The sequence below is a fragment of the Sebastes umbrosus genome, chromosome 17 (genome assembly GCF_015220745.1).
Source record: "Sebastes umbrosus isolate fSebUmb1 chromosome 17, fSebUmb1.pri, whole genome shotgun sequence".
NCBI lineage: Eukaryota > Metazoa > Chordata > Actinopteri > Perciformes > Sebastidae > Sebastes > Sebastes umbrosus.
The window spans coordinates 23,876,653-24,002,147 of record NC_051285.1 but is presented as its reverse complement, the minus strand read 5'-3'; the positions used below and the strand labels follow the sequence as shown (position 1 = coordinate 24,002,147).

The 125,495-nt window shown below is 40.9% G+C and overlaps 1 protein-coding gene and 1 long non-coding RNA gene across 3 annotated transcripts; both read left to right on the top strand.

Moving 5' to 3' along the window:
* Positions 1-16,221: 16,221 nt before the first annotated feature.
* LOC119475239 lies at positions 16,222-16,857 on the top strand. The gene is made up of 2 exons (XR_005203745.1): positions 16,222-16,343; positions 16,428-16,857. It is a non-coding gene; the product is annotated as an uncharacterized LOC119475239 (long non-coding RNA).
* A 2,373-nt stretch (positions 16,858-19,230) lies between these two features.
* Positions 19,231-121,643, top strand: uvrag (UV radiation resistance associated gene). 2 transcript variants are annotated; one of them, XM_037748489.1, is made up of 16 exons: positions 19,231-19,841; positions 25,478-25,595; positions 27,507-27,541; positions 28,795-28,956; positions 29,870-29,944; positions 30,070-30,155; positions 38,556-38,661; positions 44,154-44,280; positions 54,169-54,253; positions 56,956-57,043; positions 57,430-57,490; positions 59,389-59,463; positions 61,679-61,844; positions 78,999-79,074; positions 111,012-111,103; positions 120,135-121,643. In XM_037748489.1, exons 1-16 carry the CDS (start codon positions 19,722-19,724, stop codon positions 120,967-120,969), a joined length of 2,307 nt encoding a protein of 768 aa, XP_037604417.1. In that variant the 5' UTR covers positions 19,231-19,721; the 3' UTR covers positions 120,970-121,643. The 2 variants fall into 2 exon arrangements, with proteins under 2 accessions (XP_037604417.1, XP_037604418.1); XM_037748490.1 differs by lacking the exon at positions 59,389-59,463 and having other exon boundaries at positions 19,233-19,841.
* The last annotated feature ends 3,852 nt before the right edge of the window (positions 121,644-125,495 follow it).

The window sequence follows — 125,495 nt, the reverse complement described above, 5'->3', positions numbered from 1 at the left end:
TACTAACTCGAGGGAACGAGTTAGTAACTCGTAATTTATATAATTCTTTTTGCATTTATTTGTATTTATTTTGCATTTATTTATTTAGACTATCACAGGGCTGACACATATAGAGACAGACAACCATTCACGCTCACATTCACACCTATGGGCAATTTAGAGTCAACAATTAACCTAACCTGTATGTCTTTGGACTGTGAGAGGAAACTGGAGCACCTGGAATTTATGTATTTATTTATTTATACATGATTTACCCTTTGCATTTCAACGCTTAATTTATGCCCTCAGATTTATTTATTTCTGCGACAGCCCCCTCATTTGCATAATGAGGTAGAAATGCATGAAGAAATGTAAAAAGAAATGTATAAAGAAAACAATACAGAAATAAATAAGGGGTGAAATGGAAAAGGGAAAATTGTGCATAAATAAATAAATAATGCAAAAAATAATAAATAGATAAAAACAAATGCTAAAATAGATCAATAAAAAATAAATGCAAAAATACATATATAAATAAATAAAAGGGAAAATTAAACACAAGAGTAAATTAAGATAAATAAATAAAGATGCAAATTAAAACAGAAATATCAATTTATATCACATTTGATCAATTAATGAATGGCTACATTTATTTTTAATATTGCTTTTGCTACATTTAATGTCACATTGTGTATTTATTTATTTATCGAATCATTGATTGATTGATTGATTTTTATTTTTATTTTGGCAGGTTCCGTCCTCCATATTGTTTATTTGACTCTTGTGGACCACCATGAACTACAGCATCTGAAATAGATGAATTGTTGAAATATCAAAGAATGCAGCCTTCTGTTTTCCCTCAATTGATTGATTATTATTGATTCATAATACTTTTCATGAGGAAAAAAAAGTACTTAGTACTACTTGTAATTATAAAACATTCCTCATCTCTGTGTAATAACCACCAAGTGTGCATCATGTGTTCTCCTACCGTAAATTAGTAATTTAAATTAGTAATACCATTAGTTGCATTAGTGTATAAAAATCGTGTTGATTTAGGTGTAACGTGTAACGTGTAAAAATAGGCAGGCATTCAGAGAACGAGCCCCGTCTGTTGCGCAATCACTGCGCGCTTGCATTTGTATAGCGGTCGGCAAGTCAACCAGTGTTAACCCTGATCAACCTGTCCGCCTCCTGGTATCACCCGAGGACATCTTGTGCACCTCATCCAGTGATTTCACTTTGGGCAGAGGACCTGAGTCCCCGTATGTGGCCCAGGTAGCAAGCGTTCTGAATGCCTCGAAGTACTAAGGGAACTGAGGAGTATTTATAGACGATTGACAACACAACATTCACAATCACGGTGTCGCAAAATTTGTAAATGGTTGTACATTATCCCGCTTGATACACGACTACTTATTGAAGAAATCAATATTTTGACACAAAAACGGTCCGCCAGAGTCCGACATCTGAACTGCGCTCATAGCAACGGTCTGCTATACATAGCAACGGTCTGTTAAACAGAAATGACAGACCGCCGTGATTGACCAATCAGAATCGAGTATTCCACACAGCCGTGTAATATGATGTAAAAGACTTTAATATCACTACAAACACCTAAATAAGGTGACAGCTGGCTGAGGGAGATCAGCTGAAAGTTGATGTAAGGCAGTAGCCTAAATCAGCCACCAGGTGTAGCTGGTGCGCTGTAATCCCCATCCAGAATTGAGCAATTGTCCATGTTTGTCCCTTACAGGACACCGTAGTTCAGTAGTAGACAGTGACATGTCAGATGAGAGGAGCGGCTGTGATTGGCATTAGGCTGTTGAAGCTTCCCTTAACTCCACCTGCTGCTGGCTGCAATATTTGGTCATTAGGCTGCTGATCAAAGTGAGCATGATCGGATTATTTGATTGCTCCAGTTGATTTGACTGTAATTTAGTGCTGACTGTCACTGACGTCACGATTCTTGTGGGGACTCTTATCTTCCGTGATGTCATGTTCGACGTCACACAGAAGGGCAGCAGTACTTCAAGTTATTGGGCGGAGCTTATGTTCCATGTCATGTGTCATGTGTGACGTCACGTGTGCTTACCAAAAAGTTTACTTATAGGACCCATTTTCTCTAATCTCTAAACTCTGAACATCTCTGTCAGACGCCAGAGACAAGGTTGTGACCTAGGCGGGTGCGGTCTACCTCGCCACGGGCAAGTTCTCTGTTCAACCCGAAAGGTTGAACAGAGGATCCGTGGCGAAACTGCCAGGCATGGACACACATAGTGATCCCCTGGCTGGTAGGCGCCGGGCCACAGCCATTGTTTCAGAGTCTACATGCCAGGCATGGGCGACAGCTCCACTGGCAGGTAGACTCCAGGTGATATTCAGGGGTTCAGAGCGTTAGTAATTCGAAGGAACGAGTTATAACTGGAGGGAAAGAGTTAGTAACTGGAGGGAACGAGTTACTAACTCGAGGGAACGAGTTACTAACTGGAGGGAACGAGTTAGTAACTCGAGGGAACGAGTTAGTAACTCGAGGGAACGAGTTACTAACTGGAGGGAACGAGATACTAACTCGAGGGAACGAGTTAGTAACTCGTAATTTATATAATTCTTTTTGCATTTATTTGTATTTATTTTGCATTTATTTATTTAGACTATCACAGGGCTGACACATATAGAGACAGACAACCATTCACGCTCACATTCACACCTATGGGCAATTTAGAGTCAACAATTAACCTAACCTGTATGTCTTTGGACTGTGAGAGGAAACTGGAGCACCTGGAATTTATTATTATTATTTATACATGATTTACCCTTTGCATTTCAACGCTTAATTTATGCCCTCAGATTTATTTATTTCTGCGACAGCCCCCTCATTTGCATAATGAGGTAGAAATGCATGAAGAAATGTAAAAAGAAATGTATAAAGAAAACAATACAGAAATAAATAAGGGGTGAAATGGAAAAGGGAAAATTGTGCATAAATAAATAAATAATGCAAAAAATAATAAATAGATAAAAACAAATGCTAAAATAGATCAATAAAAAATAAATGCAAAAATACATATATAAATAAATAAAAGGGAAAATTAAACACAAGAGTAAATTAAGATAAATAAATAAAGATGCAAATTAAAACAGAAATATCAATTTATATCACATTTGATCAATTAATGAATGGCTACATTTATTTTTAATATTGCTTTTGCTACATTTAATGTCACATTGTGTATTTATTTATTTATCGAATCATTGATTGATTGATTGATTTTTTATTTTTATTTGGCAGGTTCCGTCCTCCATATTGTTTATTTGACTCTTGTGGACCACCATGAACTACAGCATCTGAAATAGATGAATTGTTGAAATATCAAAGAATGCAGCCTTCTGTTTTCCCTCAATTGATTGATTATTATTGATTCATAATACTTTTCATGAGGAAAAAAAAGTACTTAGTACTACTTGTAATTATAAAACATTCCTCATCTCTGTGTAATAACCACCAAGTGTGCATCATGTGTTCTCCTACCGTAAATTAGTAATTTAAATTAGTAATACCATTAGTTGCATTAGTGTATAAAAATCGTGTTGATTTAGGTGTAACGTGTAACGTGTAAAAATAGGCAGGCATTCAGAGAACGAGCCCGTCTGTTGCGCAATCACTGCGCGCTTGCATTTGTATAGCGGTCGGCAAGTCAACCAGTGTTAACCCTGATCAACCTGTCCGCCTCCTGGTATCACCCGAGGACATCTTGTGCACCTCATCCAGTGATTTCACTTTGGGCAGAGGACCTGAGTCCCCGTATGTGGCCCAGGTAGCAAGCGTTCTGAATGCCTCGAAGTACTAAGGGAACTGAGGAGTATTTATAGACGATTGACAACACAACATTCACAATCACGGTGTCGCAAAATTTGTAAATGGTTGTACATTATCCCGCTTGATACACGACTACTTATTGAAGAAATCAATATTTTGACACAAAAAACGGTCCGCCAGAGTCCGACATCTGAACTGCGCTCATAGCAACGGTCTGCTATACATAGCAACGGTCTGTTAACAGAAATGACAGACCGCCGTGATTGACCAATCAGAATCGAGTATTCCACACAGCCGTGTAATATGATGTAAAAGACTTTAATATCACTACAAACACCTAAATAAGGTGACAGCTGGCTGAGGGAGATCAGCTGAAGTTGATGTAAGGCAGTAGCCTAAATCAGCCACCAGGTGTAGCTGGTGCGCTGTAATCCCCATCCAGAATTGAGCAATTGTCCATGTTTGTCCCTTACAGGACACCGTAGTTCAGTAGTAGACAGTGACATGTCAGATGAGAGGAGCGGCTGTGATTGGCATTAGGCTGTTGAAGCTTCCCTTAACTCCACCTGCTGCTGGCTGCAATTTGGTCATTAGGCTGCTGATCAAAGTGAGCATGATCGGATTATTTGATTGCTCAGTTGATTTGACTGTAATTTAGTGCTGACTGTCACTGACGTCACGATCTTGTGGGGTCTGCTTACTCTTCCGCTCCTAGACTTCACTTCTACTCTTATCTTCCGTGATGTCATGTTCGACGTCACACAGAAGGGCAGCAGTACTTCAAGTTATTGGGCGGAGCTTATGTTCCATGTCATGTGTGACGTCACGTGTGCTTACCAAAAAGTTTACTTATAGGACCCATTTTTCTCTAATCTCTAAACTCTGAACATCTCTGTCAGACGCCAGAGACAAGGTTGTGACCTAGGCGGGTGCGGTCTACCTCGCCACGGGCAAGTTCTCTGTTCAACCCGAAAGGTTGAACAGAGGATCCGTGGCGAAACTGCCAGGCATGGACACACATAGTGATCCCCTGGCTGGTAGGCGCCGGGCCACAGCCATTGTTTCAGAGTCTACATGCCAGGCATGGGCGACAGCTCCACTGGCAGGTAGACTCCAGGTGATATTCAGGGGTTCAGAGCGTTAGTAATTCGAAGGAACGAGTTATAACTGGAGGGAAAGAGTTAGTAACTGGAGGGAACGAGTTACTAACTCGAGGGAACGAGTTACTAACTGGAGGGAACGAGTTAGTAACTCGAGGGAACGAGTTAGTAACTCGAGGGAACGAGTTACTAACTGGAGGGAACGAGATACTAACTCGAGGGAACGAGTTAGTAACTCGTAATTTATATAATTCTTTTTGCATTTATTTGTATTTATTTTGCATTTATTTATTTAGACTATCACAGGGCTGACACATATAGAGACAGACAACCATTCACGCTCACATTCACACCTATGGGCAATTTAGAGTCAACAATTAACCTAACCTGTATGTCTTTGGACTGTGAGAGGAAACTGGAGCACCTGGAATTTATGTATTTATTTATTTATACATGATTTACCCTTTGCATTTCAACGCTTAATTTATGCCCTCAGATTTATTTATTTCTGCGACAGCCCCCTCATTTGCATAATGAGGTAGAAATGCATGAAGAAATGTAAAAGAAATGTATAAAGAAAACAATACAGAAATAAATAAGGGGTGAAATGGAAAAGGGAAAATTGTGCATAAATAAATAAATAATGCAAAAAATAATAAATAGATAAAAACAAATGCTAAAATAGATCAATAAAAATAAATGCAAAAATACATATATAAATAAATAAAAGGGAAAATTAAACACAAGAGTAAATTAAGATAAATAAATAAAGATGCAAATTAAAACAGAAATATCAATTTATATCACATTTGATCAATTAATGAATGGCTACATTTATTTTTAATATTGCTTTTGCTACATTTAATGTCACATTGTGTATTTATTTATTTATCGAATCATTGATTGATTGATTGATTTTTTATTTTTATTTTGGCAGGTTCCGTCCTCCATATTGTTTATTTGACTCTTGTGGACCACCATGAACTACAGCATCTGAAATAGATGAATTGGTGAAATATCAAAGAATGCAGCCTTCTGTTTTCCTCAATTGATTGATTATTATTGATTCATAATACTTTTCATGAGGAAAAAAAGTACTTAGTACTACTTGTAAATTATAAAACATTCCTCATCTCTGTGTAATAACACACCAAGTGTGCATCATGTGTTCTCCTACCGTAAATTAGTAATTTAAATTAGTAAGTACCATTAGTTGCATTAGTGTATAAAAATCGTGTTTGATTTAGGTGTAACGTGTAACGTGTAAAAATAGGCAGGCATTCAGAGAACGAGCCCCGTCTGTTGCGCAATCACTGCGCGCTTGCATTTGTATAGCGGTCGGCAAGGTCAACCAGTGTTAACCCTGATCAACACTGTCGCCTCCTGGTATCACCCGAGGACATCTTGTGCACCTCATCCAGTGATTTCACTTTGGGCAGAGGACCTGAGTCCCCCTTATGTGGCCCAGGTAGCAAGCGTTCTGATGCCATCGAAGTACTAAGGAACTGAGGAGTATTATAGACGATTGACAACACAACATTCACAATCACGGTGTCGCAAAATTTGTAAATGGTTGTACATTATCCCGCTTAATACACGACTACTTATTGAAGAATCAATATTTTGACACAAAAACGGTCCGCCAGAGTCCGACATCTGAACTGCGCTCATAGCAACCGGTCTGCTATACATAGCAACGGTCTGTTTAAACAGAAATGACAGACCGCCGTGATTGACCAATCAGAATCGAGTATTCCACACAGCCGTGTAATATGATGTAAAGACTTTAATATCATACAAACACCTAAATAAGGTGACAGCTGCTGACGGGAGATCACCTGAAAGTTGATGTAAGGCAGTAGCCTAAATCAGCCACCAGGTGTAGCTGGTGCGCTGTAATCCCCATCAGAATTGAGCAATTGTCCATGTTTGTCCCTTACAGGACACCGTAGTTCAGTAGTAGACAGTGACATGTCAGATGAGAGGAGCGGCTGTGATTGGCATTAGGCTGTTGAAGCTTCCCTTAACTCCACCTGCTGCTGGCTGCAATATTTGGTCATTAGGCTGCTGATCAAAGTGAGCATGATCGGATTATTTGATTGCTCCAGTTGATTTGACTGTAATTTAGTGCTGACTGTCACTGACGTCACGATTCTTGTGGGGACTCTTATCTTCCGTGATGTCATGTTCGACGTCACACAGAAGGGCAGCAGTACTTCAAGTTATTGGGCGGAGCTTATGTTCCATGTCATGTGTGACGTCACGTGTGCTTACCAAAAAGTTTACTTATAGGACCCATTTTCTCTAATCTCTAAACTCTGAACATCTCTGTCAGACGCCAGAGACAAGGTTGTGACCTAGGCGGGTGCGGTCTACCTCGCCACGGGCAAGTTCTCTGTTCAACCCGAAAGGTTGAACAGAGGATCCGTGGCGAAACTGCCAGGCATGGACACACATAGTGATCCCCTGGCTGGTAGGCCGCCGGGCCACAGCCATTGTTTCAGAGTCTACATGCCGGCATGGGCGACAGCTCCACTGCAGGTAGACTCCAGGTGATATTCAGGGGTTCAGAGCGTTAGTAATTCGCAGGAACGAGTTATAACTGGAGGAAAGAGGTTAGTAACTGGAGGGAACGAGTTACTAACTCGAGGGAACGAGTTACTAACTGGAGGGAACGGTTTAGTAACTCGAGGGGAACGAGTTACTAACTCGAGGGAACGAGTTACTAACTGGAGGAAACGAGATACTAACTCGAGGGAACGAGTTAGTAACTCGTAATTTATATAATTCTTTTTGCATTTATTTGTATTTATTTTGCATTTATTTATTTAGACTATCACAGGGCTGACACATATAGAGACAGACAACCATTCACGCTCACATTCACACCTCTGGGCAATTAGAGTCAACAATTAACCTAACCTGTATGTCTTTGGACTGTGAGAGGAAAACCTGGAGCACCTGGAATTTATGTATTTATTTATTTTATACATGATTTACCCTTTGCATTTCAACGCTTAATTTATGCCCTCAGATTTATATTATTTCTGCGACAGCCCCCTCATTTGCATAATGAGGTAGAATGCATGAAGAAATGTAAAAAGAAATGTATAAAGAAAACATACAGAAATAATAAGGGGTGAAATGGAAAAGGGGAAAATTGTGGCATAAATAAATAAATAATGCAAAAAATAATAAATAGATAAAAACAAATGCTAAAATAGATCAATAAAAAATAAATGCAAAAATACATATATAAATAAATAAAAGGGAAAATTAAAACAAGAGTAAATTAAGATAATAAATAAAGATGCAAATTAAACAGAAATATCAATTTATATCACATTTGATCAATTAATGAATGGCTACATTTATTTTTAATATTGCTTTTGCTACATTTAATGTCACATTGTATTTATTTATTTATCGAATCATTGATTGATTGATTGATTTTTTTTTTATTTTCTTGTGTTCCGTCCCATATTGTTTATTTGACTCTTGTGGACCACCATGAACTACAGCATCTGAAATAGATGAATTGTTGAAATATCAAAGAATGCAGCCTTCTGTTTTCCCTCAATTGATTGATTATTATTGATTCATAATACTTTTCATGAGGAAAAAAAAGTACTTAGTACTACTTGTAATTATAAAACATTCCTCATCTCTGTGTAATAACCACCAAGTGTGCATCATGTGTTCTCCTACCGTAAATTAGTAATTTAAATTAGTAATACCATTAGTTGCATTAGTGTATAAAAATCGTGTTGATTTAGGTGTAACGTGTAACGTGTAAAAATAGGCAGGCATTCAGAGAACGAGCCCCGTCTGTTGCGCAATCACTGCGCGCTTGCATTTGTATAGCGGTCGGCAAGTCAACCAGTGTTAACCCTGATCAACCTGTCCGCCTCCTGGTATCACCCGAGGACATCTTGTGCACCTCATCCAGTGATTTCACTTTGGCAGAGGACCTGAGTCCCCGTATGTGGCCCAGGTAGCAAGCGTTCTGAATGCCTCGAAGTACTAAGGGAACTGAGGAGTATTTATAGACGATGACAACACAACATTCACAATCACCACGTGTCGCAAAATTTGTAAATGGTTGTACATTATCCCGCTTAATACACGACTACTTATTGAAGAAATCAATATTTTGACACAAAAACGGTCCGCCAGAGTCCGACATCTGAACTGCGCTCATAGCAACGGTGATATACATAGCAACGGTCTGTTAAACAGAAATGACAGGACGCCGTGATGACCAATCAGAATCGAGTTCCACACAGCCGTGTAATATGATGTAAAAGACTTTAATATCACTACAAACACCTAAATAAGGTGACAGCTGGCTGACGGGAGATCACCTGAAAGTTGATGTAAGGCAGTAGCCTAAATCAGCCACCAGGTGTAGCTGGTGCGCTGTAATCCCCATCAAGAATTGAGCAATTGTCCATGTTTGTCCCTTACAGGACACCGTAGTTCAGTAGTAGACAGTGACATGTCAGATGAGAGGAGCTGCTGTGATTGGCATTAGGCTGTTGAAGCTTCCCTTAACTCCACCTGCTGCTGGCTGCAATATTTGGTCATTAGGCTGCTGATCAAAGTGAGCATGATCGGATATTTGATTGCTCAGTTGATTTTGACTGTAATTTAGTGCTGACTGTCACTGACGTCACGATTCTTGTGGGGACTCTTATCTTCCGTGATGTCATGTTCGACGTCACCACAGAAGGCAGCAGTACTTCAAGTTTTGGGGGAGCTTATGTTCCATGTCATGTGTGACGTCACGTGTGCTTACCAAAAAGTTTACTTATAGGACCCATTTTCTCTCTAATCTCTAACTCTGAACATCTCTGTCAGGACGCCAGAGACAAGGTTGTGACCTAGGCGGTGTGCGGTCTACCTCGCCACTGGCAGTTCTCTGTTAAACCCGAAAGGTGAACAGAGGATCCGTGGCGAAAACTGCCATGCATGGACCACATAGTGATCCCCTGGCTGGTAGGCGCCGGGCCACAGCCATTGTTTCAGAGTCTACATGCCAGGCATTGGCGACAGCTCCTGGCAGGTAGACTCCAGGTTGATATTCAGGGGTTCAGAGCGTTAGTAATTCGAAGGAACGAGTTATACTGGAGGGAAAGGTTAGTAACTGGAGGGAACGATTACTAACTCGAGGAACGAGTTACTAACTGAGGGAACGAGTTAGTAACTCGAGGGAACGAGTTACTAACTCGAGGGAACGAGTTACTAACTGGAGGGAACGAGTTAGTAACTAGGGAACGAGTTACTAACTGGAGGGAACGAGATACTAACTCGAGGGAACGAGTTAGTAACTCGTAATTTATATAATTCTTTTGCATTTATTTGTATTTATTTTGCATTTATTTATTTAGACTATCACAGGGCTGACACATATAGAGACAGACAACCATTCACGCTCACATTCACACCTATGGGCAATTTAGAGTCAACAATTAACCTAACCTGTATGTCTTTGGACTGTGAGAGGAAACTGGAGCACCTGGAATTTATGTATTTATTTATTTATACATGATTTACCCTTTGCATTTCAACGCTTAATTTATGCCCTCAGATTTATTTATTTCTGCGACAGCCCCCTCATTTGCATAATGAGGTAGAAATGCATGAAGAAATGTAAAAAGAAATGTATAAAGAAAACAATACAGAAATAAATAAGGGGTGAAATGGAAAAGGGAAAATTGTGCATAAATAAATAAATAATGCAAAAATAATAAATAGATAAAAACAAATGCTAAAATAGATCAATAAAAATAAATGCAAAAATACATATATAAAATAAATAAAAGGGAAAATTAAACACAAGAGTAAATTAAGATAAATAAATAAAGATGCAAATTAAAACAGAAATATCAATTTATATCACATTTGATCAATTAATGAATGGCTACATTTATTTTTAATATTGCTTTTGCTACATTTAATGTCACATTGTGTATTTATTTATTTATCGAATCATTGATTGATTGATTGATTTTTTATTTTTATTTTGGCAGGTTCCGTCCTCCATATTGTTTTTTGACTCTTGTGGACCACCATGAACTACAGCATCTGAAATAGATGAATTGTTGAAATATCAAAGAATGCAGCCTTCTGTTTTCCCTCAATTGATTGATTATTATTGATTCATAATACTTTCATGAGGAAAAAAAGTACTTAGTACTACTTGTAATTATAAAACATTCCTCATCTCTGTGTAATAACCACCAAGTGTGCATCATGTGTTCTCCTACCGTAAATTAGTAATTTAAATTAGTAATACCATTAGTTGCATTAGTGTATAAAAATCGTGTTGATTTAGGTGTAACGTGTAACGTGTAAAAATAGGCAGGCATTCAGAGAACGAGCCCCGTCTGTTGCGCAATCACTGCGCGCTTGCATTTGTATAGCGGTCGGCAAGTCAACCAGTGTTAACCCTGATCAACCTGCCGCCTCCTGGTATCACCCGAGGACACCTTGTGCACCTCATCCAGTGATTTCACTTTGGGCAGAGGACCTGAGTCCCCGTATGTGGCCCAGGTAGCAAGCGTTCTGAATGCCTCGAAGTACTAAGGAAACTGAGGAGTATTTATAGACGATTGACAACACAACATTCACAATCACGGTGTCGCAAAATTTGTAAATGGTTGTACATTATCCCGCTTAATACACGACTACTTATTGAAGAAATCAATATTTTGACACAAAAACGGTCCGCCAGAGTCCGACATCTGAACTGCGCTCATAGCAACGGTCTGCTATACATAGCAACGGTCTGTTAAACAGAAATGACAGACCGCCGTGATTGACCAATCAGAATCGAGTATTCCACACAGCCGTGTAATATGATGTAAAGACTTTAATATCACTACAAACCCTAAATAAGGTGACAGCTGGCTGACGGGAGATCAGCTGAAAGTTGATGTAGGCAGTAGCCTAAATCAGCCACCAGGTGTAGCTGGTGCGCTGTAATCCCCATCAGAATTGAGCAATTGTCCATGTTTGTCCCTTACAGGACACCGTAGTTCAGTAGTAGACAGTGACATGTCAGATGAGAGGAGCGGCTGTGATTGGCATTAGGCTGTTGAAGCTTCCCTTAACTCCACCTGCTGCTGGCTGCAATATTTGGTCATTAGGCTGCTGATCAAAGTGAGCATGATCGGATTATTTGATTGCTCCAGTTGATTTGACTGTAATTTAGTGCTGACTGTCACTGACGTCACGATTCTTGTGGGGACTCTTATCTTCCGTGATGTCATGTTCGACGTCACACAGAAGGGCAGCAGTACTTCAAGTTATTGGGCGGAGCTTATGTTCCATGTCATGTGTGACGTCACGTGTGCTTACCAAAAAGTTTACTTATAGGACCCATTTTCTCTAATCTCTAAACTCTGAACATCTCTGTCAGACGCCAGAGACAAGGTTGTGACCTAGGCGGGTGCGGTCTACCTCGCCACGGGCAAGTTCTCGTTCAACCCGAAAGGTTGAACAGAGGATCCGTGGCGAAACTGCCAGGCATGGACACACATAGTGATCCCCTGGCTGGTAGGCGCCGGGCCACAGCCATTGTTTCAGAGTCTACATGCCAGGCATGGGCGACAGCTCCACTGGCAGGTAGACTCCAGGTGATATTCAGGGGTTCAGAGCGTTAGTAATTCGAAGGAACGAGTTATAACTGGAGGGAAAGAGTTAGTAACTGGAGGGAACGAGTTACTAACTCGAGGGAACGAGTTACTAACTGGAGGGAACGAGTTAGTAACTCGAGGGAACGAGTTACTAACTCGAGGGAACGAGTTACTAACTGGAGGGAACGAGTTAGTAACTCGAGGGAACGAGTTACTAACTCGAGGGAACGAGTTAGTAACTCGTAATTTATATAATTCTTTTTGCATTTATTTGTATTTATTTTGCATTTATTTATTTAGACTATCACAGGGCTGACACATATAGAGACAGACAACCATTCACGCTCACATTCACACCTATGGGCAATTTAGAGTCAACAATTAACCTAACCTGCATGTCTTTGGACTGTGGAGGAAACTGGAGTACCTTAGGAGTTATTTATTTATGCATGATTTACACATTTATTTTTAATATTGATTTTGCTACATTCAATGACACTTTGTGTATTTATTTATTTATCGAGTCATTTATTGATTGATTGATATTTTTTTTATTTTAGCAGGTTCCGTCCTTCATATTATTTTTGTGACTCTTGTTGTACACCATAGGCTACAGCATCTGAGATGAATTGTTGAAATATCAAAGAATGCAGCCTACTGTTTTCCTTCAATTGATTTTGAAATTGATGATTTAATTGATTGATTTTTATTGATTCATAATAAATAAATACTTTTCATGAGAAAAAAAAAGTGAAAGAGGTTGTGACATTATTTATCGAGAGTTTCAAGTATTTATTTGCAAAATTTTAGCCTGTAATGTCAGGTTGATGTCCCTGAATTTATGTGAGGCACTTGGCTTGGATCTAAAGGGTTGCATGTCACATTTTCAACCACTAGATGGCGGTGTAAGCATATTTCAAATTGGGAGCTTGTTTCTGGCACTTAGGGTCAACTGAGGTAATCAATGAGGTATAAAATACAGGTAATGCACAAAATGGAGATGATGTACTTATTTTTTTCCCACAATATTTTATTGAATTTTCAAAATCAAAATACAACACAAAACAGAAATCACGTGACAGCAAGGACAAACACATGTAGGTCGCAGACCCCAAGGGTTGGAAAAACTGAAAAAAACAGCACGGTATGTAGATCTATACATTACATGAAAGACATTATGCAGAATTCTCAGGGCTTGGATGTATTATACAAATCAGGGAATACACAGCCAAAGCAAAGCAGTAAAATGCCCAGAGAAGAACTTTAGACACTCATGGGGGCACTGGAAGGGCGCCAGTCCACAGTGCAATGCCCCTACGTATTAAATGTGCTGTACAGTTTGGGAGGTGGTTTAGAAAAGGTGCCCACAACTCATCGAAAACCCTCTTATTCCCCTTCAAGAACTGAGCTCAAGCGCTCCATTGGCAAAACTTTAAAGATTTCACCATACCACTGGTTAACAGTAGGAGGTCTGGGCTTAACCCATTGGAATAGAATGCATCTTTTGGCTGATAGGAGAAGCTTGTTCAGAAGTTTTTGTTGGTTACTTGTCAAAGAGAGCCCTTCCCCGATAAGATGCAGCAAAACAGACCAGAATTCATTTGTAATTCCTTATTAAAAATAGAGTTAAGTTCCTGTGAGACTTTCCCCAGAAATTAGATATCAGATGGCAGTCCCAAACGCAATGTATGTAAGACCCAACCTCTCTTTTGCACTTAACACAAAGGTGTCAATGATGTAGTAGTAATTATAAAACATTCCTCATCTCTGTGTAATAACCACCAAGTGTGCATCATGTGTTCTCCTACCGTAAATTAGCACTGTGTTCAGCTTCCATTCAAGACGTGGGACCAATATGAAAAGCCGTTTGAGCATTTATTCCATATCCTTGATATTAAATGTCAGTGTCCTCCACTAGTTTGGTCTTTGTCAGCACTAGTTGGCCATTTTGTCTTACTAGTTGAACAAAAACTCTTACTAGTCACTGTTTTTCAGCAACTAATGGCACTTTTATCCAACTAGTTCCAACAGAAGCCTTACTAGTGAGACTGTGCACCACACTAGTAGGACCAAAGCCCAACTAGTAATGCTGACAGTCTTACTATTTAACTAGTAAGATCAAAAAGGCTTTATCTAGTTTACTAGTGAGCATTTTGGCCCTCACTAGTTAACTAGTGCAGGAAATTGTAGGTCACTAGTTAACTAGTGAGGTGAATATGTCCTTTACTAGTTAACATGTCAGAGCTTTTGCAGCTTACTAGTTGATTAGCAAAGTAGCATTAGTAGCGTTGTTTTTAGGTGTAACATGTAAAAAGGCAGGCATTCAGAGAATGAGCCCCGTTCTGTTACGCAGTTTCCTGCGCGCTTGCATTCCTATAGCGGTGACAAAGTCGGCAAGTCAACAGATCCGTTCAGTGTGCGCGGGGGGGGGGCTGAACATCATCCTGCAACTTATCCGATACCTGGAATCACCCAAGGACACTTTCTGTCCCGCGTCCGGTGACTTTCCCCTGGGCAAAGTAGAGAGAAACCAAGTCCTCGTATGTAGCCCAGATAGCAAGCGTTCTGAATGCCTCGAGCTGTGTAAGGGAATGAGGAGTATATAAAGATGATTGACAACACATCATTCACAATCACGGTGTCGCAAAATTTGGAAATGGCTGTAAATTATCCCTTAATACACGACTACTTACTGTAGAAATCAATATTTTGACACAAAAACGGTCCGCCAGAGGCCGACATCTGAACTGCGCCCATAGCAACGGTCTGCTATACATAGCAACGGTCTGTTAAACAGAAATGACAGACCGCCGTGATTGACCAATCAGAATCGAGTATTGCCACACAGCCGTGTAATATGATTGTAAATACTTTAATATCACTACAAACACCTAAATAAGGTGACAGCTGGCTGGAGGGAGATCACCTGAAAGTTGCTGTAAGGCAGTAGCCTAAATCAGCACCAGTGTAGCTGGTGCGCTGTAATCCCCATCCAGAATTGAGGCAATTGTCCATGTTTGTCCCTTACAGGACACCGTAGTTCAGTAGTAGACAGTGACATGTCAGATGAGAGGAGCTGCTGTGATTGGCATTAGGCTGTTGAAGCTTCCCTTAAACTCCACCTGCTGCGGCTGCAATATTTGGTCATTAGGCTGCTGATCAAAAGTGAGCATGATCGGATATTGATTGCTCCAGTTGATTTGACTGTAATTTAGTGCTGACTGTCACTGACGTCACGATTCTTGTGGGGACTCTTACTTCTTCCGTGATGTCATGTTCGACGTCACACAGAAGGGCAGCAGTACTTCACGTTATTGGGCGGAGCTTATGTTCCATGTCATGTGGACGTCATGTTTGACGTTCCACGTGTGCTTACCAAAAAAGTTTACTTATAGGACCCATTTCTCTAATCTCTAACTCTGAAATCTCTTGTCAGACGCCAGAGACAAGGTTGTGACCTAGGCGGGTGCGGTCTACCCTCGCCACGGGCAAGTTCCTCTGTTCAACCCGAAAGGTTGAACAGAGGATCCGTGGCGAAACTGCCAGGCATGGACACACATATTGATCCCCTGGCTGGTAGGCGCGCGGGCCACAGCCATTGTTTTCAGAGTCTACATGCCAGGCATGGGCGACAGCTCCACTGGCAGGTAGACTCCAGGTGATATTCAGGGGTTCAGAGCGTTAGTAATTCGAAGAACGAGTTATAACTGGAGGGAACGAGATACTAACTGGAGGGAAAGAGATACTAACACGAGGGAAGAAGTTACTAACCGGAGAGAACGAATTAGTAACTGGAAGGAACGAGTTACTAACTCAGGGAACGAGTTAGTAACTGAGGGAAGAAGTTACTAACCGGAGAGAACGAGTTAGTAACTGGTAAGGAACGAGGTTACTAACTCGAGGGAACGAGTTAGTAACTGGAGGGAACGAGACACTAACTCGAGGGAACGAGTTAGTAACTGGAGGGAAGAAGTTACTAACCGGAGAGAACGAGTTAGTAAATGAAGGAACGAGTTACTAACTCGAGGAACGAGTTCGTAACTGGAGGGAACGAGACACTAACTCGAGGGAAAAGTTACTAACCGGAGGGAACGAGTTAGATACTAACTCGAGGGAACGAGATTACTAACTGGAGGGAACGAGTTAGTATCTCGAGGGAACGAGTTACTATAATATACTTTAATCTGCAACAATGCATATTCTTTTATAAATTGGACAAAGTTTTGGATGAAATCTTAATTTTCAAAGTAACCATACAGCAATAAAAAAAATGTAGTGGAGTAAAAAACTGCAAAATTGTCTTTTACAATATTTAAAATGTGGTGGAGCATATGATATAGTACATGTAAATACTCAAACGTGCAGGAAACCAGCAATGCTGATAAGAAAATGTTTTTAAAAAAATGTTTGATTGCAGTTTCAATGGTTTTTAATATGCTTGTTTTGTACACCAACAGGCCATTTACCAAACCATGCAGGGTCTGTTTTCAAATGCAAAAGACAGAGGACTCCTAAAAGCAGAGCGCAATCACTGCTTTTTGTTAAAGTCCAATAATGGAAAGAGAACTCCACTATGTGGCTGCTGCTGTCCCCTGGTGGTTGCTTAATGTTCTGCACTCAGGGTGATCAAGGCTTCCACAGATCATTTCATTTAGTAGAGTAGTAGAGTTTGGGGATCAAGCAGTGGTGGACATTAAGTACATTTACTCAAGCAATTTGAGGTATGTTTTAAACATTACACTATTCAATACTTTCCACTCTACTACATTTCAGACGGAAATATTATACTTATCGTTATAACACTGAAAGTTGTAATTTTGCATTTGCTGATTTACTTAGTGAATAGTATCACCTCTATACCTGGGATCCAGGGGCCTTTTTTCCTTCCCCAGCTGCTAGATGAGGAATAATGTAATGTCACTGTGGTCTAATGTACAGAAAGTATTCCAAATATAGAGAACATGATTCAGACATACTTTGTATATATACTTTATATACTTTATCTGCTGTAGCTTGTGAATTTTCCTCCTGGGGATCAATAAATGTTATCATAATATTACATCATAATTTATCTTTTTGGTATTATTTTGTATTATTAATCTGAATCTGCAAACTAACTAGGGTTATCAGACAAATGTAGTGGAGTAAAAGTACAATGTTCGCCTCCAAAATATAATGGAGTAGAAGTATAAAGTTAGCAGAAAAAAAACTCAAGTAAAGTACAAGTACCTGAAAATTGTACTTATGTACAGTACTTGATTAAATGTACTTAGTTACTTTCCACCACTGGTTGTATCACACTCACTGATGTCACTGAAGATGCCCTTTTTATCAGCTGTTGGTTCATGGCCTAATGTTTGTGTACTTGGAGATCAGTGACATAAAGTACACGAGAGCCCCTGGGGACACCCGTCAATCTCTAGATCTCCATCCTCCTAAATTCCTCACTAGTAGAGGTCAATTGTTTCAAAAGTCGCTTAAAGGGTCATTTAATTGCTGTCTTGTAATTGCTTTTCCCCATGTTGTCCATGTATCTGTTTTTTATTTATTTTTTTGTTTGTTCCCACTCACAATGTTGATTGGTTACGATTGCCCAGAAGTCTTTATAGATATTTAAATCAATATCCTCCTCACAAACACTAACCATACACTTCCACGCAACACACACACACACCACACACACATGTCTATTTTTTATATATTTACAGTATTTTTTATTGTTGTTATTATAAATTATAAATCTTGTCCAAATTGTTTGTTATCACTATTATGTAGTAATATTATTTCTTTATATTAATTTTGTCTCTAGTGGAGGCTTCAGATAAGCCCAGTGTTTGTTTTTTTGCCTCTTCCTGCACTGTATATATTAATTTATTTTTTTGTTATGTAGTTTTCAGTCACTTTTTATACTAGCTCTAATTGTGATTAAAGGTGAGACATTGTGGAAAACCTTTCATACATTTTATGAACCGGCCTGACTGTAGATCCCTGTGATCGGATAAGGATTGATGCTACCACCGTCACTCCTAGCTTATAATTTTGTATCATTGCTGGAGCAGGATGGTTGTGAATAGGGAGATAGAACAGGATGATGACTGAATTGTATACTTCTTTTTTTTTAATTGATTGTGTGTTTTTGTATGTGTATGTACTGTGTTGTGCGTATATGTATGTATATGTGTATACAGTATATACTATATGTATATATAAAAATATTAATTTTATTGTTTTTAATTTTACTTTTTTACTTGTGTATCTTCTTTTTACTTATTTATCTATTTTTTATATGTAATATTTTTTTCTCCTGTGTATATACTGGCTTATTTTATATTAATATTGAAATAAATTAATTATTTATTTTTAAAATATTTTTGAGAGTTACAAGTTCTTTTAACATGGTCATGGAGCATATATATATATATACTGTATATTTGTATTCTGGGGTATCGTTCCTATGCAGAGGTAGTTTAGTTTATTTATTGACTACACTGAGGGCGTTTTATATTTTTTAATAATATATTTATTTGTTGTGTTGAGTTGAATGTGCTACTTATTTTGTACTGTAATTACCTTGTGCCTTTTCTACCTTTTTTCTTTCTTCTAATGTACTTAGGTGCAAATGGCAAATAAAGTCTTGAATCTTGAAGTTAAGTTTCTTTGTACCGAGTAGTTATTATCGGGGACATTTGTGAATGTTTGTTCTGTTGTTTCAAAATGAACAAAAAACAATAAAAGAAAAAAGGTAAAAAAAAAGGTGAGAAATGATCTGGGGTGCCACCATTTAAACTGTCACCTGCATGTCACGCTGTACTATGCAATTTCCTTATATTCTGCAGCTTTGACAGATTTCAACTGAGTCCCGCCCCCCACCCTGGAAGACAGACAGGTAATACAACCAATAGAAACACGAGTTTTCAGTAGCAGACCCCGCCTTCACATGACGGACGTGAGTTTGAGCCAATCAGCAACCTCGGCGTCGTGCCTCCCAAACCGGAAACGGATTTCCGAACCAAGGAGTAGCAAGAATACTTTGTTTACGTCCCCGTTGGTTAGCTGACAGCTGTTGTTGTAGCGCTAAAAAGCCGTGTCTGCGTGTCTCTGGTGGTCGCCTGGAGCTTCGTGTACTTCATCCCGGTTGTTGTGGAGGTCGTGGATGTGATGTTTTGTTGAATGAGCCGCTAGATGCCCGACAGGAGGATGAACTCCATCACCGGTCGGGTCCTCGCCATCCCCGCCGCTTCTGTCACCAACTCTGGAGCTTCATCCTCCAGAGCCTTACACGTAGAGCTCACCTCCCAGCAGGTAAATGCGTAAAAAGCCTCTGAGCTCATGTTTAATACCAACATGCCTTCACATGACACACAGGGGAGCTTTGACTGTGTGTGTTATTTACTAGTTTCAGTTACAAACTGCTGCTTTGGAGGAGCAACGGCAGGCCTGGCAGGCTAGCTGGTTAGCTTGTAAACTGCTAGCTAATGTTAGCTTACTGGATATTAATGGAGCTGGTCTGACACCTTTAGACCAGGGTCAGCAACCTTTACTATCAAAAGAGACATTTTAGGGCGTATAAAAATTAAAAAAAATCTGTCTGGAGCTGCAAAACATTTGAGCATTGTGTACACAGTTTATAGTCTAAGTATATAGTATATAAGTCTAATGCAGTGAGAGCCAAGTGCAAATGTAGGACTGAGTATTAGGACCACATTGAGGGAAAAAACATCAGAGATTTACAGACTAAAGTAATATTATTAAGAGAAAAAAAGTTGTAATATTACAAGAATTAAGTCATAACTTTACGATAATAATTGTAGGCCCAATATAACATGTGTTGTTCTCCCTATCAAGATGTACACTGCTTTTAATTTATTGAAGTTGACATACATTGCACTCAGTTTCCTTAAGGTAACTTATTTTCACACCTCTGCTGTGACTGTGGAGCAACATACTGTGAGGTTCTCTACTGCAGATACTTGGATTATTGTCCTGAAGTGGTCTGATGTAGGCTTATAGCTGAAACAAGTCCAAGATTACCCCTGCTGCATATAGATGGTTGATGTGTGCAGATCAGGGGTTGGTTCTTGAAGCTGCACAATATACACATGATTCACAGTCTTAGAAGGACATCCAACAACATGGATAGCATGTTTCTAACTAACTAACTAACTATAACTGAAAATGACAGAGATGGTAATGTGAGTGTGTGTGTGAGGGGTCCATTTTACAGTCTGAGATCGGTAGCCCTAATGCAGGGGTCAGCAACCTTTACTATCAAAAGAGCCTTTTAGGCAAAACAAACCAAACAAAAAATCTGTCTGGAGCCGCAAAACATTTGAGCATGTGATGAAGGTAACACAGTTTATAGTTTTTAAGTATATAGTATATGAGTCTAATGCAGTGAGAGTCAAAGTGCAAATGTAGGACTGAGTATTAGGACCACATTGAGGGAAAAAACATCTGAGATTTAAGGAATAAAGTCATAATATTATGAGAAAAAGTTGTAATATTACAAGAATAAAGTCATAACACGTTAAATTACTACTTTATAATATTATGACTTTATTCTCGTAATATTATGACTTTATTCTTGAAATCTCAGATTCATTTTTTTTCGTCAATGTGGCCGTAATACTCCGTCGTAACGTCTTACCATAGACCTACAACAATGATAAATAAAAATGAAAATGTAAACAAAAAAACAGTTATTCATTTCCATGTTATAAATCCACAGGGAGCCACTGGAGAGGAGCTAAAGAGACACAGGTTGCTGACCCCTGCCCTAGACACACTAACACCAGTTTAGGCTGCTTGTAGGCATTTTTGAGTTTCAGTATGTTGGCCTATTTTGAGGATAGGTGTAATTCTACACGTTTAATTGTGTACGAAGCTAGCATGCTTCTGCTAATGGCAACTTAACTTATGTCAGCACGCAGGTGACAGCTCAGTTGAAGGTAAACTGTAGTCATTACTGTGTGATGTTATATTGTCTTATGCATGTTATTTTATTGGGATTTGAAAAATGTCTAGCATTAACTAATGAACTAACTTCATTTTGCTTCTGGGAAGCCTCAAAAAGTCATCTTCCATCCATTCATTCATTTGGAAACGACATGTACAAAGTTGACAGTTCATTCATTAGGGCTACCGATCTCAGACTGTAAAATGGACCGCTCACACACACTCACTCACACACACTCACATTACCATCTCTGTCATTTTCAGTTGTAGTTAGTTAGTTAGTTTGAAACATGCTATCCATGTTGTTGGATGTCTTTCTAAGACTGTGAATCATGTGAATATTGTGCAGCTTCAAGAACCAACCCCTGATTTGCACACAACATCAACCTTCTATATGCAGCAGGGGTATCTTGGACTTGTTTCAGCTATAAGCCTACATCAGACCACTTCAGGCCAATAATCCCAAGTATCTGCAGTAGAGAACCTCACAGTATGTTGCTCCACAGTCACAGCAGAGGTGTGAAAATAAGTTACCTTAAGGAAACTGAGTGCAACTTACGTCAAATTCATTAAATTAAAGCAGTGTATATATTGATAGGGAGAACAACACATGTTATATTGGGCCTACAATTATTATTTTTAAATTCTTGCACCAGTAACTAAATCTTTGACCCTTGTTCCTCTTTAAGTTTGCATTAGATTGTTAGATAATATAATTTAGATAATATATATATAGATAATGTGGTTGTCAATTCAAACATATGTGTCAACGTTTCAGTTCAATAAATATAGTTGACACATTCCATTGTTTTCCACATTAAGAATAGACTACTTAGATTTAGGCTAATGTTTAAATATTTGACATGCTGTATTTAATTTGGTGACATGCTTGTAGCATTAACTGAGGAAAAATATTGCTATAATAATTCTATATTTCTGTTAACATTCCAACCCGACTTGCTTTTTAAATGATCAGTTCACCCACATTGTAAACCCCCCCCCAAAAAAAACGTTATCTCAAATACCATGTGGTGTCTAACCATGTGAATAATTTCTGTTTTATGTGTCTGCCTCTGACTTTTCTGCCGCCACCCCAATACAATGGAGATGAATGGGCTTTTGTTTGTGCTCCTTAAAGCATTGAAAGCTTACATTTCAAAGATTTATTCGCAGTGAGATTCCATTTACTTCCATCATATTGGCTTGGCAGCAGACATCTCACAGATCTCAAAACATCAGCAAAAAAGAAATCTACTATACTAGATACTATTGCTATGGATAAGTAGAAAATAACATTGTCCCTTTGTATTTGGATGAACTGACCCTTTAAAATTTCCTCTGCATTTTTACTTTAGCTTTTACTTTATGTAAATTTCATATGCTATGTCACATGATTGATCTCACGTGGATATGATAAGGGCATGAGGCTGTGACTAATGCATTTCTTATTACTGCTTGCATGTACATTTTACATGGTAAACCTGTGTTTCTAGATTTCATTGATTGCATTTTTCCCCACACTCTTCTGTAACTCCACCATAAAACGTTGTCCTAGTAACATTGCTCTGTTGGCCCACTGGCTCACAGTACCAAAAGATAGACTGAGACGAAACTTAAGAGAGATGATTCATGTGGGAATTTTTAAGGAGGGCTTGTGACGTCTGTTAATAAAACCTGGTTTGAAAACTGTGAGTATTTATTAAAAAAACAACTTGAAACTAAGCCTTTAAAGCTGCAGGCAATACAAATAACCAACCCTCAACAAAATGCAAACACTGTGCATTGAGAGTGCTTGCTCTGGTGGTGAAGGGCTGTGTGATATGGACAAAATCAAATATCACTACATGTCTTAATCGGAAAAAATGCTCCATTCGCACTGAGGCCTAATTCAGAATATCCAAAAGAAATATGCTGTTTACATGACCCATATCAAATTTGGTATATTGTCATATTCGGAATAATAGTGGAATATGAGTGTGCACAGGTAAACTTTCTGACTAATCACAAGTGTTGGTTTTGAGCTCGCTTAGGAGAAATTGTAAATGTAATATAAAAACATTCAATGTAATGTAGAGATTCATTATTTTTATTAAATTCTGTTCATATTTTAGATTTTAGATTTTAGAAATGTGTGCTTATGTCTACTGTTAACTTTAATTCATAGTTGTTTGTGTTGTCTCAGCAATAATACAGAGTTACACAACCAAATATTTCACTCATAATATAATCTATTTTTGTGATTTCTTATTGAATTTATCTATGACCCAAAGACCAAGTAGAATGAAGTTACTTACAAGTAGAAAAGTACAATGTGTTTTCCTAAGGCAGCCATGAAATTCTGACCCAGAGTTGCAAAATGCTTGTCGGGTCAGTTAGCATGTACTGTATACTACTGTACTATTTCATGTTGTACTTTGCTCAACCTAGATACTCTTTTTGTGAGACTCTGTTCGCCAGATTTGCCAATAAGGCTTGTCCTAGCAGTTTGGAGAGTCTTGACTGTGCACATAATGGTGATAGCAATATCCTACACTCAGTTTTCAGTTTATTAGGTACATCTAGCTGAAACCAATAATATATCAATGAGAGTAGACAGTAGCACTAACTACAGCCTGCAGACTACAGACCACCAAGTTCAATCAACACTTGAACATCATAACCTTCAGGAAGGAAGGATTTATTAAATTCAGTAGTTTTAATTAGCTGAGTTTATATGAATTCTGTGTCAGGGTAATGTTTCATATACGGTATACTCAAATAATTTTGGGAATCCCCTAACTGCAACTGTTTTTAAGACAGAGCTTTGATTTAGTTTGTCCTGTCCAGTTTGTAAGGAAATGGGTGGTCTGAATGTTCATGCATTACAGATGTTCAGCAGAGGTCTTGTGACCAGCTAATCACTTTGTCACAGTAATCGCTTTGTCACATACCACCATCAGAGTTGTTTAATCACAGTGGTGAACTTATGGTGATCCTAACTTTGAACTTTGTCTAAGCTTTTAGTCACTAATAAGGGCTCTGGATATTAGTGTGGTTTTATTGTGGATAGCCCCACACATATAGTTTCATACTGCTCAATGTACTTACAACCATTTCTCTCTGCTTGTGGTCCACATTAGTCCATTCAGAAATATGCACTCACATTAAGGGGGGGTTAAATGTCCCTTGCGGAACAATCAATGTTTCTGTTTTTGAGGCCCCAGTCTTACAGGGAATCCCATGACCTTAGATTTAGTCTCAGTATGGCTGCAGGAAAGAGGTCACGCCTGCTGGTCAATAGAGAAGTTGTGCTGTTGTGGACGTGTTTGCCTGAAGCGGGAACTTGCCAAAAGACATCTGTGTGCTTCTTGTGTTCCACACACATTCACAGGGATTCTTTTGAATAATATTCAAACAATGCATATGTTACATGTTGTTGGATTGGTTTAGAGATTCACTAATGAGTCATGTACTGTTGGTATTGTACTTGTCTTTACTGTGCATCCCTGATATACTGACTTTTGTTTTAAAAGTCTGTGTGTGGAGCGCCTGTTAATAAATGATGGCTTTTCCGTAGTTGGCTCATTTGAGATTTGTATATTCTGTGGGAAATGATTTTTAGAGCGAAACATGTTGATACGCTTCTCATGTGACTGTCATGACTGACCATGCCTGCCGAGTTAACTGGCTGCTTAATTCTGCCATGAAGATGTCATGCCTCTATTATTTGAACTGCTGACATCTAGCAGACTGTCACAGCTGGTGGTGCCTCTGTGCATGATAAATAACTGCTATTTTTAAGCTCATTATATAGGATAGAAAATATGTTATTTCATTGACCTATAGGCATTGCTTTTCACCTGTCCTGGGACCCAGTCAGGATTCTGTGTCTTCAGAACAGCGTAGATAGCATTTGCCAACGACCATCACGTGATCAGAATGCAACTGAATACAACAGCCCCTGATATCTGTTTCTGTTTTCTGTATTTGTCCCCGCCAAACAGAGACGATTGCGTCACCTCCGGAGCATCGCCGCCAGAAACATTGTCAACAAGAATGGTTCCCCACTGCTGGACACTTACTTCACCCTCCACCTCTGCATAGGAGATCGCATATCTAGAGGTCAGTGTTACATACACACACCTTCCAGCCTGTCTCTCCTCCTCACATTCTTTTAGCAGCGTGTACACGAATGGTCCTTGGGCTACCTGGGTGGGGTCTCACTGCGCTCCTCATGTGAGTAGACGGGTAGACATGAGCCTCACAAGCATGGAAACGACTTCTGTGCACTACTGTATCCTGTCGATACAACTATATTTTATCAAAATATATCTTATCTATAGGCTACATAATCTACAAACTATCAGACTAGCCACAGGAAGTGTATTATATCATACTGTCGGTGATGTGTCAGTATTTTTGTTTCTGGTGCTCTGAACAGAGCTGACAGACGCCTGCCCGCTCCGCTCGCTCTCATCCCACCTCTGAAGCTCTGTACCCCCCTCTGTTTCCTCGCGGAAGGTGGTCGGTGTGTCAGCGGCACAGAGGTACCAGGGGAACACCTGTACAAAAAATATATATTTTTACGTTATTAAAATGTACCCAAATCACGAAAATGCAGGATATTACTACCGTCATTCCTGTAATCTTACGTCAGCTGTATTAGCCATTTGTTTACTATGTGTTTATTTACAAATAGAGCAGGGAAGCGACATCCGATCACAAGTGGTCACTCAGGACGCATGTGGAGACGCATTCTAATGCCAGGTGTGAACAGACGTACTTAGAGCTGTCCACTTGTGATCGGATCCCCCAAGATGCATGTTAATATGCCAGGTCTGAATAGGGCCTGTGTGAGAGCTGGCAGTGGGCTACGCTGCTCGGTCTGTTTTCTACAACTCATGTCGTACATGAAAAACATTTATTATCCACATTATATTTCTGTACCACTTTCCACCCCAAATGAGCTGATGTAGCTACTACATTGTCAAAATAGCTAAGGTGGTCATGACAAATATTAAAATCCAAATTGCTTTAATTGTTATTATATGATTTGTGATAGTTGAGTAATTAAGTGACAATTGTCAAGCCAAAGTGTGCTTGTCTCTATCAGGAAAATCCACCCTAAAATAGAAATTATATATAAGGGCTGTCAAAGTTAAGGCGTTAATAGCGCGTTCATCCAAATTAGTTTTAATGCCACTAATTTCTTTAAACACATGAACGCAACTTGCGATTTTGAAGTCATACCAAGTCGTTTCTAGCTTGTTGCGAAGAAGGCTAAATAACGCTCCAAACTTAAGCTAAATTTTGGTGAGGAAAAACTGGCATTTCCATTTTCACAGGGGTCCCTTAACCTCTGACCTCAAGATATGTGAATGAAAATGGGTTGGTTTGTGATGTTAATTGATTTACAATAATAAATATATACAATACATTTGCATAAAGCAGTATATTTGCCCACTCCCATGTTGATAAAATTATGAAATACTTGACAAATCTTCCTTTAAGGTACATTTTGAACAGAAAAAAGTGTGATTAATTGTGATTAACTATGGACAATCATGCGATTAATTGCAATTAAATATTTTTAACTGATGACAGCCCTATTACATACTTTGCAATGATTTTGGAAATGAAATTTAGTATCCTCTAAGACAAAATTTGTCTCCCTGAGCCCATAATGTTAATGGACATTGAACCGGTGAGCGACTCTGTTCTGTGGGAGTATTTATTTAAAGGTTATCCATTCAGATGCTTTTTTTAAACGTACCGCTCCCAGCTGTGAATCAGAACATGCCCATAATCCCTAAAAGTCACCTTGGTGCCCCTCGCTGTGTTTACTCTAGACGACATTATCACTACAGCCTTTGGTATCTGCTGTCAGCAGAAAACTGGTTTAGATTCACAAATTATAGTTGAGCTGAGCTTTTATAAATTGTATTTAGGGTATATTTAAACCAGTTGTTTTGTGTTTTGTTGTGTGAGAGTTTTCTACCCTCTTTTAATCAGCATTCTTGATGTCTTTTGTAGATTTTTACAAGAGTGAAGTCATACGAGACTCGCTGGTGAGTATACTTAATTAAACCTTCAACGATTCACGTCTGCCTCCTGGGATAGGATCAGGATGTTGTCATTAACCTGCAGTGTATGTTAGTACACTGGTCATTAAATGCAGTCAGTGCCACAATAAAGGAAGACGAGCTTCCTGTATTTTACCGATGCCAAGGCTGGCATTTATACCTGCCAGCCCCACATTTAACCACCTCTGGACTTGTTGTTTCACTATAAGCTTCCTTAAACTGGTTTTCAAACATCAAAACACAGTGACATGCTGTGAAAACATGCTTCATTGAATAAAAGGCAGACTTCCATCAACATGAATTGAATATGATATGTGCTGTTCCCTTACGCAACTTTCTCTCTAGGTCTGTAAGCATCAGTCATTAGTTGTGTAAATGACCCATGATTCTTTGGCTGTTCCTACTCTTATTTGCGTGGCAGATGCAGCTCTGCACGAAGCCACAGAGGCATCCCAAGGAGAGCAAGCCATTACCGTTGGGCTTGCTGCTGAGTCATGAGCTGACCTAAGCTGCTTTCCAGGCACACTGTTCAGTACCCTCGGCAGACAGACTGTATAATGCGCTGCAGGAGTCATGACTCCTCCTGTCATCCCTCCCAATCCCAACTTCCTCCTGTTGAACTTAACATCCTTGCTGGCATTCATTCTCTAGTATTCAGCCTCCGTCCCGTCAGCATTTGTTGAGGGAAACGTTTCCTGTTGGGCTTCCTGTTTTCATTCCAACCGCTTTACTCCTGTGCTTCCACTATTGACTCTCACTAGTTCTGCTTTCTACCCTCCCCCTACCTTGTGGATTGTACTTCTGCTTTTGACATTCCTCCTCTGCCCGACCTTGAAAGTGACCCGAAGAGCAAGAGATTTTCTCTCTGATTGAGGGAAATGGTACATAATTGAATGATGTAAATGGCTACAGTGCTTTGTAGAACCAGTGTTGTCAGTCTGGAAGTTCAAGGACGGAGAACAAACTATCGTAGGGATCAGTCTTTAAGGTTAACGTGGAACAGGTTGATTCAATTACTTTGCCATGTATAGGGATCACATGATGAGATTGCATTTGACAGAGGTACCACACATGTCTTGTATAGCTTCACTTTAAGCTTGACTGTGATTATTACTGAATTGAATAAATCAGTTATTGTGCTGATCAGCTGTTATGTCAGCTATTGATGTCCTCTTACTACACTGATTTATCCTCACCAAGTGACTGCCAATCCTCACGTGTATATGTGTGTGTGACAGAATCCAACTTGGCGGAGCCTGGACTTTGGCATGCTGCCGGACCTTCTGGACACCTCAGTGTCTTGCTTCGTGGTGAGGATCTGGGGAGGACAGGAGGAACAGTACCAGCTCCTCATAGAATGGAGGGTCAATCTGGATGGCCTCAGATACACGGGACAGCAGGTCAGCAACCACACATGTGTAAACTTTATTTGTATAGTATACAATGTTGTCACAAGGATCTGTGTGGTAGGAAGAGTGTACAGGCTGCAAAGGGACAGGTGCAAAGTTAAAATAAGGTGCAAAGTGTTCAGATCTTTACATGTGTTTTACAGTATTGTACAATTGCTTTGGCCCAGTTTTGACAACAGAGTTTCAATTTGGAAAACACTTTAAGGCAGGACTGGGCGATCTTGAGAAACTAGCAAGAGTACACCATTTTTAAAAATGATCCAGCCGAAAAAAACGGGCCCAGTTTTGTCAACTCTTTTCCAATGAAAGTAGCTAGCAGCACTAGCTCCAAAAGTCCCTAAATCTAGAGCGAAAGTCTCAAAGACAGCAACACTGATAGTCCGTCGCTTCAGGCCTCCCTCCAAAGCCACTCCCCCAAAATTATCATTCTGAACATAAACGTATCATAATGAACGTGAACGGCGAACATGGCTATTGTTAGTACTCACAGCTATCAAGCTAGCAGCTTGTGGAAGACTCCAGTAATGCCAAATGAGTGCACGGGCAGAGTACACACAGGCAGGCCGACAGGTAGCCCCTCCGTTCATTACATTCGGGCCGAATGAAATAGTTGGACGGGTTAATTACAGTGCTGTGACAGCCACAGATACCATATTTTTTTCTTTGTTTTTGCATTTTGAGTTAAGAGTTTTCCACATTGAAACTGTTTGTAGAAATGAGCCAAGGCAATCGCAAAATACAGTAAAAGAACTCAATGCTATTGTCATTCTTTATGCACATTGAGACTAGCTTCAAAGCTCGTAAACAGATAGCACATTCTCATGCACAGCCAGATGCCCGCTGTCCTTTGTTCTCTCCGTCTCAGTCCTTACAATGAGCCTCTACTCCCTCGCTTTGTCCACAGATTCGATCCAGGAATCCAAATGAGATAATATTTGGATTGAATGATGGCTACTATGCAGCTGACTTTGATCTCAAGGTACGGCCTCTTGTCAGTTTTCCAAAGCTTTTGCATCATAATGGAATACCCAGTCGTAATCTCATTAGCTTTATTCAGACGCTGTTTGGCCTCTGCACTGAAACACTCACATGTGGCTGTTGCAGGACCAGTCGGAGCGGAAGAAAAACAGTCTGCTTCAGGTCGACCAGAGTTCAGTCAGGAACTCCTACAGTGTGTTCTCTTTGCTCAGGTAAGATTCATGCCACGTAGCAGTATTACATCACATTATCATATCATTAGGACTCCACTTTCATCCAATTTATTGCATTATTACAAGCAGTCTTTTCTGTCATGTACAGACATTTTCTACAGTATATTAGATTTATTTGAACCCACGACTAGTATTCTTCAAATAGATCTTTTTATTTACTCTTTTTGCATAATTGGTCATGTGACTAGACTTCCTCCTGTTATGTTGCGTTGCATGTTTGTCTTTAGCATTTGTATTCCAGCAGATGGTGCCACAGGAAAGCTGACATTTTGACCCATTATCAGGGCAGCTCTTCTGGCCTCCAGCTTTACATAAAGTCACAAAGACTGTAGTCTACATTGTATTTGTTGGACATTATGGGACAAATATATAGAGCATTTTAAGCAGTAGAAACCCAAAACACAAGTATGAAACCGGAAAATTAGCAAGATATGTCCCATTTAAAGTACAGACTGTTGACTGTGAAAATTGATTGCAATACAAATTTACACCACAAGAAGGAGACAGAGATTTGCTGAGAGAGTTGCTTGTTAGAAGGGGAACCCTGCTGCAGTAATAAGAGCTTTAGACAACACATGGCAGTTCTGGCATCTGTTGACAAACATGGCAATGTTTGTTCCACATTTATATTTAAATGTGGTAGAATGTAAACGCTGCTTTCAGCATCACCAGGGCTTCCCCAGAGGGAAACCCTGTGGTCAGAGCCTTATCGCGTAACAACGCAATTACACCCATTTTTAACTAAATACAGTAAATGTATATCTGGAAGGTTCAAGTTTGACGCTTCCAAAAAAGATAAGGATCCTGTCATTATGAGATTCCGCTGACATTTTCCTACTATAAGAATTAAATAGGGGGACCTAAATGCGTCACAGGCCTTTGCAGTATCAAGAAAAGGGAGTTATGCCAAAGCCAGCTGAACTTAAACAGTGCTCCCTCATCTAGACGTGGTCATGGTTTTATGTTTATATGAGAGGATACCACTGCCTCCCCAGCAGCTTGGAGGAGAAAAGGCCCAGTTTTGAATCATAACTTTTATGACCTCTGCTCTTGCTTCTTCTATTATTGCAGCTTTCTTCCACATCCTCTTCTTCTATCCGCACCCAGTGGGACCTTGCTGAGTTTAACACAGTTACATTGATCCCCCTCTTCCCACACACTGCTCTGCCTGCAGCTCCTCACCCCTGTCAGAGTTTTTCCTTTGGCTCGGTGCACTCATATGCACATAGTTTATGATTATGTACTGTAGAATGATTCATCAGATACTGTACACTCCAACAGGGATTATTCCCCCCCCCCCCCCCCCCACCCCCCCCATGGTACATAACCATATATACCACTCAGTTTCTGACCCGCTGAGCTCTGCCTTTTTCAAAGAGCATTAACTCTGAAGCATTCGGGTGGAGTGCTGCTCGTGGAACCGTGCTTCGTGTTGAAATCTCTGCTTGTGTTACTGGCTCACCTACGTGGTTGCATGCTTTGATAAATGATATATAGTAGCCACCTTTAGATACCGCTGGCGCTGCACCATGCGTTGACTTTTTCATCATGTAATCTAATTTTTATGGTGCCTCTTCGAGAACATTTGGATAAAATGTCTCTTTTTGATACATATCCACAGGGGACACCCACAGTGTCTGATACTCTCACCCAACACTCTCCTGTTCTGCCTTGGCCCAGAGCAAGGCGTCTTTCTCAGTGCGGTGCTTTAACGGAAAAGGACGAGCACGCTTGCTAAGAACGCGCTGGTCTTGATTAATGACGGCAATTTGTCAGCAGATTCAGTCTGCTTCTCAGACCCGGTTGACAAGCTGACACACACGCAACACGCCTCAGATGGAGAGATGAAGAGGGAGAGTATACATCATCAATCAGCAAAGACTGAAATAGAGGCTGAGCCACATCTTACATACAGTAGAGCCGGGCCCCTGTCTGGGTAGAAAGAAAGAAAGCCAAGGAGACGGTGACGAAGATGATCCAGCTGTTCAACAACTACTGTTTTTTTGTAGACACTTTGCAGGTGCAAACATCCCTCGACTTTTCAAGTGCACTCCTCTGTCTTACCATGTCTGAGCAGTAAGAGAGGAAAGAAGACTTAATAGGATTAATGATAGAATTGACTTACTGTCATCACATTACTGAGTTACGTATTGGACCTAGTTGGATATTAACAAAAAGGAGAGGCGGAAAGTGACGGAGCGGTTTACTGTTCCAGTTTATAATGGCTAGAGGCCATCTTTCATTGGCTAATATGCTCTTGAACTTCACATTGAAGTGGTGTGTAAGAGGAAGTACTTGAGTGGCCCCACAGTTCTTACTCAGCTCTCTGAAAGCAAAGACTTATACACCTGCTTTTAGATTGTTTTAGGCCTGTCAAAGTTAACGCAACGCACATTCGTTTTAACGCCACTAATTTCTTTAACGCATTAACACAATCGATCTTTCCATCCATTGGTACCAACCATGTCGTACTAGCTTGTCGCAAAGGAGGCTAAATAACTCTCCAAACTTGCGCTAAATTTTGGTGACGAAAACTGTCATGGCCATTTACAAAGAGGTCCCTTGACATCTGACCTCAAGATATGTGAATGAAAATGGGTTCTATTGGTACCCTTCGAGTCTCCCCTTTACAGACATTCCCACTTCATGATAATCACATACAGTTTTGTGCAAGTCATAGTGAAGTCAGCACACTGACAGCTGTTGCCTGTTGGGCTTGAACTTGCCATGTTATGATTTGAGCATATTTTTATGCTAAATGCAGTACCTGTGATGGGTTCTGGGCAATATTTGTCATTGTTTTTTGTTGTTAATTGATTTCCAATTATAAATAAATACATACATTTGATAAAGAAAGCATATTTGCCCACTCCCATGTTGAAAAGATTATTAAATACTTGACAAATCTCCCTTTTAAGGTACATTTTTGAACAGATAAAAAATGTGCAATTAATTGTGATTAATCGTGATTATTCCTGGACAATCATGCGATATTAATCGCAATGAAATATTTGAATCGTTTGACATCCCTAGATTGTTTTATAATGACAACAAGACCATTGTAGATGCTGAATGTTGAAGTTTCAGGTATATTGTAACAGTGACCCATGTGCCACATGGCAAACATCATTCTTGGGGCACAACTTTCACAGTTCAGCACTGTGACATTGCAGATTAAACCCGTCTCAAACTCCTGGAGCCTAAAGGGGAAACTTTCCTTTCCCCTCCCATGATCAGAGCCATATGTTGCCGTGTTTCCTGATTTCCTTTTGTACGCTCCTATATGTGGAGTATGCATGTACGTACAGTATGTGTCAACAGAAGCAGTGCACAGCGACGGTGGAGCTCTGTGGGGGGTCTCTGATGCCACAGAGGCTGCTGAGGTGATAATGCTTTCCTGCAGGCAGCCCCTTAGGTCTGCTCGCCTGCTGGCTGGACGCTGCGGCCACAGCTCTCCGCCATGGGACGGTCTTGTGGTCCCGCGTTAAACAGGCAGCTGTATCGAGTCCACGGCTGACCTTGGGGTCTCAACCAGCAGCAACCAGACTACAGAAACAAACCGGCCTGAGCTTTAAATCACTGTGGAGAAATGGATGTGAGGATGCTCTAGTTTTCATTTCACACCTCTGGAGTGGACTTATGCAGAGTCAAGCAACCCTCATATACATGATTTAAGAGGAGCTTTAAGGTTGTTTTTTCAATTTAGGCAGTAGGCCTGCAACACCCCTTCTAGTGTTTTCCCAATTGTCCGGCTTCCAAATGATTTTTTTACACATTTTTTTGCATCTGCGTCGGCAATAGCCGTCGCCGGAGGCATAATGTTTTTGGGTTGTCCGTCCGTCGTATGGACGTACTGTACGTTCGGACCATTCTTGTGAACTCCTGGAGGGAATTTCTTCAAATTTGGCACAAACATCCACCTGGATTCCAGGATGAACTGATTAGATTTTGGTGGTCAAAGGTCAAGGTCACTGTGACCTCATGTCCGTCCCGTTCTCGAGATATCTCGGGAACGCCTTGAGCAAATTTCTTCAAATTTGGCACAAACATCCACTTGGAAGCAAGGATGAACTGATTAGATTTTGGTGGTCAAAGGTCAAGGTCACTGTGACCTCATGTCCGTCCCGTTCTCGAGATATCTCGGGAACGCCTTGAGCAAATTTCTTCAAATTTGGCACAAACATCCACTTGGAAGCAAGGATGAACTGATTAGATTTTGGTGGTCAAGGTCGCTGTGACCTCACAAAACACATTTTTGTCCATAACTCAATAATTTATATGCTAATTATGACAATTTCACAGAAATGTCCAATACGATAAAATGATGAAGGGATGATATTTTGGACAGACATGGATGTAAATGGCAACTTGACTGGTTGGCGGAGGCATACAACCGCGAGGCGGTAATTCTAGTTTCAATCTGAAAGTACATTATCTCAATGCTAAAACCTCAGACGTGTATTTTTCCAGCTTGTCTGCCTTCCCTTTTTCACTACCTGCCCAATTCTTCCTTGTTTTGCTATTTTTCTCTCACTCTCACCAGCGTCTGTGATACTTTCCTTGCCGTGCTATCTGTTGTTATCTCAGCTTGTTGATGTAGTGTTCATTACTCCCACCTATACCCTAAGCCTTCACCTCTCTTTGTGTTTTCTGGCTTCCCAAACAAAAGACAAGGCGTTGACTAGTAGAAATCCATATGAGATTTTTGTACATAAAACATAATTTGTAGCCAGGCTTTTTCATCATGTATTATTTGGCTAACTCCTCCAGACAGCTTAAGCAACCATGACTAACATTTTTAGATTTTTAATGTAAGACAAGGTCAAGAAGCTTATGCTCATGACTGGGCATCCAAACTTCTCTACAGAGTGCGTGACCCCTCTTTGACCCTTTTGGGACCAAACATATCTTTTCTCAGAATCTCTTTAGCTTCCTTGCATCTCTTTGGTAGTTGTCATGTAAACAGGGCTTTTAGCAACTCAGCAGATCCCCACAAAAAGCCTGGAGGAATAGAAGTGCATATGCAGGCGCGCTAAAGAAACTCAAGTAATCTTATCTTCCATTCTGGGAAAATGGAGACAATAGGGAAGTGAGGTGAATAACAAGTGGTTAAATGTGTTGACATTCTTTGGCAATGAGATACAGGCCGAATACAGAAGTTTTGTTTGTTGTGATTTTCCGACTCTGGTTTTGTCTGTTTTGTCCGTGGCAGAGGTGTGATAGTGGGACATTATGCTCAATTTGTTGTCCCAAAATGTCTCGGAGCTTGTTTTGAATCGCTTAATCGGCTGTCCTGTTCACCCCATTGTGTTTGAAACATGGCTGCTGGAAATGAATTCAGTGCAGTCATTAGTCCTTTATGCTTGTTTCCTCTGACCCAGGTTTGTTTGACAAGTGCATCGGGCACACTTGCATGCGATGAACAGCAAGAAGACTGGCCAGGCCATACAAGGTTCAATACATTTAAAATAATGCTTTGGTAAGAGGTAGCAGCCATTGTATATGTCTGCTGAGTTTGAACCAGTCGATTAATAGAGTGCTCAAGGGATGACGTATTTTTGTAGGCCAACCAGGAAGTTAGCATCGCCCTGGTACACTCAACAAAAAGCCAATGGGATTTTTCCTTTGGGTTTTGGATTATTGCAGGAAAAACACACGTTTATGGCACTTTTGTTCAGCAAGATAATCTTCACAAATGAACACCACTTTCAGGATTCAGGTACTGTGCATGCTGATTTATTGTCACTCACACTGGGACACTTGAATATAACAGAGCCATTGTTAGTTTTATTAGTTACACCTGTGCTTTTCCCACTATGACAAGTCAAATTGTCTGCTGTGAAAAAAGGTCTATTCGTCTGATTTGATTGCTAATTTTTCATAGGGGGGCACCATGTATGCATTATTGGCTGGCTGGTTTGCCAGATCCTACTCGTTGCCGCCACCTCCATCCTTCTTCTTCTTGGTCACACAAATGGTTTTGGAGTTGAGTCAAAGTATTTTTTTGTAACAGAAAACTCTGCAGTGATAAGGTCAAGGATTTGGAAGATTGTCTGCAAAGAAGAAAGACCAAAATGTTTAACGTAACCAACTTCAGCTGTTGCATAGTGATGTGAATTAGCATCTCGACATTCAAACCCCTCTGTTGAAGAAACAGTGGTCTACTTGATGTTTCCCCCCATAGTTTCTCTCAGAAGAACTACTCCTTGGTGTCTTCTTCAGATCCCAGGTCTTTCTCTGGATTATCTTTGTGAGCCAGATGACACATCTACATTTGCTGATTCCTTCTCAGCCCTGATTGCAAAACTGCGGATGCTGGACCACAACACAGCGTGTAAACCGGTGCAAATATTTATTTCAAGGTAATCAGTAAAGGTAAATGAACAGAAGACCTGGATCATAGAGGCTGCCAGGTCTGTATTGAAAGCACTTTTAAAAAATATGTGAGGTCATCAGTTTCATCCACTTCCATTAAGTTGATTGTAAATCGCTACATTTACCATTTTAGCTTTGTATTTTTCCTAAAGCCCCTATTAAAAACCTCTACAAGATGCCTTCTGTTTATCAAAAAATCTGGAAGTTTCAAAAGCGCAAGTTTCATCTGACACCCCTGCAGGATCTAGTGCCACGGTCAAAGGAGAGAATGTTATTGTTTTTCTGATGTTTATCTGCATCAAGGGTTGAGTGCACAGGCTTAGTCATAACTTCCTGCAGATCCCCTGAGGCAGAGTTGCAAGTTACCTCGAATGCCTCGGGAAAGGAAAGTTGTCATGGCTCGTGAGAAGGCGTTTTCTGGACAGTTGCCCAGCGATTAAACTGCTGCCTCAATGTGGGTGTAAGGTTGGGAACCCTGTCCCCTGTCGGTCCATAGGTTGTGATAGAGCCTGATGGGCAGGTGTTAGGCCAAGACTCAGGGAATGATAAGGGGGCAGACATGCGTGAAAAGGAGAGAGCAGATAACTATTCTCACCTGGGGGAAAAGACCATATCAGATTCTACCATCGCAATCACCTAAACACATGAAGCTGTCAAAACAGATTTGCCCCGATGTTCCAAAGGACTATCTCCAACTACTATCACAGTCACCTGAGACAGATTAAAAAAATGTGGGCAGAAAACATGTATCCTGTAGGACTCCTACCCAAAACTCTATTTACATCGTCATAGAAACCATTTGTTTTTCCACGTTTGGGTGCCGGGAAGAGGCAATAATCTCCAGAGGGACTGTGTGAGTTTCATAACATAAAAGGCTCCCTAGGATTTGTAAAATGACCCCACCAAGCCGGAAGCCACTAAAACCACTCAAGAGGCAATTTCTTGAACACTCAAAGCTAGTGCATACCCAAGGAAAACCCTATTCACATCACCCTCACGACCCAAACCGTAGGAGAGAAAGAACCATGCTAACAAGACGAGCTAATCACATCTTTATTTGGGATCCAGATAGTTGAGCCATTCTGTGTTCATCAAGAAAGAAACATAACCATTACTGTGCAATCCGACTCTCATGGCACACAAATGGCATTGAGACATTTAGCGAGAAGTGCTAATTCCCCCTTTTGTCTGTGCTCCATAACTCATTCCCACCATGTGGATTGTTGTCTGTAGCTATGTTGTTGGAGTCCCTCGGGATCCGTTGAGGGGATTTTTGTGTCTCTTTCTATTGAGACTTGAGACTTGAGAAAACACACTTGGCAGTGTGATTGATGGTCTAAATAACGCGCTGGCTTGTCATTTGTGTACTGGTGTTGCTGTTTCCCATTTCAGTGATGACAGTGACATGGCATTTGGCCCCCATCGTTGTGGTTTCAATGAATTATGTGGCCTTTTGACGGTTGTCTTCGCTTCCTGGGACTGATGGGTTCAGGTCTATCGGACAACTTTTCAACCCAACTTTTGATTATTAGAAAATACCAGTGATTAAACTTTGTGATATTTGTGGTTTGTGGTATTTAAGAACTTGATCAGTCTGGTCGAATGAACTGTAGACTTTTATTATTAGGAATGTTTTCAATATTGTTTATGTCCTTTGTTTAATGTCAGAACTCGTCATTAACTTTTACGGTCCAGGAGACTCCGCAGTCGGGCCGAAACAATGAAGATCAACCCCAGTAAATCAGAAAAAGAAACAAGGAGGGATAACAAACACACCGCACACAATGACTCTTCCACATGGGGACAATCATACTTCTTACGATTCCCTCCAAAACAGTCCACGCTAAATGAAATGAATTGCTGGTGTAGTCATAACACTGAGGCAGCCAGTCAATTTAGTGGCCTCTTGGAAGCACAGTTTCAACATGCGGTTGTTCTTGTGGTCCGGTGTGTGGTTACAAACAATGATCTGGATGGTGACTTTGTGCTCTCCTCCTCCTGCAGGCTTCACACGGCCCAGAGAGCCATCAAGCAGACCCAAGTGACGGTGCAGAAGATTGGGAAGGAGATCGAGGAGAAGCTCCGGACGACTGCGACATGCACAGAGCGGGTAAGCAGCGCAGTCAAACATCAGCAACAAGTTCCAACTCATCAGCAACTTTCCTTTAACCCTCTGAAACCCACAATAGACCCATTTTTGTCTTTTTTAGGAGGGTACAGGGGGTCTTTAGGGGGAGATAGCAGGTCAGCACTAAATGTCATATAGAAGTGGTGTACATCATCTGAAAGCTGGGAACCTGAAGATTAATTTGAGATGCAGCTCAGCACTGTGTGTCAACTTGTTCTAGTCATTAATAAGAAGTAAACATGAATTAATTAATTAAGATAAATTGTTAAGTGTATAAGGGCTAAGAACATTATGATTGAAGTATATGATGGTCATTCCCATGCTCAATTATGTCTCATAAGTTGTTGCAGCAATTTTTGGGTTGATGCCATTTGGCACAGATTTGGTGCTAAATTTAACTATTTTTTACCACTCAAAAAATTATAAAAATTATCAATAATCCCTCCAAAATACCACATTAAGACACCAAGACCTTGAGGAACACCATAGAAAAACCATGCTGTGATTTGGCATCAAATTCATTCAGCGATTGGATGGCGAGCACTTCTGTTCTGGAAACTGCTCAGAAACCCCCTTATTGTCAATCTACCTAGGAAAGCCATCCATCCTCTGAATGCTCTAGGTCTGTAGTTTTTGGTTGTAAAGTTTCATGAGGCTGCGATTTTGCTAGAGGTCACCACAGATTATTTTATACAGTGAGGTCAAATTTAAAAAAATGACAACTACAAACTACAAAACTACAATGAAATGGCTACTATGGGGACTAACATCATCACACATGAATATAATTGGGCTCATTAGATCCACAAGAGCCTCAGCTTTACAGTGATACCTAATTTATGCAATTCCAAGACTGTTTAGGGACCCCAGTATATTAAAATATTAATATACATAATTTATGAATAAGCTGCATGGTAACTACATGTTTTTTGCCCAAAACTGCATGTGATTATCATAAAGTGGGCATGTCTGTAAAGGGGAGACTCGTGGGTACCCATAGAACCCATTTTCATTCATATATCTTGAGGTCAGGAGGTCAAGGGACCCCTTTGAAAATGGCCATGTCAGTTTTTCCTGGCAATTTATCCTAACTTTGGAGTGTTATTTAGCCTCGTCTGTACCTTCACTCTAGCTCTTAAACTGAACCTGCTACAGCCTCTGAAAGACAGTAAAGTCGGCCGGATCCACGGCAGCGTTTAAGCCGTTTATTTGATTATTTTCAATAGCAGTCGGTGTTGCTGTTTCATCAGCTCATGTGATTGTAGAAATATGTAAACATTTCAGGTTTTTGAGAAGGTGTATTAAGATGAGGTGCAGTTTGAGATTTAATGTTTTCAAAGAGCGCTCACAAGGGAGCGGTAATTGCTGTGATCAGCAATAGCAGGCCCCATTGGCTTCTACACTAACAACAAACATCAGCAGACTGTACCGCGCTAAATACTTAAGTGAGATTTCAGAGCTTGTATCACCCAAATCCCCGGGAGTAATTGTAATGTAAAGATATGTGAGAGGTAATTATACGCTTTAGGCGGCTATTATATCCTTTTTGTTGTGATGGCTCAACTGAAAAGTAGAAAGAGCAATATCCCGTCTGCCTAAATGACCAAAACCCAGTGTTTATGTTTCCACCTCCTGTTATATATCCTCGACTGGGATCCACAGCAAAAGCAAGAAAGCATATTTAACATTTTTGGAATTGGCAGCCACACAGCTGTGAAAACGGAGCACTGATCCCAGGTTTGACATTGTGTTTATTGTAAACATTCACTTCAAAAGCATCCCGTCTCCTCTGCTGTTATAAAAGCCCCGAGGCAGTGACACTCTGGTGTTTTTATCCTCCAGGTAGACTTGCCTTTGGAAAAAGCGCAGCTGGGATATGTTTGTGTCCACACAGTGTTTTAAATCTACGAGACCAGTGTTAATTTTGGCAGCTATTTTAGATTAAGTCTTAGTCTTAAAACGAAAGTGCTTTTTAGTTTTAGTCACGTTTTAGTCGTTTTTATGTATAGTTTTAGTCTTTTAGTCTAGTTTAGTCGACGACATCTCAAAATGTTTTAGTCCAGTTTTAGTCACCGAAAAGTAATTTGATTTTGAGTGCGTGCGTGTTTGAGACAGAGAGAGAGTGACAGAGAGAGGGGGAAGATAAGGTGGAAGGTGACAAAAATAAAGAGAGATTTTGGTAAAGTTCAGGGATGTGCCGATCCGACTTTTTCAGTCCCTATAGCGATAGTGATACCTGGGCTTTGGGTATCGGCCGATCCGATACCAGTGTTTAATTGATAAGCTGTATGCCAAATAAATACCTAGATATGAATTTATTTAAATGTTCTTTATTTTTAAAATAATAAATCATACACCAGCAACTTGTTAAACAATTTTCTAAATTAACAGGAAATACAATTCAAATGTAAACCTTTGTAACGCAGCAACAAATTGGTCAAAACTTAAAAACAGGAATTACAGTTCTAGTATAAAATGTATATAGTATATAAACATAGATTTGAATTTAATAGATTGGCCCCATTGTCACTGATATCCAATCCAGCTATTTGAGTCCGTATCAGCCCGATATCCGATCCGGTATTGGTGCATCCCTGGTGGAAGGTGACAAAAATAAAGAGATTTTGGTAATTTTTTTACGTTTATAAACTACATTTTAGTCTCGTCTTTTTTGGTCAACGATATTGCATGTTTGAAATCGTCACCGTTAGTGTTTAATCACGTTGGTGCCGTCTCATCATCATCATCTCGTCTTAATCATGGAAAAAAGGTCGTTGTCAAACGTATTTTGTCATAGTTTTAGTCAACAAAATGAACACTGTACGGGACGGTGTGTATTATGTATGTGCTTTTGCACAGATCCCAAATTTAAAGGTTTACAGTGCCTCTGTAGAGTGCCGCTTTAGACAGCTGTTACAGCTGTTGCTTTCCATCACGCTCTCATCGGCTTTTGATATGGTTTGTTCCTTCCCCCAGACCCTTCACCCTACCTTTTAAAGTAGCTCCACTATAGCCTTTTCAAAGCCCTCCCACAGAAAACATTGAGGCTCCATTCTTTTGCCACAAAGGAATCCTTTCAAAAAACTTGCCTCTGATATTTCCCCCTCAGTGAAACATTCCTTAAAAACCCTTTTCAGAGCTCACATCAGCTAATAAATCACATAATCCTCGTCCTCCACCTTTCCGTTAAAAAACCCGCCAAGAGTGAGTGGAGCATTGTGTGGCTCTTCTAAGGGTTTCCCTCTCTGCCTTTGGAGAGCTCAGTACTATCCTTCTGTGCGCGTCACAGTGAGCGTGGATCAAAGGGGGACAGCGTGGAGGCCACCAGCCCCAGCACATGGCCCTTTCACCCTCTCACCCACACTCTGCTATTAATCTGCTGGGTTATATCATGCCCCCCCCCCCCTTTACGCCTGCTGCTTATTTACTCAGCTGACCCGCTGCTGTTTGATGTTCAGTAGGAGTCAGACGGGCCCTGCTGGTCGGTTACAGTCTCTCTCTCACACACACACACCGACACGGCTCTGACCCACTTGTCAACTTTGTCGCTCAGTGAAAGTGTAGGAGGCTCTCGGTTCGTGCCAAAGCCAGCGGTGGTTAACATGCAAGCATCAGGGAGCGACACATTGGAGGGATGGAGGCTCTATCAGTCTTCTCTCTCTCTCTCTCTTTGCGACTGATACCCCTCTCTGTTTTCGCTACATAGCCCTCAGAAGTCTTCAAGAAGAAGCATATCTGTGTTTCCTCTGATCCAGGCCACGATCACTATCACTAAGTGTGTGTGATGCCGCAGTCCCTGCTTGCAAACTACGGGGTGAATAACAAGGCTGGATCTCTGTTATCCTGCCAGCAAGCTCTCTGCCTTCATTATCCATATCATTCTCTGTTGAATCTCCGTGCACATTTCTTTGTCATCATCCACATAGTCCCCTAAACGCCGCCTCTTAAATCTCTCTTTGCATGTTTTGAAGTTGCTCGTTCACCCCAACTTATCATTTTTCATTGCATGTTTCTGTTAACTTCCAATCTCTCCCCTTCATCTACTGTACACCACATCCATATCCATCAGTCTACGCATCCCTAGTGCTGTTCCTCATTAGATGGTTAGCCCACTGCAGACCCCTACCCTCTACCAGATAGAGACATGAAGCCTGATGAAGTTGACACCCTATAGAGAGGGCAAGATGTTGACTAATGACTGCACACTGATGCTGCTGCTGGACAGGGAGTATGTGGTGAAAGAGACGCCAGCCGAGAGTTGTGGGTACAGAGGCAGAGACAGAGACAGACACTCATCTGGAGTGGATAGGCTTTATTGTGGTCTCTCACTCGGGTTTGTGTACCTCAACACATTTGCGTGTGCCATGGTTCTCAGTGTGTTGGGCGTTAGTCTTAAATAAATGCAGGTGTTCCTGGTTTAACGACATTAAAACGCAATTTTTGATGCCGATTTAAACCAAGGCTGTTGAAGTTAACACGATAATAACACGTTAACGCAAATTTGTTTTAATGCAATTCATTTCTTTAACGCATTAACTTACGATTTTTAGGTTGTTGTGGGCTCTGAAAATACTGGAATCATATAAAACTAGAAAAACCTAATGAATCTAATGGTATCAACCATGTCATACTAGCTTGTTGCAAAGGAGGTTAAATAATCTCCAAGCTTAAGCAAATTTTGGCAAGGAAAAATTGTCAAGGCCATTTAAAATAAGGGATCCCTTGACCTGCAGCATCGCCCTGTTGGGGATTCTTTCACAACAATGACCGGCTCGCTGTACATTATCCCTTACATGCAGTATATGTGAGGGTTTCTGGACAATATTTGTCATTGTTTTGTGTCGTTAATTGATTTCCAATAATACATATAAGCATACATATTCATAAAGCAAGCATATTGACAAGGAAAACAATAACAGGCAGTAAAGGCAAAGAATAGACAGGGCTGTTATGTACACAAGTATTTGAAAAAAATTATATTGTATAAATGTATATAAAAAGCACCAATGACCAACAATAGAATAAGAAATTAAAAATCTATATATAAGTCAAGTGTTCTGTAGGTTGTTAACAATATAAATAGTGCAATGAAATAAACACTGAATGGATGTACATGGACTGGATGATTATGTACATGTAAAGATGACGATATACTGTATGTGCAGCGTGTAGGATTTATATTGACAGTGACAGATGATATGTACATATTTGAAAAATTGTGCATTAAAATTCTTGTCATTAGTTGCTGACGGTGGATTCCGGATTATTGACGCCAAGAATTAGCTCAATGGATTTGCATTAAATCAATGTGACATGGGAACATAGTTTGTTTTTGAGGGAGCTTGTTGGAATTTCGGGGTCTTTACGAAGGGTAATAACCACTAAAAATTGCTGTGCCCACATACTTAATATTGTTATTCATCCTCTCTCTCTGTTTTCTCTCCATGTCATTCTCTTCCGTTTGCTCCGAGCAGAAGAAGGAGCGAGAGTGCATGCAGCTGCGTATAGCTGTGCTGCGTAGTGAACTGCAGCGGCAGAGGAAGGCGCTTGGCAGGGAGATAGACCTGCGGCAGAAGGAGAGAGCGCAGCTTCAGAAGAAAGGTAAAGCCAATGGATGCACATTCATACAACACTTGGACTGATGTGCCTGTTAACACCACAAAACTACACGTTTTATTGTTGTAATCCTTTCCCCAAAGATACAAAGTTTAAACAATTTTCTTTATTATACCCTTTATAAAATGCTCAGTTGCAAATCAAGTACCCCACCTAAAATGAATGTTGTCTGTATCTTTTGTTATTTTTTTCTATGTTTTCCATTTTATTGTGTCACCAGTTATAGAAAAGACAAGTTAAAGACGAGTTTGTTACAAAGCAGGTGGATTCTGACTGCACATATCTATAAATTCAGTTATTGAAACACTGTATAAGATATGTCTTAAATCTACTCGATTTACCATTTTGTCACCTTCAACATGTGATTTTATTGTACAGGAAACTCTAATTTTAAACACATCGGTCCAGGTGTCAGAGCTGTCTGACAGCAGCAGGTAGACTGTGTGTGTGCTCTATTACCTATTTAGTTGGGAGTACAGTAGAGTACAGTAGAGAGTGTTGTCACATACAGGAAACGTCTGTCACGCTCCCAGTCAGAGGATTGGAGTCACTCAACACACATATACCCATAATGCACACTGCAGTATATAGAGCCATTCCTGTGGTTTCTGCAGCCTGTGCCAGGCCACTAAAGCTACGGTGTTTGTGCAGTGGTGTCATTTATTTAACCCTGTGAAGTCTGCAGCTCCTGACTCTGATGTCTGAGAGCTGAGGAGGGATTTACAGCTGCTTGTTACTGTTCATAGGGAAATAAAAAGGCAGTGTGGGTGAATCTTGGCTTGACAAAATGTACACATAAACCCAAACACGTATGTAGGTGTACGCAGGTTTGCTTAATAATAAACACTAACATTTTTATAATTGCATGTACCCACAGTTTGTATTATAATTTCAGTGTATTCTTCATTGGCTGCAGCACATGAACTTTTTTTTTCTTTTCTCAACTTTGGCTACCGCTGTTTCATATTTAGTTATGTGTTTCTCATGGTGCTCATAAAAACTCAGGTTTAATAGCAGCCACATACACCTGCCCTGCACAGTGAGTCTGTTGATGGCTTTACTGCATCAGAAGTACTTTTCTACTGTAGAATGAGAACAAACGGCTATTAAATCAGAATAACAAAAACAACTGAAGTTCATTATGACAGACAGAATCGGCCTGATAGTTGGAGACTAGAGATGTACCGATACCATTTTTTCCTCCCCGATACCAATTCTGATACCTGAACTTGTGGTAACGGCCGATACGAGTACCGATCCGATACCAGTTTGATAAAAAAGATATATGGCCTGGCTCAGGTTAAACCCTTTGTAAAACATGAACACTTTCTTTTATTATTCAGTTTGTTACAAAGAACATAAATAAATGAAGCTAGAAATAAATAACAGTTCCGTATTCTCTTAGCTGTCTCCTTGGTGGACAGCCTGTGTGCTAATTTGTCCTGCGGGGTGCAATATTCACACACTCTACTAGGGTACTGCCACCCCTCGAAACGGAAGCCTTACATATGGTACATATCACCGTTTACTTGTTGGATTTTCCACCGTGAAATATTGCAGGAACATATAATACAATATGGGAACAACTCTATTGGAGACTTAACTTGTCCCCGTGCAACTTTTTAAAATGTATTGTATGCACTGATATCTCGGCTCTCGTGTCATCAGAATTGGCGTTTGTCTTAAAGTGGGCTAGGTGCTATCTATAGCCCCTTTTCCACCGGAGGAACTCTCCCCCCGGAACTGAGAACCTTTTGAGGAAATCATTGCGTTTCAACCGCAGGGACCAGGGTCTAAATTAAGTTCCGGTGACATTTTATGGGGCCTTTTAACCCCGAAAACGGCCCTGGTTGAGGGATAGTACTTTCTGAAAGTACAGGAAGTTTCGGGGTGGAGTTTGCAGGGATGACCGCCTCTGATTGGTCAAACAAACACACAGCACTACAGCTTCAACGGCTTCAACTCGTGTATCGCTTCATTTATAAACAAGGAAGTACTCTAGTACTGATTTATGACGAGGGGAGAGCATTTCTCTTTGTTTGATAACATTGAAAGTTAGGCTCTGCTGTAGGCAGACAAGAGATCGTGAGGGCGAGTGATAACGTTAGACGAGGGAGACAGCTTGATGGCGCTGTGAATGAAAGAAAGAAAACTTTTTTTCCCAGCGTGTTTTTTAGATGAAACAGGCGGACACACTGAACTACAGGCTGCAGAGTGTGTTTACTGCTGCGACCACCAGCAGCTCTCGTCTCATGTCACGTTGCTTTTTCATACATCAGCGGAATAATTAGCCTAATCTTTGCAGGTCTTTAGACCACAGTTTAAACGCAGACAACCGTGGACTGAAGGAACCTTTTAGTTACTTGAATAGTTGACTAAAAGTCCCGGGAACTTTTGGTGGAAACCCGGCTTATTGGAACCTTGTGTCAGTAAGATCAGCTAGCTCTCTGGTCAAAGGGCAGGGACACCTCACTGAGCCACCAACCTGAGGTGGGGATGATCAGCATGTAGTCTGCACATGCATGCAGACATCACACACTCATACAAAAAGACGGCACTAAGAAGGGCTCAGGGAGAAGTTTCCTTTGTGCTGCTATTCAAAAAAAAAAAAAAAAAAGGGCCGTTAATCCTCTGCCTCTTTACCTGTCACCACTTCGTCTACAGCCAAAAGAACTCACTGCTCTCCTTCTCGGCAGCTCATTGATGGCTTCTTTCCAGACTGGACAAGTGCTTATTAAGAAACAGAAGAAGAAATTCCTTCAGCTGGTTAAAGAGGGGAAAGGTATTTTAGGATAAATTGAAATGCTGTAGCTGAATAGGCCTTGCTGAAAATCATGTTGTTTTTTTCTCCCAGACTCATAACTCAAAAGCTAAAAGCCATATGCTGCTGAGCCCCGCTGTACTTCCAGCTTGTTGTTTAACTCTTCCAATCAGCCTGCACATATTCATTTGTTTCACTATCGGAAAAATGCCCTGCATTAATTACGGACAGGATACTCTGGGAGACAGGCGTTTACAGTATTCCATACAGCAGCTGATTTTGTGTCTGATTATATTTAGATTGGCACCACGACGTATTTGTTTCATCTGATCTCATCTTTCATTGTGGAGACACATATGTTTTTATCAATTGTAGCTCTAATTTCAGTTTGGAACTTTCCTCTTGAGACCGTTGGCTTGTATGTCAAAACACACACAAACTCGAAGAAGCAAATTTTGGGGCGCCTGGGTTAGCTCAGTTGGTAGAGCGGGCGCCCATGTAACAAGGCTTGGTCCTGACCGCGGCGGCCCGGGTTCGAATCTGGCCTGTGGCCCTTTCCGCATCCACTCTCTCTCTCCCCCCTTTCCAATACTCTATCCACAGTCCTCACAATAAAAAAAATGGAAAATGCCCCCAAAAAATAACTTAAAAAAAAAAAAAAAAAAAAAGAAGAAGCAAATTTTGTCCCTTTCGATAAATCATTTAGATCAGTCATTCTCAAAGTGGGTTCCATGGCACAGGAGGTGCGTGAGATTATTTGCGATGAATTATAAAATTGTGCTGTATTATTAAAAAGTGCATATCTACAGATGGAGACCATTTGTGGCAGGGAAACAAGCATATTGTGTATTGTATTGTAGCTTTGGGCCAATAGAAACTCTGATATGATTGTGACACACAGCAAAAAGTTGAAGCATTAACTGAAAGTCAGCCCAGACTGGTAGTTTTAAATGTCTGGATTTATTAGGATTATTACTACTGTTAATTATCAGAAAGCTTTCAAGATCAACTATAAAAATAATTAAAATATATAAATGTTGTCAGGTTGAGTCCAAATGCAATTTGGATAAAATAAACCTCTGTTTAAAAGTATATACAGTAAGTGGTATTAACATGATTCAAATTGAAATGTGTTTTGGTTTATCACTATCAAACAGGTCTGAAGTATTTAGGTTGAAAAGTTTAAGAATACAAATAGTTCCAATGGCGTCGTAGGGCGATTTCACAAGCCAACATTTAGTACGCTTTAATCAAACTCTGGTGCAGTTCAACCTCTGGTGCGGTTGTGAACGCAGTAATCGTACTCTGGTGGGGACCTAAAACGCTTGCGAGAGTTGGTCTCGGACCGTTTCCAAGTGAACCAAAACACAAGCTGTCTCTACGGGCATTTGTTGACATGGACACAAAGGGTTAACATGAGTGGGAGAGGACTGACCTGGACTTCTGGGCCAAAGGGAACATACAGATTATGCTAAATAAAGTCCGCAAAAACAGTGACTTCTATAGTTATAAACTGGAGGAGAAGGGATTTGTGTGAAGTCGATCAGTGCTGAGTCAAAGTCCGCGATTCCCTGCAGAGAAGTGGCAGCTCTTGAGATTAAAAAAGATAAATTGGTTCCTTCTTACACTCTCCTCAGCAACTTATTTTCATTGGTCCGCTTTGATTTGTACACTGTGAAACCGAACCAGACTAAATAGAAAACGAACCAAAAGTATCAATTTCACTCTGATTCGGACTAGCCAAACGGACTATGGCTTGTAAAAGTGCCCTTAGACTACAAATGGTAGTTAGCGGGGGTCCTTGGAAAATGTTCTGCCCTGTAAGGGGTCCCTGGCCCCAAAAAGTTTGAGAACCCCTGATATAGACAAGCTGGCGGCAAATAGGCCAATGTTGATTCGATTAGAAGCGAGTGTTTCATTTGTTGAATTTCCACACATTCCGGTGCTTATTAGATACAGGTTTCTCTCTGAGTTTTATTGACAGTTTGTGTAAGAACATTGCTATGCAATATATCCCCAGAGGGCATCCCGCATTGGACTGTTAATCTCCATTCTTGGACACGTTCTGTAGGATCTCATCTGTACCTGGCTGTGTGGTCTTCCCATCTCTCACACAGTCTTAGGGCCCATTAGCCAGTAACTCTTATCATCAGCCTGCTATTCCCAGGAAACTGGCCTCTCTCAAAACAAGTGGCCCAGAAAACCCAAACATAGTGTCGGGGTCCTGCAGGTGTGTGTGTGTCTACATGTGAGCCAGAAGATAAAGATGAGATGAAAGTCGGGCGTCCGCGTTTTTTGAAAAGTGCCTATTAGAATGTTGTTGCAGACTGGCTGATGCCTATTCTGCGTTCATCTTTGTTCATGTGTACGTGCTCCCTCTACGCCATCCTGGACAGTGTTTGCATAATGAAACACATGAAACACATCAGCAGTCGGTATCATCCTGATGACAGGTTAACGACTAGCTGTTCAATGCCCGCTGATTTACAGTAATGGCAGTGAAATCATAGCAGGAGTGTAGACTTGAGAAAAGTTGTTGTTTTTCACTTCTCCTTCAAATGCACACATAACTCACGCTCAAGTCCACCGTATGTCTTTCACACGATCCGTAACAGAGGACATATGAGCATGACCGCACTTCTTTTTCCTTCTTTACGGCTGTGAAAGTTAAAATAAAAGTCATACTCTCCTCCAACCAGATTTAATGGGTTTGGTTTTTGGTGGGGTCACACTCTTGTCACAATTTCCTCCAGCCTAATTTCCCTCCTTCCACCTTGAGCAGATGACATAAATCAAGTCCGTGAACGGCGTTTATTGTACTTAGTAACGGTAGTTATTCTCACGCTCTGTAACACAGCCAGGGCTTCTGACCAATAAATATCAGTGGTTGGGTTTCTCAAGTGTAAGGAACACAGTTTAGTGAAGGTATGGTGTGAGGAGGTATTTGTCACCTCAGAGAAAAGGTCTCATATTGAAGCTATCATCATTAGGGCTCCGCTAGCAGCAGCTTTACACATTCAGCTGGCTGCCATCTTGACTGAGAATAAGGGTTGACGGCTACTGCAGTCAAACACTCTGCCTAATGACTCACTAGGAAGTCTTTCTACATTTTTCTTGCTTTTTTGTCAACACCCCCTGACATCCCACCCTGTCTCTGTCCAGTCTGGTTGCACACAAAGGCGTATGAATGACACAGTAATGCGCAAGGCAAAAGTGTTCTGGCTTTTGGCGTGTCATTTGCACGCAATGTAGTCTGTATTGGTACGATCAGAGCTAGTGACGTAGAACACAAAGGGCGAAAGTCTGCTTATGGCGGGCGGGAATTGAGGTGGATGGGCTTTACAAACACTGGACTTTCAACCAGGAGACTTTTGCAAGTTATGTTTGTGATGAGTTTTTTAATGACGTTTGGGACATGTTTTCGGTGCTCATGTTACCTTGTTTCCGTACATATTGTACTTCGATTACGTACTTATTTTAAGGCCAACCATGAGGTTTTTCCTAAACCTAACTAAAGTGGTTTTGTTGCCTTAACCTTAGTCAGTGGTTTTGTTGCCCCCTGCTGGTACTACACCTTCATACACACGTGTTAACGTGACACTGACACGCTATCCTCTGGTGGACAGGCAGGTATTTTACACGCTTTGGCGTGATACTGGGTTGCTCTGTCACAGCCAAAACTTTTCCTCATATAGCATGAAGAGCCTCGCTTGGTTTAAAAACAAGTCTGTGCTGATGGATTATTTTTTGTCGGAAACAAAGGCATGCTTTTCACAGTTGTTTTCCAACATGGATTCAATACGGTCTTCATAGTTACTGAACTTTTGATCACACACTAGTGTAGTTTATTCCTTTGAAACAGTCTCACAATGCTCTTCAGCTCATTTCATTGGTTGTGGTTTTGTTTTGAGTTCATAGCGCTCACTTTATATTTTAGCCATTTATATTTTCATCATTTTACACAGCTGCTTTGAATGATTCTCGGGCCAAAGGTCACTCGATAATGATGTTGCAAAGTGAAACTGAACGCCACAGGGCTTTTTAATAAACTGTAAGATCATTTACAGTTTTTAATGTGAGCCAGATTATATGCGCATTTTTTTAAAGATTCTGTATGTGGGATTTTCTCATTAACATTTTGCTGTGTAATTTATGGCTCTAATCATTTCTTAATAGCTTCAGTGATTCTTTTGATTCAGTGAGATTATTTTCCTATAATTGCAGACTGATTAAAATTACCACAGAGGGAAAATAATTTTGACAAGGAAACAATTTTCTGTTAGTTTAAACCAGTCTAGTGTTGGTGCTCTTTATATGATTAAGTGTGTCACTTTTAATGTCCTTAGGAACACCTCACCTAGTCCAGGAACTCACACAGAGGTCACTAAGGTCAGGCCTTAGTCTGTACAAACCTTTAAACCAGCAGTTGTCCATTTTGGCGCGTGATTTCCTTCAGAATCCTTCAAAGCCTGCCGTCTGCACCACATGAAACTAGAAAAATCGGAGGAATCCATTGGTACCAACCATGTCATACTAGCTTGTCAAGAAGGATGCTAAATAACGCTCCAAACTTACACTACATTTTGGTGAGGAAAACTGGCATGGCCCAGGGGTCCCTTGACCTCTGACCTCAACATATGTGAATGTAAATGGGTTCTCTGGGTACCCACGAGTCTCCCCTTTACAGACATGCACACTTTATGATAATCACATGCAGTTTGGGGCAAGTCCTAGTCAAGTCAGCACACTGAAACACTGACAGCTGTTGTTGCCTGTTGGGCTGCAGTTTGCCATGTTATGATTTGAGCATATTTTTTATGCTAAATGCAGTACCTGTGAGGGTTTCTGGACAATCATTGTCATTGTTTTGTGTTGTTAATTGATTTCCAATAATGAATATATACATACATTTGAATAATGCCAGTATATTTGCCCACTCCCATGTTGATAAGAGTATTAAATACTTGACAAATCTCCCTTTAAGGTCCATTTTAAACAGATAATAAACGTGTGATTAATTTGCAATTAATCGAGATTAACTATGGATAATTATGCGATAAATCGTGATTAAATATTTTAATTGATTGACAGCCCTAATACATTGTCTTATGTCCTATCTTTTCAACATTACATTCACCAGTAAGTGTAGTGTAGTAAGCCATGTAGCATTCTAAATCCGGCTCTCATGTTTAATATAGAAGATCGTTTGTCGACCAGGACGCTGCGTGTACACTGCCGTGATATTCGCTGTAGTTTGTCCTTCCATACCGTGATACCAACTGGAACAGGTTAGAGGGATGAAAGAATGACAAGATGGATGGAACAGATAGGACAGAGCTGGGCATTACATGAAAGCAAGAGTGCAATACAGGCCCACGTAGTCGATGTTGAAATATGTTTTCATGTCATCCCTCACAACAGAGGGATGGCCTGTCTGATCTCTGTCTGACACTATCTGTCTTCCTTGCTAATCTGATGGATACCTGTGCTCCGAGTACCTTTATTTTCTCCCTCCCTCGGTCTCTGTCAGGGTATCTCTTTTTCCACCCTTATGGTGTCAGTTTGAGCAGCATGGATGTGAGTGGGAGTATGTGATAAAAGGCAGGTCCTGTGATCCATCTGATTACAAATGTAATTTCATAATCTTAATTGCTCAAAGCTCGCTTTTCTGCCAGTTGCTGTCATCCCATCCATTTTTTTTAGTTGATTCCCAGCACTCTAAAAGTCTTTAGACTTGTGGAGGGTTTTCATGTCCATTTTCAATAGAAGAATGCAGGTAAACACTTGGGCTGAGCTGATATCCAGAGCATTAATATAGCAGCAAACAACTATTTGTAAAGATATAGAGGAGTGATGTCTACCTGAGCAGAGAATGAAGTCTCTGTCCCTCAGGGTGTGTTGTAATCAGAGCTTCTCCTTGCATTATTTACATAGTCAGGCCAGCTGTGCATGCTTTTAGTGCATGTTCGTGCATGTTAGCGTCATACGGCGGTTACAGCTGATAATGCCGTCCCAATCAACGTCGTTGCAGAAGCATAGCACCCACCCTCTGATTCCCCCTCAGGTAAACACTGTTAGCTCAGTCAGCACTTTCGCCATTGTTTGCAGTTAGCTGCAAGCGGCCCGGCTCACCGTCATCTTAAACTCTGCTCCCCCTTGATTTTTTTTCATTCTCAAACTCGTAACCTTCAGCCCCAACTGATGCTGACTCAAGTGATGTCACTGATAGTTTCCTTTTCATTTGACCAAGCCACATCTCTTGGTTCATCTTACTGTGGAGGAGCAGCGACTTGACAGCGAGGTCCTCCTGCATGGCCTCTCTCTTTCCCTCGTAGTTAAGAGTGAGGCCAGCCACCTTGGGGAGAAACCTCATTACCGATGTTTATATTCACTGTCTGAGCATAAAGCATATGTGATTTTTGGCATGAAGAGTTTTGCTTTGTGGCTCTGCTCTCTCTTCACCACCAAAAATACGTAGCAAACAGGCTGTTTGGTTATTCTGAATCACTGCATTGTCTACCTATTTGTTTACAATTGGGATTATATGTAATAACTGCTGCAAAACAGAGATTTCAAAAGTAAATTAAGTCCTAAAATTAAATAACAAAATATTTTTTTCAATAGATTTGTTTTAGATAGTCAAACCTCTTGTTTATTTAAACCATATGGAACCATAAGTCATGTTTCTGTTGCACTAGTCTGAGACTGTATGAACACAGATTAAAAAAGCATTCTGTTTCAACCTTAAATTACACTTTGCTTCTTTCCGGTTTTATGCTACACTGATGTATTGTGAGTTTGCCAATACTGGAGTTCCACAACTTCTACAAGCTGTATCATCACCGTCCTTTATCTGTCGGATTTTATTTATTTGCTCAGCTCTGTATTTACACAGTCTGACAAATCCTGTAATTTGCATACACATGTTGTTTGGTTTTATGTGGTGTCAAAAGGAAATGGTTTTTGCTGTTTGATCTTGCTTAAGTTTAACAGTGGATGGCAGCCGACCAAACACAAGCCCACCTGGTTGTTCAGCTATAGCAGAACAGAACACACATACAGTACACACCTGATAATTTCCTCCTTTTTTTCCCTCTTTCTGTCTCTGTCAGAGGAAGCATTCTCCGCTCAGCACGAGTGTCTGAAGGAGGAGAAAGAATCCTTAACCAAGCTGCAGAAGGAATGCACCGCCAAGAGGTACGAGTGAACCTGTAATTAGCTATTGCTTTATGTCTGCATAGAAAACACACTTTTTAAAGGCATTTACCCCCGTCAAGACATTACCCAGGTATGACCCAATGTGTTGCTCAATCGTATTGAGTTGTGATGGGACTACACCCTGCTCCCTGCCTCCCACCGTGCTCTTTCAAAACAAGGTGATGTTTTTGCGGCCGGCGCTGCCTATTTATGTGTTCTAGAGTTTGCACATTGTGCTAAAAAACCTAATGGCCCGTGTTTGCCTTGGCCTGCGGGGAGACGTGTTCGGCGGGTGCCGACCCTGGATACAGCTTTGTTTGTCTGAGAAGTACCTGGCAGTCACGGAGGGTAAACCAGAGCCCCGGGAAGGCCAGCAGGGGCCGAGAGACCCAGCAAACAGGAAATTAACACCGACACTTGTACATCTGCCTAACATCCATTCTTTGGAAATATCTGTTTCGTCGATGTTTTTCATGGAAATGTCTCTTTTTATTTAACTTCTTCGTTTCTTTTACTTTTAACTAGGGAAAAGTTATGCTCAGCATGCACACTTTTTTCAGCATTTCCACATCTTTGTTTAATATTTCACGGCTGCTGTTGAACATCTTATCTCACAAAATTGGGGCTAAAAGGCATCAGATAGTTATAGTAACTTTATTTGTTACGGATAGATAGATAGATAGATAGATAGATAGATAGATAGATAGATAGATAGATAGATAGACTTTTATGTGTAAAGTAATTTGTATTTAGTTTCTGAGCATTCGATTTCCTGTTTTAGGAAAGGGGTTTGTGAAGGGCTTGCACCTTGGGCTTAACCAATTAGATGAGGCAAAGCCTGCTGGACAGATGAGTGATTTCAGATCAAACGATCATTACACACCAATCTGTGTCCTCTTTCATAAAGCAGCCACACACTGGGGAAGGGAAATGATAAGAGACTGCTAACCACAGGCAAAGCCACATAGGAAATTCAAGTGTAAGGAGAGGAGCATTGGATGGGAGGGTGCATCACATTCAATAACAATTTACCCCCCCAAAACCCCCTTTCATCTGCATGAAATGATGGGCTATTACCCACAAGTAGTATTGCAGAGGACACCCACACACCCTTCATACAAAGCAGCCGATCATCTGTGTTACTCAGATATGAGCAGTCACAGAAATAGCTGTGCATAATTCCAGGAAGAGTCATGTTATTTTCACTCTTTTAAACTATGTTTTTTTTAGCTGCAGCGATGTAATATATGTTTTACATTAGGAATGGGTTTCACACAACTCAATCACTAGATTAATTGTACATAATACAGTTTTGTTTTCCATATAAAGCCACCTTTACAGCCATAGCTTTTAAATCTCCTGCATTCACCACATAGGTTCCTCAGTGATATTATATTATACTGTTGGATGTGGAACATTTGTTTTTTAAGCACCTATACAATGTTTCAAACAGCTTCAACATCCATTTACATGGACAGGAATCCTTGGATTTAGTATTTCAGTATATCTCGGTGATGACCAGCTTTTCACCCTGCCCTCGAGTGTGGCCGTTCGGATCAGGTATCAATACCTTTGTGTTCTGTTGTGGTCAGTCAACACAGCGTACAAACTACTTCTTTTATTTATTTATTCATGTATGTATTTATTTTTATACATTTTTAGATTTATTTATTTATTTTTGCACTTATTATTTATTCTTTTATTTATTTTTGCATTTATTTATTTATTTATTTTTGCATTTTGGCAGGTTCCGTCCTCAGATTCTTTACTCAAGTAAAAATACCAACAAAAAAATCTAAAAATACTCTGTTAGAAGTAAAAGTTTTCAATATCCTTTTTAAGTAAAAGTACATAAGTATTATCAGCTAAATGTGTTTAAGGGAATAGTTTGACATTTTGGAAAAATGTGCTTATAAATGTAGCGTTTAATTAATTGATAAAATGTGACATAAATTGATGTTTCTGTTTTTAATTTGCTCCTTTATTTATTTATCTTTGTGTTGATTCCCTTATTTTTTTACTCTTCTGTTTAATTTTCCCTTTTATTTATTCATGTATTTATTTATATTAATTCAATTTAAAATGTATTTATTTATTTTTGCATTTATTTATTCATTTATTTTTTATTTTGGCAGGTTCCGTCCTCCATACTAGCGTCAAACCCCAGAACTTGTCACTGTGAGGCTTCATAATATTGCCATGTCCTCCAGCCTGTTCTGATAATGGGACAATATGACCTGCACAATGATGCATAACGACTGTCCTATTGTGGATATAAAATGAGTTATATCATTATAGACATATAAATTGCTCTAAATTGACTCTCTAATGATGAGTCATTTAGCTCTCATCCATACAAGCACCAACATTAACGTGCTATCACCCATCATTATGCTGCATGAATATACTCTCCACTGTTCGTCGTGAATCTTTTATATTTCCACCAACTTTAATTACCTTTATGCCTCACAACGGGTCCCTGTGGAGCAGTAAGCAGCCTTGATGATTTCTACCGCTCATTTCCACTTCCTCCCATCACTTCCAACTACACTTCTTCCCCTACTACCCCATCTCTGCTCTTTCTCTAGTCCTTCCTTTGCCTCACCGTTCCCAATGTCCTCCACTCGTTACTACAGCTCCGGTCTCCCTCTGCCAGCCGGTTACTCACTGTGTCGTCCTCGTGTCTGCTTTTGTCTCCCCAGAGAGCAGTTCCTCAAGTCCAACGCCCAGCTCACCTTCCGCTGTCGTCAGCTCCTCTCCGAGCTCTCCTACATCTACCCCATTGATGTGGTGAGTTGAACCCGATGGTACACTGCTGCACAACACATTGTTGACAGGGCAACTGCTAAGAATTATCTGGTTACAGAACCGAGGCTTTGATCAAGCAGAAATGGGGCAGATTGTTTTGTGTACAACAGTTCCAAAGTAATGTCTAATTCTGAATGTTATTTCTACTCCAGTGTGGTATTAGATCATCCAGAGTCACCACCTATCTGTTTAACGTGCCTCTCTGATCAATGTCGCTCTGTTTTCTAAAACATTTGGTATACACATTTCAAATGCTGACACCACTGGCAACGCCGGTGTTTCGTCCCACACAGGGTTTCATCTTGTCTGGCTCTGTTTCTGTGCCTGGTCATCGTCTTTAATATGAAACCTCTTATTTAAATCCGCAGGCTAATCAGTCAGATTATGTCATCTGCGGAGTGAAGCTGCCAAACTCGGAAGACTTTCAAGGTAATTTATTATGCGCCTGCTTGTGAGGGTTACAGGAGGATACGCTGTGGTAAGGCATGCTGAGCAAATGTTTTGCCTTAGCTTTAATGCTATATGTGGTTATATGTAAATGTTTGGTGAATAGAAACCAATTTGAAGGATGATCTCATAGATACAGTATCTATGAGATCATAAGTTTGGCTACTGTACGTGGCAATTTAGCATTGCTGTGCTATTACAGTCTTTAATGTGCTTAAATGACATAATTTTATAATTACCTGTATGCCATTTTAATACATAAAAGATATAATGACATAATTGTATCATCAATATTTTTACTAGCAGGGAAAGGTTGACATTCCTCTTAACTCTGGCTAGTTCTACACAATAAAAACCACACCGTAGACACACATAAAACATGTCTTGCCTCATACTGTGTGTGAGATGAGTTAGCAATGATTGCGCAACTATGTAATCACATTCCTGCAGCGAAAACAATCTTTGATTTCAAATTAACAGGCACGCACGCACAAACTGGTGTGCTTTCGCCAAGTATTTTTGTTTTTCTTATTTTTTTTTTCTCCTTCTGATATTAGGTGCGTTTCCATCCACCTGTTTTTATGAGCATTTTCAATTTGTGCATAAAAAAACCTGAGTGGAAAAGCAAAAAATGTGAAAAAATCTTGATATATCAATAAAACGTTTTAAGGCTTGGCTGAGGTGGAAAATTTGGTGTGTGTTTATATATATATATATATTTATATATATATATATATATATATATATATACAGCTCTGGAAAAAATTAAGAGACCACTTCAAAATTATCAGTTTCTCTGGTTTTATTATCTATTGGTATGTGTTTGAGTAAAATACAAATTTTTGTTTTATTCTATAAACTACTGACAACATTTCTCCCAAATTTCAAATAAAAATATTGTCTATCAGAGCATTTATTTGCAGAAAATGACAACTGGTCAAAATAACAAAAAAGATGCAGTGTTTTCAGATCTCGAATAATGCAAAGAAAACAAGTTCATATTAATTTTTAAACAACAAAATACTAATGTTTTAACTTAGGAAGAGTTCAGAAATCAAATTTTCATTTTACTCAAACACATATCAATAAATAGTAAAACCAGAGAAAGTGATAATTTTGAAGTGGTCTCTTAATTTTTTCCAGAGCTGTATATATAGCTTAAAATATACAGCATAAAAAAGAAGAAAGAATCTGGACTTGGAACCTTTAAGTAAGGAAAAGTTTGGAGTTTTGGAGCCAGGCTTGTGGGCTGTACAGACGAGGAACTGGGTTGATTTGCATTCTTCTGTTTTTTGAACACGTATCCCTTCTGATCTCTTGTTGGATGCTGATGGAGGAGTTGTTCAGTATGCCAAAGTCTTATATAGTCTTCTCACAAGATGCTTTAGTAACTGCTTCCACCACCCCAATGAGACATAGCCACAAAACCACACGATTTAATATCACAGACACAGTATTAGCCAACAGAACTCTGAAAAAAAGGTTATGTCAGCATGCAGTTTCAGCCACAAAGGCCTTGTTATCACGTTGGTGTGGTAGGTTAGAGTAAGGGTCACGCTGGATGTGTCATGATAAATGGGGTTTGCTGTCGCAGCGAGGGAAGCGTGATGACTTCATGACCTCTCAAAAGCTCGGACTGAATGGGTAATGAATGGTTAGCTCTGGTCTGCAGCACTTGTCCAATACTGAGAACACACTCGCCACTGTCCACTCAACATTCTCCAGCTCCCCTTCCTCACAGCTGGTGAGACCCAGGAGGCCTCCTGAACGCATAATTCAAAAATACCACTCCCAATCTCCTCCGCTCCCTGCTGTCACACTCCACCTGTTAACATATTTTAAGAGCACAGTAGTGACAGCCAGCCCATTTGTGTTTGCAGCAATCACTTGTTCCCATAAGGTGGAGGCCTGTGTCTGCTTCTGCCTCCCAGTCCTGCATAGGTGGACACCTGGCAGTGAGTAAACAACTTAGCATGTGCTGTGGCAGAAGATGAAAGGCCTAACCGAGAACATTCTAATGCATTCACTGCATTACTACTAATGTCTACTAGGGCTGTCAATCGATTCAAATATTTAGTCGTGATAATTCGCATGATTGTTCATAGCTAATCGTGATTAATCGCAAATTAATCACACATTTTTTATCTGTTCAAAATGTAAGGGAGATTTGTTAAGTATTTAATACTCGTATCAACATGGGAGTGGACAAATATGTTTGCTTTATGCAAATGTATGTATATATTCATTATTGGAAATCAATTAATCAATTAAGAACACAAAACACTGACAATTATTGTCCAGAAACCATCACAGGTACTGCTTTGAGCATTAAGAATATGCTCAAAGCATAACATGGCAAACTGCAGCCCAACAGGCAACAACAGCTGGCAGTGTACTGACTTGACTATGACTTGCCCCAAACTGCATGTGATTTTCATAAAGTGGGCATGTCTGTAAAGGGGAGACTCGTGTGTACTCATAGAACCCATTTTCATTCACATATCTTGAGGTCAGAGGTCAAGGGACCCCTTTGAAAATGTCCATGACAGTTTTGCCTCGCGTAAATTCAGCCAAGTTTGGAGCGTTATTTAGCCTCCTTTGCGACAATGACATATTACAAAGTATGACATAGTATTGGCATCAATGGGTCCCTCAGGTTTTCCTGTTTCATATGATGCCCGTACCTTCACTCTAGCTTTAAAACTGAGCCGGCTACAACCTCTGAAAGATCGATTTCGTTAATGCGTTAAAAAATTAGTGGTGTTAAAACTAATTTGCGTTAAGGCGTTATTAGCGCATTAACTTTGACAGCCCTACTAACTACCATTGCCCTCCTGGTTAGGTGGCTTGTGGTTTGTGAAAAGTAGAGAAGAGCTGTCATGCCATCCACGTAGCCATTAATATTCCCCCTCTAACATTTCTGCTGTGACATCTTGCAAAGGGCAGCATAAAACGCAGAGAGCTTAGAAAGAGAGGATGGAGAAGCATGCATTTTACCCCCTTCATTTCACCCCATTGCTCACCCCTGCTCTTGTTTGTGTGAGGTCTGCCCCAGAAAAAGCCTGATCAAGTCTGGAATTGTCTGGATGGGTGTCGAGGTCAGTTTAAAAAGGCCTGCAGGGGGAGGATGTTCCACATTAGAGACCAGGGTCAGGGTTAGTTGGAGTCCTAATCCTACTGGGGGTCATAGTGGAACAGAGCGGCACTCTGCTGAGGCCCTTCGGTGTTTTACATTTAACCAAACTTCCTTCGTCAGCTAAGCCTGACAAGATATCAGCAGTCTCCACTTGCACCCTAAGGTGTCCTTTAGCTGACCTGGTATTCTTGTTAGTGTGTAGCATCATCCAAAAGCACCAGATGCAACGAAGCTGTTTACACCAAGTGCTTTTGTTGGTGCAGTGGACTAAAAATGCAAGAAAAATAATGACTTGTTAAAAGACACAGTACGAGCCGAGGAGCCTACCACTCACTATTGCTATAGTCTATTATTTAAACGCATTAAGATAAAAACCACGGTGATGTTAAGTCTTTGCCTCAAGCAGTGTCCTGCCGCTGTTTGAGAATGTGAAACCACTTAGTGTGTTGTCTTGAAACCATTCCTCGTACTTAAAGCAAGATGGTTCACTGTCAGAGATGTTCACAAAGGCGTCCAGTTTTCTACTCTAAAAGTTATTTGGGGCTGAGAGCGGATAGTTATTCATGATGCTTTTGCTTCTCAAGCATATATCTGAAAGAAATTGGGTATCCAACTGCAACCAATGTTTTTTGGGACTTTTGTGTTGCTGCGCCAAATTTCGTATCACTTTCAAAACACAATCCCACATGAATGCAAGTGCTCTTCTTCCTGTGGATACTTGGTTACCAAACTATCTTCGGTTGGATGTTTATTATACTTTTTTGTTTGGATTCTCAAGATGTGGACACGGTTCGTGTAAACACAATTTCTTTTTCCATATCATGAAAGTGAAATTCCAAACAAAGCAGACTGTGTGCTGTGAAGTTCTTGGTGTGATAAAATACTTTGGAGTGAAACAATAGATTAAAGGCTTTGAGGCTTTGGCGTGTTGGTGTAGATCAACTTAAAGAATAACAAGTACAACATTTCTGCTCAACAACACTCGTGTCTGATGTGTGATTACCGGAACTTCTCTTTTACTTTGTGTCCTGCAGCAAGGGATGATGGGAGCGTGGCAGTCGCCCTGGGTTACACGTCACACCTGGTCCTGATGATCTCGTGCTTCCTGCAGATCCCTCTTCGGTATCCGGTGATCCACAAGGGTTCACGCTCCTCAATCAAGGACACCATCACTGACCGACTCACTGAGAAGGAGAGAGAGTAAGTAGGCTCAATACTTGACATGGGAACATCTAGTCTTAACATGTTTTTCTTTCCTCACAAATACATGTATCACACATGACGCTGTACAGTACAAGATTATCTTCCTGCACAAATTGATTGTTCTAAACTCTGGGACTTTTTTGTAATGGTTTATGATTGGTGAATCCGAACTAACCCTTTAAAACAGGGTCAAACTTTTCGGGGCCAGGGAAAATTTGTGGGTGGGAGTAATGGACAAAATATGCTTGTTTTATTGGTGCAAATGGTCCCCTTCTGTAGATATTTGCTGCTGCCTCCATCCACAGCAGCACATTGCTTTGCACTTGGGGCTTGCCGACCTCCATCTACTGTAGGTAACACTATGGATAAGTACCTCATACAACCCCACTTCAGTAAATCCAAACTATCCCTTTAACAAGTGTGGGTAATGTGCTCAATCTTATTCCGTTGTCTGAGTTGTAGTATCGCAACAAAATCTCCCAAAACCTGTTCTGCTTTTACAAATCTTCCCCTGCATGCTTCCAAATCTTTACTTGCATATTGAGGAGCACTAAAATTAGGTTTATGTTCGCTTTACTTCTTTATGTTAGTTTTGTCTTCAGAGAATTATCATAATTAAATACTAAATTATGTTTTTGATTTTGTAGTAAATAAAAGTCTGACTCTGCTACTATGTTCCTCACCCATCTGTTTTGAGTGAATATTTTTTACTGCAACTCTTTTCAATTTTGCAGACCAATTTGGAACATTTGCATAGTTGTATCTTTTGGAAAGACATCACTGTGCTCACAGAAAATTGTCGTTATTAACATACGGACTGTAGAATCTAATTTGAATACTCACTGGACCAGAATGGCTGTAAGATGAAAGGGGCATAAATCAGACGTTTCAGCTGGTGCTCATTTCCAACTGCAAAAGTCAAGATTCAAAAAGCGTTAAACATTTGTTACATTTTTAACACTGTTAACAAGAAAGTACATATGGTAAAACCTAGAGTTCATGCTAAGTGTTTATTTTTATGTATATTATCACCATTCTTTTATTTCCACCAGCTTTATTACACTTTCAGTAATCCCTCAAACCATAAGAGCCACATCAAATAACTCCGTGCTGCCATATTTCAAAGACCTGGGATATTGTAGTCAATAAATTGCCTGCCTTGTTATACTGTTATTCTCTTTGAGGCCCGACATTAAAGATTTCAACGGATCATAAATTCAGATATTTAGTACAGAGTGGTACTGTGTGTGCATGGAATTGTAACCCTAGAGACTGCTTAACTAAGAATTGTTAGTCTAATCATCATCCGCAGTGAAGTTTATTTTTAGGAAGGGTGTAAATGGCCAAAGTATTCTTAAAAACTTATGAATGCATCTCAAGATCTTTTGAAAATTGGAATCATAAGCTGTGCAGAAATAAATGTCTGGCAGGATTATAGATGGAATCTCTCAATTGAGTCGAACCCTCTCTTATTTTTAATGTGTCAGTTCACGTCCCCTAGTGTCCTCGCCGGACCATTTGGACATGTGCCGCTGGATTTGACATTATAGACATGACAACTGACTATTTGTATAAAAATGTAGCCACAGACTGACCAGACACGGTCCAGACATATACTCAGTTTTGACCGAGACTTGTTTTCATAAAATCAGATACATGTCGGATTTTATGCAACGCAACCTCAGTCTGAACAGTCATATCGGAATTCATGCGACTTTTACATCACTCTAGATCGACATACGTCACAATTCTGCACTGTGAAGCCATTCACGTCACAACCCCACCACTCCTGGCTCCGGTCCCGCATCCACACACACACACCTCCGTACAGAAGTAGCAGCCATTGCTTCACAATACCCATAATTAAAAATGTGTCCCTCTTTCTCCTCATTCTCGTCATCATTCGCTCACAAATTCGCTGGCTTCCACTGCACATTAACTTCTAAATTAAACCATAGCAACCATGTTTTTCTGCTACTTGTCTGAGTCAGAGTGGCAGTCATCCTGGGTAAACTAAGTTACAGTGACTGCAGTAACAGTGCAGAATACAAGAGGGATTATATTTGCTGTCATCACACCCCTCAGTTGCATCTTACTATCCTGTCTTCCATTAGTTGCTGGTAGCTGCAGTACAGTATTCGGTCTATAAGCAAAAACAGATAAATTCCAAGAGGATTTGGATTGGATAAAATATCACGGGCCTCTAATGTGCACTCAGTATCTTTTATTCCAATACATAACAAGAACCAATTATAGTGCGTACATATTTACTGCATTGTCTGGTTGTGTGTTGGAACTAGAAAGTTCTACAATGTTTTTTCAGAATGTTACATTCATTAATCAATGCATCTTTTACAGGAGTCTGTAAGGCCCAGTGCTTTTGTATTGATCGTCTCATTTACCACATTTGGTGTAAACAGCTGTTTTCTCTGTAAACTTAGCTGTATTGTGCTCTGACACATTCATATGATGTGGAAACCTCAAACTTCTTAACAGTCAGGCCATGAATAATGACTTTTTGAACCAAACCAATTATCTTTCTTTAGAAAACGCTCACTTTTTCTTACCGTTTTTTTTTCTGGTTTAATTTTCTTTGACTGCATTTGCAGCTTTCAAGGTTTGGATGTCTGGAGCTTCACACCAGTACATCAATAGAAACACACACACAACACAGACCATACAGCAGCCTGTAATAGAGCTTTTTCACTGGGGCTTGGCTTCTGGATTTGGATTAGGGCTGTCAATCGATTGAAATATTTAATCGCGATTAATCGTATGATTGTCCATACTTAGTGCGATTAATCGCAAATTAATCTTTTTTTCTGTTCAAAATGTACCTTAAAGGGAGATTTTATCAAGTATTTAACACTCTTATCAACAAGGGAGTGGGCAAACATGCTTGCTTTATGCAAATGTATGTATATATTTACTACTGGAAATCAACAAAAACAAAACAATGACAAATATTGTCCAGAAACCCTCACAGGTACTACATTTAGCATAACAAATATGCTCAAATCATAACATGGCAAACCGAAGTCCAACAGGCAACAACAGCTGTCAGTGTGTCAGTGTGCTGACTTGACTATGACTTGCCCCAAACTGCATGTGATTATCATAAAGTGGGCATGTCTGTAAAGGGGAGACTCGTGGGTACTCATAAAACCCATTTTCATTCATATTAATACATAATTTAACTTAATACATATACTTGTTTTGTGCAAAAAGGCACATCTCTCCCCAGTTCCACTACATGCGTACTGTAGCTTGGACAGGAGACGCTGTCTTCTGAAGCTGTTTTGTTTTGCCCATGGTAACAAGCCAGTGTCTCTGTCACAACCTTGGGGCTGTAACCACTTTGGTGCCTACCTTCACAGCATTATACAATTTTTGTTGAATCGAGAACTATTCACGATTGATAATACTATGTTGACATAGAGAGAAGCAAATGATTAACCGAGAATCTAACCTCACCTGGGGCTCTGTCAGGGTCGTTTGTCAGGAATTGTTCAGGCTCTGTAATTACAGCCAGAGCCAGTGTAATGAAATTATTATTTGTTTGTGTTATGGTCTTGTAACTATGCATCAACTTAGAATTAAAAACCCCCGCTGCGTTATGATAATTGCAAGCTTTGGACACACATGCTCAGGTATGCACCTTACATGCATATTCACATTCCACACGTGCAAGACCACCTTCAGTGAGTGTTAGAGGGGGAGTGATGAGGAAGATTACGCTATAATCATCAGTGTTACTAATAGCCATGGATGTGGGTGAATATGATTGCCCCCCTTAGTGTTGAGTGAGTAGTCTGGGTAGGTTCAAAGCCACGGGAAGAGGAGAATGAAGATGAAAATACAGAGTCATGCTTGCACTCGTCAGTCAGCTCTTCACAATTTTGCTTTTGTTGTGTAAGGCCTTGTTGATATCAGCAGAATATTTCAGTCCTTTTTGTTGTTTTTATGTAAAGAAATTTCAGTGTTTATTGCTGGGAATCTTAACAAATATGGGCAATTTTGGGGCACCTGTGGGCCTTTGTATTGTGAGTGCTGAGCAGTCAGCTGTGTTTTTCAGGTGGCTGTAGTGAGTAAGCTCATTATAGTAATTTAAATTGGCAGGAGATGAGATGCAGGCCACATTGCAACGTTAAATCAGGTCATTATAACCGGACTGCTGGCGTCACCATTCTTTTGCTTCTATTCTCACCTTTTAATGTTCTATGTTGCTATGCTGCTCATGGAGTAGCATGGCAGATGTCAGTGTATCCTCAAACAACGGTTTTAATAATAGCTTACAAAAAGTTATACCTCATTTTTCGTGCTTTCTCCTACGAATGTCCAGCAACATGTGTGAGTTTCTGCTCGTTATTTGCATGCGGTCTTTTCAAAATAAACTTCCGTCTTCACAGGAAACAACTTGGTTAGGTTTAGGCAACAAAACTTTGGCATCGACTTGGTACCGAGGTATCGATTCTCGTGAAATCCCTAGTTACAGTAACTACATTTGAAATACTTGGTTTAGGCAGCAAAATTACGTAGTTGGGTTTAGGAAAAGGTCGTGATTTGGGTTGAAATAACTATGGAAGTGGCGTTACTTAAGTACAGAAGTTACGTGACAAATAATTCAGCGTTGACTTCTGGTTTCACACGAGACACGAACAGCGGTCTCCTGGGTGAAAGTAACAATTTTTAGACCCACTCATCCCCGACCTCGTTCCTACACGGTCACTCTTTATACTTCTTGGTTCATGATTACTGTATGTGGATTACATACAAATTCATTTTGTGGGATATATATGAATTACAGCGCATTACTTTTTGTAGGTATAGCTACAAACGGTGTATGAGAACAGCCAACAAGATGTTTGCCAACCATGGGTGTAACCCTGTAAGGTCAACAACTCCTGTGTTTACCAGTACCTCTTTGTGCTGTACTCTCAGTCCAAAACAAGTGACTCCTTATCCTTGGTCGAGGCACATGGGGGATAATGTGTAAATCAGCACTTCGACACTTTCACATCCACAAGTGTCATACTTAAAAGACAAACAGCTGGGAGAAAGTGTGTGAGGAAAAAGAGAGTCATTATCAGACAACACCGTGATTGAGCGGCCATCTCTCTGTGTGGGTGATTATGTCATGACAACAGCTGGAGAGGCTCACTGGGAGTCCCTTTACACATTCCCAGTCCTACCATGCAGGATATTTACACCCAGCAACAAAAAAATAAACTCGTAGGCTGTGTGGCTGTAGAACAGACACGACAATCCAGCATCGCCCTTAGGTGTCCCTGAGTGGGGCCAAACGCTCCAGTAAACTTTCACCCCACCTCCACATGTTTATGACCCCTGAGGTCCCGACGGGCTGCAGACACACAGCAAAATGATGTGTGGGGAGACGGAAAGCAACTAGCCGAGCTCTAAAAGTGTACAAAAAAGGGGTGATTAAAGTGTCGGAAAGAGGCAGCCAGTGGTGATAAGTGAGGTGGCATGGGATCAGTTTCTCAGAGCGTGCACGGATTAGCAAGCAGTCAGTCAATTATAATGGCGTGCACCTAGGAACCTTATGTTGTTTTAGTTGCATGTTGCACTGTAGGCCCCTGTTTAATGGTAATTGTCCTAACCCCACTTTTGCAATGTGATGAATCTTGGTGCTGTTGTTTTTAGATCACTCCATGCATCTTTAAAGGAAGGCTCAGCATCCCCTTTTGTGGCTCTACTGCAAGTTTGGATCCAGATTTTGGTAGCTGAAATATTAACCCCTTGGCCTCTTACTACCCAACATAAAATCCTTTATTTCTATTTTTTAGAGCCCTGGGTATAGTTGAAGAAATAAACAAATCTGGTGCCTAGCCTATTAAAGTTATTTTTATAAAACAGTAACTATATCCTGAGAGTAGTGCATGAGACAGGTAATCTGAAAAAAATCATGTGCCTCTGTGTCCTCCGGTGCTCATAATGGCATCTGCAAGATTTCACATAACGGAGGAAAACAACCATTTAGAGCCGAGCTGGAGCCTTGACGTCTCTGAGCAGCTGTCAATCACTCACAAACTCCAATCAAACGTTCAAACTAGGCAACGCTAATCAAATATGAATCAATATTATTTTACTGTAATGCCTATTTCTCTTGTAGTGTACTGTTGAAGTTGAGGAAATACCAAGTACCGCCCACCAGTCGGAGCAAATTTTCTCATTTTACAGCTAAACAGTGCACTACAAGATGTTTCTGAAAACATTTGAGGTGAGAAATAGGCATTACAGTAACAGAATATTAATTCATATTTGATCAGCGCTGCCTCGTTTGATCATTTGATTGGAGTTTGTGAGTGATTGACAGCTGCCTCCGTTGAATAAACAGCCAATAGGAACGCTCTCTGTCTGAAATGACCTGTGATTGGCCAAAGTCTCCCGTGATGGGCTAGATTTTCTAAAGCCTGAAAACAGAGCCATGAGGAGAAGCAGAAGTCTAGTTTTCTCTCAGAACACTTGAAATACAATATGCTGAAAGGTTATTATAGAATTTTTGCCCAATGATGCCAAAAATATTCTGCCTACTGCTGCTTTAATTTATGTGTTACAAGCATTAGGCCTTCGTTGAGAATATGGATATATTTCACCTTTTGAGTTTGGCTAATATGACTTTATTCCTTTCCACCTGCATGGTAGAGTAAAGGCTGCCTTATTTCATATAGTCTGATGTTTCACCACAGTCGAGGCACGTGTTGATCTGACCTGTTGTTACCCTCCGGAGTTTGAGACTGGCCCTGTAAGAATGTTTGAAAGTAAGGTGTGGGATATGACTGGTCTGTTTTGCACTCTGTATGATTTGGCCTTTTTGGGATCACAAAAATCACACCCCCACACTCCCTGTCAGAGACGTTCTCTGGACTCTAACGACATGTTGCGCCCACATTTTGTCCTGTGGAGAGCCCAGTTCCAGTGTTTCTGATTGCATGTGGGGAGAACTGGGGAGATGCGATCCAGATGTCCAGGGTCTGATTGAGAACAGAGCCCAGCCATTAAAAAGCAAGCGCTGCCTCATATATTCGTTCGCCCCAAAGTATTGAGGCAAATCATTTTTTATTTTTTTTTCTTCTTTATCACGGCTAAAGGAAAAAAGGATGCAAGTGGGATTTACACATCACTGCTTGGTTCAAACACAAAATAAACTGTTGGTGTAGGTAGTGAATGTGAATGTCAGGGGAGGGAGGCCAGCTTGAGACGAGAGGAACCTGTGAGCTCCAAGAAAAGAGGTTATTGTTCCGGGGCTTCAGCGGTTTCATGTCTCTTAACATGCACCATGTGCACAGGAGGAGAGGGGGAATTGCACCCAAACTAAACTGTCCGAGGGAAAAGCACTGTGAGGCTGCAGGGCGGGTTAAACATCCTGCTGAAAGGCAAGTAATATAGGAAGGTATACACACATACAGAAGTTTGGCTATCACTTAAGGCGATTGAGTATCTATAGTTAAAGGGTGAGTTCACACAAACTACATGCTTATACACACTTTCTGTCTCATCTCTAGTAGGTATCCCGACATGCGGATAGATTTGATTTTTATCTCCAGGGCGTTTTAAGATATCTATCCTAGCATTTATGCTACAAAGCCAATATTGTACAGTGTGGGTCTATGGAATTTAATTTTCCTTCTTTAAATGTGTCCTCTTTATTGAATATAATTTTAAAATGTTACAGCCTCGACTGGACAGAGAGACAGAGACAGGCACACAGCAGTGCTTGTGGGATATAAACAACAGAGGGTTATTGAGGGGCAGTGGCTTAAAGTTAATATTATTCTCGTCAGCAGGACTGCGAGGCTTAAATTATACATTGAGACTGAGACCGACCTGCTAGCCGAACAATAAAAGAATAACTAACTTACTAACTTATTGAAAGTTAGGGCAAAAAGATGGGTTTTGAGTTTGTGTTTAAAGGCCTCCACAGATTCAGACTGTCTGATGTTCATAGGGAGGTTATTCCTCATAGGGAGGTTATTCCAATAATCAGTAATGTTGAATAATCAGTAATCTTCAGTAATCTTGAATTTTGTGTGTTGTTAAAATGAGTATTAAGTAGAATATATAATGAGAAATATATGATGTTCTACTGGGTTCTATAAGAGACTGCACATTGTCTGGCATTATAGAATAACTCATTATTTAAGCAGTGTGATACGCACATGTTTGCTAGTGGTTCAGTCGCATAGTTACTGTGTTCTCCATAGAGGAGATGAAGGAGGTGATCAGCTCGGGAGCCAGAGAGTTTAAATCAAATTCCAAGTAACGGCTCATTATTTAGGTCTGTATGTCAACTACAAAGGCACCCTGGGACAGGACTGAATGTTTACTTGTCTTTTGAGGTTTTCTGCCAAATCACTCAAGGACAATGGTAGGAATGCTATGTTTATAATAGCTCTGAAGAAGTCGAGGAGTCTCTTCTAGGTTGACAGGTTAGTTGCATAAGCAGCCCTTCATCTTGGAGCCCTGCTGTTGCGCAGCTTTATTGGAGCAGCCTTTGTCCATACTTCATTAAAAAGATAACAAGAAGCATCTGCGCTCAATGTCTTTCTGACGGATGCTGTAGGTTCAAGGGGATGATCCAGCCACCTGAGAACATCTAATAATATTATATTCTGTTCATATGAGGGGGGAAAATAAATGTACCTGTACACATTGTTCTTTTTTTAGCCATGCTAGCGGCATGTCTCTCTGTCGGTTTGTCCGACAATCATGCGATTAATTGTGATTAAATATTTGAATCGATTAACAGCCCTATAGATATTATACCTGCAAAGCATCAGTATGTAAGCATTGTCATCACGAGCATGCCTCAGCTCAAAGCACCTCTGTGTTTAAGTACAGTTCCACAGAGCAGCTTGCATGGCTGTACACTCTTGGACTTGTTAGTCCAGCTATGAGAATGAAAATTAGTGTTGACCGGAGACCGCCATGAGGCCGGAATATTAATCCTAAATCGGTGTTATAATCTTTTGATTAAAGGTCAGATAGCATGTCATTTTTTTAAAGACTCTCCACTCTGCTCTGGCTTCAGTTTTTGGCTAGTAAACACTACTTGATTGTAGATCGAGCTCCTCCTCTCCATCTCTGCTTGTGATTTAAAACAATGAAAGAAAACAAAAGGAAAGTGGAAAAAAATGAGAGCGTAGGGGTTGGGAGCTGGGGTCAGCAGACCCCTGGATATTCTTAAGAGCCGTGATGAAAACCCAGTATGACAGAGCGAGCAACCGCCACATCACTCAGGAGGCGCTTTAACGGCAGAGACCAAGATGGCGAAACGGTTATACTGGGGTCTTAAGTGCAGCAGCGGTCATTAAAATAGCATTCACTGACAGATGCTCAGTGTAATCATTTCTCAGATATTGAAAATTACAGCTCACTGTGATTTATATAGTAACCACCGCCATTAGAGCCTTGACAGTTGCAAGGCAGGTGTTTTTTTTAAAAGCAGGCCCAGATGATTTATGGTCCCACGCCGTTTGAAATTGCACATTAAAGACATCGTGAAACCCCCCCAACCATTAAAACCGGGGTGTACGTACTGGCCAAGCCTCGTCTCCAACATGTGAGCCAGAACTGTTGTTTTGCACAGTTGGAGTATTAATTAGGATGTCTAAACAGGCAAGCCAACACATGTGGAGACCTCAGCCTGTGTATATATTACAGCAGGTCAGCCAGTCACTAGGAGTCTTCCCACCGTATTCTCATGAACAACAGTAAAGCTGAGCACGACCACCCACCTGCATAGCTGTGTCCTCCTTTATACTCCTACATTTAATACAATGGACCCAGGAGGGAAGAGTCCAATATACTATAACATGCTTAAACATACATGCTCTCTGTAGTTTTCACAAGAAGCCCCCACTGACCTTGTGACCTTCTCTAATAGACTGCTTTTAACAGGACTGCCTGTGGAGACGATGGTCATTTAAAATAAAAACGCAGAGCTCAGATGGACTCCATTTTGGCTCCGTCATTGTGGTTAAACTCCAGAAGCCAATGTCCGTTTTAAACAGGCTGTGTTCACAAAGCAAAATGCATAAGCAAAGCTTTAACTAGAGTCTTTGGGCCGTAGTAACCAATCCCTCCAGGAAATTGCGATGTTGGGATCGCAGAAATTCCCGCAAATTCAACCAATCCCCGTGAAATTTTGCGCAACCTTGCAATTTTGTCCAATCACCGCAACTTTTCTACAAATCTGAGGATAGAGGAACAACCTTAAAAGCATTTGGAACAACTAACTTCATCAGACACTTATTATATTATAATTTCTTCCCATGATTCTGCTCAGAGTGATCACAGTGAACGGGTCGCCTGCCGACAGCACGGAGCTAAAGAGCTCTGTTAAGGCAGTTTCCATGAGTTACATTATGATGTGCTCAAGCGCTGCTCATTAAAAATGAGCATTGGGCGAAGGTGAATTAAAATGCTATCATGATGTGTTCAAATGTGATCTTGTAAAATTTAGTTTTTGGCGAGAAACTTGAATAAATCCAGTTTGAAGGAGATGTTTTACAACAATATAAAATGGATAATAGAGAGAGAAATATGACCCGTTTAACTTCCTAACACTAGCTCTATACAGCTTATAATATATAATTAGAGCTGCTAATGCCAAGAATGATTTTAATCAAAGCAAGCATTTAAATAAAAAAATACAATCTTTTAATTCCTAATCATTTGAATTGTGTGTTTTTATGCAAATAATTAAATTTTTCTAAAATAATTAGAAAATGTATAAATGCTGAGCCTTTTTGGTAAGATTACTTAGAACAAAAAAACACCACCTAAAAACATTGCAACATGCATTGCAATTTTTTAGAAAATCTGCCATGAAATCAGGCATTTAAGGCTGCAACGATCCCAAATAAAAGCCTGCAAAATCCTGGAGGGACTGAGTAACCTCAACTTTTCTCTTTGCACAAATAGCCCACAAATGTGACCATTTAACTGAAGGGTATAAAAGACGTCATGTGCTGCTGACACCTGCTAAGAGGCCCACCGGGGTGCAGTCCAGGGAGACGCTGTAGACACTGGTGGTGGTGGATCGCTCAAAGATAAAAGACGTATAAGTCAGCCTGCTATTAAAAGATCCCTCAACGGGAATAAAAGAGGAGTGCTTTAAAATAGAAATGGACAGGAAGAAAGAGCAAAGGACTTCCTATTACTTCATCTCATCAGTGTAGCTATATGTTTATTGGTTGTTTCCTCCTTTTAACAAGAGTCCTTCCTTCCGTTATATTTAGAAGTTGTCTGTGTCTAGACCCTGCAGTTAAAGAGCTGGCAGGCTGGGGCGCACATACTCTCACTCATAAAGACATGGGACTTTCCTGAGACGCAGCTTTTGTCTTTTTACAATGTCAGGGCTCCACACTTATTAATTACATATTTTAGTGTCTACACTCAGAGCCAGCGCTCACACGTTAACTCTCCCGTGGTGAGATTGCTCTGAAGGGGAGGATGAGAATGAAAGAGAAGGGCAATTTTTTTTATGAGATAGGGGGGGGGGAGTGACGGATTTACTTCAACTCTCCACTCACTGTCATTTCTTTTTCATCTCTTTTTTTTTTTTTGTCCAGTGCACACAGAGTTGAATATTAGCTAAATGAAAGCAGATTTCATGTTTCAGCAATCAGTCTTTTAAATGGCCGCTAAAGTGAGTGGGTGTGTTGATTATGGTGCCTGTCATATTCGGTTTGCTGTGTTAGTTTCACGGACATGACCCTTCAACAGAGCTGCCACTGAGGGGAGCAGGAGAGGGATGTGCTGACGGAAGAAAACGGCTTGATTAAGGAAAGTGAAGAAATCTGAGGAGGCAGTGCTGAGATAGAGATGATTAAATTTGATTTATATGTACAACAGAATTAAACAAAAGAACCAACAGCGTTGTGCGTGCAAGGTGCAAAAAGGCGAAGCGAGCATGAGCTCATTTAAAAACAACAGAAAAACAAATTATTACAACGAGCCGGTGGGAAAGCACAATTAGTGCCACAAACAAACCAAACTTCTCCAGCCTGTGTGTGAATCGTTCTGGTTTGTGTGTGTTTATTCTGGACCCTCCATCCTGATGGACAGACAGGGTACTGATTTTGGCCTGCTTATTCCTCCAGGACTGTAATTTATTTCATCCTGTTTAGTGGAGAGGACTGCTTCAGTTTATGCTGCCGCCGCTGGCTGAGTGATTAAAAATGGCGCTCTGTCTCCTCTTACCCTGCTACTCTGGTATTCCTTATTCTCTCCAAGACACATGCTCAGCATACATTTTTACTAGGGCTGTCAATCAATTAGAATATTTAATTGTGATTAATCGCATGATTGTCCATAGATAATTGTGATTAATTGCAAATTACCATTTGTCCCCCATTGACACATTTTTTATCTGTTCAAAATGTACCTTAAAGGGAGATTTGTCCAGTATTTAATACTCTTATCAACATGTGAGTGGGGAAATATGCTTGCCTTATGCAAACATGTATACATTTATTATTGGAAATCAATTATCAACACAAAACAATGACAAATATTGTCCAGAAACCCTCACAGGTACTGCATTTAGCACAAAAAATATGCTCAAATCATAACATGGCAAACTGCAGCCCAACAGGGAACAGCAGCTGTTAGTTTGTCAGTGTGCTGACTTGACTATGACTTGCCTCAAACTGCACGTGATTATTATAAAGTTGACATGTCTGTAAAGGGGAGACTCGTGGGTACCCATAGAACCCATTTTCATTCACATATCTTGAGGTCAGAGGTCAAGGGACCCCTTTGAAAGTGGCAATGCCAGTTTTTCCTCACCAAAATTTAGCGCAAGTTTGGAGCGTTATTTATCCTCCTTCACAACAATGCCATCATCCACGCTAATGGATTCCTTAGGTTTTTTAGTTTCATATGATGCCAGTATCTTCACTCTAGCTTTAAAACTGAGCCCGCTGCAACCTAAACATCACAAGTTGCGTAAATGCGTTAAAGAAAGTAGTGGCGTTAAAATGAATTTGCGTTAACGCGTTATTATCGCGTTAACTTTGACAGCCCTAATTTTTACGGTTGTAGCAGAAATGAGAGCAATGGCTATGTGTCTCCACGGTCAGAACTGATTTAGATGAAAACTGAAAAGGAAAATAGTGCCTTATTTTGAAAGCCAAATGAATTCTTTGTGAGCGCTTTATGTTTATTTGATGTGACTTTTGTATTGAGACTTTTTGGATCATTGTATGCTTGATCTACATCTTTTATGCTTATTTTGAGCGCTTTCTTGGCGAGGACTCTTTTTGAAAAGCATTGTTATCTCAGTGGGATAAATCTGGTCAGATTAGATAATATATAAACTGATAAAAATGTGCTTGTTAACTGAATCATTCACTGCTTTGGCGCCTCCTCCCTTCTTCCCTTCCCTCCGTCCTCAGACTTCCTCCCTCGGTCCTCCCCGCTGGTGTGTAATAATATATTTGACTTTACTGGACGTCCCCGGGAGGAATTCCTGGTGTTTGGTGAACCGGAGTCTCTCCAGTGTGATTTCAGACACAGTGGACAGCGGTCATTAATCACTTCGCTGTGACGATGTGACGCTGTGTGTTCATGTTTTTTGCGTGTGTGTGTTGGAAGCGGCTCTGTTTTCCTTTGCGCGAGTGTTCATCAGCAAACAAATCCTATCTGTTCGTGGGGAAGTGATATTTGGAATGTCGGCGGTGCAAGGGGAATGTCTGCTTTGTTGTTCTTCCTCTCTCTGTTAGTTATTTCCTAGTGCTGAGATATGACCTCCGGCATGTCGCTCTCTCCGTGGGGCCCTGGCTGCATGTCGGGGATATGGAGGGCCAAGAAGTGGCTGGCGGTGTGGCCCCGAGGCTACAGCGTCTCACTCTTTACTTGCCAGCCTTTAGAAGCAACATCCTGTTAGAATTCATTCTATGGCCTCCATCTGTTAAGGGTTTACTTCTTTAACTTCCCAGCGTTGCGGTATGATGTGTGAGCGAGGAGGTGTTTACAGTGAGCGCTAGGTCAGAATGTTGTCCGAGATCTCCAGACAGGCTCAGATATGAGTCGGAGAAAACAAACAGAAATAAAACAAAATCCTCGGCTGAGTTCATGTTACCAAAGGCAAATGCTTTTACAGCTGAAATGCTGAAACGTGGGTGTTATTGAAGATTTCAGAGCATCAAGATCTGAGTAATATCTGGCCTTCAAAATGTCACAATCACATCTGAATCAATACATCAACCTGCAGGGTTACAGTCATAGAATAGGAATAGAATGGACATTCCCATTCAAATTAACGTAGCAGGATGGTCAGAGTAGCGGACATTTTTATGTGTACTGTACTGCCATTGCGACCGTTGTAGCGGGGTGACTCACTGGGGTTTTGCAGTAACGACTAAAACGAGCAGTAATGTTCCGAAGCATAGAGAGTCAGAGGAAAGGAGTAAAATTTAACTATTTAATGCTTCATCCACAGCACATTGCAATCGCCAGATGAGTGGCAACTTTGTTCAGCTAATTTTCTGTAAATCAGATGTTATTGTCACACATTGCATTGTTCACAGTGAAATGTAATCTCTGCATTTAACACATCCTGGTATATTAGGAGCAGTGAGCAGCTACTATACAGCACCCAGCACCTCGGCGGTGCCCAGGAGGCAAACTAGCAGCTACCAGTCCACGGGGACTTGAACTGGCGACCCTCTGGATCCCAAGCCAAGTCCCTACAGAACAAAAATAATTTTGTTTTACTTTTGTACGTCACTTTGTAGGCGGATGTTTTACTGGCATCCGGTAGTTGCTTTCAGTCCAAAATGGCAGAAGCGTAGCTTTGCTCACTTCTTGGCAATATATATATACGTACGAGCGCATACCCTCACTAGTCGTTCGTGGGTGCGGTAACCATTACATTTCCATGGTAACAGCGAGCTCCACCAATCAGAGATGTCGCTGTTACACTTAGGATTGTGGGTAGTGTAGTACTTCTCCATGACATTGCATATAAAACGTGTTTTTCTTAAAACAATCATACAGATTTGTTTGCTTCTACTGGCGCATAAATCATCATTTAACAATCTCGTAGCTCTTGATAAATATACCTCGGATGGTTACGACATTATGGCTAATGGTCAAAATCCTCGATACAGAATATGAGTGGGATTTTAACTTCCGGAACCTCGCTGTTGAGCTCTATTGCCTCAAGCACTTATAGGTCATAGTTAGAGGGAGGGAGAGCCCCATATCTGCTCTCACACAGGATTAGCAAAAGACCATGACCTGGTCCCCGGGGGGCACACACACACACACACACACTCACACGCACACGCACACGCACACACACACACACACACACACACACACACACACACACACACACACACACACACACACACACGTACACACACAGAGGAGGCATGCCGGATGCACATACTCCACCGGCACACACTCATATACACACGTGTGCAAAGCATCCAACACATGTCTGCACATACTGTACCATACACGCACATCAGAACGCATCTGCTGCTTCTGGCAGCGCTGTCATATAATAACAGAGGCACATGTCTTGTGGAATTGGTCACACTTATGTATTAGCAGCTAAGGATATAGCTTTTTAAAAACCTTATAGATTGTCACGTTTTGGAATTTGTTTGGACACTCCCATTCAATTCCCCCTTCAGTTTCCCCATCAATAACCATTATGATAAAGTAGCCATCAAAATACCCTCTTTTACAGACCGAACTCCAGTAGCAAATTAAAACACTGTCACATAAAAGACAGACAGCTTGTGAGATGTTGCATTTTATTATCATTTGTTGAAGTTATTGTTAAGTAGATGCATCGAGGTGCTGCATTAAAACCGAATTCCCTGCTGTTGTTTTGAGGCGGGCCTGCCTCACTTGGCATCAGACAATAACACAAGCTTTATTAGTTAGTTTTCAGATGGAAAGGCTTATCTTTACATTAACATTTCCTCTGTTCCCCTTTGGCGTGGCCTTTTTGGCAGCAGCAACTGTTGCTACAAAAAAAAAGAAAAAAGAAACAGCTGTTTATGTGACTAACTGCATGGATGCTGCATCTGTGTGTATGTATGTACCTGGCCTTGGTAACATCTCACGTGTGTTCTTGCATTTTTTGGTTCTTACAGAACACCAGATGTCAATTTCATATGCAGAAGAAGGAGCTGTACAAATCCTCTAAAATGAAGACATTTTTTCCTCCCGCTTCTTAAAAAGCACTATTTCAGTGTCTGGGTCAGAGGTTAAGAGTGGGATTAGGTTTACGTTACTCTGAAGGTTAAGGTCAAGCATTTAGAGATAGAGTTTAGATAGGGCTAAGATGTGAATGTAGATAACAAAGGTCATCGCAAGTATGTTGAAGCAAACAGGTGTGTGTGTGTGTGTGTGCCCTGCTCAGTTCACGGAGCTGGTTTCCCAAAATATGGTATCCTCCTCCTTGGGAGATAAGAAGACATAAGCACATAATGACAGGAAGGGATGAGTCCAGCCCTAAGTCCCTGATAGCAAAGAGAATTTTCCCTCTCTACAAGTCAGCATATTCCCCTCTCTACCAGGGATATCTTCCCCATCCTTCATGAGCGCTCCCTGTGCATTGCTAACTGAGACATCTGACTTTCCCACCATGCTGAAAGGAAAGGTTCTCTTTGTTCCTGCTCAGAGGCAGATGGATGGGCTGTTCGGACGCCTCTGCTCCTGTTTGATATTTTAGTTTACCACGGTACGGAGTGGGATGGGATCACAGACCCAGACCCAGTATCATCAGCCGTCTGCAAGCGTTACCGACTGTAAACGCTGCTGGCTGCATGAGTGGGCCACTTTCATGGGAATCATGGGAAGCCTGTTGCGGAGCCAAAGAGCAACAGTTGTTTGAATCTTTCAAAACAAAATCAATAAGCAACGGAGCCTTTTAATCCCACCAACCTTTATTGCCATTTTCACACGGACAGTCCTAAAATATGATATGCAGTATGGATATAATGCTGTTGTAAGCTTGACTGCGCTTAGTTGGCTTTCGGGTGTTTGTTGAGAGTGCCTTAACACCTTTTGCTTCTAGACTCTGTTGGTAATGGATCAAGTGGAATCAATCACCTGTTCGAGTGTAACGCCATGTTTGTCTTCTCCTCCTGTCTTTAACAGATTCCCTTTGTACCCGAGAGGAGAGCGCTTTCATTTTGAATATGGAGTCTACTTACTCAACAAGAACATTGCCCAGGTATGAACAGACATCACATGATCGCTTCTAATGTGTGAATGGCAACTTATTATGACAAATATGAGCATATTATATAATTTTTTTTACAGAGGAACATGTATTAATTAAACTATTATTTCTAGCATAACATTTTTATCCTGTTATCCTATAGTTGAAGATTTTTACAAAGGGCATCTACAGTGTCCACACCTAGCAACAACTGAGATTTGTTTTGGAACCAATACATTCACTGTCACATTAAAGGCTGGCACTAATAGAAAGGCGAAGTTCCAACTGAAGACAGAAGACTTTAGAAACATGTTACAAATAGTTTAATTAAAAAAAAAGACATAATTTCCTAAAACAGCTGGACCCTGTAGTTTCTAGCAAGGTTTACTGGAGTAAACAGTGCATTTTTTGGGTACTCCTTTCATCTGCAGATTTTGTGCGCTTGTGAGTATTTTTACAGCAACAGAACGATGCATGTGAGACAGACTCAAAATACTGTTACAGTGCCCGTGTCCATTGTAAAGAAGGAGCGTGTCACGTAGTGCAACATTGAAGTGTTTTAGCCATGCTAAGCAAAGATGGTGAACATGGTAAACATTATACCTGCTTACCATCAGCATGTTGGTATTGTTATTGTACATGTTAGCACGCTGACATCAGCATGTAGCTCAAACACCACTGTGCTTAATACAGCCTCACAGTGTCGCTAGCATAGCTCTGGAGTGCTGTTACAGTTTTTTTGTCCAAGTGCAACATTGGTCTGTTTTGGATCATACCATTAACACAATTCACATTGTTTTCACAGACTATGCAGTCAATTAACTTATTTCAGAAATGTTCTTTACATACAAGCTTACCCAATACCACAATTATGGATCTTGTTTGTCTTATTTACAAATGCTTGCACACAGCATGACAGAAATGAAAACCTGATGTTCAAAACCTTAAATATAGTACTCCACTTCTGAAACAACAGCAGCTCAAAGGCTGTATTGAAACCGCTTGATAAGCATTTTTGAATGAACAGAACATTGAAACATAAGCAATTGCTGATTTACTGTAACTTGTGTAAAATAGACCAACCACAGCTGATTCCAATCTCAATCAGAGACAAAGCCAGGTGTTGAAGTTCTTTCAATTACATGGACATACACATACAGTAAAAAGGGGACTTTTTTGGATTGATTTTGTTCAATGTGGATACAGTACAACACATGAAAGCAGAGAGAGATTGAACTGGCCAGAAAAATATTGTCTGGATGAGGGAAAGGAAGAGGACCAGGGAGAGAAGTAGCTGGACATGTGGCCAAATACTGAAGATCGTATAGATTAGAACACGGCTCTACATTTTTGTGCTTTGTTTTTTTCCCCTTCTGTGCTTTCTGTGGTTTTTGGACCGAAAATTAACTATTTGGCTAATTGTGTGATGTAGGTGTGTTGCTCTGTTAAGAGTTTATCAAAAGTATTTTAAGTTTAGGTAAACGCTTGTTAGCAATTGTGAACAACTGTAATAGGTTTTGGACAATAATGGAGATCACAGAGGAATAAGATATATCAGGCATTGGCTACACAGGCAGCACTTGTCGAATCAGTTAATTGTTGGTTTTGGTCTTTTTATGGGATTTGTTGACAAGAAGAAAATTACGGAATATCACCAGACTTGTCCTTTTAGGTGCCGTCGTAGAAGCAACATGCAATGTGTCTGTGTGCACGGTTGACATTTGGTACACAAGTTGAATTAATGCTCTAAATTGGTTCCTCTGTCTCTCCCCATCTCTCATAAACACAAACACCTCAGGGGAGGGTCGAACTCTTGACCTATTCCTGCTTATTAAAGTACACCTAATGTGTTGACCTGGGTTACTCCCACCGTTTATCCCTCAGACATTTACCACTGGCTTATAACAATTTGCATTCCATTCCCTATTTTCCTCCTCATCCGGGCGGGAATGAAGGGCCTCTCCGCTGAATAAGACTGGGCAATTAGCGCTAGCAGGTGGCTGACTTCAGACCACCGCACTTTGGGAGGTTTGAGTTCTGATGCCTGACCACAAGCTGCTAGCCAATATCCAAGTCTGCCATCTTCCCACCAGAGTCCAATAACAAGAAAATAATCCAGATAAGAAAACATTTTAGACAGCAAATGAAAATAAGCGCTGTGTAAATGAAACCACCAAAGGGAACGACAAAGTGGGCGTGTTGTGTTTTCAAAAAGTGGGATGAATCCAAAATGGAAGCCCTTAGTCAATGTACTGTGTTGTACGTTGGTAGTTCAGTGTTGAGAAACTCTACTCTGACGCTCATTCCATCAAGTCAAGTCCATTTTATTTATATAGCCCAATATCGCAAATCACAAATTTGGGGAACTTCTGAACTAATGAGAGCTGGAAAACAAGGCTGCAAACAGATAGAAATGAGTAAAGAGAGTACAATGACAATGAAACTACCTGTTGTACAGCATCAAAGACAATATTCAAGGTATTTCAGATTTAGACACACATGATGAGGGGAAAGTGAAGTGACCTTATTTATTTGACCTTTGGGTCAAACACAGGTGTAACTAATCATTAATTACTGCATTGCAGAGTCCTCGTTAATGTAATTACTTCCACCTGGGCTTCTCCTGCTATGACAAGTCAAAATGTTTGTTGTTCTATGAATGTGATTCGTTGCTAGAAACACTATCAAGTGAAATCCGCAATTTCTTTGGCTTTCAGAGGAGGGCATGGCAGAAAAAAAGTTTGTTGTATGATGGTGGGATTTTATCCACAGCTTTCTCTTACCTTGCAGTCACTGATGCTGCTTTTCCCCGTGTAGAGGTTGAATGTTCCTGCTGGACATCTATGAGGTGCAGATACATTGCCAGGACAACTATACAACATAAATATATCAATTTATGATCTATATTACAGTTAAAAGTCCCATTACTAGTGATTAAACACATCTAAATTTAATCTTATTTCAAATTCTCACCTGTGATTCCTTGCCTTTGATTATCACCAACAGACACCTGGCAAAAGTTTTGCAGTGAAGCTCAAAGAAAAAGTTTTTATACCGCTCATCTATCCCACAAGCCACAGTTTTGCGTGACATACATTTTAGTGTGTGAGGTAACCTGTGGTCTATAGACTAACTAAATGTTTTGTTTCTAAACCTAAATATTAGGGCTGTCAAAGTTGCTATAATAACTGTAACTGTATTGTATTTATGCAGAGACAGATTTAAATATGCATGACACTATGTAATCTTTTTCATATGTTAGAACGTTTGACATGCAGTCATCTTCATGCATATTCCTACCTTTCAACTCCCATAACCCCACCCATAATTCTTTTTATCAAAGCCATGCGCCATGATATAAGCTTTCTGTTTTTCATGAATCTTAACCATGTGGTGCCATCCCAGGTAGCATTGCTTGCTCCCTCTTGCTGGAAGTTTAATTGGACTACTGATAGAAGGCACATGCAAGTGGCTGGAGGAGAAGTATTCTCTATCGGAGCTCAGCTTTCCAGCAATAACGTCTGAAATAATGGTGCAGTGATGGAGAGATGTCTCTTCTGGTACTCAAAAATGGAACACAGTCTTGGCTTCAAAGGAATCTAGTCCACTGCAGATGAAAAATGAGATCCAGACAGCAGAACGTTTTCACCTGAAACCCATGCAGAAAGATTCAAACTCAAGGTTTTGAAACCAGATGTAAACCATCAGCTGTAACACAGGTGGGCACATGTGAGGAGTGCGTGATAACTTTTTTAAGAGCAATCTGTGGGATGATATATTAATAAATGACAGCATGACGTCCACGAAGGCTTATTTCTGTCGACCTCAGTGAACACTTGTGTGAAAACACTTCTTTTTCCTATTGTCTCCAAAGCTAACGTGCTCTGCTTTTAACAGCTTGGTTGGCCATCGGTGTTTTTACAGGATGAAATTTCAGCTTTCGTTCAAAGCCCTCGTCTCATGCGCTCCATGTGTGCCTGGCTACGTCCACATTAAGAATGAGTTATCAGGTTGACTCCAAAACAGTATAACGGTGCCACATGAGCAGTGCAGCTCCATATGACAGTGATAATAGAGCATTGTTTCAAAACTGAAGCAGTGGTAAACATGTCACAGTCGATAAAATAGATCCCACTACCAAACAAGAGATTCCCCTTCCCAGTTTGATTGCATTAAACTGTGTTCTCCTTTGAGTGTCCCGGATCTCACATCACACATGTAAGGCTGGGAAAGGCATGAAGCAACGTTCATGCTACATTTAATTTCTCCTAGTAAATCTAATTAGGATTCCTTAACCTTGTCATTCTCAACCGCTTTATCAGCGAGACTTAGTTTCCCTCCTTCCTGCTCTGTGGTATGTTTCTTGTTAATTTATTGGGGGTTTTATTAGGAAATGGTTGCTGTGCTGACCCCTACACATCGAGCCTGGATCTTCTACTGCTGATATGATTTACCAACAGACAACGACATTTAGTTTTTTTTCCCCCCTTGTCTTTAATGGTCGCCTTTTGTTGAGCCAGGCGTGTTCTGCGGCCGTCCGTCGCACAGCTTGTTCGATGTCTGGCTCTGTGATACAAAGCAGAGGTCTGGTTTCACAGCAGACCCGGCTGGTTTTTGCCGACCGACTGCAGCCTGGGTGGGAGACATTAGCTGTCCATCTCTTATTAAATTGCCCTGTGTGGCTGCGTTTGAAAGTGATACGGGGACGCTGGCAAAGGATCAGGGCCACAGCAGGTCGACCCTGCTTTGATGTGGCAGAGGGAGAAGTTTGCTTTTATTAGGCCTCATGTCGTGAGGCCAGGGGCAAGGCTGGGGTGTTTGAAGCAACCTGGATGTCAGGTGGTAACACACTCCAATGTTGCCACCTCTGGTTAATTTGTTTGACAAAGAGAAGTTACGAAAGGCTTCATGGAAATCCAGCTATTCTCACCAGCTGCTTCCTATTTCTTGTGCAATCAGTAAGTATTGCAAAATCTGCCATGCCTAATGTGTATGAGTGTTAAAGAGGACATATCATGAAAACTTTTTCAGTGCTTGTGCACATCCATTTGGGTATCTGGAGTGCCTACCAACCCACAAACTGTAAAATAAGACAACCCAGTCAGCTTTTTGTGTGGGCTGACTAGATCAGAAAACATGTGATTCAACAAGCCATTCAGATTTGGTTCCCCTTCCTATGTCACGTGCAGGCTCATTAGAATATACCGCCAACGGCTTGAGAACTGCCTTTGCAAAGGTGCACCATATTTTTCTCACAAACCTATCAGAGCAGACTGGGCTTTTAAAAAGAATGTGTTTTTTGAATATTAAAGCATGTAAACATGTTCTAGTAGAAACCCAAAATACAAGTATGAACCTGGAAATGAGCATGATATGTCCCCTTTAACTTGTCTCTTTGGTCCCAGTTGAACTGAAAATGTGCATTAAAGAGAATGTGATTTCTCTCAGCTAAGTTGTTAATGTGTCCATCCACAGGGATGCTCAGATGTTAAACCTGCCATTCCTCCATTCACAGAGACATATTAGCCAAGTTAGTGTGGCTGACTCCAAAGGAAAAGCAGCAGCCTTTTGTCTGGAGGAACGCCATGTGTTGCATTTACTTACTCTCTGTGTTATCCACCAGGCTACATTGTTGTGAAACCGGGCATGTGGGGCTGATTAGATGACAACTGATGCTATACAAAATCTCTAGTTTTTTAGGAGGAGGGGTGGGCACAACAATTAGTTCTCAGTCACTAAGCTTGGCGTATCATATTTTGCGGGCCTCAGGCACAGGAAAGCTAGTATTGGCATTTAAAACACAGCAAATCTGTTGTGGCTCAACCAGGTCACCTCTGGGTTCACCTTTCATTTCAGTGTACTGGGGGAAAGTCTCCTGCAATCTCTGGGCAATTTCACACCACGACCTGCAGGCAGATTGCCATTCTGGTGGTCTGAAGCATACGTCAGAGCGCCTGTTGCCGTTAAGAGTGGCAACTGTGGCTCCATAAAACACGGCTATGACTCACGGGGGAGCCTACTGTGTTTAGTGGTTAGTGGAGGTGGCAGCCAGTGGAACAGGAGCTGGTTGGCTGGAGGTATTCATTTGGAAGCTGGTTGGAGAAATGTTCTAGCAAGAGTAACTTTTGCTTAGAAATGACAAACAATAATGAGCAACAGTTAGTGTTTTTCACACGGTGACAGTTTATTCATGGAAGTGGTGTTTTGCTGTTATTTTGTACGTTACTAAGTCTTCACATGTATTAATGCCTTTACACATCGGGGGCGTCACAAAATAAATGACACAAAAATGACATACATGGTATGATCCACAGGCACTAATCTCAACCTTACAAGGAGACCTGATTTAGTTATAATATAATACAACAAGAGAAATTGTTCTTTTCCTCCACTGACACCACTGAAACCGAGGTTTAAACATAAGTCTGACTGATCTGTAACTGAAAAATGAGCTGGCTGGAGAGCAGTCTCTGTTTGCTATTTTTTTTAAAAGAATATGGAAATATATATTGTATGTGTCATTAGGTCTGGTGGGATGACTGTATGTAAACTCATTCACCTTCTCTTCTCTCCTTTGCACTCTTTTTCTCATCCATGTCATCTTTATTCATTTTGACATATTCCAAAGTTGAGGTCCTTCTTTCTGCTCTTCACCTCGGTGACAAAGCTCCTGACCCCCCGGTCAAAAGAGATACGACATAGTCTTGGCACGGCCGGCCCTTTGCGGCCATTAGCTCATCTGATTGTGCTTCGATAAAAAACATATGACCCAAGCAAAGACACGCAGAAAAGAGAACATTACACAGCTCCCTTCCACCTCATAACTCCCCTCCACCTCAGGCCGAGTTGTCAAGACTGTTCAAATTTCCCAATGAAAACTATCTCCACCGATGACCTTATTTCCTTTCTTCTGTAATGCGAATGTTTGAGATGGTAAGCTACAACTGGGTTTTGTGAATATAGAGAAACAATGGGCGTACCGTATTTGCACATGGACTCAGTTTTTCCACAGTTGACATTCTTGTAAGCAGTTGTGTTTACTCTGTGTCGCTCTGGAAGCCAGAAATGGCTGTGCAGAGTAAGTGATTGCGTAATAGTCAGATGTCAGATATCAAAACATGTGCTTCCATCTTGCTAGTGTGATATTTACAGTGTGTACATTCTAAATGCACAAGACGCTAATCTCAATCTTGCAAACTTTCCTTCAAATATATTCAATTTTAACAGTATTATATAAAAAAAGATTGAATGAGATAGCATTGATAGCTATAATGTAGGGTGCCGATTCGATATGTATTGCGATTCTACAAGTATTGCAATTCGTTATTACAATTTATTGCAATTTTTGTTAACTTTTTTAACACCAGACCATGGGAAAGAAGTTGAATCATACACTTCTAGGGACTTTTACTTTGGAAAATATCTAAATTGAAATGTGAGGGTGCAGGTCGTATCCACGCGGACCCTCTGCCGTTTTCTGCTTTGTCGTTTCGACTCGCTGCGGTTTGTTTTGGTGACGGATACGGAACGGATATGACATCACGTTACTCAGACTACAACGATAAAAGTGGTAACTTCCTTCTACCTCCACATAGTCTCAAATGGAGCAAATATATAGATTCTGGCATTAAAAAAATCTATTTCAAAATCGTAAAAAAAAAAAAAACGCGATTCATAGGTGAATCGATTTTTTTCCCACCCCTACTATAATGTATCAGACACCATATTGTCATTGCTCTCAGGAGAAAAGTCCAGCTCTATCTGGTCATATCTGCGGTATTTGTCACCATTTATTCACTCCTCCGTTGCTTGAATTCCTTTGAATGGCAATTGGAACATTTTTAGACTGAACTATTCCAGGTTTCCCTCGGGAAGCCTGTTGGTTTTTCTCTCCTTGTCCTACTGAGGCTTGCGGTTCGAGACTCACTTCTTCCAGAAAAAAAAAAGGCAAGAAAAACAGGCGATTACATCTCCACTGTCCAAACAGACTCCTCAATGTTCAGAAATCATAATGCAGCCCAGTGTACGCTGTTTGTTTACCTGAACCCTGGACCGCGGTTCCCTCAGGGCTCGGCCACCACCTCTTACTTCCAGACACAGCCTGGAAGTAATCAGGCCATTCCAACTGCCTGCTGCCACTCATTGTCTTCATCCTTCCATAACAGCCACATCCGCTTTCCATTTTACAGGGATTGATATGCTAAAACGCATAACGGGTGTGACAGGCACCAGAAAATGTTCAAGTCAACGTAATATACGTCACTCCTACCGTCCCCTAACAGGAAGAAGGAAATAAGGAATGAGGCACCAAATGTAGTTGTCTTTTAGGCCAGGCCATGAACGTGTATGTTTTTGCTTTAGCCCTGTGAAGAATAACCTGTACGCTCCGAGCGCCATCTCCCACATGGCCACATGCTGTACAAATGTTGGGTAATCACCTCCTTATATCTAATAGAGGATAAGTTATAGACCCTGAGTCTGACAATGTGTTTTGCATTTGGACACCATTAAGGTGCCACTTTTAACAAGATGTCTGCACTCCGCTGACAGTAAAAAGCACTTCATTAGTGTACTTTATTTATCACATTTCAAGCAAGAAAATGATATTTGGCAGGTTATAAGTGGGTTAAGTTGGGAGCGGTGTGGGTTGTGTTGTGAGATTGTTAACAGCCTGACATGAGCAGAGACAGTAGGCTGATGGCTGTGTGCTCTCCCCCTCCGTTGATTGATGCAAAGAGAGAAGAGGGGAGTCATTGTTATGATGCTGAGTTTAAGATTAGATCTGTCAGAAGGTTGTAGTCTGAAGCCTATAAGTGCTCTGTTATCTCTTTTGGGTCATATATTGTAAGCACTGTACAGACACTATCTGAACATTAGTATGATAATAGGGGTGTATGTTTGCATTAAATAATGCAGATTATAGGTGAATTAACCTCAAACGTAATGGTTTTTTTTTTTCATTTGGCCTTTAACTGCAGTATATGTACAGTATGTATCCTCAAATTTTCATAATAAATGAAAAGTAGGGATTGTGACTAAACTGATAATCACAATTATTTTTGATCAATATTGTGGTCACGATTATTTATCACAATTATTCATCGATTTTAGGGACAAAATATTTTTATTGCAATTGTGCTGCTTTTCCTTCCATGTTGTGCTACATTGAAGGCCTTCAACAATTCAAAATGTTATCCTTTTACTATGTTTTTTGTCATCTATAGTGGTTATTTACATAAAAGGTCATATTTCTCTCCCTATTATATATTTTATATTGCTGTGAAAACATGTCCTTCAAACAAATGGATTTATTCAACTTTTTCTTCAAGAAATACATTTTACAAGATTATATTTGAACGCATCACGATTGCGTTATAATTTACCATCACTCATGAGCTGAGCAGAGCTTGAACGCATCATAATGTAACTCAATGGAACCTCTGTAACAGAGCTCTTTATCTCCTTGCTGTTGGCAGACGAGCCGGTCACTGTGATTACTCTGAGCAGCATCATAGGAATGAAGTACAATATAACACATGTCTGATTAAGTTAGTTGTTCCAAATGTTGTTAAAGTTGGTTCTCCACAGCTTATTTTGGACTTGCAGTTGTGACAGATTGCAAGCTTTATGTCTTCTTCACACAGCTGAAGAACTTCCACACTGACGACATGTGTTTCTATGAGCAGAGCACGCATCTTAAACGTCAACGTTATCGCAGTCATGTTCATTTAATTGTGGGAGGCCCAAATCGTGATCGCGATTAATATTCAATTATTTGTGCAGCCCTGATGAAAAGTGGCAATAATTACTGCTGCCATACCTGTGAACTGATAAATGTTTTGAAACATGAGTTGGGGAGCGCTTTGGTAGCCCCCCAAAAAAATAATCTTTAAGAAAAAAAAACAAAAAAACCTGCAACCTGTGGTTTATGTGTCTTGGCCCAGGCCGCGCTGCGAGGAGAAGCTTGACCAGCTCCCAGCACGGCTACAGGAAGAATCACTACTGAGAAATTACATACACTGTAGATAAGAACTGTTTTTCTGCTCTGAAGAAACAGCCTGTAGGAAAAAATAAAAGCTCCCAGTGGTTTAGTCGTCTTGTGGTTCTCTGAAACTCCTTGTTCAAGCTACCTATTAACCGAACCCAGGCCTTAACGTATACTTCTCTATGCCCATGGGTTTTCATAGCCGTACTGTGTGGTCCATGTTTTCCATCACAAACTTTTGTTGTTAACTACAGCTCGCATCCAGTGCCACTCATTGGCCAGAAGGACTTGTTGGTGGGACCCTTTTTACAACCAGAAGTATGAAACCCTCTTCTATAAACAGATATTTTCCATACACTGCTGTATAAGGGATATTGTGGAAAGGCGGTAGTGTGTCTGAGGTGCACGCAAAGTCTGAAGCAGGTCCCCGTGTGTGATAAGAAAGCAGAAGTCATTGATGCTCCAGTGCAACGGAGAGAGAGGTCTTTGTAGTCTGTCAGCTTGACGTCGGCCAGAAGTTGCGATTCATAAGCAGGTCTCAGACCGCAGTTGTAAGTGTACGTCCCCGTTCTGTGGTTTCCAGTTTTGGGGCGTGTGTGCGTATAGCGAGGCCGTCAGTGCGCTGCGATTATGCCTGCGCTCCAGGGTTTTATGGGAATTCCTCTGGACAGCCACCTATGACTTTATGAAACACTTAAATTCGTCTAATTGAATTTCCACATTTTGTGGTTGGTAGTTCCAGGTTTGTCCGTCACCGCAAAGACGTACCAGAGGAGCTAGTTCCACTAAATGTAAGGATAAAAGTAAATGTTGATCCCGTGTCTCTGTGTGTGCATGTAAGAGAGAGTGATTGAAGAGAATTTTATGTGACAAAGTATTCCGTTTTTGTTAGTTATTAAAGCCTTGATATGGGACCCTTAGTGATAGTACTGTATATTATATCTCATAATATCAGAATAAATAGGCTGAGATCCAGAGGTGATACATTAAGTGGCATGTTTAATTTCCTTTTTTCGTCTTTCATAATCAGTCGGTACAGATCATGTTATGACCTTCATCTCAGAATATCTTCTTCCACCCGGTCAGACTGTGGTTTTTCCTGGCAAAACGTTCCGAAAACGAAGGGGGGTTCGCTGTGATTCTTGGTGTTTGGAAAGTGTTGGCTGCTCTGCTCCGTCATTTACTTAATAGTGCGTCTGCAGTTTCCAGCTGGTTTGAATTTGTAGCCGGGTCCTGTTTGTTTGGAGTCTCCTGTTGTCTCACTACATGCTATATACGACTCTGAAGTCCCTTCACTTACAGATAACTCCTCCGTCTCAACTGGCTCCACTTCGTGTTTGTATGGTAATATCTGAAAATGTTGGCTCAGGTTAGAAGGAAACTAGCTGCTCAGTAGATAAAAGGAAAGAGAAAAAAACACCATCAGACAGCCCATTGCAAGTTAAGTAAGTGCTTTTGTCTTCAGCGGAGGGGGATATCTCTTCCTTTGATCATAGTTATGTCATTGTGTGTTAACAGTTTTTGGATCATTCTGTTTTACTCTCAGTGAAGTGAAGGGAAACTGGACCGTGGCACACAAGCAAAAGAGTTCTCTCTGCTTGTGGGCTGTTTTTGGCTGCCTTAGCTCCTCCTTAGACCCCCTCACCAACTTGTCATAAGAATGGAGGGCAGAGACCAAGTATATTTTATGTCAGCGAGTGTAGAAAAACTTGTTTTTCTTCTTAATTCATCAAACCCTGTGTGCTGTCATATGGGTGTTTGGGAGTAGAGGTATTCAAACATGAGCGCAGGCCAATGACATTAAACAGCTCTTAGAATAAAACAATGCTGGCCTCATCTGGTCAGTATTTGAAAAAATATCAGCCATCCTGGCTCCGTGTTGCTCCGTCTATCCAGCGCCGTTCCTGCTTCCATGTGGGTTTCATTACAGCCCTTTGACTCTGGCCAATCGGCAGCTTTTCATCTGAATTAACACAGCGGCTCCGGACCGCAGTCTTTCAGTGGCACTCATCATCGAGTTAAGAGAATCAGCGTCTCTTTCCCCCTAATTTGGTTTTATCACGTTAATGTCAGCATTTGTCTCCTTCTCTGAATGTCAGTCGCTCCAACACTCCTCTCCATCAAATGAAGTCTCACCTCATTAGGCCGGTGTCTCCTCTATCACCCTCCCGATGTCAGCCTCCATTACTCCGCCAGGAGGAGAGGATACCGCCGTCATGCCATCATCTGTGCCATCCGGCCACCGCTCTCTGTCTTTATTAATGAAGCGTCTGTGACGAGCCCAGGCCTGTTGTCCCAGAGGCCAAATAATCGTTTTACAGTTATTGGAGAAAGGGGGCTAAGTGGCTCATGAAAGCAGCTGTTAAATAAACACCAGCTCAAGTTAAAAAAGGAGGCGGCGGGAGTGTTCCTTTTTTCTTTTCCTTTGAAAATAATTAGTGTAAGCTGTTTTCTCTGAATCCGAATAACCTTTATTTTCAAGATATTAGCTGTATGGACAATGTTCATGTGCTCATGTAGCACTTAACTGATACCTACAGTCAGTGATGGAAGAAGTACTCAGATATTTTTCTTAAGTAAAAGTAGCAATGCTATGGTGTAAAAATACTGAAGTAAAAGTCCTGCATTGAAAATCTTACTTAAGTAAAAGTTACGGCTGTCAAAGTTAATTTGATAATAATGCATTAACGCAAATTAGTTTTAACGCCACTAATTTCTTTAATGCATTAACTCAATCGATCTTTCGGAGGTTGTAGCGGGCTCAGCTCAGTGAAGATATTGGTATCATATGAACCTAGAAAACCTAAGGAATCTATTGGTACCAACAATCAACTATCATCATACTATCTTGTCGAGAAGGAATTTAGATAATGCTCAAACTTACACAAAATTTTGGCAAGGAACAACTGTGAAGGCCATTTTCAAAGGGGTCCCTTGACCTCTGACCTCAAGATATGTGAATGTAAATGGGTTCTATGGGTACCCACGAGTCTCCCCTTTACAGACATGCTCACTTTATGATAATCACATGCAGTTTGGGGCAAGTCATAGTCAATTCAGCACACTGACAGCTTCTGTTCCCTGCTGGGCTTGAGTTTGCCATGTTATGATTTGGACATATTTTTTATGCAAAAGGCAGTACCTGTGAGGGTTTCTGGTTTCTTTGTGTTGTTAATTGATTTCCAATAATAAATATATATATACATTTTATAAAGCAAGCATATTTGTCCACTCCCATGTTCAAAAGAGTATTAAATACTTGACAAATCTCCCTTTTAAGGTACATTTTGTACAGATTTAAAAATGTGTGATTAATTTGCGACTATACTTACTATACAGAATGGCCCATTTCTGATTTAAACTTCTTTATATACTGCTGGTTACATTAATCCATAATATCACATCATAATTAATTTGTTGATTTATGTTTTGTATTAATAATCTGAATCTGCAAAGTAACTAAAGGTGTCAAATAAATGTGAAGTAAAAAGTACAATATTTGCCTCTGAAATGTAGTGGAGTAGGATTATAAAGTAAAATGGAAATACTCAAGTAAAGTACAAGTACCTCAAAATTGTACTTAAGTACAGTGCTTGAGTAAATGTACTTAGTTACACCACTGCCTATGATGCAAAAACATATAAGATCTAGTATATGGTGCAAGAATAGATGAGGTTTGGCCATCAATGTTCATAAACACATTCAGTATCAGCATTAGCATAGAAAGCTGCCTTAGGAATTTTGGCCATTTCTGAAATAATTTCAATGAGGTAGTAGTAAATTGGATTGAGTCTCAGAGGATAATAATTGTTGAGTGTGTGCTGCTGAAAGGTTAGTTCCAGTTACACATGAGCTCATATCATATATTTGGATTGAGTTTGATTGCATCTCAACTGCTTTGTTTGTTGTTACGCTCCAGATTGTAACTCGGCCATTATGGCGTCAAGCAGGCATCTCTAAGGTTTTAGTGGACAAATTATAACCAATACTGTTGTTGTCCCCATGGAAACAGACCCCCTTTTTTTAAGTTAAAAGTCTCGGCCAAGTCGTTGGTTTGTGCTTTTCAGAGCAATTAGGATGCTGTCCACAGAAACTGCACCCTGCCTCGGCTGCATCCAACTACAAATATAAACACAAATGCACATGCTGTAATTATATTATGTCAGCTCATGTGTTTGGCTTTTATGTGTTTGGAGCTTTAAGCCTTTACAACCGTTACGGCAGTCAGAGTGAAGCAGTTTGGTGCAGAAAGTTATTCTTGAGAGGACGAGGAGGGTATTGCTGTGAGAACCAAGCAGCCAGAGAAGTTCACCTGTCAGCAGCAATGTCATAATACATCCATACTCCATCCCTGTCGACAAGGCTTTTCTCCACCTGACAACCTCAGCCAGTCTGTAGAAAACAGAGATCTGATCAATACATCAAACTGATAAGAGGTGCTGTGTGAACAGTTTTCTTTGTAGATTATGTATTAGATTATGTATCATTTCACTTGACTTTTACTTTTATTTTGTCGAATTTCATTTATGATAACCAGCATTAATAAATGGTTCATTTATAACTTTAGTTAAAAGTTATTTTACTGTTAACAAACAATTAATAATGTTTGCAATAGTAGTACTGGAGCAGCTGCAGTCCAAATTCAAAACACTGGAGCTGTAGTCGGAATCACTTCACCGGCTGTGTGTTTCAAATACTCACTGCCTTGATGACCCAGCTTCACGCGGATCACAGAGAGATGTGCCGAGGCTTTTCAGGTCGGGTAGAATCCAACGTTAACGTTATCACTGTTGATCCAGTTTGTTTGCTTGCTTCCATGGCTGCAGAAGGCTGTGTTTGTGTGCCAATATGTTTCATATGTGGCAACGGGGTGTTGAAATGGGCCGTGGTCGGGATCACACCGGCCAAAACTAAAACAGACGTTCCGAACCAGAATAGAAATTTCAAAGGAGAACCTACTCAGCGTGTTTCCTTAATCTCTGAAGACATATCATAGTCATTTTATGATTTATGACCGTAAATACAATACATATTGGTCCTTTTAACAGTTTATTGTTGCACACAATATAACATGTTATATACATGTATTTGTTAATGATTATCAAATCATTTGTGAACATAGATAGATGGACACTTTACAGTATAATCAGTTGAAACTTTATAATAGCATCCAAGTAATGTTTATAGATCCTTTACAAAGTATTTATTAACCGTTTAATAATTGGTTTGTAAACCTTCTATAAACACTATTTGGTTGGCTATTATAAAGTTGCAACTGATGATTATAATACCTTGTTAAATGGTCAATAAATACTTTGTAAAGGATCTATAAGCATTATTTAGATAGATAGATAATAGTTTGATAATGTCAAACACATTATTAATTATCATTTCATTGTTTGTCAACAGTGAAATAACTATTAATTTAAGTTTAATTAACTATCAATTTACCATTTATTAATGGTGGTTATTATAAAGTGTTACCCTGTACGGCAGCTAATTTTTTTTTAAGCTGCAACTGTTTGGTTTTTATGAATTGGCTGTTGTAGGAGAGCCGGATTTCACTTTAACCTTCAATTCAATTCAGCAGTGGCCTTCTTCCAGCTCATTAGAGAGTTAGAAACCACACTTTCAACCTCACACTCTTTCCCTCATGCTGAATTAATGGAACAATCCACATAGTTGGCTACCAAAAGTGTGTGTGGGGGAAAAAAAACAACTTGACCACACAATAGCTATTTGTTTCTTGTTCTTCAGTCTGTTTCTGCTTCTCTCTCTCCAAGTCCTAATCGTATTTGGTTCTTTGAGAATTAAGTCATTATTTATTTATTTATTTATGAAAACCTGCAGCTGTTTTTTTGGAGAGGAGTTGGACACATAAAGTGGAGCTTTATTATTACTATTATGAGTTGTTATCATTTGGCTGTACAGGGATTTTTTGCCAATTTGAAATGGTAATGTTATGTAATGTATTATGTTTATTATATTACAATATATTACAGTATATTTGTATCTGGCTGTGGCACATGGAGGCTGGCTGGAGAGGAAGTGTAGCAAATGAATCTAATCATTGCATCATAGGCAAACAAATTAAGAGCTGTGAGCTGTTATTATTAAACATAAAGTTGAGCGGGTTGAACTCTAGACAGCCCTCAGTCTGAGGGCATTGTGAGCTTGGATCCGCCAGTCTAATCACAGATTACACGTCTTTATCTGATTCAAAACAATGCAGCGAACGCTCCACATGGGGTATTTGCCACGAGTCCTGCAATGCTTTCCTCGGTCAGATCAAATATTGTGCACGGTAAATTGTACCTGATTCTAATCAGCCGTTCATTATGACAAAATCTTTCTGTATTGGACTATGACTGTTTCAATTCCAAATACTGCAGCCAAAACTGCAGTGCAAAAAAAAGAGAGTTTTAACACTATGCAGGGTCACAGTTGAACAAACCCAGATGAGCGGAGAACGCTCCAGGCTCTCCAAAGTAAACCGGACACGGCCTATACTCCTCCCATACCGAGGCAGGTTTCAATTTGATGCTTGGAGCCAATGAAAAAGAAAGCCATGGGTTCTTTACTTTCTTTTGTTTATTGTACAGTTATGCTGCTTTTTCATTTTTATCCCCCTTCTCAAGAAATCATTTTAACCGCTACTCTACTTGCTGAACATACGCACTAGATTTTACTTCACATATTGTTTACAGTCAAATTTGTGACTCCGAGGGTTACTCCTAGGGTGGTTTGTTTGCCACAGAGCTTATTTTCTGCAATAATTCAAAACCCAATGGAAAAAATCCCCTTGGCTTTTTGTCGAGGGAACCCGGGGCGATGCTAACTTCCTGGTTGGCCTACAAAAATACGTCATCCCTGGAGCACTCTATTATTTCCTTTTTGCTAGCAGAGAAGAACTCGACCGTGTAATATAACTTGTTTCATCACTTAAATTCCAAGTTGTGGATTACACAATTTAGTCTTTCGTGCTGTCAAGTGTGACTAAAATCAACATTAATTGGTGCTTACCTTTTTATACCATATTTCACATAAGCTGTGCTTTTCCAAAGTTCTCATGTAAGAGTTCTTTCTGAAGCATAAAACGGACTTTGCCAGTGGCTCTTGGAAAACTCACCGCAGCCTCAGATCTATTCTACAAGAGCTCAGGCACAGCTGATCTTGCCGGCTTACAACCAGGATGCCTGCTAATACTTAATATGTTCATAACCTTATCCTGATGGCTCTGTCTGGCTCCCACACAGACACACATTTACACAGATACTCCCGAAAACAAAAATATTACAAATCTGCGCTATGTCCTGAGTGCATAAATGTACAGTCAATAAACATACGCACGGAATATTGCATGTGATACACATAGCTAAATCCTTCAGCATGTGGACGTATGAAAGACCTCTCGTTTTCCAATTTATACTGTTATCCTCACCAACCCAAATTCCTCCACGGAGCAGTTTGATGCTGCATGTTTCATCCTGGTAGAATAGTAGCACGATCTGTCTGGAAATCCCTTTGAACTCTGTGAAATATTGGAAGTCTGAGCTTTAATCTGGGGCTCTCTGGTTACTGTTTTGATAGGGCATGTAGTTGGCCAGTCGGTTGGACCGTAGACCAGACATGGTCATTTTTCTGTCATCGAGGTTGTATTCATACTTGACAAATTGCTCCTGTGAAGTAAGCTGAAAGAGGTTTTATAACCTTATTTGCCAGATGCAAACGTTTGCTATTTTTATGTAGTGAGGAATAGTGAGAAAAAAACAAACTGAATCCCAGATCAGTAATTATCCATTCTTCATTTCTTGTTATGGCTCACTCACACTTCTGACTTGTTAAAATAACTGCAGACGTTTGGATAAGTAGCTCTCATCAGCCGTCACTTTGAGAGCAATGCATTTGAAAGTTCGTAACTGAGACAGATGAAGAGGAAAGTACACAGTACGGCAGCCCAGGCTCTCTCTGTGACCTCCAATCCAGTGGTAACACTAATAGAAAATCTCAGTCGTAAAGCCATCCACAAAATAAAGAGGAAACGAAGAGAAAATAATACGGCCATTCACAAGGAGTGGAAGGGAGAGAAATTGTGGGCAGCACGAAGCCAGGATAGGCACCTGCCCACAAACCATATATTCATCCTCCTCTCTGGCCTACTATTTTCCTAGGGGCCTTGTGGAAACACAACACGCATATAAAAAAAGATTTCCCTTGTAAAATACCACAACACTTTTTATTCCAAATAATAAAATGTGTGATCAGACTCTAATTTAAAATCATGTTTTAATGACTATGTTTGGCAGTTTTATTTAAAAGGCGCACTACAACTAGGGCAAAGTTTGTTGTGTTTATTCAGGAACACTTTCCTCCATTAATGTATCTTTCCATGCTGAGGAGAAGACGTTAGACCTGGGCTGAGTGGGGCTGTCGCAATAACCGCAATATTGACGAGCCAACCGAATGAGAGGGCAAGCAACCGCCGTAACCGCAATGTTCACGTTTCTTCTTTTTTGAATTCTTTGCAATGGGAGTGACACATATACTGTTTACACACATACACATATAAATGGCAGCAGCATGACGAGACGATGAGCGTCTATTCTGCACTGAGCGCTGCACATATGGTGTTTTTTTTCTTCAAAAATATTCAACTTTGGGTAAACTCCACAGACAAATACACACAGACCGGCGGGTCCGTGCTCTCTCCCTACATGCTTCAGCTTTCCCTTTATCCAGAGCAAGTACTCTACCTCGTGCCGACATTTTGATATTCCGTATCATAGCTACCAGACGCAACAAAAGCGCAGCTGAAAGAAATGCTGCACATCATTGCCCTTCTTTGTTCCGCATTTAACAATAAACAAGTATTTCATTTGTTTTAAAACTGTCATCTTTGTCATTTCAAAAGCAACGATGTACCTAATAATAGCCTAACAATAAAGCTTATTTATACAGCACTAAAATCAGGATTAAAATCAATCATTATCACCGCAGGGGAACCCGTGGATCACTGCGACAGCCCTAGTGCTGAGTCCATGCCCTTCACTGTTTGGCACCATTCAGACCACAAACGTTTGTGGCATCCCTCAAGAACAAGCTATATTTGCTTTGAATTTGAATCTACAAAGCAGTGTTTTAGCATGTTCTCCTAGGTGAACCTCATCCAGGCACCAGGAGTCATTGGTGAGAGCTGCCATGGAGGATTGATGACGGTCCTCCTGCATGCCAATGCTGCTAACAAAAAGTTGACCTCGGTGCTGTGACTTCACAAACAGTGTGGGGGTGTTGGGTTGCTTTACATCAATAGCTCGGCTCCGGTGTTACAGTGGTGAGGGTCATTAGCCCTGAGGACCAGAGCGACCCTCAAGGATGGTGGCTCGTCCAATAGGTGTCACTGTAGCACACAACACTCATCGGCCTCCTCTGCTGACCAGGCTGAATAACCACATGATGAAGGGATCTCATTAAGGCTGTAGGCATGGCAGTACCCGACCCCCACCCCCCTGCAGTGATTGGGGTCAGAGGAGACTAACATTGGTCTCTTGTCACCGGTGGTCTCCCTAACTGAATTTCCTATTCATCTCACACAGCCTTTCCCGTAATTATGTAAATCTGTTGACTGAATTTGGCGGCAACACGATACTCAGCAAAGTGTAACAACAAGTAATGCGACGGAAGAATCTGGTTTGAATTAGGGCTGCATTTGAATCGGACCTATGCACAGTGAGTGCACCACACCTGTATTACATTACCGCAGTGTGGAGGAGACAGAACGGAGGGGAGAGCGGAGAAAGTCAAAGGAGCAGAGTTAAAGGATGTTAAATGAAGTGGAAGAACCTGAAGTATGCAATATTAAAAACTGTTTTATTACACGCTTGTTTGAAATGGCAACAGAGACAGGAAGTGCAACAAATATTACATTTCAGCTGTTAAGGAAGTGCTTAAACATATAGCATGAACTGTGCAGTCAGGCAGTTCCCATGGACACGTGTGTGTTGAGTTTGCTTTGGTTCTTAAACATCTTACAGTGATAAGGCCGCTGCTAAAGTCAATAACTTAGTCAAACACCATAATCTTAAACACACTGCTCCACTATCTGTTATCTGATCGTATAGAGGTGTGGATATGTTTATGAAAGTGAAAGGCTTTCGGCCCTGTACATCTTGAGAGGACTATGAAAGGCAATTAATGTCAAAGCTGTACAGTTTTCCCGGCCTGTAGCACGAAATCATCTTGGAGGTTTTAGAAGGATAAATGACCAGCAATTTCACCAAATTCCAGCCTTTTAGAACTCCGTCTCCAACGTGGAACAAAAACCAAAGGACACCTTTTCACTAGACATTTAATTTTAGCTCTGCTCTAATTATCTTTCTCACATGCCTGAGCAAGATACAAAATTAGATTTTATGTGCTGTAGATCAGTTACAGCCCTTTATAAGCTGAGCCACAGAGCATTAGATGACAGAGGCAGATAAAAGTACGGGTGCTCCCATCGACCGGCCACTGATTGTCCTTTGCTGCTCGATGCTTTGGAAATCGCGGACAAGACGAAACCGGTATAGGTCATAGACTGTATATAAAGATGGACGACTTGACAGTTCCCCAAAAGTGAAGCCAAAACATCTGGATTGCCCCCTGGCGGCTGGCTGCAGTATGGGTCATAAAGCCCGCCTCCTCCATGTTAGTGGATGGGACATGGCCCAAACTAAAAAGTCAAAACGCACGTCAAATACATTTTTCCCAAAGATGGTTTCTGTCGTTTTAGGTAGTTCTTATCACGCTGCTGTATGTTCAAGTATTCATTTATCTGATAAGTTTGGTTTTAATTAGTTAGTTAATGCTATAAAAAGGGGGTGAGACGTCATGATTGACAGCTGTGAGACTCTCTCGCTGACAAGCTGCGGCCGTGCTCTGCTCGTGATTGTTTCGGGCGGGTGAACTCGATAGCGCGGCTCCACTGCCCTTCAAATAGCTGCTATAGTAACAGTTAGATAAATTTCAGTCATGCTGGTCCCTTTCTAAGTTCTTACTGTTGCTCATACACTTCCTCATACACTCAGGGCTGCTCAGCAGAAGAATGGGCTTTGATTGCTACAACCTGATAATGTTCTTTATCTGTTTCCAACAACCACTAAAAACTAATATCTAATAATATCTCTGTTCATTTTTATCATAAACAATCTAGAGCAGGTGTTTGTTATAGTGTCAAAGCAGTTGATTTAATCAGTGTGAATGTAATAGTAATTAATCTTTTAAACCCTGGACTGCTGTCATCAGTTATTCTTTTTTTATCGCTTGTGTTGACACATTTCTGGAATCGACGGGAGCAGTTTATCAACCAGTCAACATTTAATATTGACATAAAATCTGATAATGACTTGAAAGACTCGATCCGACTTCTATCCAATCAGTGCTAAACACATGTTTCTGGCAAGGGAAGTCTTGTGTCACTTAGTGGACTCGGCTCTATTCTTTTTGTCTGAGTATTTAATTTGAAATGAATTTATCGTACAATCCCTCGAGCTTAAGAGTTCCTACACGGTTTCTTGTGTTTGGTTTACTTTGTCTGAACATTTTAATGAAAATAAACCCAACACAGAAGAGGTAATAATGTGATACTTTGTTGATCCTTCTTTCCTTTTTCTGTTTGCCCCTTTGGAACGTTTGAAGCCAGGCCATTTGGATGAATAATAATATCTCTAATCATTAATCCACTGCCCTAGTCATTATGTTGGAGCGTCAACATTTCAATATGGCATTTTCTGCCCGGTCTACATCCAATCGAACTAAGTGGAAACGTTAAGACATGAAATAATAATTAACTCAAAATGTAACATGGTAGAAATACCTTCTGCGAGGTACATATGAGACAGTGGGGATTCCTCACACTATGAATATGTGGGAAGATATTTTCTGTGGTAAGCAAACGCCTGTGGTGTTTATGGATCCAGATTCCCAGTTTGGCTTGAAGACTGGACGATGATGATGACGTGGCACGTATTCAAGGCCAGAAAACTGCTCGGAGTTTAAGGGAAGTGAATTTCTGTTGTGAATGAATTATACGACTCTAGCCAGACTCAAACAACTTTTCAGCCCCGCTCTGTATATTTACTGACACACATGAAAGGCTGCAGTGATTAATCAAGTTGGATTTCATATTCAACGTCGTACCACATGATTGTTGAGGTTTTGAGCCTCCATTGCGCCATGTGAGGTTTTATCTACCGTTGTCCGATGCAAAGCTGCAAATGTAAAATCTAAAAAAAACGGCAGCTCGGCGAATAACTGCAAAGAATAGCTGTGAATACGCATCAAGAGAAAACCGTAAGGAGCAATATAAATTCACTCATATTCTCGTTCTCCTGTGAAACATATTTACAATCTTTCACTTCATGTCACAGCTACCATCTGCAGCCGCTTCGTCTCGGCCATTTTGCGTGCATCCCGGTCAACATTTCACTGTAACTTATTTAGTGGATGAGTGAAGGCTGTGCAGAGCGAGTTTCATTATGTGCCCACAATAAGCCAGATGGGCGGAATAATTGGAGCACCGCGCTGTAGCCAACATAATCAACCATTTCAAATCCACCAGTGAGCTAGAAAGAGCTTCTCAGAGGGGGGATCCTGTGTGATATAAATCATATGAAGTTGTAGAAAAAAAACTCAAGGCAAAATACATATGAAGAAAATGCTGATAAGACCAGAAATACAATCTTGCACCATATTTTCATAAGCCTTTTATACCTAACAACTGTGGACAACATTAGTGGTTCTGGGTGTATATTTAACCTTACATTATCACCCCCAAACATTGCTGTTTCGGCTATATGTGCCAGAGGCAAATGTTCCAGGATGTACTGTATGTAAGTTTTCAACCTTGGTGTTAAGAATAAATGTTTTTGCAATTGGTTCTTGGCATTTCTGTTATAGCTGCCAGAAGTAAGACATGCATCAAACGAAGAGGTTGTTTTCTCTCACACTCTTTTGTTCCAAATTAGGTTTAAGTTTAAGTTTAAGACAAGAGCCGAATTTCATTTATGTATCCTAATATTAGCTACACAACTAAATTAAAAGCAGAATGCTTTTGGAATCATTGGGCAAAAATTCCATAATAACCTTTCAGCATATTGTAATTCAAGTGTTCTGAGAGAAAACTAGACTTCTGCACCTCCTCATGGCGCTGTTTTCAGGCTTTAAAAAAACTAGCCTGTGACGGGAGACTTTGGCCAATCGAGCTAAACAGTACACTACAAGACGTTTCTGAAAACAATTTATGCGAGAAATAGGCATTACAGTAACAGAATCTTGATTTATATTTGATCAGTTGGCCTAGTTTGACCATTTGATTGGAGTTTGTGAGTGATTGACAGCTGCTCAGAGACGCCAAGGCTCCAGCTCGGCTCTGATCGGTTGTTTTCCTCCGGTCTGTGAAATCTTGTAGATGCCATTAGGAGCACCGGAGGACACAGAGGAACATGATTTTTTTTTTCAGATTACCTGTCTCATGCACTACTGTCAGGATATAGTGACCGTTTTATAAAAATCACATTTGCTCTATCTTGCCTACTGTTGCTTTAATGACACACTAGGTACACAAATTATTTAGAATGACACATTCAAAAAAATTTATGTAGCACCTGTGGAGACATTATGTGCCACAAAGCTTTTTTTGTCTGCCCATTGCTCATAGCTACAATCACTGCAAAAGGGAAAGTACAATTCAAGTGAGATAATAAAGAGCAGTTGCCATGATAACTACCTAATTTTCACTTTCTGGTTCAGCTGCAAGGTGAGAAATAAAAAATGATTCATAGTTTTATTTCCCATGTTCAAAGTAATAGTCAAGCGTAGTTCTGTTATATTGTAGGTTTCAGATTCAAATAAATATAACACAAAAACTTGTGAGGTCTGGCTTTGCAGTTCTGCCACAATAGATAACGCCAGTGCTGTTATTCCTCTGGACGAGTCAAACTGTTTATTGAAATGTCAAAACAATAGATCAGACAGTAAAGCTCTGTATCTGTAAATACAGTGGTCTTATTTACAATCTAACTAACCATATCAGCCCATTGAGGTGAACGAGTTGTTTATTTCCTCACAGCTGGACTTTGAAAAGTTGTCAACAACAGATCTGTTGGCAAACAGGAAAAAAAGATCCCAAGCTTATGTGTGGCTCAGAGAGCTGTAAACAAGATAATTGGATCGATGTGCCACTGTGTGAGTTGGAGACGTAATGAGAGGATTAAAACAGGAACATGCGTACACAAATTTAATGACCACTATAATGAGAAGAGTAAAACTTCACCTGCTGCCATCCATGAAGTTGGCGCGATTGCAGTCTAGTGTGAAGGAATCATCTGCAGGCAAATTCTTGGCTGGAATTAATAGCTTCATGAAAAAAACATGAACTTTGTGTGGGGTATGTGGTTTTCATGCGCCAGCCAATCGACTCCAGAGGACACCATAGATGCCCAAAAACCGCTCTCACAAGCCAAGAAACTCTTGGTTATTGAACATTTTATTGCATGTCTCACTTGAAAGTACACGTATTAAAATCTTTGAGGAATGGCCCATATACAGGACCACCTGTATCAGTCCAAATAGAAGAGAATGCAACATAAGCGAATAGTATGGTACATTGGAATCGAATACAGTTTTCACTATTTCATTGGATATATTAGCAGAGGAGGAACCGAGTCATTGTTTTGCAAGTTGCAAGTCTTTGCATTCAAGTCCCGAGTCAAGTTCCAAGTCCTAAACTTTGAGTTTCGAGTCATAAACAAATCATAAAGTGCCCTTCAGTAAGTGTAATGCCATTTGCGTCTCCGTCTGTAAATGCGTCAAAAGAAATTAGTGGCGTTAAGACAAATTTGCATTAACTTTGCAGCAGCTCTGTTTTTAATCTTTGGGCTTGGGGGAAGGTATCCAAGTCCAAGTGTTGGTGTTAAAGTCAAGTTGCAAGTCCTTTTTGATTTGGGTCAATTCAAGTCTAAAGTCATCAAATTTGTAACTCGAGTGTGACTCGAATCCATGTCACGTGACTCGTTTCAACACCTCTGCCTATTAGTGTAAAGTGTCAGATTGTAATTGTACAACACTGTTAGCATTTGCTTAATAATTATCAGCCCAGCATGCAGACTTTATAGCACTTACTGGCAGGATCAGTAGAAATGACGGGAGAAGCGACTGGAACTGTTCCATTGCACAGTAACAAATGAGTCTACACTAACGTTCATAATTTGTTGCAGGATGTTTTATTACACCACCGTGGTATCATTCAGCTCTTATAACATTATATGTTTTTACAGCTTGTTTTTTTATTCACTGGTATGTAAGCTGTTCATGAATCATGTCATCTTAACCAGAAGAGGCACAGTCCTGAAATATTGTCAGTGGCAGGTTATCTCCCACAGCTCCAGTTCTCTACACATGAGGTCTATATGTATGGAGGCTAATGTCTATGTCAACCTCACGGTCTCTGCTGAAGTATCCACTCCACAGTTTGAGCAGAGGGATGGTGGAGGGAGGAACACCTGGTTAGCCCGTCTATAACAAGCTGTCATAGGACCTAATGAGTTCCCTGATTATCTCCCCCAGGGACTATGTAAAACCTATGTACTCTGTAAAATAACCATTTCTATTTTTACCCCAGTGGACAAAAGCCTGCTGATTATAAATCACTGGGTAATTGTCCATGATGCAGGTCAGACATGCACAGGATACTCCAGAGTTTGATTTGGAGACTTTTAACCTCTTGACACATGAAACGCAGCGCTCTTGATGGAAATACCCTGCGTCCCAGATCTCCTCCACGGGCCATCTCCAGTGACGGTGGAAGCCCGCTTGTCAAACGATGCTAATAACATGCACCAGTTGAACTGTTGGGATGACAAGCGGCTCCTACGGTGACCTCATAGCATAAAAGGCGGGGAAGGAGTGCTTTGTTACCTGGGCCGCCTTCCTACACCACATCATAAGCAATCAACCTCAACATTCTCCGCAGCCCGCCCACATTCGCGGTCTGATGTGAGGGTGATTAATAGTGACAAACCCAGGGAAACAGTAATACGTGGCATAAGCCAGGCTGTGTTTGTTTAGCCTCTGTACAGAGCTCAGGGCAAACAAGCAGGTTTGGCCAAATGATGGGTGGCATGTACTGTAAACTGACTGGTTCCCGCCGGCTCTAGTCAGTTTGAGTGTGTTTATGTGTGGTCGTGGCTCCAGTGGATTGGCAGGCTGGGACTGTATACACCGCTGCATTCTTTGGGCTGTTACTTTATCTTTGAGACGGGTCAGGATGAGTCCCCAAATTGTCAGATGTGTCGGGTCAGTTGCGCTCGTCCTATAAACTCTCACATACCAAACCTTGCAGTCATACCAACTGATTACCCGCAACACATGCTGCGGAGTCTACATAGCCCTGCGTGGGTTTTGTAGAATAGCTAAACAGGGAAGGGAGCGTCCAGACACAAAGGTGTGAGCGGCGACAGGGAGACCTGGCCGGATCTGTTTCACTATGTCATCATGTGAAAGGGCCCCCCCCGTGCAAGCTCCTCTCGCCTTTCAGCCGTCCTCAATGGGCCCTGGGAATTTCTCACCACGATCTGGTTAGCCCCATTACAAAGGACCCCGTGGCCAGCAGCTCGAAAGCACTCTTCCATACACATAAGCACAAGCACGCAAAGGACTCCATCAGCATTCATCACAGTGATGTATGAAAGGGAAACCAGGAATGACAAGCCGTCTCAGGTGAACTGATTCTGAGCAATTTGTATGATCTGGTCTGGAGCTGTTGACATAGGAACACTCAGAGGTTGTTTCTCGTTGCCATGTTTGTATAAAAATTTGCACTTTACTGCATTGTGGACTTATTCACAAATTTCCATTCCTGTTGTGTGCAACAGGATTCGTTGTGTTTTACCTCATGGTAATTACAACACATTGCCTCATATCGGTTACAATAGATTCCAAAAAACTGTTTGGATTTACAGACCAGAATCTAAACCCTTCCAGCTCAGCTGTTTGTTTCCACCCGACAGTCGAAACCTTCATGGCGCCGACAATTGGAAATGACACCCAGCATCATGTTGTTAACCTCTTTCCATTCCAACGTCTTTGTAGAGGTGGGGGAAAGGGGAAGTTCAGGGGAAGATAAATAGTCAACAGTACATGCCACATAGAAGTGGTGTACATCATCTGAAAGCTGGGAACATGAAGATTAATTTGAGATGCAGCTCAGCACTGTGTGTAAAGTTGTTCTAGTCATTAATGATAAAACATAGTAATTAATCAATTAATGAATCAATTAAAATAAATTGTGAAAGTGTATAAAGGCGTAGAACATGATGATACAAGTTTGTGATGATCATTCCCAAGCTCTATTATGTCTCATAAATTGTTGTAACAATTTTTGGGTTGATATAATTTGTTACACAGATTTGGTGCTAAATTAAAAAAAATGTACTATTCGAGAATTGATCATAATGATCAATAATCCCTCCAAAATACCACATTAAGACACCAAGACCTTGAGGAACACCATAGAAAAAGCCATGCTGTGATTTGGTTTCAAAAGGTTTGGACATTTGGAGTTTTCTGTAAGAATTGCATTTTTCTGCGATTGGATGGCGAGCACTTCTGTTGTGTAAAATGCTCAGAAGCATCCTTATTGTCAATCTATTGAGGAAAGCCATCCATCCTCTGAATACCCTAGGTCTCTAGTTTGTGGCTGTAAAGTTTCATGAGGCTGTAATTATCCTAGAGGTCACCACAGGTCGTTTTATACAGAGAGGTCAAGTTTCAAAAAGTGGTCTCAATACAATGAAATGGCTACTATGGGGACTAAGATCATCACAGAGGAATACACTTGGGCTCATTGGATCCACAAGAGTCTCAGCTTTACAGTGATACCCAATTTATGTGATTCCAAGACTGTTTAGAGACCCCAGTATGCAGAAATATTGAAATACACCATGTTAGTATAGCCGAAAATAATACATTTATTATGTTTTCAAAGAACTGCATGATTTTTGCTTCAAATTGCATGTGATTATCATAAAGTGGGCATGGATAGGGGAGACTCGTGGGTACCCATAGAACCCATTCTCATTCACATATCTTGAGGTCAGAGGTCAAGGGACCCCTTTGAAAATCACCATGGCAGCTTTTTCTTCGCCAAAATGTTGTGTAACTTCGTAGCGTTATTTAGCCTTCTTCCTGACAAACTAGCATGACATGTTTGGTACCAATGGTTTCCCTAGGCTTTTTAGTTCTATATGATACCAGTATCTAGCTTGAAAACAGCCTGTGAGAACCTCTGAAAGACAGAGTAGCAACCGGGCCCGCCAGCAGGCTGTCAAAGTTTTAAAAGGTTAAGATGCCTCACACATTTCTTCCCCTTTTACATCATTCTGCGTTCTCTTTTCCCCTAGACGACACAGCCGGGTCACTAATGTTTCTTTCTGCTTGTCTCATGTGAGCACAGAAGAAGAAGAAGGGAGGGGTTGCAGCGTCTAGGATATATGCCTTCCCAGGACGAAGGCCATGAGCAACACACATATATATACACATGCGGTGCTCTCTGAGGAGAAACTTAATGCAGCTTCCACCAGGGAGGGCCAGACCAGTTTATGAATATTGATAGAGTCCGGCTGGCTGAGCGCTGGGTCAGCTGCAGGGCTGCAGTATTCAGTCTTCCAAACTGTCTGAATGTGTTTAACACATCTCATTACAAAGCCGGTGTGAAGCAGCAGTCACCGTGTGCTGGTGGCGCTGCACCGCTGCCAACCAGACACTTAGCCCAAGTGTTGTTGGTGCCCACTGGCAGAGATTTGGCAAAAGCCTGAGTGAAAGTGCGTGAGTTTCAAATTCTTCTGCGTTGGCTCGTCGGCGGCATACATTATGAAGAATCTTGGACCAGTCAGTAAACATCCTCCAATATAATGAAGTGCGCTTGGAGAAAGCCAGTGATGTCACCCATCACTCTGCTGTCTTCACCCATATCCAATTTCCATACTCTGCATGCTTGGCAAGATCTCTTCACATGAGGAAAACAATAGGAGGCACACATACAAATGCTCTCTCTCTCTCTCTCTCTCTCTCTCTCCCACACACTCTCAGACATACAGGCGTGTAATTTGACATAGGGTCTCCTGTCAGACACACAGTGGGGTTATTCCCCACACTTTCAGAGCTCAAAGCCAAGTAATGGGATTTACAGATATCATTTTGTCACGCCTTCTGACTGAGAATCAAAGAAATCATACAGTATATCCAACAAACGCTGTTTACCTTCGCCGAAGCCATAATATTTATTCTCTTTGCTCATATCTGATTCAAAATTTCTGATTCATACTTCCTAGACCGTAACCTTGAGATTTCCATGAGATTTTACTTTTTTTAGCGCCTGGCCACAGAACAACCAAGCCCCCCCACCCCACCGCCCAGTGTTGCTATGCTCTTTCTGTTTCTAAACTGGTGGTGTTATTGATCTTGGCCTGCCGCTTCAAACCCAATTCCGTTCAGCTGGCCCTGTGGACAGCAAAGCGCCGTCATTTGGTCAGACCCTGAGGTTTACTCTGAGTCATGAATGGATCTCTATGTTGTTCCCGTAAGGTTTTGGACCATTCCATCACCATCTGGGTTTCGGGGCGACACCCCTTGTCCCGCTACCTCAATCTAACTTCTTTTGAAAAAGTCCTCCTTCGATACTGTCACGACTGTCGGATCATTCGAGGCCAGAACAACACACGTGCGCAAACACACTGGAACATTGATGCAGACATGTGAACACTTTGGCACATGTCATGCACATACCGTAGCGTCCATACCGTCCAGTTTACACATTATTCTGGCAGCTGTTTAGATACAATGGGATTTGGACATTTTATATTTTTGACACGCATGCACATGTGGCCTGTGTGTACTTTTCCTGTGCTACTCCTCTCCTCGCCATACATCAGACTGCCACATACGGGTACTTCGCAAAAAGTCAAGGCCGCGCCCCCTTTAGGGGGAAAGAAAACAGAAAATCTTCAATGCAATTTGATGTGTTTGGATTGTAATTTTGACAAGTTCGTATGCATTCATCTCTTGTTATAGAAATATAATAACTATTTAGCAACTTTGCCTTGCGTTCGCGATACCTTAATAAATTATGGTTGAACACCGCCATGTCCCTTCAGTCGTCCCCCGTCCCACACAGTGGCCGGATATTGCTTATCCAGACATCTATACATTTTGGATTGAATCATGTTAGACTAAGTGTTGTCTGTAGATAACCAGCATGTTAACGGCTAACTGTTTGATCTATAGGCTGAGATTTAGTTGGAGACGACAGTCTGATGCTGCGACTGTATAACGTTAATGTATCACTGTATTACTGCAGCAGCCTCCCACTCAAGCTAACGTTAGCTAGCCATGCTAGTCAAGGTCACCAGCGTCATTTAGCCATTTACCACACTTACAGTGAATATTCAGGTATCGTATGCGCCTCAAATCTCAGTGTGAAAGCCTTGGTTAACCTGCTACACAACAGCTTTTCTGCATTTTCCATTTTCTTTCCTGTGACAGCGAGTTTCTTTTCCCCATGGAGCCATAAAGACCCTCTATTAGATCTTTTTTAGGACATGACAGGGGAACAAATCAGAGATCAGCATTTTTGGATTTATTGTTGGTGCAACGAACTACAAAGCAACTCTTTGGCATAGCGTTATTACTATTACCAGTTTGTTTAAAGTAGATATTTGGTTTCAACTACTTCTGTTTACTCTGTTACCATCCATGAGGGACGGGGATTGTTTTCCCCCAAAAGGCGGCGTGGTCGTGAGAGCCTACTCTGGATGACGTATTGCCGGTCTGATGCATTAGTCCAGCTTTACAAGAGCCATTATGGCAGGGTTCTGAATAAGTATGAAGCAGTTTCCACAAGAAAACAGGTATTGATGTGTTTTGGGGGCTGCTGATACCCTGAAAACCATTTGTCTCCTCGTAAACTGTGAAATAAAAAAAACAAGGAAATGTGACCTTTGCCCTCTGAGGCTCAAAGATGTATCTGTCTGTAATTCCTTTATTATCATGCCACTCATCCATTATGTGCTCATATATGAAGAAGCAGTTATCCTGGGTGAGTGATGCGTCAGAGTCATGTGCGCTGCATCTCTTCAGCAGAAGTGTGTGTGTTGTATGTGTGTGCAGAGTGGTTGCCGTGGCACCCAAGTGGAAACAAAACACATGTCAGCTGGTGCAGGCAGTGTGTGTGACAGAGGGGCCTCAGAGATATACGCTGGACGTGCGGCATGATGCTCCTCTGCTGTTCAGTAATATAGGTTAAATAAACTTTCCGGGACAAGAGTTGGCTCGCTGTGACATCGCTCAACTGTTAGAGGAGATATTTCTGGCACCAGAGCTGTGTTTCAAGGTGGCCTTGTTGATTTTTTTATTCTTTTTTTTCACTGGATTTGATTCTATCATCATGAAATAAAGCACTGTGGTACAAGGGAGGGAACATTCAAGGCCAAATTTAGAAGTGGGTCTACTGAAGAGAGAGGGAGAGATCATGGGAGAATGTAATGGGGTTTCTAATGTGCTCTCTGCGCGCCATTTCGTCCAGATGTTTAACAGCGAGTTTGCTTTTTCTTGCCACCCGCATCTCATCCCCTGTCTTTCCACACACCTTACATATTAGCGCACATGCCTGTTATCAGGGAAGGATGCCCATTGTGTGTCCAGATGAGTAATGGTCTGATGGGGGAAGAGTAGAAACGTGTCACGGTGAAAGAATGTAGACTTCAGACCTCTCCTGTAGGTGGTATTTCTTTCTTCTCCGACATCCAAACATGGGAGAATGTGCATACGTGTCTAAGTGATTCGCAGCTCGCCACACTCTATATGAAGGGTTGTAGGGTGCACAATGTGGTAGGTTGTTTGAGGTTAATGATATGTGTTTTTTCTTTTCTTGCAGCTGAGATATCAACATGGCTTGACCACCCCAGACCTGCAGCAGACGCTACCCAACCTGAAGAACTTTCTGGAGCATGGCCTGCTGGTGCGATGGTAAGAGTCAGATACTCAAATATTTCTTCAGAGGTCACTGAAGCCAGAAAGATGATGTATGAATGTGATATATAGGGATTTACAGTTTGATTTGATTGAACCAAAAACCCTTTCCCAGAATCTGTTTATAGAGATTAGGTCTGACACAGCACATTATGTGTTAGATAAATGTTAAGAATGCTACACAGTATACTTCACCTGTAATAATGTAGCACCTCTGCACATAATCCGTACCTCCGCATTTTTTAAAGCGGTGCTTGATGAGATTTGCAGCAGCCACTATGTCCCAGTGAGGTGGAATGCTTAGATCTCTGCCTCTCTCCTTCTACAGGCTTATGGCCTGTGAGTAACCCTTTACTAAGACCTGAGAGTTGGTCTGTGTCCGACTTCAGCTCCACTGCCCTATAAAAGAGAAAGCTGTCTTTGATCTCCACTCCTCTCCCAGGGTCAGCAAAGGGGAAAATGTGTATTACACACATTAATTGAATAATCTTTTGTTTTGAAAGGAAAGAAGCCATGAAAAGCCAGAGCTCTCAAATCAGCCCGCCCCCTCCCTTAATGGGAAGTGGAAGGGCCCAAAGATAGACGAGATGAAAGCATGGGCCCGCTAAGCCTGAAGCTATGTGTGTGTGTGTGTGTGTGTGTGTGTGTATATGTGTGTACACATGCATGAACGTTTTTAAAGAAGTGGAGGTGGGAGTGTAACAGTTCTACAGTGGCTCGCCACAGCCACACTCCATGTACGACAACGAGACCACAGGGACGGGAACAAAAGCCGCCCTGTACTGACTCCGGAGTCATCAGCTGAGAACTGCCTTTCTCATCAGCACGAGCAGCTCTGAGCTTCAAAAACATACATCGAGATCAGTCGTTCACACCGTAACACGATATAGAGCTCTGCTAGATTTAGCAACACCTTAAAGGAATAGTTCAACATTTAGGGAAAGTGCGTGTTTGCTTTCTTGCCGAGTAGTTAGATGAGAAGATTGATAACACTCTCCTTTCTGTATGGAAGCAGCCAGCAGCTGATTAGCTTATGTTACCAGAAAGACTGGAAGCAGGGGAAACAGTTCTCCTGGCTCTGTCCGACGAATACATCTACCCGCTGGCAACTCTAAAGCTCACTAACTAACAGCTGTAAAACCACAACATAACGATTTTACATTTCGGTTCTTGTATGTAATAAACAAACAAGACATAATAATGTTGAAAGGTGAGCTTTAGCGTTCAATAATAATGTCAAACTTGATTTGAAAGATGGTAAAAAGGTTTAAAAATCATAAATATATGTTAAGGCTGTCAATCGATTAAAATATTTAATAGCGATTAATCACGCGATTGTCCATAGTTAATCGCAAATTAATTACCAGTATATTCACATTAAAACTGAGTTGTGTCAATACGTAAAGGAAATTAGTGGCGTTAAAACAAATTTGCGTTAACACGGTATTATCCTGTTAACTTTGACATTCCTAAAATATATATATTAGTATGCTAAAATGTTTAAGCAGAGTTACAGTGGTTAAACTTGCCCTCTCATCTTAAGACCATGCATACTGCACCTTCCTTCAACTTAAAGCCTCCAGTGAGGATGATGAGGTGACTGTTTAACACACTGTTGCGCTATTTCCTTCCCATATCAGTTCCAGTCTTCCTTGCGAAAGCCTACATTCAGATACAATTTCCAGCGCTGGGACCTGGCTCATGAAATATGGATGTATAAAAACGCTGCATGGCAGCTGCAGATAATTATCTTATAGACTGTGCGAGAGAGAGACTAATCTGCTTCCTCTATCCCTCCTTGCCACCTCTTTCTTCCTTCCACGCATCCAAATAAGGATGATGTGATGAAGGATATGACCAAGGGCGCTGTTTCCAGAACACATTTGGAAACGGTTCCTCCCTCCATATAGAACTAATTCAGCATGCATGCAGTCTGCTGGGAGAGCCGTTCCCAAAACGCCAAGACCCACACCGCGAGAACATAGCGGGTTCATCTCGGACATTTTATCCAGACGGGATGGAAAAAGTGAGGAAAAGCCTGTAAGAATAAAAAGGGTGTACTATAAAAAAACATAATTTTTGTGCAGTAGGCTATAGGATGCTCGTCTGGTGAGCTGCTGATCATATCTTTATACATTTCCAAACAGTACTGTCTCAGAAACACATCATAACATGTCATAATATATACAGTCCAGCTCTGCTGAAAAATGGGCACTATAGGTTTTTTAAAATCTCGCTGAAGGATAAGAAACAGTGGGAAAATGGTGAATCTATTACCCTGAGGCAGACAGAGACAGTACCAGAAACCCATTCTTTGTAAACTGTACAGGCTGCTGAGATCAAAGCAAACGCGTTCAACATGCTGCCATTTGCCGCTCCACATCCGCTGAGGGCCTGGCCGAGGTTCACAGGGCCCTAATCCCGCTCCGGTGCCTGGAAGCAGTGCTACGAACACGGGGGGGTGGGGAGGCAAGGTGTGGCAGAGCTCCTGGTCAGGCAGATTCAGCGTAACCACGGCGGTCCCCCTATGTTACATGATGTACACGAAGGGATGCGATATTTAGACAGCTGTAGTCTGGTCAGTGAAAGATAAAAGGATATAATCTAAAATTTATATACCTAAAATAACAGTTTGCAAGGTACATTAAGCCCGACAGGTGCCCTATGGATTTACTATAGAATAGCGGATGATCATTTGGAAGGATAAATCAGGGATATGTTCTTCTTCCCTGTTCATGTGATATTCTGTAAAGGTACATTGCGTCTCCAAACACCACTTCCTCCTTACCCGTTGGGAATAATAATGCCATTTCCATTCCATTTCTCCCTCTTTAAACCATTATTCTAACCAACCATATGTTTACGTTTCATTTTTTATAAAGGAGGCTACTATAACATGATAGCTAAAAATGTCATAAATGTTATTAAAGCTAACACTGGAGAAGTACAGTACATTTTTGGGTTATAACAACCGTCATTTATAAATGGTAAATTGATAGTTAATAGTTATTTTACTGTTAACAAGCAATGACATGATGATTAATAATGCTTACTAATTATTAGTAATGCTATCATTTCTGTGATTTCATCAGTAGTTTGTGTAATATGAAATAATGAGTTTATAATCTATGTATTGTACCATAGCTGATAAGAGACGATAACAATTACATTCTGATTATATTAGTAAATTATTTATTATCATTTTAATGTTGCACACATTATAACATTTTATACACTATATATAAGTATTTGTTACTAATTACCAAATAATTTGTAAACCTTTTAAGAAATTGTTTGTAAAACATCTATAAACTTTACATAGATAGATAGGACAGATGTTAAAAAGCCATCCTAAAAAAAAATAATAAGATGGAAATGTCAAAAGTCCCATTATTGTATAAACCACACATTTACTCTGGCATTTACTGTTCATATCAGTGTGTATTTTGTCAGCTTGTTGATGGTGTTGCACATGCTGTGCTGTGGTGATTCCCTGTCTTCAAAGGCCAGACGGTCAATAAGTCCTGCCCTGTTAAAGCAAAAAGAAAACATGGCTTCCACCACAGTGCATATCAAATTCTTAGTAATGTTTGCTCTTTTAGTTTCGCAGGGATTTCCCTTAACCACATCAAACGGCTAAATCTTATCTGCCATTGTTGCTTTTGGCCCAAAAATCGTGGCTCCTTAGCAGGGTCTTGATATGAACTGGGGCATGTTGTGAAGCCTGTCCGGGGGATTGGACAGTGGAAAGGTTTGGCTTACCAAATTCCTGAGTCGGAGTGAAAGATGCCAGGTTTGACATCAGCGGTGGAAAGGAAGAGAGCAGATACAAAAAGTAGTAAGGGCTATTTCTGGCTCGGCATTTCAAGTTTTCTGCTTGATGATTTAGGCAGAGGCTTCGGTGAAGTTGTTGTCAGGGTGATGCAGCAGATGGGGGTCCAATGACCCTTACAGACTTTCTGTAGGTGGTGGCTACCAGTGGAAGGAACCTATCACTATACTGCTGTGTATCATACATTTGGGAGGAGCAACAGGCCTTTTTCCCATCAGTATGGTATATCAAGCTGCTGTCGTGAGTTCACTTTACTTGTCATGAAGGTCTTAGACAAAGTCCAAGCTGCACAGAAAGTTTGAAATCTGAGTCCTCTATTGTAAAATCCCATCCTTATTAATAGTGTATATATGGGGGTCAGTTTCCTCATATGGATAGAGTAGGTTATTTTAACTTTCTTCATTATAGAGTGCTCCAGGGATGACGTATTTGAAAAAATTTAATAATTAACTAACATTTTGGTCGCTTAAAAATGTCCTATTCATGTCCACTTCTTATATACAGTCTATGGATTCATCCTGTGAGGGCCATGAATATATGTCCCAAATCTAATGGCAATCTATCTATCCAATAGTTGTTGAGATATTTCAGTTTGGACCAAAGTACTGGACTGACAGATAGACATTGCCATCCCTAAAATTTCATTCCATCTCTTTTCAAACAGCAGTTCAAGGACTACTTGTACTGTAAGAATGATTTATGCCAGGAGAAGGAAATTTCAGAATGGGAACAGAATAAATGTTTATTAAGAATATGAAAGATCTCTCGCAGTGCACCAAGAATGTCAACAAGAGACAGTTAGCTCATGCAGTGTAAGTATTCGGCCTGTTCAAGCTTTTCCAAACAACTTTAGGACTTGTTTCAGCAGTTCTGTCTTCCTAACCTTAATCAGCACACATGCTCACAGTGGCCATACATACATGTGTAGCCTAATTGCTCACATTAAAAAAACATGTCATCGACATAATAGTTAAAATGTTTCAAGAAAAAATGTTATGACTGCCCAGAGGTTTGCTTGGCTGAAGTCCTCGGCGACACACCCAGTCCTCTGCTGCACAATTTGACACAAATAATAGAACAAATGTAGGCCAAACATAGGAACTGAGTGGAACAAAATAATACGGTCCAAATACAAAATTCCTCATTATACAAAAGACCTGATGTGATGACCAACGTGATTTAATGCCAGTGTCAATAATGCATTTGCTCGTGCCGTGCTGGCCAGCTAAAAACGGACCAAATGGATTATATTAGAGAGCCAGCTGGAGGAAGGAATGGAAGAAAATGGCTGATCATAATTAAAATCAAAGCCGTCCAATCAGCCGTTGCCGAAAGGACTTCGGTCGGTCAAGCTAAAAAAAAACGTGGTAGTCACTTATTAGCTTTTTATAAATGATGCATGGAATCCTTATATTTTCACTCAGTACCAGTTTTCTCCGGTTTCCTAACCTGTATTGTGTTTCAAAGAGTCTGAATCACATTTTCCACTTACTTAAATGATAATTGACTTCTCATGACATCTATCTTTCTTCCTGTCTACCGAAGCAGGTTTTGATTTTTTTTGGACTGGCTTCCAAAGAGCCCATGATGGTTTCATTTGGAAAGCTATAGATACGTGTTTGAGATGGCAAATCTTTCATTCAGGGTTCCTACGCAGTATGGAAAAGTACGGGAAAATAATAACATTTTATTTTTAGTAATTTACAGGTCTGGATAAGTGTGGAAAAACATTTCTGTTTCCAGACTATTGCCCCTATTCTGTTTTCTAAAATATAAAATTTCTAAAAATAAATTGACCATACAAGCAGTAAAGTGTTTTTCATGGCGTTTGGAGCAGCCGGTGCAGCCAAAATAAATAACAATAATAATATAATAATAATAAAAAGTAACCAAAAACGGCAGGCAGACAGCACAGAGCGGAACGCTGCCTGTCAGACTGGGCCAATCTAATACTTTCAATATTGAGGGGGGATGCGAGCGCCCCCTCCTCGCTTTGGTTGAAATCTGATTGGCTCAGAACGGTGACTAGTGTTCCAGCTCACCTCCGCTTTTTTTCACCTCAGGACGTTGCATCTTGTTTTGATTCAGTGCAGTGGCGACATGCTTATACAAACTGAGGAGGTGTCATCCACTATGAAGTGCCTTGAAGGTCTACAGCATCATCAGATTCTCTTTATATCATGAAAACTGTATTAGTGTTGAATTACATTAAATTACTGACCAAAATTTTCTGGCTCGCACTAGGGCTGTCAATCAATTAAAATATTTAATCACGATTAATCGCATGATTGTTTATAGTTAATCACGATTAATCACACATTTTTTATCTGTTTAAAATGTACCTTAAAGGGAGATTTGTCAAGTATTTAATACCCTTATCAACATGGGAGTGGGCAAATATGCTTGCTTTATGTAAATATGTATATATTTATTACTGGTAATCAATTAACAACACAAAACAATGACAAATATTGTCCAGAAACCCTCACAGGTACTGCATTTAGCATAAAAAAAAATATGCTCAAATCATAACATGGCAAACTGCAGCCCAACAGGCAACAACAGCTGTCAGTGTGTCAGTGTGCTGACTTGACTATGACTTGCCCCAAACTGCATGTGATTATCATAAAGTGGGCATGTCTGTAAAGGGGAGACTCGTGGGTACCCATAGAACCCATTTTCATTCACATGTTTTGAGGTCAGAGGAAGAAATTAGTGGCGTTGAAACAAATTTGCGTTAATGCATTATTATCACGTTAACTTTGACAGCCCTAGCTCGCTCCCTACGGGCGCTCGCGTAAAAGGCCTCTCCATCTAAAAGCCCCGGGACGGATTTCTGTTCCAGTCTGTCCCTGTTGCTAATTAATGCATAATGGTTTTTCACGTAGAGCAGCATTGCCCCAAGACAGTAGAACGCAGTTCAGCTTTCTGCGTAGAGCTGGGGACTGAACGGCCACAATGTAAGTGCAAGTTTTCTGAGGGCTGACTTGACTATCCCAAATACAAAGCCTGGTTGGTTAACAATTCCAAATGGGAGAAGAGAGCTGGATGCAGACTTTGTGTAAAATCGTGTGACAACTCAAACGTGGGGGGAGGCGCCGAAACACTTAAGTCTCGTCACAGCATCCTCTGCACCCTGAGTCACTAAGTCACGGTCAAATATGGTCTGAAATATCTACCGAGAAGTCTGGCAATTTGAGTCTGGAAAAGTGTGGAATTTTGAAATGGAAAATGTGTAGGAACCCCGTTCATTTGTCTCCCCCAGAAAATTAGGTGTTAAAGAGCACATTGTTTCCATTTTGCCCCAAAACGCTGCAGAATTAACCATATGCTCGTTAGGGGGGGGAGCGAGCTAAAGGCCGTCGTATGAAATGATGTGTTTTGATGGACATGTGCTGCCAAGTAAAGCACAGTCCGTCTACTGTTCGGCCCACTTAAATAGAGAACACCCTCACTGGATCCGGTCATGACTTTATTTTCTTAACCCTGACCTTGGTTGACCATCCAACATTTTTACATCTGTATGCCTCCAATTAGCTTAAATGCTATCCATCTAGTTTTTACAGGTTGTTACCATAAGCGGTTACATACTGTACCTTCAGATCGGGGATGGTTCTCATTTAGTGTATCGCAGGCGCTTTGAAGTTCCTCTTAAAACTAGACAGGCTTCTCCGCTCTCCTCAGCAGTGTCCTGCCTGTGAACCCTGGCAGGACCACCTCGGCAGGGTGTTGGCACGGGTCAAGGTCAGGCCCCCTTTTTACAAGCTGTCATGTGTTTGGTGGTGGAACTGTCCATCAGAGAGCGGGCTAGTACACAATAAATGCACACGCCAAATGCCACTGTTATAAAGAAGACTTTGTTGGTGAGTGCAAAGCGACGGGAGACAATTTACAAGGACATCTATTATGACTGCATGTCCAACTGAAAAAGCAGAGATTTGTCCTCAACTTGTTAACCACCACATGTGAATCTCTAGAGAGCACATTGAGGCTCCTCTTGACCTTTGACCCCAACAGTACAGTGCCTCGGCTCCTGACATAGCCGAATGGTCACGTTAAGCAGAGCGTTAAGTAGTCCTGTGATTTTGGCCCAAAGGGCGGTCAGGCCACCATTTAAGTAAATTTATGGCTCCAGTTCTGGAGCCGGGGCGAGGTGTCCCCCGATCCCGAGTCTGTTATCTGTTATGGAGAAAAATGTCTGACATACTTGGGTGGACGCCTGCTGCGCATTTTCCAGTCAGCAGAAAGTGAGTGTAGTCTCGCAGGATGCACAAATGTTTTCTGAATGTGGTAAGTTGGAGTGATTTACAAAGAGCTGCAGCTGTCGTTCTCCTGGACCGCGGGGGGGGTGGAGTTGGGTGCTTAAGTGGAGTGAGATCAATGGAGAACCAGGTCCAAGTGGAGTCTGGGTGTCTCATTCAACCCATCAGGACATCCCAGGCTCTTATCTTGGCTGTAGAGATTATCTGACTGTAGTAAATCAAATGCAATCAAAGGGCCCTCTCCTACACCCGGCGCAAGTTTCAGACCGACGCTGTTGTCATTTTCACACCCAGTGCCAATGTTATGTAGGTAGCAATTGTAGTTGAGCCCATCTATGTGCCCATAGGCCTCTGTAGCGTCTCCTCATTCTTCTGTGTGTGCGAATGTAGACGTAGGCTACTTCAAAGTTTGCTGGCCCTCTCCCCCTAAACGGCGGCATTTTGAGGCTGATGGATTCGCCTAAAGCAGCTCCAGAGGCTTCCGCTCAGCCGGAACGAGCCCCTCCGTGAGTTGCATCGGAACGTAATATAGTTTTTATTATTTATCAATACATGTTTATCATATTTATCCTAGTGCTTATTATCATACAATCAATTTTGCCCCCCATGCCACCTGCACCGGTTAAATAGGTTATTGGTTCGCACACTTTCACTTCATGCACGAGAAGATACGTTTCCTCAGCAGAAAACGACTCTGCTGAATCTTTGCCTTTGCCTCTTGCGCCTTACTTTGCGCCCAGATTATGCGTCGCTTAACTAGCAAAAGTGGAGTTGGACACGCCCTAAATGCACTCGCGCCATGCACTTTGGACCGTGCGCTATAGACCGTTTGAATAGGGCCCCTACTCTGATCTTTGTAGTTTGTCATTCCTTTTATTTATGCTTGATGCTATCGCTTATTAATTGTCTTTCTCTTTGTCTTTGTCCCTCACAGTGACAGACACCATGTCTCCAGCTCCATCCCAGTGCCGGCCAAGTCTCAGCTTGGTGTGTCTGCTGCCTCAGAGATAGGCTACCCCAGCCACACCAGCTCCCCGGACCGAGGCCTGAGAAAAAGGGCGAGCTCGGAGGCCGATAAGTACAAGTCCACTCCTCCACCCAGCTACAACACAGCCATGGGTGAAGAGCAGCCCCCGGTTGGCCTGGCACCGCCCTCGCCTTCATCCAAACACCTATCCTCCTCCCTTGATGCCGGCATGGCCTCACTTAACTTGACCAAGACCGCGGAGTCCAACGAAGAGGGAGAGCAGAAGGAGGAGAGCGAGGAGACAGCGGTGGAGGTGGAGGTGGAGGTGGAGGTGGAGAGACCCAGAAGCATTGACGGAGAGGTTGAAGTACATAAAGAAGAAGAGTCTGAGGAGCAGCCACCCAGTAGCTCCGTTGCGCCTAACTCTTCTACGGTGCAGGAAACTGGTGAGGAAACGGTGCCGACTAGTCAGCACACAGGGTCCATGAACGGCTCTTTGGTACCAGGACAGGCGCTTGTCGGCCTGGCCCCGGAGCTGCGCTGCTCTGTGGAGCAAGCTGAGGAGATCATGGGCACGGAGGCCACCGGTTTAGGTTTGGGTTTGGGATTGGGGCTGGCAGACGAGGCCCGGATGGAGGTCTACCACTGCATCCCTGTGGACCACGCTGTAGCTGTGGAGTGTGACGAACAGGTGCTGGGAGAGCTGGACGTCGCTGGCTTTGAGGAGTTCTCCAGGCGCATCTATGCACTAAACGAGAACATGTCCAGCTTCCGCAGGCCGCGCAAGAACTCAGATAAGTGAGGACTTAAGGAGAGAGGGAGGCATGAAAAAACTTGCACAGTGGGGTTTGGACAAATACAAGGCAGGGACATGAGGACAAGGGTGGGGTCTCCACTTCCTTATCGCAGCATCACAAATCATATGAGCTATTCTGGAATAACGACCAATTTGCACTTATTGTAAACATTTCCATAGTAATCATTTCAAGGAAATACAGTTAACAGTGCAAGTATTGGGACAGTAAGCTTTACTTTTATTTTTGATGCCAACATTAATATATTTTTTAACAATGGATGGAACAATGAATCATTATTCAGACATTTTTTATTCACAAAATAATTTGGCCTCAGCGATAACTGTTGCCTTCATGAATTAGAATCACTCATTGTAGTCTGTTGTTCCATAACGGGACCATTAATGTAAAATGACAAAACATGTGCATCACTTGCACTTTGTTTTCAAACCCCTTACTGCAATAACAGCCCTTAAAGGAACAGTGTGTAAAGACCCAGACACACCAACCCGACATCAAAGAACTAGCAGCGACAAAGGCCACTAGTTGTGTCGCCTCAATTCGCCTTTGTCTTGGCCAAAAAGTTGCACTCGAACAGCACATACGTTCTCACCACTCTCACTCACCGCTTAGCTTCATTCCAGACGGCCATGTCGTTGTGAAAATAGGAAAAACGAGAAGAGCCTTCTGTGTGACTTCACTCGTTGGCTTGCTTTCCTCACGTCTATTTCTCTTCTCGTGCACTGATTCGTTTAAGCTGTACAGCCAATCAGAGTGATTTCTCTCACCGACGATGCTGAATCGGCTGAAAAAATCGGCTGTTTTGCGTTTTTACGTTACCTGAAGACCACCGTAGTTCTCCGACACGCTTGTGAAACTGGTAACGTGAACCACAGAGCGCAAAACCGGGGTACCGCCAGCCGCCGTATGACTTCCATTGCTCCTAAAGTAGTGTTATTATGGTAAAGGTGGCCTCTGACTTCTCTGAGCTCGCGTTACTGCAGTCTTGGAAAGGGAGGAGTGAGCAGAGGGTTAATCAGTTGGTTGCAATCTGCAACCACACCACTAGATATCGCCAAATCCTACACACTGTACCTTTAACTTCTTGTACAAAACATCATCGTCTCTACTCAACTGCATTTAAGATTCACATCCACACTCAATACATCAGTGTATGATGATGTTTCAATGCAGCAGCTTTTAGTTTATTTGTTTATTTTATCAATTATAGAATCATTAACATGAACAACAGACGCCACATCGAGAATGGTTGCAACTGGAAGTTTTATCAAAGTGAAAGATGTTCACTTAGCGCGCTGTCCCAGCACTTACACATTTGATTGTACAAGCAAGGTGCTTCCCGAGCCTTCATTCAGGGTGCATGACAGTGGGTGTGTGTGCAGGAGGGAGGACGGGATGCGTGTGTGTCGGGACTCCATGTCAGCATGCAACCAGTCACATAATCACAGTTAGGTTTCAAATAATCCCACCAATGACCTTTGAACAAGGCAGGATTTTGCCACCACAAAGCGAGGCGGGAGCTGGAACCAGTCGCCCAATCAGATACTCCCTAACTGTGACACACGACAGCTCAACCCAGCAGTCTTTCTCCACACGGAGTTCCTCCTTCAGGTCTTTAGATGAGGATCAGGTGGCAGGTTGGGGCTTACAGCACATGGCAGGGATACGGTGCAATTGTTTTTCTGTCCATCTCCATGTCCTCTATTTTTCTCTTTTATTTTTTTTTTCAATTTTAATGTACCCCATAAATATTAACATCAATGTTAACGTCACGTCCACTGATTTCCATATTCAGTAGACCAAAAATTAAATTCTGTGTTCCCGTGTTCTGTTGGAATGTCTCACTCAGGCTCTACTGTAAGTGTTTATAGCTTAGTGTCCCGATCCCATCGTCTGTGATTTTGTCCCGTGTCTCCATGTTCTGAATGCTTTCTTGCACTGGTGTTCAATTACTGCATTTATTTATGTCTCTCAACAATTGTGTGGGCTTTGTTTCAAAGGAAATCAACATTTAGTTTTATTTTCCCCGCTCACATGGGATGTCGCTCATTAATATTGTCACATGTTAGACTGATATAACCAGTGTCTGGACAGCTGCTTCGCATCGCCCGCCACGACAAAGATGGACTTCTCCACCGGCAGCCCGCTTTGTGTTGCAGATCCAGTGCTGTGGTTGCTGAAGTGTTGTATTTAAAATTTAAGAAAAATGGACCATGTTAGATCATTTCCATAAAATGCTATACAGTTCAGTAAGTGACCATGTACAGATACTTTTGTATGGAGGGTTTTTTTTTGTTATTAAAGACTTGCAGTCCAATGGCATGGATGTATGTAGCCCCCTTTAAGAGTGCTCTGCCTACATTTGTATTGGTGTGCTCAAGTTTGACTGTGAGGTGGTTAGAGTAATGACATTATAATGTATGAAACATGATGGTGTCAAAATGGTATGAAAATGGACAAAATTCCAATATCTCCTGGAAACGGGAAGTCATGAACTAAATGTAGCTCGTCTTTCGAGCTGTATTTGTATAATATAATGATAGAAGTAATTAAATGCCACCTGTGCACACCCACACAGGTGTGCACGTTATTCTGATTACAGTACACCTCTGCTCAGGTTGAAGTCGGGTAGATGTCTGTTTCAGAACTACGTGAAGTCACCAAACGTCATTTTAGGGCTACAACTGTAGCAATTATTTTAATGATATATTAATATGGATGTTTCTCAATGAATCAGTTATTCATTTGGTTCATGAAATGTTTGAAAACAGTGAGAAAATGTCCATCAATGAATCCCATGGAGATGTCATCAAATGTTGTTTCCTCTGATCAACACACCAAAACCAAAGAGTATAGAAGCAAAGAGATGAAACTGTGTGTTTTGGGTTTTTTTTTGTTTACAACAACCGCTATTGCCATTTTTGACTGAAAACGCTTATTATATTTATAATATTTTATTGTTCAACACAGGCCATTTCGGTAGAATATGACAATATAATAGACATCATTTTGTTTGGCACTTTTTAGGCGGACGTTTTACTGGTGTCCCGTAGTCGCTTTCAGTCCAAAAAGGCGGATGCGTATCTCTGCTGCTGGGCGCTGATGTTGCAATGGGAACGATCAATTGACTTTCACTTCTTGGCAATATACGTTCTTTGCCGAAACCTAAGATATATTATCATATAAGACAAAGAGAAGCGGAAAACAAGCTGAAACTATGCAATATTTGGCCTTTTTGCTTAATAAGAATAATTAAACAATTAATAAATTATTTAAATAGTTGCAGATTAATTTTCTGTATGGACTAAATGTTTGAGCTTCAGTACTACATGTCCTAATAAAACAGTAGACATCTTTTATGGCGAACATGTTGCCTCGCCTTGGCACAGGTGTACCTAATAACATTAATGATTGCTCTGTTCAGTGTATGAGATACACGAGCCCCGTGGACCCGGCCCACCTGAATGGAAAGCAGCCATTCTGAATGTTTGTTTCATCATTAAATGCACCTGTTCTTTTTCCCGCTGTGTCAAATCAAAATGCCTCCTGTGTGAACGGCCTATAAAAGTGTTTAAGTGGTCCTGAACCCACCAGCACAGTCCTGAGATCTGATGAGATGAAATTAATGCAAACACCTGCGTGGTTGGATGGAACTGCATTTCATATTCTCCTGATGGTGCATAAACAACATTATCTGTTTCTCTTCGCCATAGCTGATGTGTTTATGGGTTTACACAACGTTATTTCATCAGTCATGGACAGGGGAACGACTCCAGGTGCATCCTCCATGGAACCGCCTCAAACGCATTAATCTGGCAGGTATACAGCTCTTAATCTGTAACACGTTTATACGTGTTTATATGTCCCATATGAAATATTTGACACGTAGCTCCGTTTAATTCTGTCAGATTGAACCTTTTGAGCTTGACTGGTTCTATATGTAGGTTTTAGAGACATGCTGCACCTTGCATCCCTGCTTATTACCGTGGGGAAGAAAATGGAAAAGGTGCAAAATATTGTAGTGACATCAGACAAAAATGGGGACGGCAGAAAAACATATTTTGGCCACCTAAAAGTGAGGCTCACCTAAAAAAATTGACATCCGTTTAAGTGTACGCTATATTTATAATATTTTCACCGCTTTATCATGCCGTCAGACGGCCCTATCCAACGATGGAACAGCAGTTTGCTGTTGTAAAATATTCTAAATATAGCGTAGACTGAAACGGATATCAATTTTTTAGCTGAGCCTTTCTTTTAGGTGGCTAAAATATGTTTTTCTGCCGTCCCCATCCACAGCACTGTATTGCTTTGCTCCAGTGCCGGTGCTCTTGTCGGTTTCTAAATGCTGGGGGCGTGCTGACCGTCATCTACTGTAAGTAATGCACCTACTATGGATAAGTGCCTCATATAACCCCACTTCAAAAGACCCGAACTATCCCTTCAAAACCAGTTATATTACATTTATTTTATTTATTATTTCTAGATGAACCTTTAATGATCACCATAGGGG

Excerpts from the sequence above, each read along its gene's own strand:
- uvrag (XM_037748489.1), top strand. The coding sequence starts at position 19,722 with ATGCCCGACAGGAGGATGAACTCCATCACCGGTCGGGTCCTCGCCATC. Across the intron at positions 38,662-44,153 it reads CTGCGACATGCACAGAGCGG|AAGAAGGAGCGAGAGTGCAT; the intron begins GTAAGCAGCGCA and ends TGCTCCGAGCAG. Across the intron at positions 111,104-120,134 it reads CATGGCCTGCTGGTGCGATG|TGACAGACACCATGTCTCCA; the intron begins GTAAGAGTCAGA and ends TGTCCCTCACAG.